The sequence below is a fragment of the Solanum dulcamara genome, chromosome 4 (genome assembly GCF_947179165.1).
Source record: "Solanum dulcamara chromosome 4, daSolDulc1.2, whole genome shotgun sequence".
In the NCBI taxonomy this organism is placed as follows: Eukaryota; Viridiplantae; Streptophyta; class Magnoliopsida; order Solanales; family Solanaceae; genus Solanum; species Solanum dulcamara.
Window position 1 is genome coordinate 15516215 of NC_077240.1, and position 142437 is coordinate 15658651.

Here is a 142437-nt window from a genome sequence, read left to right on the forward strand (position 1 = left end):
CATTAAGTTTTAGCATATTATACATTTCATGAAATTCTATTTCAAATAAAAATATCAATTATTAAAAAATAATATGATAACATTTTTAATTTCTTGTCTTTAAGTTTTTAACTAATTTAAATGTCTCGTGCTATATCTTTTCATTATTCATGCATTTCTTATTATATTTTACGTCTACTTTGTTAGTAAAACACACGCGAACGTCGTATATTAGAAACTCTCAAATTATATGTCATGCCCCGGGAGGGTATCCTAGACGTGACCGACACTGAAAAACAATTATTGGTCCCCAAGCGAACCACTTGGCCTAATCACTGGTCCAATCATACAGCGGAAGACTCAAAAGTAAGAAAAAATACTTCATAAAAGGTAACACGATCAATTACTCAAAAAATAAATGCCAAAGGCCAATAATTAAATTCAAATCTATGTCATGAGAATAGTGTGAGAGGAACTAGTAAAGATATAATGCTATTAAATCAAACCATCACTGTCTAGTCTATAAAGTCTCTATCTCTACTATCTAGATGGGCTGATGACAAGTTCATCGCTACCTCAATGAAAGAAGAATAATATCTCAACAAAATGGAAGATAAGTGTGGAATCCTCCGAAAGTAGGGAGGGCTCACCAAAGCTGATGAAAAATCCGATGCTCAACGAAGCGCCTGATGATGATCTTTAATACCTTCCTCTGCATCATGAAAAGATGCAGACCCAAACGGACGTCAGTACATAAAATGTACGATTATGTAAAATGGCAGAAAAATAATAACCATCAAGATAGAATAAGCTCAAATCAGAATAAGAATCTCAATCAGGATATCACAAGTCTAAAGTAAATATGATTTAGACAGGAAAAATCTTATGCCAATCAAATCAATCATTTAGAGTACTATCAAGACTTATCTGGGAGTTTCTCTTATCCGACAACGATCATCTATGAGTTGGTGAGGTACAACGAGCAGACGTCGCTGCCACGTCCATCAAATACTTTGTCAGGCTAAGGGACGAATCAACCAAGGATCCTCAATCAATCAATCAAGTCCACTTTAGGAGAAATAACAGTATTCGTTCGAGTTACGGCACAATCCTCACCTACGTTGGCTGCCGTAATTATTGAGTTCGAGTTGTTAGTTACTTTAATTCAAATCGGTGCTCGATATTCCTCTCAAGACTCAATGCTCATAAAACTCTATCCAATCAGTTCAATCTAGTCATTCACAAGTCTCATTTGGACTCTTATCAAACTCAATCTCATCTCAATCATCAAATCTTTCATTTAAAACATGCTTTCAAATTCGTTCATACATTCTCTAAACTCCATCTCGACAATCATTTATACTCAAGTACTCAAGTTCAAAATAATAAAAGTTTAAGAACTTCTCAGACTCAATCCATTATCAAATACAGATTTAAAAAGTAAAATAATGTATTAATTCTCAACTCTTTCATGCTCAAAATGCTAGTCATGAGACTCCTCAAAACTCAACTCATGTCCAAACTCTTTCTCAATTAAAGATGAAAATATTCATTTTTTAAACTCGGAATAGTGCATGAAATAATTAATGAAAAACCCAACTAGAGTTCATGTGAATGAAAACATGAATCCATACTCCCAACAAAATTCACCTCAAGAAACTAATCAAAGAATATTAAAATATATACAAGAACACCATGGAATTTATATACAACAACAACAACAACAACCCAGTGAAATCCCACATCGTGGGGTCTGGGGAGGGTAAAGTATACGTAAACCTGACTCCTATTAATGTAGGACGGCTGTTTCCGAAAGACCCTCGGCTCAATAGAAGCATAGGAAAAAAAGGTCAGACAAGAATATTAAAAGTAGAAAAGTAGAAAAGTAGATAACGGAAGAGTTTCAAACAATAGTATAATCAAAGCACCAAAAAACAGTAGATATCGTCAAATAATAGCATAAATACCATAAATAACATAAGATAACATAACATACATAACATAAATAACCTAAATCAGAGTACAAGAAATCATAGTGCGTTAATACGCCTACGGATAAGGGGGAATAATGTCACTATGTACTATCCTTCTACCCTGATATGTGTCCTCCACACCCTCCTATCTAAGGTCATATCCTCGGTAAGTCGTAAATGCGTCATGTCCTGTCTGATCATCTCTCCCCAATATTTCTTCGGCCTACCCCTACCTCTTCTGAAACCATCCATGGCCAACCTCTCACATCTCCGCACTGGTGCCTCTGGGACTCTCCTCTTCACATGCCCAAACCATCTCAGTCGCGTTTCACGCATCTTGTCTTCCACCGGGGCCACTCCTACCTTGTCTCGAATAGCCTCATTTCTAATTTTGTCGCTCCTGGTATGCCCACACATCCATCTCAACATTCTCATCTCGGCAACTTTCATCTTTTGCACGTGTGAGACCTTAACTGGCCAACACTCCGCCCCATATAACATAGCTGATCTAACCACTACTTTGTAGAACTTGCCCTTAAGTCGTGGTGGCACCTTCTTGTCACATAACACACCGGAGGCGAGCCTCCATTTCATCCATTCTGCCCCAATACGATGTGTGACATCCTCGTCGATCTCCCCGCTGCCTTGCATGATAGAACCAAGGTACTTAAAACTACTTCTCTTTTGGATGGCTTGGTCCCCAAGCCTAACTTCCGCGCCAACCTCTTGCGGAGTCTCACTGAACTGGCACTTTAGGTACTCTGTCTTGGTCCTACTCAACTTAAATCCTTTAGACTCCAAGGTGCGTCTCCAATCTTCCAGCCTAGCGTTAACTCCGCTATGAGTCTCATCGATGAGGACTATGTCGTCCGCAAAAAGCATACACCATGGCACCTCACCTTGAATTTGTCGCGTCAATACATCCATCACCAAGGCAAATAGAAACGGACTAAGAGCTGATCCTTGATGCAACCCCATCACAACTGGAAAGTGTTCTGAATCCCCTCCTACTGTCCTTACCCTGGTTTTGACACCCTCGTACATGTCCTTGATCACCCTTATGTACGCTACAGGTACACCTTTAGCCTCCAAACATCTCCATAGTATCTCTTGTGGGACTTTATCGTAGGCCTTTTCTAAGTCGATGAATACCATATGCAAGTCTTTCTTCCTCTCCCTATATTGCTCCATTAGTCTTCTCATAAGATGGATGGCTTCCGTAGTTGAGCGTCCCGGCATAAATCCAAACTGGTTCTCTGAAATAAAGACGCCTCTTCTCACCCTCATCTCCACCACTCTTTCCCACACTTTCATAGTATGGCTTAGAAGCTACAAAACCCAATAAAAATTATAAATAACCCAAAAACTCAAATCATGGAACTTCGAAACTCAACTCAACTCGAATCAATGAAAATGTGTAAGGTATGTGGATGAACTCTATCCACGTTATGAGTAGCCTTACAAACCTAAAATGTAGACTGGGCAATCAAACCACAAAGGATTTGCTTGAATCTCTTGAACCCTAGCCTTTTCTCCTCTCCTTAGCCCTAGCTCTTAAGTTAATTTTGCGTAAAAGACTTAGGAATGCGTATATGAACTATTTTAAGGTCGAAAATGGCCTAAGGAAGTCGGGGGTTAAGTATAGGAAGGGTGAAGAAGAGTTCATAATGCCCCTAACTTAAAACTGAAAATTGGATATTGTGATGAAGCAAGTACATTTTTCAACTTAACACATAAATCGTATTCATCGAATGTGATTTATGAACAATTTCAACTTAACACATAAATCGCATTTATTGAATGCGTTTTATGAACAATTGATGAAAATGAGCTATGTTGGGGCAGGTCCGCTATGCAGACCTGTCGCGCACTCTTCTAGTTAAGCAATTTTGTCCCAAAAAATTATCTTTTGATCCGATTGGCCTAAAATTTAATTGAGAATGCTTTCCCACATGATTTTTTTCCCTGATCGATATTCCGGACCCGAATTGGCCAAAAAAATTAAGAATAATACGTTATGTAAATGCATTATCCTCTAGGAGAATTTTGATAATTTTTGATGTATAACATTATAATCCTTCTACGCTATTAGAATATCAAAATTAGATTATATCGTTCTTTATTCAAAGAACAATCACATCCCACCTTGAAAAAATCAATTATTAAAATTTGAAATACTAATATTTTTCATATCTAATTTTTTTTGAACCAACTTAGTTATCTAGTGCTATATCTTTTTGTTATTCGTATGTTTCTAGTTATATTTACTTTATGAAGAAAACACGTGTGAATGTCGCATATTAGAAACTCTCGAATTATAATCCTTTTATGTTAATAGAATATCAAATTTAGATTATATCATACTTCATTCAAAGGACAATTCTATCGCACCCCACAAAAGTTCAATTGTTAAAACCTAAAACTGTAATATTTTTCATATCTTAATTTTTAAAAAAACTAACTTAGCTAGTCATGCTATATCTTTTCCTTATTCATGTGTTTCTAACTATATATATGTCTGCTTTATTAGTAAATATACACGCAATTTTCGTATATTAGAAACTCCCATATTATGATCCTATTGCATTATTAGAACATTAGAATTAAATTAAATCGTACATTGTTCAAAGAACAACCCTATCTCACCTAAGAAAAATATGATTCATATTTTAGTTGTTTTTAAATATTAACTAATTTAGTTGTTTTTGTTGTTATTCATGCATTTTTTGTTATATTTATGCCTACTTTGTTAGTAAAACACATGTGGACGTTATATATTAGAAATCCACATATCATGATCTTTTACGCTATTAAAATATCAAATTGACTATATCGTTCTTTATTACAAAAACAATCATGTCTCACCTAAAAAAAAATCAATTATTAAATTTCTTTACGGTAATATTTTTCATATCTTAACTTTTTTTTAAAAAAACTAACTTAGCTGGCTCTCAAATTACAGCTAATGAAAGTCCTTCCATCCTTTCATTACAGGCATCGGGGTGATCCGCTTCGGGACAACCTCGGCTACATGGGGCGGCCGAGGCGCAGGCTCCGAAAGAGAGAAGTCCAACAAATGTCAGATGCAAAGCCCCACACCTCATTCCTCCTTTGATGACTCCTAGTAGAAAAGGCCTCAATTTTCCGATGTGGATTGAAAGGAAGTTGGGAATGGACATAGATCCTTCCGCCTATCCGGAGTGTTGAAAATATAGCAATGTTTTTTATACGATTGACATTATTATAATGTCAAAATTATATTGTACCTTATCCGAAAATTAATCCTATGTTACTTGAAAAATCAATTATTAAAATCAAATACACTAATATTTTCATTATTTAAGATTTTAACTAGCTTCTCGTGTTGTATCTTTTAGTTATTACACCTACCTTTTTAGTAAAGCACGCATAAACGTCGTATAGTAAAAACGTCTGGCATAAATGCCACTAGGTCATCTATGATTTGCATCTGTTTTTCGTCTTGTCAAAGATTTGAATAATGAAAAAGACTCTATTTCTCCTGCTATCAAGAATCAGGTGCTTTTCTACAGCTTCTTCTACATAGGCTCCTCCACTTCTGGAATTCCATTCTGTGACAACTTTGAGTGCGATCGCCATTTTTATGGAAATTTTTAGAACAATGGAAAATTTTTCTCACCGACAACAATGGCTTTGGATCAATTTCTTTGATAGGTCATTTTGAGCTTCCAGTTCTTCTGGATTGCAGCCCAGGAGGGCACTCTGGCCTCTCTATCTCTTTTAATCTATCTGAACAGATCAGGCTATCTATCAATCGATTTGAAAATAGCACGCTCATCTCACTTTTGAAAAGGGGATGTTCGCCTTTTGTAATAAATAGACCCACGATACAGACTAATATATGTTCTTATCTGTAAGCATAAGTAAGATCTATTCATAGTTGGTCAGTCCCCCACGGCACTCTCATATTATGATCCATCTATGTTATTAAAATTAGATTATATTGTACCGTATTTTAAGAACAATCCTATGTTACCTAAAAAAAATCAATTGTTAACTTTTGATCTGTTAATATTTTTACATACTTTAAGTTTTTAACTAACTTAGTTGCCTCGTGCTATATCTGTAATGTGTTTCTAGTTTTATTTATTGTCACGACCTCCAAACCGTCGTTACTGGCATCCACACTAACTCTCCTGTGGGAAAACCATTTTCAACACCCCAACACCCCAAAAATTGATTTGAAAATAGCATGCTCATATCGCTTTTGAAAAGGGGATGTTCGCCTTTTGTAATAAATAGACCTACGATACGGACTAATATATGTTCTTACATGTAAGCATAAGTAAGATCTATTCATAGTTGGTCATTCCCCCACAACACTCTCATATTATGGTCCATCTATGTTATTAAAATTAGATTATATTGTACCGTACTTTAAGAACAATCCTATGTTACCTAAAAAAAATCAATTGTTAACTTTTGATCTGTTAATATTTTTACATACTTTAAGTTTTTAACTAACTTAGTTGCCTCGTGCTATATCTTTAATGTGTTTCAGTTTTATTTACCGTCACGACCTCCAAACCGTAGTGACTGACATCCACACTAATTCTCCTGTGGAAAAATCATTTTCAACACCCCAACAATTAGCAAATGCAGTAGATAAATAAGATAAGGATGCAGAAGTAGTCTTAATTAAAGATATAAGCTTGAGTCCCCATAAGCTCAGAAAAGTCTAGTCAACAACTTAAACATGCGGAATTTGAACATCCTAGGAACTGAAAGTCAATCGTACCAAAATTCTGAACAACTAAAAAGTCGAGAGAGGAAATGCAATTCCCAAAAGCATAGTCATGAATCAAACCAGTGTTTGAAATCTAAGTCCCGAAGAAAGACTAGAAATAATAGAGAGTCCACGGCAGCCTGAAAGAATTAGCTCACACTTGAACAACTTCTTACTCTTCTAAGCAAAATCTCTCCGTAGATGGTTGAATATGCTATGTACTCAACAAAGACAGAGCAAGTGTAGTATCAGTACACAAAATCAATAGTGTACTAGTAGGATCACGCAGCTAGCCAATAAGCGAGTCATGGACAAGTAAACTCAACATAATAAGCACATATATACAAAATAACTTAACCAATTGCATCTCAGACAATACTCAGCAAGATCACAGTTCAACAACCTCAACATCATACAACTTCACATAAGAGTTCTCTCATGAGACTTGCAAACACTTAATTTATGTCGAAATGTGACACCGAATTCAATATTTATGTCGGAACGTGACACCCGATCCAAATGTGTGTCGGAATGTGACATTTGATTCAATTGTGTGTCGGAACGTGACACCCGATCCAAATATACAAGCAACAATAATTACATTCAGTAGTCAACATTATGCCACCAAGAATAGGTTCATCATAAATCAGGCCAGTAGGTGATCATTTCACATACTTTCTAGCATGCTTCCCTATTCATATACACATATCCATATTATGAAGAAATTTAGCAAGTACATGAAACTCATACAGGAAACAAAACCATCACCTACCTCTAATTCAAGCTTCAACCACTTTAAAATGTAAGAATTTTCCCTTTTCAGGTTCGTTCTACTTGTTCTTAGTCTAAAACAAGTCACATACATACAAATGATCAATAAAATAGCCTAATTCACATGAATTATAACATAATTCCTCTCCTAGGACAAAACCTATGATCCTAACCCACCCTAGGGCTAATTCCCACAATTAGTTTCAGTCCAAAATCCTCCCCCAATGATTACCAATCATATTTTCTAGGTTCTAAGAATTGAATTACGAAGTAAGGAAGTGATTTACCTACCTTAGACACAAAATATGGTGGAAATCACCAAGAATTTGCCCTAGGTTGCTTCCGGACTCTTAAGAACGAAGTGAGAGTCAAAATAACTGTTCTGGATTTTTTCCCGTCTTTAAGTTTGCATCTATTCCGCTCTGGTGGGACCATCCCGCTCTGGCGGGTCGCACAAAAATAGAGAGTTCGGAACTTGAGCTCCAAACTCCCATTTCAAAACACCCCCCCTCCACAAGACGTTTTAAATTATACCCTTCACGCCAAGTCCAATTTCGGGAGTTTTACTCGCCCGAATACGATTTTGCGAAGCCGTAAATGCTCCGTATCGTCTTGGCTATCAGCTAACTAACTCAGATTACTGATTCGATCCCCCACCTATCCAAGGTCGCCCTATACCTCTCCTGACTCAGAATTCATCCAAATCTGACCTAGAATCAATTTTTCTGAAGTTACTACCCGAAGTTTTCTAACCCAAATTTCTTTCCCATTAGCCTATTCATAACGACGCGAACATGTCGTTACATTTACACCTACATTGCTAGTAAAACACGCACATACATCGCATATTAAAAACTCTCATATTATGGCCTTTCTATGTTATTAAAGCATCAAAATTAGATATATCGTACTTTATTCTTTAGCACACCTAAAAGAATTCAATGGTTAAAATTTGATACGGTAATACTTTTTATATCTTAAATTTTTAATTATCTTAGTAGTTGTATCTTTACTCTATTTTTATTTTTCTAGTTGTAGTTACAACTGCTTTATTAGTAAAACATATGACGTGGACATTGTATATTAGAAACTCTCATAATACGATCCTTTTACGTTATTAGAATATTAAAATTAAATAATATTGTAATTTATTCAAAGATCAGTCCTATCTCACCTCGGAATATTCAATTGTTAAATTATAATACAATAATAATTTTCATTTTCTTAGTTTTTTAACTTAGTTATCTTGTGCTCTATCTCTTCGTTATTTATGTCTCTAATTATACTTATATCTACTTTGTTAGTAAAACACGCACAAAGAACGTTGAATGAAATATTTTGTTGAACGGCTATTGATGGATTTTCATTTCCAGATAAATTTATTCACTGGGTTATGACATGTATGAAAACAATCTCCTACTTCAGGAGACCCAACTTAATGTTGCAAAACATGTGATCCAAAATGTCTTTCATAGAGCATAAAAGCAACAAACATTGAAGGAGCTAAATATCTATTCCTATATGATTTGATTGGCATGAATTGTAGCAAATGAAGTCGTCCTCCTGACAAGTCGAATCATGATCATCATAAAGTACTTAGTGATGCTTTTTTGTTTAACCTAATTGGCTTTAAATCAAGTTGTACATATTCATTATTGGTAATAAAATCCTTCATTTATATATAAACACACACACACAACAATCATATATTATAAAATTTGAGGTTACGATCTTAAAATATCAAATTAAATTATATTACACTTTATTTCGAGAATAATCCTATATCACCTCAAAAAATTCAATTATTAAAGTCAGATACGATAATATTTGTCACATGTTAAGTTTTTAACTGGCTAAGCTATCTCGTACTATATCTCGTCATTCATGAGTTTTCAGTTATATTTATATTTACTTTGTTGGTAAAACACACACATACGTTGTATAGTAAAACTCTCATATTATGATCATTTTATGCTATTAAAATATCAAAATTAGATTATGTCATATTTTATTAAAAAAAAAACAATCGCACATTACTTCAAAAAATTGAATTGTTAAAATTTTATATATCGTAAGTTTTGAACTAACTTAACTATCTTGTGATATATCTTTTCATTATTCATGCGTTTCTAGTTATGTTTACGCCAATTTCGTTTATAAAACATTCACAACAACAACAACATTACAATATAATTTTATAGTGTAAACAATAACAATCTCGCAGAGTAATTCTCCCATATTATAATTCTTTTTCATTAGAATATCATGATTATATTATGTTGTATGTTGTACTTATCAGAGGAAAAAGAAAAAAAAATCCTGGTCTAAAAAATTTCCAACATTTTAAATAATTGTTATAGTAAGTGAGTCATATTTTAGATATTATTTACACAAGTTATTAAGTAATTCTTAAAATTACCAATAATGGAAGAGTGAGCCAAAAACACAAGTGTATACACCATCGTCATCACAAGAGTCAAAACCCCTCTCACCCCCACGCTTTCCTCAAATCCGAGAGCCCTCTCTCTCTCTCCCTCTCTCCCTCTTTCTCTCACTACAACATTTTTAACTCAATCTGTTCCTATCTGTCTCTGCACTTTCTCTCTCTATATCTATACATCGAACCTATACATACACCAAAAAATACTGCTACATCTATATACGAATCGTTCGATAAAATTCGTATCCAATCCCTAAATCTTCCAAAGCTTTCATCTTTATACTTGAAATCTGAATCTTTTGCTTCGCAATCGTCGAATTTTGTTATCCCTTTTTTTTTTTGGGAGTTGGGGGACCAAAACCCTAGCTTTCACTTTCAGTTTCAAAACCCCCTCTTTTTTCAAACCTCAGTAATCTTGAGAATCACAAGTGATTAGCTGTGGTAGATTCCGCGGTTTGTGGCGTTTCTTGATTTATTCAGGTGATCTATTTTGCTTAATCAAACAACTGCTTAAATTTTAAATTTTTTGGAGTGCTGTTATGTTGGGTTTTGTTTGTTACATTCTGGGTATGGTTAAATGAGTTTAATTTTTTGAAATTATGGAAATTTGTGCATTTTAGTAGATAATTTATCTGTTCAGCTAATGCTACTGAAGCTACTTGGAGGGTTGGGCATTGATTTCTCCCCCTGTAATAGTTAGTTAACTTTTTTGCCCTTTTAGGTTTAAGAGTAATGATTTTCTTGGGCGTCTGATTACTGTAGTATCTGTGGTCGTTTGTATGACTTGTATGTATGTGTATCTGTGCTATTTGGAGAACCTTTTATTAAGTGGCCATTAAAGATATGGAGTGTTATGTCGAGTTGGAATGAAATGAGCGCAAATAGAGTGGCATAGATATAAAGGACTCATATAGTAATTGCGACTACTTGGATTGAGGCATAGTTGATTGATTAATTGAGATTACTGTAATGTTCTGTTATTTATTCACTATCGTTTGGCATAGCGAGAAATGTTTGACCAGTTTAGGAAGAGGATCTCATTAGTGATTTAGAATCTGTAGGGTTTTTTGCTTCACTCAAGACCCTTGACGTCGATATAAAGGATTCATATAGTCAATCGCGATTAGTTTGGGATTGATGCCTAGTTGATTGATTAGTTGAGATTACTGTAATAGTGGGTAACTATGTTGGACGTCCTGTTATTTATTCACTATCATTTGGCATTGTGAGAAATGTTTGACCTGTTTGGGAAGAGGATTTCGTTTGTGATTTAGTAGGTGTTTGGCCATGGAAACCAAATATTATTCACTTTATCTGGAATTTTTAAAGTTGGAGTTGGAGTTGTGTCTGTCCATATCTATTGCGAAGACTTTGAATGTACTTTTATGAATATGATTTATACCCCCAATTGCTAAAAATTAGCAGAATCACCCAACTTGACTAATTTATTTGAAACATACAATCAAAACTGCTCTAAAAAAGTAATATCTCATAATAGATACTGTGTTATCAAAAGCAACAAGCGCAAAAAAGCTCTAAGGTCCGTCGGGGCTTTAAGTGCAAGTAAAGCATGAGCTTTAATGAAAGCAAAGGGAGAAAATACACAGATATACATTTTTAGTCCAAGACTAATAATTATAAGAATGAATAGTAAATATTTGAACAAAGAAATTGAATAAAATTACGATGACATGAAATATCAATTGTTTAGTGTTGCCTTTGTAGAAGAGGCTCATTGGCAAGGATAAGTATGCCTTAGAAACTTATTGACGACACTGAATATCCCATATACGAGCTACTACATAGTATTACAAATATTTGTTCACTTTTTACTTGGAGTTCTGTTTTGTTTTATAGGTTTTGCAAATAATACTTATTTGGTAAAATAAAAAAAGCGGTCATTTTTATAAAAAATAAAAAACTAGTGTAAAATCTGAAAAAGGAAAATATCGTGAAAGTGAAAGCAGTTTTTTTTTTTTTTTTTAAATTCCAAATACAACTTCAAGTTGTATTTGGATATTTTTGGACCAAACGCTGATTTTCAAATAAAGTGAAATTTTTTTCTGTAAAAAAGTGAATAATTCTCATGGGCAAACGGGTCCTAGAATCTATAGTTTTTTAGCTTTACTCAACAGTTGATATAAAGGATTCATATAGTCAATCTGTCAATCATGACTAGTTTGGGATTGAGGCCTAGTTGATTGATTTATGAGATTACCGTAATAGTGGGTAATTAATTTGGACGTTCTGTTACATATTCACTATCGTTTGACATTGCAAGAAATGTCCTACCAGTTTGGGAATAGGATCTCATTAGTGATTGAGAATCTGTAGTTTTATTTTTGCTTTACTCAAAACCCTTGATGTCGATATAAATGATTCATATAGTCAATTGCGACTAGTTTGGGATTGAGGCCTAATTGATTGATTAATTGAAATTACTGTAATAGTGGATAATTATTTTGGACGTTCTGTTATTTATTCACTATCGTTTGGCATTGCGAGAAATGTTTGACCAGTTTGGTAAGAGGATCTCATTAGTGATTTAGAATCCGTAGGTTTTTTTACTTATGCAAAACCCTTGACGTCGACTGCCGGTGGATCTAGTTCCTTCTCTAACTTTTCCAGACTATCAATGATGGCTAATCAGGACATTCTGTATCTTTTGACTGCAAAATGTGCAATGTGGTGTAGTTGGATTAGTTACTATCTTTGGATTGTTGAGAAATGGCGGAAAGGTAAGATTCACTCAGTTTGCATTAGTGTCGGATTTCGATGTAAGTAAATTTCTTGGAATTCTATGTGCAATGTATGTGAATAATTATAATAACTCTAGGAATTAGAAACCATCTTCTGCCCAAGTACCTTTATAAGGTGTAAGATTATAAAATAGAAGTAAATGTCCATTATCTTCTGCTAATATACCTTTATAGGTAGCAACTTCAGAGACCATTTAAATTTCAAATTTACGTTGGAATAGGAGTTGAATACTCTTTTGCTTTTGATTTGTTATTTTTATACATGATCTGCAGCACAGACAAACACCGCCCTTTGAAGGCAATCTTTTGAAGGTCGGATCAATTGTATAGAAGCACTGGGATCAGGCTGTTCAAAGTGTTGATACTTGATAGGAGACTGCTAATAATGTAATGCTGGTATATATATATAATATTCTCACACACACTCACAGAGAGAGAGAGAAAGAGAAGAGAAAGAGAGAGAGAGAGACTCCAATATATGCATACTTGTATGTGTACACACACACATACACATCGTTATCAAATATTTATTTTGCACACACACACAAACACACATACATATATTTATATGTTTTTACACAATTGTGCATTTCTACAATGAATATTGCCTTCTTTGAAATCTAGCTCTAGTTGTTGTTGTTATTACTGTTACTATTCCTATTTTGTTACATAATTTTGTAGTTACAGTTGTAACAGTTCCTGCAGTTCGACTGGAATACATCCTACTGTTGTCCGATGCTGGAGGCAGTATGCAGGTGATTGTTTGCAGAGATGCAAAGGTATCATGGTGGCAGCTGCACTAGTGCAGTTAACAATAGCACTATTGGGGGGCCGTCAGCCAGGGATCCATCTCGGGTGGAATCAGCCTCCCTTCCGCCTAATTTCTCCAGGTAATATCTCCTTTAATGTGGAATTTCTTCAGGAGTAACGGTATTGACATGCTTTTAATAGCATGGCAGAAGCTTATTTCACTAATACTATGTCAGTTTTAACAATCTGGACATGTCAGCCTTACATGTAAAAAAATCTGGTTTTGTCAGCGTCTGACATACTGATCATCGTGAGTTTCACCTTATATTTGTTTATGGATTGATTAAGGCAGGATAAACTGCAGGTAAGTCAAATAATACACGATCCTGAATTTGGTCACTTCATTTTTGTCTATGAATTCATCAAGTTGGTAAGAACTATTGGTGAAGTCAATGGTAAAAGGGAACATTTAGTGGGGAATTCAAAATCATGGAGGGAAGACAAATATAATTGATAGAAGCTGACATGTTTGACGCTTTCTCATCCATTAGTTCTATTACCCATTTTATAAAGTAACCAGAATGGATCATAAGTGTGAATTGAAGCACCTTTTGCCATGTGTACTCAGGATGCAGTGTTTGATTGCATTAATTTCTGAGAAATCAGCGATCAAATGGTAGAATTTCTACTGTCTCTTGGCATTAGAATCCCGGGAAAATGGTGTATTATGATGGGTAGTAGGTTTACTGGCCAGTTCAGCCTGACAAGCAATGTCTAGCGGTTGGCATATTGGACTAGCAATGGGATCCTCCCCCGACCCTTAAATCAAATTGTTGTTTGATAGTCATTGGATTGTTCAACCTTTTTAAGTACAAACTCTTCAAGAAAATCTATCGACAGTTGATTTGTCATCCCAAATACAATTTCCATCTATCAAATGCATCTCAATGGCAGGCATAACAAAGGAAACACAAGAAGTAGGAAAAGATATAACACAATTTTTTTATAACAGATGCAACTAAACAGCCTATCAAAGAACAAATAGCACACATATATAGTTCAAGGACTTTTCTGGTCAAGATTAGGTTGCGGATTGTGCTGGAGGTTGCCTCAAGTGAGTTGAAGATGGGGAAGGAAATGGAGTGGTCACATTAGGGTTTTGGGGAAATGAAATGAATGAATTTGGTTGCCTGTTTTTATGTCTACGAAACAGTCTTTTACTATGTCATCCTCTTTTCTGTTGGAATATAATTTATGAATTAGTAGGATGTCTTGTACTGCAATGTTTTACAGCAAAAAAATAATTAGTAGGAGGGTTTGTTTATTTTAAAAAATAAACAAACTAATTAGCAGGGTAGATTTTTCTCTATATCATCTAATCCTTTATCAGGTTACAAGTGACCCCCAAAATGATCCCCCAAGTCCTTATAGCAAGACATCTACCCATTGCGTCAATTTATCTCTTGAATCTTTATTGTATTCAAGATTGAAGGTTGCAAGGTGATGTCGTCAACCTTCATGCTTTCACTACCTTACTAACTAGTCAGACTACCTAGAGTGCCAGCAGAAAGTTTGATGTCATGGCTTGGTGACCAAGACAACATCTAGGTGTTCCTATGATCATTTTACTCCACCTGACAATTTATTTGAAATTTTAAGTTAAAAATAGACATCAAGTATACTCAACTCACCTCAATGTTGCTTGTTTCATCAGCCCATGTACTGTGTTACAGAAATAGAAAGAGTTACGTATGTCAAAAAAAATATTGCTTGTTTCATCAGAAGTAAACATGCTCTCAGTTTTATCATTTATGCAATTCTTGGATGTCTTCATCATAATCATAATCATCATCAACAATAACAACAACCCAGTGAAATCTCACATAATCATCACATGTGAAAAAAATATTTGTTGTTCATCGTTCCCCATGTACTAGCACAAGCACAACTGCACAACACTGTGCAAATGTGAAAAAATGTTTTTTGAGAAAGGAAAGAAGAAATTTAATCTGAATCTATATAAGACCTAAGCTTTTCTTTCAAATATTAGGTTTTATGGATTCCATGCATCCGTAGTTCCTTTTTCTTGCTTAATTTTCCCTCAAGGTAGACTAAGCTAAAGATGATGAGATGGAATTTTGTACAATTGAGGAATAACCTCTTATCCCTTATTTCTTTTTGGCGCACTCGTGAGGTTCCTTTATACGTAGATGATTAGGTGCATATCTTTATGTACATTTTCTTATTTTTGGTATACTTCTTATAAACAAGAGTTTCATTCCCCCACTTTTAATAAAATTATTACTTTATAAAAAAGCGAGACTAAGATTGCATGATCTGTTCTTGTAGACGGCCATTACAACTGATCCCGTTTAAGTTGAAGTGTGACAAGGAACATCTTAATTCCAGGTAACTTGGCGATTATAAATTGTGAAAACTGTATACTTTTCTGTTTAGATGGTATCATTTTGCTAATTTTGTAGTTCCTTTTCAGACTTGGACCACCTGATTTTCTTCCTCAGACTCCTAATTGCCCTGAGGAGACATTGACCAAAGAATATGTCCAATCCGGTTACCGAGAGACTGTTGAAGGCCTTGAGGTATTCTTCTGTGTTGTTCATTTTTGTTGTACTTGCATGAATATAATTTTTTCTGCTTGTTTCTGAATGCCCAACTTTGTTTAAGCCAACTGCTCTATTATTAAACAACATTAAGGTGCTTCACCATGACAATTTTACAAGTTATCCTCTTTTCCTTTTTCCTGTTCCCCAAATAAATACATATCTGCATTATGGAGAATTTAATAAGTTAACACTTAGGTTTTTCATGGTCTGCTGGTAAAAGAATACATGAAGTGCTGTCCTGTCTAGGTGAATTTGTAATAGCGAGACTACGATGAGGGTGTGGCCTTATGCATAGTAGGGAACATGAAATATGTGGTATAATTCACCCTAAATATGTGTAGAACTGTTCAAATGATCCGCTGTTTAACCAGATAATCATGATGAAAAAGAGCTCCTTGCCTATTCGCAACCAAGCGTTATGACTTTAATTTGACTGATTAATGCTTGATCTAGTTCCCCATTTGGGTAATACTATCGGCAGATCTAACTGTTCCGTGGAGGAGAGTTTTTGGTGTGGTGCTTTAGTTCCCGGCTCCTATCCAAGTCCGTATAGAAAGGATTCAGCATTTTTCACAGTTAAGAATGCCCTTTAATAGCTTCATCAATAAAAGGATGCTCTTTAATGTATACTAGAAACATGATCTGTTTTTTCTTATGGAATAGGAGAACTATAAGCCTCTATTGTGCAGAGTTGGTGATTATAAATCCAGTAATTTTTTCATTCCTCTATTTTTCTATGAACTAGAAAACCCACACTTTTTTCCTCACCAGTATCCTCTTCTGTTTTCTTCTTTATTGAATTTTTACTTCGTTATTTTCTTCTCCTGCATTTTTCTGTGCCTTCATTTCTCGCCTTTCTCTTATTTTGTGGCCTTATAGCTCTTCTTCTTCCTTGGCTCTTGCGGATCAGTTGGTTGGAAGACTAATTGTGTAATTGGTTTTTTGATTGTCATGTTGCCAGGAAGTCAAAGAGATATCATTAACTCAGCTTCCGGCTTTTACAAAGCCTGTTATCTTTAAGTGCAAGGAGGTAAACTTTTGAGAATATATATTTAGACTGTGCATTGCCTTTTATGTGCAATTTATTGACTGTTGTAGTGTATATATGCCTTGTTTTCCATTTCAAGAAGTGTATATATGTCATTCTGGTTTTTCATTCCAGTGAAGAAGTGTGAGAGGTTGGCTGTGATGAAAGGATAAGGTAGAGGTAGGTCTAAGAAGCATTGTGGAGAGATGATTAGACAAGACATGGCGGATCTCCAACTTATTGAGAACATGACCTTAGATAGGAAGTTAAGGAGGGTGCGGATTAGGATGGTAGGTTAGTAGGTAGTTGAGCGTCGTCTCGTTGTCCAGCGAGATAGGTTTCTCCTTGCATACCAATAGTATTAGCACTATTCTCGTAGTTTTTGGTCCCTTGATTTCTGCCACTACATGTTTATTGTGCTTCGGTTATCGTTTTATGTTGTTGTGGTTACTGTTCTTTCTCTCTGTATGCTTTAGAATGCTTCTCCTATTATTTGCAATGCTTCATTACTGATGTTTCTCCTTTTAAATTTGTTTTGATATGAGTTACTTGAGCCCAGGGTCTTTCGGTTACAGCCTCTCTACCTCCATGAGGGTAGGGGTAAGGTCTGCGTATACTCTAACCTCCCCAAACCCTACTTTTGGGATTACTCTGGGTATGCTGTTGATGTTCATAGGTCTGCCACTTCAAAATTACTGACTAGTTTTTCTCTGTCGCTCTGCAGGCAATTAGAAAATGTCACAGGGCTATCAATGAGTCTCGAGCTCAGAAGCGAAAGGTAATATGCTTTGTCTTGATGGTATTTATTTTGCCTTGGAGCTTATGCCACCAATCATCAATATTTATATGGTAATCTTTTACTACGGATCAGGGCTTTTGCTTGTAGTCTCTTGATTACTTCTGGACTTAATGAATTAACATTTGTCCTTTCCATGTAATGTAAGATCTATTTTTCAAAAAGCATGAAGCTAACCTGGTGATCACATGAATTTGTTCACATTGCAGGCAGGTCAGGTTTATGGAGTTCCTCTTGAGGGCTTACAGTTGACGAAACCTGGTATCTTTCCTGATCAAAGATCTTGCGGAGAAGAGTTCAGGAAGAAGTGGATTGAGGTTAGCCTTCCATCTTATCAGGAATTCGTGAATTGGCTTTTTGAGGAAATATGGCATCTGAATGTTCTTATTGATTTAAATCATTGAATCGGAAAAGAAAAAAACAGTGTGTAGTTGCTCAGCATGATACAGAAATGTATGTAGTGTATGTGATGAGGTTTTTCACTACGACTAGCAAAACAGTTAACATGTCCTCTCCATTTGTGTTTTTATGGTGGTCCTGTCGTATATGAACAATAGAGAGTGAGTTCAAGCTAACACAGGTGCTGACTAACTATCATATATAGTGGTTGATAGTTGGCAAAGAGCTTGGGCCCATTTGGTTTGGATTGCGAAGTTCATTTGGACTTGATAAACAGAAGGATTTGGATTATTTAACTAATCTGCACGGGATGATTTGTCGAATTAAAAACAACTATGCCTCAATCCCAATCGTTCGGGTTGGTTGAATGAATCTTCACTGTCCAAGTTGTTCTAGGGGTAGAAAATGGATGAGTTTCACTAAAATAACAGATGGCTTTTAGCTAAAGGTGGATTTTCCCTATACTATCCATGCTCTGTCATGGTTGTAAAGCTGATTTACTGAAGCATCTTTGTTAATTCAGGTAGTATCAAGCCAAACCTGTGAATGGTTCAGATTTTGTAATCAGAAAGGGAGGGGGACAAGTAGCTATCTTATCATACATGTCACATTTGTTTTCCTGCGTGTGTTGATTTCATTGGAGATTACTGCATTCTGCCCTCTGAGTTACAACATTTTCACTTGGAATAATTTATCAATTACACCTCAGTCCCAAACTAGTTTAAGTCAGATATGAATATATGTGACCATTCAGCTTTATTGAGTCCATTTCATTCCCAGACTAAGCAATTTATCCTTTTTAAGACAAACTAGGGGTTCTATAAGAGTTGAGGTTCTTTGAAGTGAAAACATAGAGTATGGACGGGATCAATTTAAAGCTTAAACCTGATAGAGTTTTTCATGATGGACGGAAATTTCTATGTAAAAGAAAAAAAACGGAATGAAAATTTCTCTTGGGGAATTGCGGTCTAGCCCCCTTTATTCCTCGGAGTATAGAGAGAAGTAAGGACTAGAATCATGGTTGGTCTTGTTCTGGTTTAAGCTAGTTCTTAGTGGGTGTTTGGATTGGCTTATTTTTTGTGGCTTTTGACTTTTAAGCTCTTTTTTAGTTTTGGAAGTGTTTGGATAACTCAGAAAGTGCTTTTAAGCACTTCTTTTAGGCTGAAAAAGTACCCAAAAAAGCCAAAAGCCAAAAGCCAAAGTTGGGTGTTCCCAACTTATGACTTTTAGCTTTTAACTAATAAGCCACTTTTAAAAAGCCAATCCAGCCATCCTTTTTTTTTGATGAAGTAATGAATCCTACCCTCCCCAGACCCCACTTGTGGGATTCCATTGGGTTATTGTTGTTGTTGTTGTAAGCTATTTCATTTAAAAGCATCAAGCAGATGCAAAATTACAGAATAGGCAAAAGGTTCACAGAGAGCATGAGCAAAAGTTGTTAGCTCCTTTACAATCTTCAAACTAGTACTAGAGAGCTAACAAAGTCTATAAATTGTTCAGTGCTAAATACAGGGTTAAATTGACCCAACTGGACAACATAAGTAAACATCTAGCTTTAAAGAGTGGTTTGGAGTTGAGATCCCATAAAATACCTACGGTTCCTTTCAGTCCATAAACACCAAAAAATAACTCCAGGGATCATCACCCAGACTTTCTTGATGGACTTATCAACTCTCCATGTATTCCAGCTTGTGTAGGCTTCTTTCACATTATGTGGCATGACCCATTATGAGCCAAAAATGCAGCAGAAGGACCTTGGCCACTGCACAGTGAAGGAACAAGTGATTGACTGTTTCTGTGCTATTCTGAGACATATAGCATTTATTATCCAGATCGAGGCTTCTTTTGTTGAGATTATCTTGTATTGAACATGCTTCCTGGAGAACAATCCAGCAAAAACAGATGATCTTGGTCGGCATTTTGGTCTTACCAATAAGTTTCCAGGGCCAAAGTTCAGTGGTCTGGTTCTGAAAACATATTTGATGATAACAATCTTTCACAGTGAAGGCGTTGTTTCTTCCCTATACCAAGTATCTTGGGTCTATCATGCAAGGCAGCGGGGAGATTGATGATGATGTCACACATCGTATTGGGGTAGGGTGGATGAAATGGAGGATCGCTTCCGGAGTGCTATGTGACAAGAATGTGCCACCAAAACTTAAGGGCAAGTTCTACAAAGTGGTGGTTAGACCGGCTATGCTGTATGGGGCGGAGTGTTGGCCAGTTAAGACTTCTCACATTCAAAAGATAAAAGTTGCTGAGATGAGAATGCTGAGATGGATGTGTGGGCACACCAGGAGCGACAAGATTAGAAATGAGGCTATTCGGGACAAGGTAGGAGTGGCCTCGGTGGAAGACAAGATGCGGGAAATGCGACTGAGATGGTATGGACATGTGAAGAGGAGAGACACAGATGCCCCAGTGCGGAGGTGTGAGAGGCTGGCCATGGATGGTTACAAAAGAGGTAGGGGTAGGCCGAAGAAGTATTGGGGAGAGGTGATTAGACAGGACATGGCGCAGTTACAGCTTACGGAGGACATGACCTTAGATAGGAGGGTGTGGAGGACCCACATTAGGGTAGAATGCTAGTTCATAGTCTCGTTATTCTTCTCTATTCATGGATGTAGTAGTGCATTACGATCTCTTGCACTTTGACTTCTGATTTCTGTTATTTCTGTTATTATTTATTGCTTTCTATGCTTTGATTACTCTATTTTACCTGTGACGCTTTCATTATTTATTTAATCGTTATTTGTTATTTGTATTTATTTATTTGTATTTATTTGTTATCTATTCGTTATTTGTTTGTTGTTTTTCTCATAAAGCTTTTAATTTTCTATTCTTATCTAACATTTTTTATGCATTTATGCTTTTACTGAGCCGAGGGTCTCCAGGAAACAGCCGTCCTACCTTGGTAGGAGTAAGGTCTGCGTACATTCTACCCTCCCCAGACCCCATGTTGTGGGATTTCACTGGGTTGTTGTTGTTGTATTATATTTTTCAACACTAGCAAGTAGTTGGGTAGAATACATATATGAACGGATTTGGTTCTCTGGCCCATCTTATGTCTTTATTTTTCATTCCTTCTACTTCCCCAATTGTCTTGATCGTGGAATATCATTGAGAAATAGGAATCCGGGTTATCAAAGGATTTCCTGCGATTGGATTAGAGTTTCTAGTGAAGTTTCTAGGTTTGGAATTCTGAATGATTTCTAGGCCTTTTCTTGCTCGAGTAGATCGTCCCAATCTATATACTTAACATCTAATCCCATGCAGTCGACATTCCTTCTCTACTCGATTAAGTTTCTCTTTTCTGAAGACTGGAAAAGGACATGCTTTAGCTTTCAGCAGCCAGAGGAAAATACTTAAATCTGAGTCTCTCCATTTTGTCATTTTTCATCATTTTCTGTGTGTATTGGATGCAATATTTTTGTATCACTTATGTTTTCTTGCTCTTAATTTGCTGGACTCCTAGGTGAGTGCACCAACCGAAGTTACTAGAAAATATTGATGAATTCATTGACTTGGATCGGCCTCTTAGTTTTGGCATTCTATTGCTGTTATTACACTTAAGATATTCACTTCATCTACAATGGCTTGGGCAGTCCTTTAAGGTTTAGTTTGTAGGGAAGTGTATATATTGTTGATGTGGAAGCTCAGTCGTTACTGTTCTTTCAGTTGTTTTGTTTGAAGTTACTTGTTAGTTCTTATGATATAATATTTGATGCGCTGTCTGAACAAACAATTTTTAGAAAAATTGAACTGGAATTGACTTCGCACTTATTCCCAGGGTTTGTCCCAACAGCATAAAAGGCTAAAGTCTTTGGCTGATCATGTTCCCCACGGTTATAGGAGAAAGTCACTTTTTGAAGTCCTTATCAAAAATAACGTGCCATTACTAAGAGCAACATGGTTTGTCAAAGTCACTTATCTCAATCAGGTAACAATATTTGTTGATAGCTGATACTGGATTTAAAATTTGAATACTTGTACCATTAGAAGGATCAGATTGTACTTTATTCTTGCAGGTTCGCCCTGGCTCTTCCAGTATATCATCTGGGGTGCCAGACAAAACACATATTTCCCGCTCTGAGCAATGGACAAAAGATGTTATTGATTACTTGCAATATTTGTTGGATGAATTTATTTCAAGAAACAGTGTCCATTCTGCTTTACAAATTAGAGATCGGTCGCCACAAATGGTTTATGCAGGATCAATTCAGCTCAAGAGTGATCCAACCTTGGGTACCATCGATTGTGAAGAGCCTTCACTGCATTTTAAATGGTGGTATGTTGTGCGCATTTTACAGTGGCATCACAGAGAAGGGTTGCTTATCCCATCACTCGTTATTGATTGGGTGCTCAACCAACTACAGGTATTGTCTGCTTAAACATGTGTTTTTATCTCAATGAAATTGTTAAATGGTTGGCCAATTATTTTCTGTCTGTTTTTTGCTGAGATTGTGATGTCTTCTATCTTGTGCTTTTCAGGAAAAGGAATTACTTGGGGTTCTGCAGTTGTTATTACCTGTAATTTATGGTTTCATTGACACTGTTGTATTATCTCAGTCTTGTGTGCGCACTTTGGTGGCAATAGCTATTCGTTTTATCCAAGAACCTTCTCCTGGTGGATCTGACCTTGTTGACAACTCTCGTAGGGCTTATACTATGGCTGCTCTTGTTGAGATGCTTCGATATCTGATGCTGGCTGTGCCTGATACTTTTGTTGCTTTGGATTGTTTTCCTATGCCACCATGTGTGATGACCAATGTGGTGACTGATGGGAGTCTCTACTCAAAGGTAACTGAGGATACTAGAAAGGTTAAAAATGCCCCTTTTGAAGTTGCTTATTTTCTTGGAGATAAGGGCCCGGAGGTTCGGTCTGATTCTTATTCCATTGGTCGTGCTGTATCTTCAATTCAGAAGCGAGCACAGCATCTTGCAACGGCTGCAAGACCCGGCCATCCTGGGCAAAGTGTTGTCAAAGCTTTACATGCCTTGGACAAAGCCCTTGCGCATGGGGATTTGAGAGAGGCATATAAGTTTCTTTTTGAGAATGTTCATGAGAGTTCTATTGATGATTGTTGGTTTGCAGAAGTCAGTTCCTGTTTGCGTTCCTCGCTCAAGTATATCCGGGGTGTTACTTTGTCATCTATTTGTTCCGTTTTCTTCATCTGTGAGTGGGCAACATGTGATTTCAGGGATTTTCGTTATGCCCCACCACGTGGAATGAAGTTCACTGGGAGGAAGGATTTTTCTGCTATATATGTTGCTGTAAGGCTTTTGAAACTGAAGATTTCATCAAGGCCCAGGGACCTCAAAATTGTAAAGAATAACCATCTTCGAAAAGATCCTGGCCAGCTGACTAACTATGCTGGTAGGACTCCTGCTAGTGGTGCTTCTGAATCTCTTTCTAATTCAAGGCGTGCCCGTGAAAAATGTAGTGATTTCCTAGGTATGTTTGATAGCCCAAGCCCTTTGCATGATATTATTGTGTGCTGGATAGATCAGCATGAAGTGCAAAATACAGAAGGTTTCAAGCGTCTTCAACTACTGATTATCGAACTTATCCGAGCTGGAATTTTTTACCCACAAGCATATGTGAGGCACCTGATTGTTAGTGGAATAATGAATGGGGATGGACCTCTTTCTGATCCCGTGAAACAAAAAAGACACTGTAAAATCTTGAAGCACCTACCTGGTCCTTGTGTTCATGATGCTTTAGAAGAAGCTCGAATTACTGATACCCCGGTCCTTTCAGAGGTGGTGAATGTCTACTGCAATGAACGGAAGCTAGTCCTTCATGGGATGATTGATAGCTACAACAGCGCTTGTGGAAGTTCTTACCATAAGCGTAAGCCTCGTCCTAACTCTAGTGAGAGTCTATCTGCTCCCTCCATTGATCAGTTGAGATCTTCTGAGTCTGGATCCTTTATGTCGTCCAAAAATGTTGGCAGAGGTCTTGAGCTTGAAGAGTTGAAAAGGTCAATTACAGCATTGCTGCAATTTCCAAGCTCTTCGTCAACAGATACTGGAGTTGATGACTCTCAGATAAGTTTGAAGAAGGCTGTTGTTTATGGTAGCAACGGGATGGATAACAGTGAAGGAACACCTGGATGTGAAGAATGCAGAAGGGCAAAGAAACAAAAATTAAGCGAAGAGAAAAGCTCTTACAGTCAGATCTATCCACAAAATCCATCAGACGATGAAGAGACTTGGTGGATGCGAAAAGGCCAGAAGTCCATTGAGTCTGTTAGAGCAGAACCACCTCCTAAACCAGCCAAGACAGCTTCAAGGGGCCGGCAAAAAATTGTCCGTAAAACTCAGAGTCTTGCACACTTGGCTGCAGCCAGGATTGAAGGTAGTCAGGGAGCATCCACAAGCCATGTTTGTGATAGTAAGATTAGCTGCCCACATCACAGGCCTGGCATTGAAGGTAGTGTTCCCAAGTCAGCAGATGGTATCAGAATGCTTAATGGAGATGTTGTTTCTATTGGGAAAGTTTTGAAGAGGCTACGTTTTGTAGATAAAAGGACCATGACTCTGTGGTTGATAGGTATTGTAAAGCAGCTAGTGGAAGAGTCCGAGAAGACTGTGACTAAGGTTGGCCAATATGGTCGACCATTCTCTGCTGCTGATGAACGGAGTTGTGTGCGCTGGAAGATTGGTGAAGATGAATTATCAGCAGTGTTATATCTGATTGATGCTTGTGATGAATTAGTTTTGGCAGCCAGGTTCCTTTTGTGGTTGTTACCTAAGGTTCTTGGCAGCTGCAGTGCTACAGTTCATGGTAGTAGGAACATTCTAACAATTCCTAAGAACACAGAAAACAATGCCTGTGAAGTAGGCGAAGCATATCTTCTATCATCTATGCGGAGGTGAGCTCTCTATTTTTTGTCATTTAGGATAGTGGCATTAGCTCTTTTTCTGCAGTTGTTTTGTTATCAGGTTTTGAACGTTTTGCCATTGTCAATTCTAGTTGATTGGTTATTAACATGTGTATTGTAGCTCTGGCTGCATCTTGGGTAAAAGGTAGAAATTACATTTTCTCAATGTTAAGGGTCAATTAAAAAAAGATGAGCGCAACGAATTACTTCTCTTATTTTCATGTGCATAATGCTTTCAAACTCTTTTGACATCATCATTTATGAAGTTCCTTTAGTATTGGTAGATCAATTTGGATGGTGGAGTCCAGTTTGTGCAGATAAAACTTGTTTTCAACTTGTTACCTATAAGCCAGAACTTCTGTACTTATTTAAATAAATTTTAGTCTCCTCTAGTAGCTACTTTATGAATGGACTCAGATTTAGGGTAAATCTCACAAGATATTTGCTTCTCTTCTGTTTTCTGGTTGAATTAGTATCGGTTGGACTGCATCCTTAGGTTATTGGCTTGAAACTATTGGGCCATCTTTTGGAACTATCACTAGATTTTTTGATTCTCTATTGCTATCTGGTTTTGAATTATTCTATGGTGTCTTCTGCTTAGTCAAGTGTCGAACTACACTCTTGGGATGTTGGATTGAACTATTGGACCATCTTTCCTTACCTCCTGTTATGTCTTTGGTTCAGGTATGAAGGCATCATTGTTGCTGCAGACCTTATTCCTGAAACATTGTCAGTGGTAATGCATCGTGCTCAAACTATTCTGACGTCAAATGGAAGAGTTTCAGGTTCACCAGTCGTAATCTACGCGCGGTACCTCTTGAAGAAGTATGGTAGTGTTGGCAGTGTTACTGAATGGGAAAAGAATGTCAAGTCAACCTTTGACAAGAGACTTGCTTCTGAAGTTGAATCTGGAAGACTGGTGGATGGAGAATTTGGATTTCCACTTGGTGTCCCAGTGGGAGTGCAGGATCCAGATGATTACTTCCGTCAGAAGATAACTGGTGTTCGGGTATCTAGGGTTGGTTTGAGCATGAGAGACATTGTGCAAAAAAAGGTTGATGAAGCTGTCAATTATTTCTATGGCAAAGACAGAAAGCTCTTTGGGCCCAACTCTGGAAAAATTCCTGGATTCCAAAAATGGGAAGATGTGTATCAGATTGGTCAGCAGATTGTAATGGGATTAATGGATTGCATGAGGCAGACAGGTGGTGCTGCTCAGGAAGGAGACCCAACATTGGTTTCCTCCGCTATATCTGCAATTGTTATCAGTGTTGGGCAAGTCATAGCAAAGATTCCTGATCTGACTGCCAGTAATAATCACCCGAGTTCATCCACTTCTGCTTCGTTGCAGTTTGCACGATGCATCTTACGTATTCATGTAATATGTCTTTGTATACTTAAGGAAGCTCTCGGAGAGCGTCAAAGCCGTGTCTTTGAAGTTGCTCTTGCTACTGAAACATCCTCTGCCCTTGCACAACTTTCTTCTCCTGGAAAAGCTCCTCGGTCTCAGTTTCAGTTGTCTCCGGAATCAAATGATAGTAATCTGTCCAGTGATATTCTCAACAATTCAAGTAGGGTCATTGGGCGGGCTGCAAAAATATCTGCAGCTGTGTCTGCACTTGTTATCGGGGCAATTCTTCAGGGAGTTTCTAGCCTGGAGAGGATGGTCTCCGTCTTCAGATTGAAGGATGGGTTGGATGTTGTCCATTTTGTGAGGAGTATGAGGTCCAATTCAAACGGGAATGCACGTTCAGTTGGGACATTAAAAGCAGATAGTTTGGCTGAAGTTTCTGTCCACTGGTTTAGGGTGCTTGTGGGGAACTGTAGAACAGTTTCGGATGGATTTATTGTAGACCTTCTGGGTGAAGCTTCTATTCTGCCCTTATTTAGAATGCAGCGGATGCTACCTGTAAACTTGGTCTTCCCTCCTGCATATTCAATGTTTGCATTTGTGCTATGGAGGCCATTGATTCTCAATGCAAGTTCTGGGACACGTGATGAGGTTCAGCACTTGCATCACTCTTTAGTGTTGGCTTTTGGTGATGTTATAAAGCACTTGCCCTTTCGCGAAGTATGTTTGAGAGACACACATAGCCTTTATGAACTCATAGCTTCTGATGCTGTTGATTCTGATTTTGCATCCCTGTTAGAAGCAAGTGGTGTTGACTTGCGCTCAAAGGCTTCTGCCTTTGTGCCACTCCGTGCCCGGCTTTTCCTGAATGCCCTTATTGATTGTAGAATACCACAGACAATTGCTAAACTGAATGACGGAAATCAGGTGGCGTTACAAGGAGAGTCAAAGTTCCATTGTGCTGAAAATGAGACAAAGCTTCTTGATAAGCTAGTATACATTTTGGATACCTTGCAGCCTGCCAAGTTTCATTGGCAATGGGTTGAACTTAGGCTCCTCTTGAACGAGCAAGCTGTAATTGAGAAGCTGGATGCCCATGATCTCTCTTTAGTTGAAGCTTTAAGATCCCTCTCGCCCAACTCTGATAAAGCATCGGTCTCAGAGAACGAGAGCAACATTATTGAAATGATCCTTACGAGGTTGCTTGTTAGACCTGATGCTGCTCCGCTTTTTTCTGAAGTTGTACATCTTTTGGGGAGGTCACTTGAGGATTCTATGCTATTACAGGCTAAATGGTTTCTTGGAGGCAACGATGTTCTTTTAGGTAGGAAATCTGTTCGTCAGCGGCTCAATAATATTGCTGTAAGTAGAGGTCTTTCAACTAGAGCTCAATATTGGAAGCCGTGGGGGTGGTGTACTACCAACTCTGATCCCACAACAAGCAAGAGAGAAAAGTTCAAATCTGAAGTTTCCTCCATAGAAGAAGGAGAAGTGGTGGATGAAGGGACTACCTTGAAGCGGCCTGTGAAGGGGTCTGGTCGTACTGTTGATGTTGAAAGGCTCCATGTCAGTCAGCAGCATGTCACTGAGAGAGCCCTTGTTGATCTAATTCTTCCTTGTCTGGATCAAGCTTCAGATGATTCACGAAGCACATTTGCTAGTGATATGATCAAACAGATGAACCTCATTGAGCAACAGATCAATGCAGTTACTCGTGAAGCAAGCAAGCCTGCTGGAACAGTTGCTTCTGGAATTGAAAGTCCAACAACTAAAAGCAGCCGCAAGGGAACGAGAGGTAGCAGTCCTGGGTTAGCCAGACGAGCCACCGGTCCAGCAGAAACAGTACCACCTTCACCTGCAGCATTGCGAGCATCGTTGTCATTACGTTTGCAGTTCATCCTGAGACTATTCCCTATAATATATGCAGATAGGTAAGAACAAGCTGTGGACTGAGTTCTCGCCATTGCTCAAACATACCACACTATCTGTAAATAAAGCTGTGTCAGACTGTCCTCTGGTTTTCTTCATGGAAGCCCATACTATATAATACTTGGATATTCCACGACCTGAGAAATCAATATAGTGATTAGCTGATATGCAGTCGTAGTTTTATGCAATTAAATTAAGTTTCTATGTTAGGGTTGCAGCTAATCTACTGTATTGATAAGAGAGTTATTGTGGTGAGTTAATTTTATGCAACACACATTATTGCTTGCCATTAATTGCTGATTTTAGGGAATATACCCATCGTGGTATGCAAATTATATCTTCTAAAGTAACAGGAAGTTTGTCTATATATAATGCTAATCGTCATATTTGACTGTGTCAGGGAGCCATCAGGGCGTAATATGAGACATGTGCTTGCGTCAGTTATATTACGTATCCTTGGAAGTAGGGTTGTGCACGAAGATGCTAGCCACTCCTTTAATCAAGCTTGTAGTTCGAAGAGAGAAGTAGATTCACTTGTGGAGGCTTCTGCTACTGCTTCTGTGGTTATGTCCTTAGAAAGTCTCTTTGATCGTTTATTACTGTTATTGCATGGTTTGTTGAGTAGCCACCAACCACGCTGGCTCAAGTGGAAATCAAGCTCTAAGTCACCCAGTGAATCTAGCAAGGACTACTCTGTGTTTGAACGTGAGGTAGCTGAGAGTCTCCAGGTATGATTTTTGTTTTGACCTTTAATATGCAGAGTCTGGTAGAATTAGTTAGTACATCTGTATCTTGAGTTAGTAGCCTTATGATGAAGGTAGTATTTTAAATGGAAACACTTTACCAGATGGAAAATGGTGAATTTCCAGGTCCAACTTCATGTTGTGGTGTAAAAGCGTGTAAATGATATATTCTTTCCTCTCCATATTAAGCAGCCATTACATATTTGTTAAATACAACACCTTAGTATAAATACTAGTAAAATGAGACTTCATGTAATCATGTGTAAATGAGTGGTCCTTTTATCAATGAGGTTTACTCTTTGGCACGCTTTGTAAAGAACCTTGGATGCAGCCACCACCAGCGTATACTTAAAATAGAATCTATGCAGATAGCTAATGGTGAGGGAATATTTAATCATGCAAATGTCTTTAAGGTTGCTATATCAATGGAATGGGATTCTAAAGTCGCAGTGTAGGTGAAATAATTTGGATAAAAGCTTACTCATCAAAGAATAAATAGAAAAGACTGGGTAAGAGATCAGTTGTTTTTGGAAGAAAGTTATGTAGATGAAGCTGACTCACTTCTAGATGTGATAAGAGTCCTGTACTCCTGTGAGCTGAGTAGGATACATTTTTGCTTCTTTGGTTCAGGTGCGCTATTGTAATACAATCCTCTCTTCATGGAAGTGTCTTTTAGTGTTGTGTTTTTCTATAATGTGCTTGTAATTTAGAAGTTGCAGATGTCACGAGAACAAAGTTCATTTTTATGGGTTTCTCGTTGTTGAAATGTGTGGCTGCATTATCTAAAAGTTTAAGCTGGCAGAAGGGTGTTATTTTTTGAATTTATTTTAGGTCTTCAACACGCGTCTTTAGACCTTGATTTTTTCCCAGTTTTCCTTGGGCCAAGCACCTGAAACTGTTTGTTGGCCAGTGGCTGTGAGGCTTTGAGCTCATGACCTCTACTTGCTCTGGCACCATGTTATTGGAAGAATGGGAGGAGAGTTGGAGAGAATTGAGAAGCTTATTATTTCATTAAAGCTTAGCTGGGTTTTCTTGTACCAACGTGTTTAAGGCCTTTTGCATTCACCATATTTTGTCCGTTACCCTTGATATGGTGGTATCTTGGAGTAGATTTTAGTTTAGGCTTGGAGTTTGTTTCCTTAGAATGAAGTGTTTTCCAGTTTAGTATCCACATGACATAAAATGCATGGTGTATAAAAGAATGACCTACCAACGATATACATCCATCTCCATGTGAAGGTTGGTTGTGTTTGATTCTCAGAGTCTATTTCTGTGAGATGAAATAGTTGCATTGTTCCAAGAGTAACTGAAAACACAAATAACGGAGACTTGTTTCTGTGAGATCATGATTTGTGAAATTATAGTTATGAACCTCTTGTCATTACACTGTTTTCCCCAAGCCCATATTAGACAGTTCTATCAATTGCAAGCAATAGAATAGTTAAGATGTTGTCATGATCCAATTACATCTAGTAACTTTTCTTCTTATGCAAAGCACCTCTCTTCTAATAGCTTGTATCGCAGTGTCCCATGTTCCTTTTCTGTAGATTCTTGGCTGGGTTTCAATGTTCTTTTTTTTTCTTTGCTTATATTGACTTAATAAATGTTTCTTTCAAGTTTGATGAATTCCCTAACCAACTTTTTCCTGGATCGTTTTGAATGGAAAATAACCATTGTTTTAGAATGTATTATTCTATAAGTTGTCCATTCTTTGGCTGGCTCTGATGTATACTTGTCAATAAGTTACATGACGGTGCTCCATTATATTCTTGATTGGTGCAGAATGATTTGGATCGGATGCAGCTGCCTGAAACAGTCAGATGGCGCATCCAATGTGCCATGCCAATTCTTTTCCCTTCTGCTCGGTTGTCAATATCTTGTCAGCCCCCGTCCGTAGCACCTGCTGCTCTCAGTTCTCTTCTACCCAGCAACCCAGTATCTGTATTGCACTCTTCTAATGGTTCAAACCAAACTCAGAGGAATCCAGGTTCATTATTACGAACTGCCACGAGTGTGGCTGGGAAGGCCAAGCACGTATCATCACAGCAAGAGAACGATCATGAGGTGGATCCATGGATTCTTTTAGAGGACGGGGCAGGGTCAAGCCACTCATCCAGTAACTCTCCCTTGGTTGGTGGGGGTGATCATGCCAATCTGAAAGCATCCAACTGGCTTAAAGGAACTGTAAGGGTGAGAAGGGCAGATCTCACATATATAGGTGCAGTAGATGATGATAGCTGATATGAGTTGCACAATATCTTTTTGAATTGGGTGAGGAGCAGAACCGAGACAGGTCTTTCATTAACTAACCCTATGCACTTGTTTGGTGTCTGGAATCACCATGTCAGAGCATTGCTCTGTTTGCCTTTGGTGGCATATGAAGCTGCTAGAAGGCCCATTCTTTTCTGGGGCATTGGGTTGCCGGTTGCAGACAAAACGCGAAGCAGCTTTCTCTAGCCTGCCCATCCAACTGCTTTAGAACCCAGCTCGACTACTAACTTGTTCGTTAAGCCCCTTCCTAGATTGCCCAAATATTGGTGCTGTTTGGTGGTTGTTGTACATATTGGAACTATTGTTTTCCTTATGTTGAGCTGATTAGAATATCCAAAGGAACGATATGTAGCTGTTTCATGATATGCAAAGTCATTTTGTATCCTCAAAATCAGAGTAAAATTTCTTGCGAAATATCTATGCTCTCATTAGTTGATCTTCTTGTTCCTGCCAGACTCTACCCCCCACCTCCAACCCAAAAAAGTGAAATAAGAAAAGAGGCTTTGATGCTGTTGATTAGCATTTGCATTTCATCATTATAGACCTATTGAAAATATTCAGTCCCAAGTGCTTGTGTAAGTTCATTGTGGCTATGATATTATGTTTTGTATGCACTCTGAAGTGTCGTTTTTTCTTGGGGTTTGAAATTTCTGATGATTTTGCACTTTTACTATTATTCTAACTGTCTAGGGCACGACTGATAATATTCTCTTTGCAGATTATGCAGAGCTTTTCTATTAGTAGTTATTTCCAAAGATGACAACGGGCAAGGGAAATTGCTTTTATAATTTATTGAGTTCCTATTGTTTCTTTCTGTTGATTTTTCTAGGAATTGTTGTTTGGGGTTTCTTGATTATACGTGTCCTTCTTCTTTTGGGGATGGGGGTTGAATTAATCTAGACAAATTAATGTGGAACATGTCTTTTCACGTTTATTAGGGTAGTTGTTTTACTTATTGTTATTTTTTTTTAGAAAAATTGTTTTGTTGAGAAATATTTTTCAAAAAATTTAACCAATCAAGCATGATATAAAAGTCGATATTTTCCTCCCTACGTAACACATCCTAAAGCTCTTTCTGTGTAGTTGCTCTTTATCAGCGTACTCCTATGACCTAATCTGTTCCAAGTCGGACATAATAAATTTGCAGAGAGGTGACAAATTAGAAATTTAAGCAGCTTTTATGTTATTTGCACGATGGTATTTAAAATGATCTATAATCTTTAAAATTATTTTGTTAACCATATGCTAATATATGATTTATAGGGTGATGAAATTGAAATTCAATACTTATCGATTTGGACAAAAGTTTTTGGGATATCAAAAGTGTCAGATGATTAATTTTGTAGACTCATGATGAGTATGCTGATTGAGATGACTTATTTAGGTTTGATTTCTCCATACCTCTAATATATTTGGAAAAGATACACTTTTTTTCCTACTTTTATATATATATATATAGAGAGAGATCCGGATTAAGTAATGTTTAAATTATGAAGTTGAATAAGTATTTGATAACATGCTAAATCAAATTATACATACAAAACAATTTATCTTAAAATTGACTGTTCGGGTTAAATATACCTTAATTATGGCACTTGCATTTTCTAGCCGGGTAAATTAATGTAAAAGTTAAACCAAACCAATAATAAAATTGAAATATATCAATCTTCTGATTAATTACCTTTAACGTAATAAATAAATAGCGATATATACTCTTTATATATCCAACGTCTTTTTCTTTTTATTTCATATTAAAAACAACATAAAAGTTAAAACCCTAAAAGAAATTAGGAGAAAAAATAAAGATTTTAGTTTAATAATTATTATTGAAGAGGCAGCATCCAATTAATAGCAAAAAAGGCATCTTAATGCAATAGGTTTAGGGCTCGTTTGGTACAGAATAAGGGATAACTAATTTCGAAATTCACTTTAGGTTGAAATTATCTCATAAATTGGAATAAACTTACGGAATAAATTATTCTGAGATTATTTATCTTAAAATTATAATGTTATTATTTTTACACCTCCATTTTTCACCTATGTGCTTTTAATATTTTTCATATTTTCCTTATACACTAACATGTCTTTCATCATTTTTTAAGACCTAATATTAAATCATTTTCTTATACTTTTCACCAAATGATCCCTAATCTCATATGCAAAGTCACATTTTATCAAGAAATGACAACACATAAATATATAACAAGAAGTACAATGATTTCAGATTGAAGTCAGTACAACGAAATCTTTACCTGAAGCCAAACTCAATAAGTATTATTAAGATTATTTTATTTATAGATTTGAGACTTCTTTAACAAGTAATAAATACCATATAATATTCTCTTGTTGATATTTATGTTAATATTTTAAAATATAAATTTAAATTATAAAATATATATATATATTTTAAAAAAGGTAGGCTGGCCCGATGTGGCCCCTAGCCCACATAATTGTAGGTTGTGCTGATTGTTTTTTGGCCCGCTAGAATAATGGACTAACTCGACCTCACCAGTAAAATTCTAAAATTTGTACGGGCTAGCCCGGATGGGCAGAGCTGGCCCATATTGACAGCTCTATTTCCATGTCATAGTGGCTATTCTGAAATTATGTCAGTGCTAGCAAAGCATGAGGCAGCTTTAAATTTTACGTGTCTTGAGTTGTGCATGGTTGATCAAGAAAAGGATTCTCCGGGGGGCATTAACTGATATGGAAGAATTAGTTTGGCAGGTAAATATATGTTTGATAAACTTAATATTCCAAATAATAATGCATTCTCCATTCCCTTAAAAAATCAACTATTGTGAATCAGATTCAAGCTCATGTTCACTAATTGAACTGTCCAAACACAATTCATGTGTCCCAGCCCGTGTGTCTCATTATCTGCATGAGTAGTGATCTGGAATAGTACCAAATTAGTTGATAGTCTGCTATAACATCTCCTCATCAGGTTTGGCCTGGTACCATTAGGTTCATGTTTCCAAATACTCTGTGTCATATTGTTTTCTAACCATATGCCTCCTTGCGATTTTCTTGAAACTAGATGTGATCTCTGACAATAAATAGCTTCATGCCACAAATGTTCTAAAAATCAAGTATTGCATCATTATCATTACGTTGTTGATGAGATCCTTTTCTTTTGAACTCTTACATTGATGGGCAACACAAATGAATGCCTCGAATATGCAATGTGACAATTATCTATTAAAAAAAATTTGACATATGTTTCTCCATCTAATCCATGACTATTTTATGGTGAGATAATAAGTGAACTGACATTGTCTGTATGGCATGTTTGATCAAGGTAGCTTCTCCTTCCTTCAATTCGTTGAGAGTCTCCCCTTCCATTCTTGGAAAGTAGCCTTTCTCTTCTTAGTGTGGAAGTTACTTCGGATTTCATGTTATAACTCATATGGTCTTACTTATCAGTTAAGGTTAATATCCACATATGTATATGCTATGTTCTATAAGCTTATGATGATGATTTATGATGTTTTAACCACATGATTATACTATTCAAATGTTTCAAGTTTTACGTCATGTTTTTCAAGATATTGGTCAGTGCATAACATGTTCAAATTATTTATGTCCTTTTATCAGCATTCATGCATGCTTCTCACATACTTAGTGCATTTTATGTACTAACACATACTTTTGCCTACATTGTATCATAATATAGGGTCCAACAATCATCACGCACACTCCACTCATGGCTAGATAGTGAGCTTATTCATCTTCTTGGTAAGTCCTCATGATTCGAGTACGAAACATTATATGTTTTCTATTGCCCCTTATGACTTTTACTTTCATGTTGATGAGCTAGGAACATGTCCTATGTCCTGTCTAGACTAATAAAGGCACGTTAGATCATTATAGAATCTATGTTGTCATGGTCCTTTTTGGAGTTGATTTCCTCTTTATCGAGATATTCATATTGAGACTATTATTCCGCATTTATGATTTAGTCTATGCTACAAGGCTTGGTTGGAGTCCCTTGAAATTGTAATCGATGTGTCACACCTAGGGCCTAGCTTGGAGCGTGACAAAACAATGTCCAAGTTGTCCGACAGAAGTTAGAGAAGAAATAAGGGCTTATGTGGAAAAAAATCGCGAGTAATCCGAAATTTCAGGTGAGGCAGCAAGAAGAACCCATGGTTAATATTGATGATGACGATGCTATAGATGAATATAGTGAAATGATGCCTCCCTCAAAAACTCAAAAGATGTCTTCCCGTGGAAGTGCATCATTCACGGGGCTGAACGTAACGAAAAGTCCTCTCAATCTCTATTTTTCACAAAAGTCACAACAAAAGGGAGTAGGGTTTGATGAAACAAAGAAAATTCTAAGAGAGCGTTCGGTAAGTGTTTTTGCTTCATGGATGTACGATGCGGGTCTCCCTTTTAATTGTGTTAATTACAGATCATTTGATAAGTTCATTGAGGCATTAGGATAACATGGCCCTGGAATGAAGTCTCCTGCCTTCCATGAAGTTAGAGTTACTCATCTAAAAAAAGAGGCGAAGAAAGTGGAAAAAATTATTAATGAGCATAAATTGCAATGAACAAAGTTTGGATGTTCCATTATGATGGACAAATGGATGGCGCGGAATGGAAAGATGATTATCAATATTTTGGTGAATTCTCCAATTGGTAGTGTATTTCTTGGTTCTGTTGATGCTAGCAATGAATCTATCGGTTCTATCAAAATGTACAACTTGTTCAAGAACACTATTAAAATAATTGGACTGAAAAATATTGTACAAGTTGTCATCGATAATGCTAGTGAGAATGTTAAAACAGGAATCATGATGATGGGTGTGTATTTACACATTTATTAGACTACATGTGGTGTTCATTGCATTAATTCGATGTTTGGTGATATATTCAAGATTAACCCATATGATTCAGGTAATATCACTCTCCTATCCTCTAACTGTTTTTATAGTTAATATTTAATACTTATTAGCTACTAATTACCATAATATTACTTTAACAGTTTTAAGAAGGCCATCAAGATCCATTCTTACATTAGTCAAAGGTCGTTATTGTTGAACTTGATGACAAAATTCACCAATGAAAGAAATTTGGTGGAATCGGTCAACACAAAATTTGCAACGGCCTACTTGACTTTGAAAGCTATGTACAGTCAAAAGAAAAACTTGAGAATTCTAATCCTCTCAAGCGAATGAACTTCGAGCAGATTTGCAAAGGAAACTTTGGGAAAAGATGTTGCCAAACCTTCTTATTTCTGTCTACTTTTGGAATGATGTTGTTCGAGCACTTAAGGTTCCTTGGGCAAGAGTTCTTCACTTGGTGGATGGAGAAAAAAATTCACCAATGGGCTATATTTATGAAGCAATGGATAGATCCAAGGAAACTATTGAGCGTACCTTTGGTGGAGTTAAGAAGCAATATGAGAAATTGTTTGAAATATCATTGATGCAAGGTGGACTGACCAACTCCATCGGCCTTTGCATGCTGCAGGCCATATTTTGAACCCATGATTGTTTTATAAAGCTCAGAAAGATGGCACTATACATGTTGATGTGTGGACGGGTTAAAATGCATGTTTTTAGAAAATGAATCCCAATATAACAAAGCAAGATTTACTAGTCACTGAGCTTCCTAGGTACAAAAATGCTGATGGACAATTTGGTTGTGGTCAGGCTCAAAGAGCCAAAGACATAAGGTCACTGGGTAAGTGAGTTGATTTAGTTCTTTATACTATAGCTTTACTTAAGTTATTTGACTTATTTATACTTATTATTAATATTTAAATTAATTTTTTTTATAGTTGAATAGTGGTCACTATTTGGTAGTCAAACTCCAACCTTACAAAAATTTGCCATCAAAGTGTTAAGTCTAACTTGTAGCTCATCCAGATGTGAGTGAAATTGGAGTGTGTTTGAACATGTAAGAATAGAAGTGTATATGCAGTAATGGAAAAAAGGAGTAAGAGAAGTATTAACACCAATGGATCTGCAATGATTCAATAGTTACGTACATTTGGAAATTTATAAGATTTTAAGAAGTTATAAAGTTATAGAAGTTGAAAGGAAGGTACACCAAGACATTGAATATGTATAGGATGGAATTCTAAGGAAGTTTAAAAGCAACCAAAATATTGAATACTTGACAGGTTTAGGAAGATGAAAAAGCAATTTAAGACATCGACTAGGTTGCGGTAATTGTAGGAAACTAATCTTATTTATACCCATTTGTCTGATTGATTATTGTACAACATTGTTATGTACAATTTTGGTACAAAAAAAATATAAATCATATCATATTATACTAAATTACTATTTAATGTTAAATTAATTAGATATTTTATTAAATTTTAATATAATGTAGGGGTAAGATCGTAATTCAACTTTGAGGTTTGGTGCTTTCCATTTTTAATAATATATGATTTAAATTTTATTTTTTTATAGTTGAATGGTTGTCACTATTTGGTAGTCAAACTCCAAACCTTACAAATGTTTGCCATGAAAATGGTAAGTCTAAATTGTAGCTCATCCGGATATGAGCGAAATTGGAGTGTGTTTAAACATGTAAGAAGAATATTTTATATCCTAATATCCATATTATATTATTATTAGTATCTGTGAGTTAATATCCACCACTTACGCGCATATTCATTCTAAAAAGAGAAATAGGCTTGCACTATCGCGCCTCAATGATCTAGTGTACATTAAGTACAATAGAACATTGAAACGTTGTTATGATGTCCGTGATACCATTAATGCAATTGCCTTGGATTATATTGATGAGTCAAATGAATGCCCCGAAGATTAGTAAGATGAACGAGTATATGAGAAAGGTGATCTTACTTGGGGTACTGTTGCTACGACAATTGGAGCTGACGAGATAATCTATGGTCTTAGGGGGAATTCCTTCGAGATCAAGGGCACTTGAGAAGGAAAAGGAGTACAAACTACATCTACAAGTTCAAGTAGGAATCGGACACTAATTGATGAAGAATCCAAGGAGGAATAAGATGAGGAGCAATATAATCATAATGAAATAGATGTTGATCTTCAAAATTTTGATAAAATTGAAGAAGAATAGACGTTTAGAGTTCTAGTATTGTTTGTCAATTGTCTTATGAATTATTGAGTCATTCAAGTTCTAGACTTTTAGTATCTACTATTAGTTTTTGAATTAAAATATTTGCTAATATATGTTATTGCCATTGAGATTTTGAATATTTACCTATGCAATTAAATATTTTAAGATTTTAATATTAATTGGTGCTTCAATTTGAAAAGGCAAGCGCCTCGTGGCCTTTTGTCCCCTTTTGCCGTCCAAAACATTGTTTGTGACTAACTCTGGAAGTTGACCTGTGTAGATGTATCTTAAAACTTAGTAAGAGTTGTTGAGTTTTAAAGGTGTGAATGAGAAATGAAAGGTTGTGACTTTCCCAAATGTTGTGACTTTTCCAAAAAGTTGTGACTTTTTAAAAAGAGTGCGACTTTTCTGAAAGATTGTGACTTTTGAGAAGGGTTGCGTCTGTTTCGATCAGCCACAATAAACACCTGTTCACACTACCCTTTGTTGTCTATAAATAAAGGATTTTTCTCTCATTTTTAAACATCAAAATTTCTCCTTCTTCTGCATATATATTTTCTTTCAAAAAAGTTGAGTCTTTGCGTGATTTTGTTGCTGGTTTTTGAGTTCGCTGAAATTATTGATGTTTAATTTGAGGTACCGCTACTTCTTTTATAGTTTATCCGTTTTATCTTGGGAGGAAATAATCCATAACCTCGGGTACAGTGAGGAGATTAAATTCTTTAAGGACACGAATTCTGTGGACTTGAATACTTTTTTTTTTATTTTCATCTTTATTGTTTCTGGTTTGCTAACCTTAATACAGGAGGAGTAACAAGAGCTTCTGAAAATAAACATTAGCAGACTGCAAGTTATGTCCATATAAATATGACCCTGTACGTATTCATCCTTGTCATCTCAATTTTGTGCAAGGAAATCGTCTTCTGTCTTCCATGATTAGTGCATGGAAATACTAGGTATTCCGTTGCAACTAAGTTTTCTGCCTCTTCAAGTTTCTAACATATTCAACATTATTAATGTTCTCCGACGTACATGACTTGTACTGCGCTCTGTGTTCAACCTGATGTAAATGAAAATTATGAAATATGCAAAACTCAATGGTGGATACCTGAAATTGCATCATGCTTTGAAGGGATCCTAGTGCTAGAATCAGGTTGTCACTTGTCAACCAACTAGGTTGTGAGTCATATTATAAATATATTTAGACAATCAGATTCTCTCATTTCATATTTTAATTATTTCTTGCATATGTGAATGCAGTTTTCGTTTAGTTATTTTTATTTTTCAGTAAGTTATGTCTTGCCTGTTTTTCTTTTGTATGTGCGCGCGCTCTTTTTCTGTACAAAGTAAAGACGCATGAAAGAAATTACACGTAAATCTACATCAAAGATATATGTTGAACATGCAGTGCAATATCCATGTTTTGTCTCTGCATGACTGGATTTACTCGTCTTAATTTAAGGGATTTCACAAAATTTCAGGTGCTAAATACTGCAGTGGAATGCCAATATAGTTGTAGCGGGTGAGAATGCACTCCCGTGTTGTCATATACTTTGTAAGACGTAGTATAATGCATGTCGGGTTTATTAGTTATAATAATAATAGTATATATATGGGGTACTTGATGTTACTTTTTAGTTGGGAGTAGTACTCGATTAATAGTTAATAAAATATAAATAGTACTCCATATATGGGTAGAATGTTGCTCTTAGTATGATACTATCATGAACAAACAATTTTTCAGGCAACCTACCATCATCATGAATATTCAACCATTGGTATGCGACATTAGCTATATCTGATTGATAATCACTTAGATGCATCAATTTTTCTTTTCTCCAATTTCACATCAAAACAAAGTTGGCAAAAGTTAAGACTTGTAGTATTGGGCCTGTGTCACTACCAAGTATGAACGTATAACATAAATCTCCATTTTTCTCACTTCTTCTTTTCGAATACACATAAATCAAGGCTAAAAGTGATCAATTATCAAGAAACAATATTAAGAAAATGAACTCGAACAGTGAAATAATCTACCTATACAACAATAAGCAGTATACATGAGTTTCTCGGAGAATAGGACTCCAAAGTTGGCACGGTTAAGGACTACTAATCTATAAACAATTATACGACTTCTTTCAAATTGATTCCTAACAATCAACAAATAAATACAAATAGACTTCACTCAAACTCTTATGTGCCATTATCCTTACACCCCCTCCCCCCCTCAAGTTGAGCAGGAAATGGAACAACTGTCAACTTGCTATTCAAATCCACAAATCGGGTCTTGGACAAAGGATTGGTAAGAGCATCAGTTTGAACTGAACATAATAAACAAAAGTAGAAGAGTATTTTTTATCCTTTTCCCTTTTATGTGTGATGAGGAAAATAAATCTTTCAAAACGAATTCCAAATTTAAGAGAGCCTAAATATAGGAGTATTATTTTTTTGTAAAATGACAGGCCAAGGGCACATTATACTTAATATTTCGTCAACAAAAACTAGACAGGAAACCTATTCTTCCTCGCTAACTATAATTACTCAAGTCACTGCCTGGGAACAACACCATTTTGTAAGCTCTACAATGTCAAAAAGTTGGCTACGCCCCCAACTTACAGACTATTTTGGAGAGGCTTAACCAATTCTCTATGTATTCACTTTTTGAATTTTGGTTCACAAATTAGGGGTTGCGGCTTGACCCCTACACAACCAAGGCTAAAAAATACCACCACGGCATTCGACTTGAAGCTGCTCAGAAAAGGAAACACACTTGGTTCAACATCACAAAAATAGAGCAAACACAAAGTACTAAGTGCCACTCAGAAATCTTTGGACGTGTAAACTGAATCAGATTCAAAATTGCCCGAAATCACAGTTTCAGCGCTCCTTTCACAGCAACAAGATTTACTTGGTCACTTCCTTGATCAGACACTATTGGTAAATCTATAGTCTAGACTCTAGACTACCCTAATCAGTGATATATGCTAAAATACAGTTGTTTCTTTTTTGGTAATATGCAACTATACTTCGAGTACAGTTTTAATTTCACATACAAATGAGTTGCAAATTCCACTAGTCAAAATTTTTGAGCCATTCTCATTCTGAAACAAAAGATTTCAAAAAGCTGAGAATTCTGTGTTTCAGCAATAAGAATGATGAAAAATCAAAGATTTGAATTTAAGGATACTGAAAAGTAGATCTTGGCAAAGTAGTTTCTGAACCTAAAATTTCATAAAGAGGTGTTAGCATGCAACTCATTTCTTCTTTTCACCACCTCCAGCAGCCCTGAATCACAAAAGGCAAATATAAGCACCTAGTCAAACACACAATGGGTTTGAGAACACAGGGGTAGGGGAAACAGAAATGGAGAGCAAGAATCTCATTTTTTGGTAGTACGAAGGGGGAATTGGCCCAAAAACTTTAATAGTCATAAAAGTTTAAAATTCAAGTTGAAAATGCTGTCAATTACCTCATTTTGCGGAGAACATTGGACATCTCTTCACGCTTCTTCTTTGGTCTCTTGTGAGTGCCCAGCTTCCTCTTGGCTACCTTAAGAGCACGCTTGTCCTTTCCAACTTTAAGAAGCTCAGTAATTCTCTTCTCATAAGGTGCAAAACCAGCTACTTCCCTGATAAGGCTTCTAACAAAAGCAAATCTATTAGAAGTCCTAATGGATTTCAATTTGGAGAACAACTTTTTGTGTGTGGATGTGAGTTTAGATAGTGGTTAGATATCCAGAATTGTTAACATCCGAAACATTAAAAGACAAAGAGATCAAAAGCATGGAAACCAGAAAACAACTCACCCCTTTCCTATCAGAAGGGCGGGGAACCAAATCTTTCTTAGTAACAACATTTCCTTTGTTAAGACCCACAGAAATGCCAGTATTTGGCTGCTTTGGAGCCATCCCTACAAATAGCAAAGGCACATAAGAACCAGACTAGTGATTATAAGCAGCAATTATTCAACTATGGTAGGCAAAATGTCACGTGTCTGGCTATGGTCATACACACTACTTTTAACACTCATGGATCAATCACCATACTTAACTAGCAGAACATATAGGGGTTGTTTGGTAGATTATTAGAAAAAATAATGCATATATTAGCTTTGTGTATTATTATTACCTTGTTTGGTACATCTTTTTAGCCTATGTTTAACTAATGCAAGCATTAGTTACAACACCAACAACAACATACCCAGTGAAATCCCACAAGTAGGGTTGGGGAGGGTAAAGTGTACGCAGACCTTATTACTACCTCATGGAGATAGAGAGGCTGTTTCGAAAAACCCTTAGCTCAAGTATATCAGCCCCAAGAATGCAAGCATTAGTGATACACTCTATTTGGTAAAATGCTATGTACAAAGCTTTTTAATGCATGCATTAGCATGGTTAAAGACGCAATTGGCCTTCAAAACCTTTTCCACATCATTTCCACCATATTTGTGGAGGGTATATTTGTAAGCAAATAATTCTTTTTGAGAAATTATATGTTATTTTTAATACACCAAATCATGCATAATTAATGTCAGCATAACTAATACCAACATTACTAAAACACCCTATTCAACAATATTCTTATACATTCTACCAAGCGACCTCATAGAGTAGAAAATGTGTGTGTCTAAACAAAAAGAACCTGTTAGGCTGTGCCACAGCAGCAGGTACTGTTATGTGAATAATGTCTTGTGATGCTCTCTTTCCAAAACCGGCCAAAAAATAGATAAAAGGAAATGGAAAGAGGAACAAAAACTAATCCACTTCACAAGTTGGTTTCGCCACTTCCTACACTTGGAATCCAGTCAAGAAAATAGTTTATATTCTCAAAATAATCTTAAATTAAAAGGGCACACTATAGTTTATATTCTCAAAATAATCCAGACCAACAGCCTATACTAATACACAAAATTCAGATACCATGCCCAAATCCAAGTTCATGTCTACTTTATTTCTTGCGACAATGTTGTTAAGCAAATATAACCAAGTGATATAATCACCAAAATGGAGATCCAACTACCCTTTTGTGTCAAATAGACTAAAAAGGGAAAATACATATGTATTCATCAAAACAATTCATAGATTAACAAAAATAACCTAAGTAACTTCATTCCCAATAAGATCACCAAAATATATATATCCAACTACCCTCTATGTAAAATAGCTTAAACTACCAAAGTTGCAAATCTCATCAAGTACTCCCTAGATCAACTCTCTATAAGCATGAAATAACATAACAGAAATGCGGAAGAAGCTGAACAAGCTCCTTTTCAGTGGGATCACTTCTGATAAATAGAAAATGCAATTCTAGCTCAAGTCACCGGGTTCAAAATACCGTAACAACAAATTCAACTCAGTATGAAATTATTTTAAAATTCTTTTCTATATATATAACTCAATTATATTTGGGAGAAAACGTCATAAATGATCCCTAAACTATTGAAGTAGGATTAAACTAGTTCTTTAACTATATATTTACCAGATTTAGTTCTTTTATTAGCTAAACTTTTATCAATTTTGCTCCATTAGTTATACACTTATCGATTTTAATCTTTTAAATATTCAAAAACTTATCACTTTTGATCTCTCTGTATTTTTTTATACAAATAACTTAGGAATTGTTTGGTGTGAAGGATAACACCATATAGTGATGGGATTAAATTTTTATTTATAAAATTATTAGACTAATTCTTATGTTTATTTATATTTTGATTTCTCATAATTTTTTTTTTACTTTAACAAACTTAAAATGAAAATTCTATTTTTAAATTAAATAAGAAGAAAAATTTATTTTTAAATACATACGGACATCATGGAATACATACATAAAAATATTTAAACTAAAAAAGATAAAAGTTTTATTTTAAGAATGGATGTTGAATAACCAAAACTTGCAAATAAAATATAAAAAATTAAATAAAGTGAAAGGTATTTTTGTAAACAAACAACTTATTCTTAAATTTTATACCATTCAAATTATTTTGAATACAACAAACCAAACACTTAATAAGAAATAATCACAACATAACTTATCCCATCATAACTAATCTCAACATAACTTATCCCATTACAATTTATCTCATCATAACTTATATTCAAACCAAACGATTCCTTAGATTTATATTAATGACACTCATACCTTCATAAAATTAAATTTTTAATCTATTTTTTCAATTATTTCTCTCTCTCCGCTATGTATTCTTCAAATTACTCTTATGAAAAAACTTTAACCTCACCGATTCAAAATAAAATTCACAAAAAAAGAAGATATAAGTCTTGATTTTATTCAATGGAGAAAAAATGAAGCATATTATTATGTCTAATGACTTGAAAATGCTAAAATTTATTATAAAAAAAAAGTTGTTACTTATTAGGTGTGGAGAGAGATTTATTTATATTTACTAAAAATAAATTTCTTGCAATGAGAATAAATTCAAAAGTTCTTACTCATATATTTTGATTCTTAATTTTGTACTTCAATGACTTTATTGAAGAGAACTTGTTTAATATTTTAAAAGTTGAAATTTATAAGGGAAAAAATATCGTGTTTGGAAAACGGATGATATGGCTTGTGGTTGAATGAAAATTGGGGAGACGCATGTCATACTTTTTCTGGATCGAAAAAATCTTGGATTAATATTTTTCTCACGATCAACGTAGCTCAATAGGCTGCAAGATCTCTTCCCAGAGACAAAGGACTTCATAGTTATATTCTTTTGTAATTTTTTTTCCATTCTACAATTTATATTCTTATACTCGATTCCTATTTTATTAATTCAGTCAGGAGAAAATGAATTCAATCGACCATATTAGCTTAGCCCACTTGCTTTTAACCAGATTTACAAATTTTACTATAAATCAAACTGATGATTTTTTCGATAAACAGTAACATTATTTTTTAGGAGAATCATGAAAATAAATTAGTGTAAGTAAAAATATTATATGACGAATTAGAATAGTACGTGATAAGACAATCTATTCAATTCACATTATAATACTTTGTCACGTAGGACACATGCATCTCACATAAATTATTCAACTTTATGATAGTTTGAATGCTCATTTGAAAAAAATATATTTTATCTTAATTGTTAAAATAAAAAATATGTTATAAAACAAACTAACTTAACAAATTAATAAGAAAGAGAGACAATAAGAGAAAGAGAGAGAATTGATAGATTTCTGTATGTTCTTATTCATTCTTTGTCATGGCTATTTATAACAAAATTTACAAGGTTAAAGGATGAATAATTGGGTAGGGGAAAAAGTGATTAATTGGGTCAGGGGAAAAGAAAGATTAATTGGGTTAGGGGAAAAGGGTGAATGGATATACACCATATTTATTTCGTAACACTCCCCCTTAGATGTCCATGTGTAATGTGTGCCTCATTAAAAACTTTACAAGAAATAATATACATAGTTATCCTGAATACCCATAGATTGTGTGCCTCGTTAAACTTTACTAGGAAAAATTTAGTAGAAAAAAGCCTAGTGAAGAAAAAAGAATACACACATTTGGTAATACGACTTGATTGTTGCCTCATTAAAAACCTTACCAGAAAAATCCAATGGGACAAAATCTTGATCAAGGGAAAAAAGTACAGTGTGTATTTTACTCCCTCTAATGAAAGCTTCATTTGATATTTTGGAGACGACGCATTCCAACCTTATATCTTAGCTTCTTAAAAGTTGATGTTGGTAATGCCTTTATGAATAAATCTGCAAGATTATCACTCGAACGAACTTATTGTACATTAATATCACCATTCTTATGGAGATTATGTGTGAAGAATAATTTTGGTGAAATATGTTTCATTCTGTCTCTTTTTATGAAGTGACCTTTCAATTGAGCGATGCACACGACATTGTCTTCGAATATACCTATGGGTACTTTGACATCATTTTCCAAGCCGCATCTTTATCTAATGAACTGTATCATCGATCTCAACTAAACAAATTCTCTACTTGCTTCATAAATTGTTATTATTTCAGCAAGATTTGAAGAAGTAGCAACAATAGACTACTTTGTTAATCGCTATGATATAGCAGTTCCTCTGTATTTAAATAGATAGACTGTCTGAGATCGAGCTTTATGTGGGTCTGATAAATAACCTGCATCGGCATAACCAATAAGGTCTGCACAACCTTTGTTAGTATAAAACAAACCCATATCAATGGTACCCCTTAGGTATCGCAAAATATGTTTGATACCGTTCCAATATCTTCGCGTTGCGGATGAACTATACCTTGCCAACAAATTAACAGAAAATGTTATATCAGGTTTGATTGCATTAGCAAGATACATAAGTGCACCAATAGCACTGAGATATGGTACTTCAGGACCAAAAAGTTCTTCATTTTCTTTTGGAGGTCGAAATGGATCTTTATCCACTTCAGGTGATCAAACACCATTGGAGTACTTAATGGATGTGTTTTGTCCATGTAAAATCGTTGTAAAATTTTCTCAGTGTAGGCAGATTGGTGGATAAAACCCCCGTCTGCTAAATGTTCAATTTGCAGACCAGATAAAATTTTGTCTTTTCAAGGTCTTTCATCTCAAATTCTTTCTTTAGATATTCAATCGCCTTTTGGACCTCTTTCAGGGGTTCCAATAAGATTTATGTCATCAACATAAACAGCGAGTCTAACAAACTCTGATTTTGTTTTCTTAATAAAAATACATGGACAAATGACATCATTTATATAACCTTCATTTATCAAGTACTTATTAAGGCAATTATACCACATACGCCCTGATTGTTTCAGATCATATAATGATCTTTGCAATTTAATTGAGTACATCTCTCGATACTTAGTACATGCTTTAAGCAATTTTAATCTTTTTGAGATTTTCATGTAAATTTCATTATCAAGTGAACCATAAAGGTAAGTTATAACTACATCCATTAGATTTATTTCAAGATTTTCCTATACAGCTAAACTAATGAGATATTGAAAAGTTATTTCATCCATAACAAGTGAATATATTTCTTCATAGTTGACCCTTAGTCTTTGAGAGAATCCTTATGCAACAAGGCATGTCTTGTATCTTACAATTTTATTTCTCTTATTTCGTTTTTGCACAAAAACCCATTTATAGCCAACTGGTTTTACACCTTCAGGGGTTTGGAGTACAGGTCCAAAAACCTCACGTTTAACAAGTGAGTCTAATTCTGATTGAATTACCTTTTGCCATTATGGTCAATCACATCTACATCGATATTCTTCGATGGATTTAGGCTCAAGATTTTCAATATCTTGCATGAGGTTAAGTCCAAGATTATATACAAAAATATTATCCATCGTAATTTTTGATCGATATAAATTTATCTCATTGCCAGAAGAACTTATTGAAAGTTTTTCGTTTACTTAAGTCTCGGGTTCACTAATTTTTCAGGAATATCAGGATTACTCAAATCTTGACTTCTTCAGGGGGTTCTTTTGTGTTATCATCTTTATTATTTCTCATGCTTCTCTTTCTAGGATTTTTATACTTTGACCCCAATGGTCTACCACGCTTCAGATGTGTTTAGGATTCAAAAGTTACGATACTAGTAGATGGTCCTTTTGGAACATCAATTCGGATAAGCACATTCAATGTAGGGATATGTGACTTAGTTATTTGTTTCAAATCAGTAAATGCATCTGACATTTGATTTGCTAGTTTTTATAAGTGGATGATCTTCTGTACCTCTTGCTCACATGTGTGGGTACGTGGATCAAAATGAGATAATGATGAAATTTTTCACGCAATTTTTCTTTCTCATTTGGGTTTCGTTTTCTCTCCCTCTAATTATGGGAAAGTTATTTCATCAAACTGGCAATCTGCAAATCAAGCAGTAAATAAGTCTCCTATCAACGATTCAAAGTAGCGAATTATAGAGGGTGAGTCAAACCCCAACATATATGTCCAACCTTCATTAAGGGCCCATCTTTGTACGTTGTGGTGGTGTTACAGGCACGTATATCGCACAATCAAAAATTCATAGATGGGCTATATTTGACTCACAAGAAACACTAATTATGACGGAGAGTATTTATTATAATGTGTCGGTCTGAAACGCACAAGTGCTGCTGCATATAAGATAGCATGGCCCCAAACAGTAATTGACAATTTTATTTTCATTAGTAGAGGTCGTGCTATCAATTGTAGGCGCTTAATAAATGACATGTAAATTATCCAGCATTATCAAGGCGAATGGCCTTAATTAGATAATCTGGGAATTTCGTCATTAATCTTATTATTTGTGCAAACAACTTTGCAAAGCCAGGTTGTGAGATGATAAGAGGCACACATGAGACCATCTAGATGATGCATTTATTAGGACCATTAAATATCTAAATAATCCACTAGGTGGATGAATATGTCCACATATATCTCCATGTATACGCTCTAAAAAGTCATGAGATTCAATGCCAACCTTCAGGGTCGATGGTCTGGCAATTAATTTGCCTTGATAACAAACAGCACACGAAAATTCATCATTCGTAAGAATCTTCTGGTTCTTTAACGGATGTCCAGTTGAATTTTCAAGAATTCGTCTCATCATTATTGATCCAGGATGATCTATTCGATCATGTCATAGTACAAATGTATTTAGATCAGTAAACTTCTGGTTTACGATCATATGTGCTTCAATTGCACTAATTTCTGCATAATATAGCCAGGCGACAAAGTTGGTAATTTTTTCAAAATATATTTGTGGCTTGAGACACTCTTGGTTATACCAAGGTATTCAGTATTCATTTCATTTAGTGTCTTAACATGATATCCATTTCTGCGGATATATTTAAAACTTAACAAGTTTCTTAGGAATTTAGAAGAGAACAATGCATCTTGTATAACAATCTTTGTCCCCTTAAGCAGAAATATAGTAGCTCTTCCAGAGCCTTCAATAATTTTTGAATTATCAGAAATTGTAGTAACATTTACTTTTTTTTCCAAGCAAGTAAGAAAAATATTTCTCGTCTTTAAAAATGGCATGAGGCGTCCACTATCAATTACACAAATATCCTCGTGATTGATTATTGATCCAAATAAAATTTGAGGCATATCCATATTTTTCTTTAAAAAGAAATAAGGTAAACGTTATAATTAAAATATGGCTCATTATACAAATGTTATTTATTTACATGAATTAGAAAAATATAAACATATTATTTGGTATAGACAAATGAAAAGAAAATTATTTAAAAATTATCAGGCTTATCAATATTCATATTTATTTCTGGAAAATTGAAGAAATCAGCTTCGTCCAGATGCATAGGCTCAATTTTGTCTTCATAGATAAAGTTTGTCTCTGGATTATTTTCTGCTCTTTTCAAGTTTGTCTTGCTTAGTAATTTCTTCTCCGCATAAATTTAACTGTGCTATAATTCTAAACAAGACAGAATTATATTCAATTATATTTTTAAAATTCATTAATCTCAAATTGAGCCAATCATGACGTGCTTGTGGAAGGATGACCAATTTGAGGTGGTCATATCTTTCTTTTAGATTCTTCCACAGTTTAAGGTGGTCTTTTAATGTGAGGTACTGTAATTTTAACCCTTCGTCAAGATGGTGGCGGAGAATCATGGCCTTGGCATGGTCTTGACTATATGTCATATTGTCATCTTTGATGATGTCTGTCAGACCCATCGATTCTATGTGCATTTCGGCATCTATTGCCCATGATGAGTAGCCTTTTCCAGATATATTAAGAGCAACAAATTCAAGTTTAGAGATATTCGACATTTTAAGAAAATAAAATTCTTACTCTTTTGTTATATTTTTAAAATAGCTCAAAGTGATGGAGGCTCATACTGATAACGTGTTATAAAACAAACTAACTTAGCAAATTAATAAGAAAAAGAGACACTAAGAAGAAAAAAGAGTTGAGAGATTTCTGTATGTTCTTATTCATTCTTTGACATGACTATTTATAGCCAAATTACAAGATTAAAAGATGAATAATTGAGTAGAGAAAAAGGTGATTAATTGAATTAGGGGAAAAGGGTGAATGGACATCCCAATATTTATTTCATAACAAAATACTTATTTTGAATGAATTATATTTATCACAAGCAAAAAAACAAGAAGTAGTCAATAGCCCTTACCAAAAAGAAGGGGAAAAAACTAGAGTTTTATGGAATAGCATAGAGACGTTTGCTAGGATACAAAAGTAGAAGTATGCCAAAAGAAGCTTAACAAATGGCAATAATTCACAAGAAACTACCTTCTTTTTTGGTCTTTCATTTTTTCCTTATCACACTTCACAGGAAACTTCTACCAACCTAAGAGAATTTATACGAAAACTACTGGTACTGTTTTCTCCACAAATCACAACGAAGCAGAGGCCTTCATCATTACCCTAAGCTACTTGCAAACCATTAAAAAAAGTAGTATTAGTTGTAGTTAAACAGTATCATTAGATAAGGATCTTGGCATTATCCCAAAATATTCTTTCACTCAATTGTAAAGGGACCCCACAAAAAATGGTGTGTTTGACGAGTAGTTGCAGGTGTGTTACAGCTTTTTCTCCCTTCAATTTTCAGTGATATTTCTCTCGCAGCCCCCTTCTTCTCCCTTTTTCCAAGTTCCATTCTTGAAGTCTGTATTGATGATTACAACTGTTGTTTGCTCAGCTGCTTCACAGCCCAGTTGTTCTAGTTGTAATTTAATGCCCTCTTTCTCTTATTTTATTAATAAAGATTCAATCTTGATCACTGAGTTAGCTCAACTACTTAACAAAAACCCCTTGATATCTGTTCTAGACAGAGAATATTGGTACCCCCACTGTTTGAACTACAATATTGTTGCCTGATTGAGATATGACCCATTTGCTGAATCAAATTTGTTTTTCATTTTCTTGAAAATAATTGTTATTCTTGAATTGTTAGAAGATGAATGTTTGGTAGGACCAATGTCAGTTGCCTGTTGTGTTCCAGTTGTTGAATGTGTATACTGCTTAGCTTGTGTACGTTGGGTGTGGAAGAAGTTCCTTTATACTGCTGGCCGTGAAAGTGAAAATTGGGGACTTGCAATTGCCAGTGAGTTTGAGCCCGTGCCTAGGTTCTGTCGATATATTATAGCAGTAAATGAGGATGATATTAGAAACCCCATATGGACTCCACCTGGTGGATATGGCATTGATCCAGATTGGGTTGTTGTAAAGAAAAGTCACGGAGATACTCAAGGGAAGGTATCTCCTTATTTGATCTATGTTGATCATCAGAATGCTGATATAGTTTTTGCAATTAGGGGTCTTAATTTGGCTAAGGAAAGTGATTTTTTGGTCCTACTTGACGATAAACTTGGGCAAGCTGAATTTGATGGGGGATATGTTCATAATGGTCTACTGAAGGCAGCTGAATGGGTTTGGGAAGCTGAATCACAAATTTTAAGGGAACTGGTGGAGAGGTATCCAGATTATACCTTGACATTTGCTGGGCATTCTTTAGGGGCAGGGGTGGTAACTCTGTTGACGATGTTGACTGTGAAGAACAGAGAAAAGTTGGGTTTCTTAGACAGAAAAAGGATCAGATGCTATGCAATTGCTCCTGCAAGGTGTGTTTCGCTGAATTTAGCTGTGAGATATGCTGACATCATAAACTCTGTTGTACTTCAGGTAAGCATGTAGGTTCTCTTTGTTGTCTGATACACATCTTCTTTGGTTTGACTTGTACTATTGAACTAATCTTAACGAAAAGACCAACCAGATATGCGTGGTGGATAATGTTTTTCTTTTTTTGATATGAGACCATGTAATCCTTTTACTAAAGAACATTTCATAAGGGAAGTTCCTTTTCCTTTACTTAAATTTTATCCTAAGTGGCACGTAGTTTATCTTTGGAAATTAATGCTTCATATTTGAAGTGCAATGTTAAATATCTTGATCTTATTGCACGGTGTGAATGTATCCGTCGTTATGAGGTAGTTTACTCCACATAAGCTGTTTCTCTTCAGGCAGATGTAACATGAGAAGCATTTGAATGGTGCTTATATTTTAGTAAGTAGTGTGTCTTATCCTTGCTGTTGTGGGACGAAGTGACACTTATATTTTTGAGAAGATAGTTGATCCCTGCAATTAGTGAATCAAATGTTGTCAGTTTGAAGGAATTGAACTGTTATTTGGAAGCAAAATCTACGGATTGGATGTAGAGCTACAATTACACCAAACATATGAAGGAAGGTAGACATTCTATTCTTGGGAAGCAATTCCTACTAGAAATGGTAGGTCTAATTCACAATTTAGGAAGATACCTTTTTTGATAATCAATAAGGTCTAATATCTCATGTATATTTCTTTTCTTGTTTGATGCTCTATGCCCAAGATATACCTTTTCGTTTATAATTTATGTTCACATTTTGACACATCTTTCCATGGACCAATCAGGATGATTTCTTACCTCGGACCACTGTAGCACTGGAAAATGCTTTCAAGTCACTTTTCTGGTAAAAGATTGCAGGTCTTCTCTTCTTTTAGCATGACCTTTGATGTCTATATTGTATGTGATGTTAAAGTAAATATGCGGAATCAAAATACAACAATTACATTGAGTAATTAATAGCTTAGTTCAAGAGCCATAGACCAAATCGGATATGTAATTATTGGAATAATTGTTGAAGACTCAAATGATGGATAGCCCCCTCGTGTACTAACATTCCATTTTTACATTATTTAAATTAGAAAACAAAAGATTCAAGTTCGAATATTACCAAAAAAAAAAGGAAGGGAGCTACGTTTGAGTTAAACTTCGAGATTTCTTTCCTTTTTTGACTCTGAAGTAAAACCAAGCTCATAAAAAAATAGTCAAACTTTGTTTCTTGGTCAGGTCAATAAAGTCACAAGATTCTTTGTTTTTGATTTTTTATAAAAAATGGATTTATCTCAGCCAATACATGATTTCACAGAAACTTGAAATCATAGGCGATAAATTAGCTGGAAGAAACGAGAATAAAGGTATCATTTCCAAAATTTTGCCTAGACAAACCCTGAGAGCCGCTTTTGCTAAAACTCAAGCAGTTTCTTGAAAACTCCCTTCGGATATGAAACTTTGAGTATTGAGAGATGCTATATAATTTCAATTTCCCGATCTTATAATGTGACTCTGTCCATTGCTCGTTATCTTTTTGGTATCACTGCCACCTATTCACCTTTTATTGGATATGGGGAAACCCGCACCACAAGTTTTGATTGCCCAGCTTCTCGAACCCCCAAGCTCTTGATTGGAGGTGAAGGTCCTTTGCGGTATCACTTTGTGATCACAAAATGGAGAAAATTTAAAGATAAAATGCAAAACTTCTTAGCGTGATAGAATCAATGACATTCTAAGACAAAATCTTTGCTTATTCACGGCAAAATAAGAATTTCTTTCCAATTTGATGTTTGCCACCTGTACAAACAGGCATTTCCTAGTAAATCAAATATACTTCCTTTACTATAGGAAGCCCAAAATTTCCTGTTAATTTATAGTGGGAAGCTTAATGAATGGAGTTATTATCACTGTTAGGAAGAATGAGTAATACCACGTCTTTTTTTCTTCATTTTTTGATACTTGAATATTTGGTTCATCATTGTATCAGGTCATACGTTCATGATACCAAGAGACTAGTATGACAGACCAATAGGCTGACAAGTGTTGTTTTTCTATAGTTTCCCATGCTTGATGTGCATATTGTGCCTGAAGGATACATTCACCATGGAGGAGAAGATGCTAAAAGATCCAAGACGCCTTTATGCTCCAGGTCGTCTTTATCATATTATTGTCAGGAAACCCTTCAGGTATATGAAATTCCATTTTCACATACAGATTCGTAAAATAAAATGGTAAAACTTTGGAAGGATTTCATGTGCTAGCTTTTCACTAGTATACATTAGAATTTTGGTACCATTTAAGGACCTAGCTTGGCTAAAAAATTTTGCTTGGTGGAGCCAACTTGAAGAGCAATAACTAGCGGTCCGCAGGGAGGGGTTCTTCTCTCTGAAGGGCATTGGTCTTTGCAGTGTTAATGCTTTTTGCTGGTTGGTTTCATTATCATAAAGTGGAGCCAAAATTCTTTACCTTTAATTACTTGTGTACATCCCTTTTCTCAAATACAGCTCTTTCAATAACTAAGCCTTAATCCCAACTGACTTCCTATAGTATGCTATGAAAAGAGAGAGAGATCTTATTAACTAACTTCTTTTTTTACCATTTCGAAGCAATGGTTTAGGTGCATAAAAGCGAGTCTTTGAACCTTTTTACCAGGAATGTGCTGATGCATAAACTTTTTCTTCTCCTCTCTTTGCCTCTGCTGCAGCTCTGCTAATATTAAACCCATTGTGAGGACTGCTATACCCGTTGATGGACGGTTTGAGCACATAGTTCTTTCATGCAACATGACCTCTGATCATGCCATTATTCAGATATTGACAGAATCACAAAGAACAATTAATGTAAGTTCTCTGCAGCTACTCTTTAGTAGGCTTTTTGCTGTTGGAACAAAGTTAAAAAATGCTTAAGATTTTATGGCATTATGAAGTTTGATTTGTTAGAGGACCGAGGACCTTGTTAAAACAAATGCATGGGTAAAATCAGTTTTCAGAGAGTGGATCCTTGCCCATTTAGGTTTTTTCGTTTAGAAATCATGGTGGGGATTCAGAGTGATTGTTTTGGTAGATGTCTTGGTAAATGCATAATAAATTTGATGTGTAAATGTAGCTTTATTAGCCTGAGGAGGAGTTCCTGCCTACAGTATCCGATAAACAAATTCTTGTCCTGTCAGATTTGTTCAACTCTGAGAAACTGTGGAAAATGATTAGTTAAAGCTAACATTCATATTGTTATTCATGAAATTGTTTCCATTTTCTTTATACACAGTTGATGTTGGAGAGACATCAGAGTACAGATTCTTTGAATATTCCCGTGCAGCAGAAAATGGAGCGACAGGCGTCTCTCGCTAAGGAGCACATGGAGGAACACAAGGCTGCTTTGCAAAGGGCAGTAGCACTGGATGTGCCCCAAGCATATTCTCCTTCTGCATATGGAACTTTCCACGACATAGAGGAAGGGCCGGATTTTGGAAAACCGGGGGAGTCCTCTCTCACCATTTCCCAAAAAAGGAGAGAAAGCTGGGATGAGTTAGCAGGGCGTATTTTTTTTAGACAGATGAGTCAGGGTGAACTGGGTTGAAGAAGTCTTGGAATATATTTTGTGCTCCTGTATTGGTTAGTCAGATGGCTTTTAGTAGAGAACAGACAAATAAGTCTCTTGTTAGTTCACTAGTTGGTATCAATTACTACTATTAAGGATAGCATGTTCCCTGATCACATCAGTTATTAGCTCAGAGGGACAATTTTGGGTTCCCAAACATCAGTTACAGTAATAGAAGATGAATCGAAGTTCAGGTCTCGCGTCTCAATTACACAGTTGACTGATGTTAATAATTGTGCCTTTTCATATGGTACACTTCCACCAGGTAGTTGGTGTTAGCATACTATGTTGGAACAGAGTTGTTGGATAATATTTAGACTTATAATTGCCAATTCACCTGGAAAGTAATAGCACACCTATCAGGTTAACAAAGAGCTACTGATTAATATTAGACTATAGTTGCCAGTTCACCTTAAAAGTAACACTAGACCTATCGTGTTAACATACGATAATAGGTAAGGGATACTGGCCAATATTCAGGTCCTAATTGTCAATTCACCTTAAAAATAACTTGCAACTGCATGGTGACTATTGGTGCTCACTTCCTTTCTGCTATTTGTTTAGACATGCAAAATTTGACTGTAAAATTGCGTATCTTTTGCAGTTTCAAAAATTATTGAGCTGAATATATGCTTATAATGCTTTGTAAAGGCACATGTAACATAATTCCTACACCTTGCAATCAGATTGAATAATCTATACGACAAGTACATCACTGTTTTAACATCCAGTTTCTTCATTCTAGTAATCCATCCTTTCAGCAACTTTAGCTAGTTTTGCTTTCTACAATTGAAATCCTTTAAGACGGTTTGTGATCATCTTCAACACGAATCATACATCTTAGGTCACGTTGCAATACAACACTGACCAGAGGATACACAGATAGCACTGCGGCTTCATGCCTTCATCATATTTCCTTCGGAAGTGTATCCTTACACTGTACTAAAGAAATATAACCCCACATGTGCACAAGCTGAAGATTGCCTGATCTCCTGAACTAGACTTGCATTATACTATAAAAATAAATATAATCCTGCTTTCCCAAAGGAAGATGAAACTTATGCACATTTTGAAGATTGCTCGCTCTCCCAAACTACAATTGGAACTCAAGGACTGCTTCCCCTGCAAAACAGACGAGAAACCAACCACAAAGTCACCATAATTGTGTCTATGAGATGATATTGAGGATGATAGGTCAATAAATAGCTGGCTGAATAATAACCTTCGTTAAGACAATTTATTTGCACTAACTGAGATAAATAGCATGCTTTATAATCAATTTATTCACTGGAAGAACCTTAGACGATGAAGGCAATGAGCTGACTTATTGATATGATGTCCATTAGCCATGATTTCAATTAGCGTCTCCCCAGTTAACTAGTTATCAATTATCATCTTGCAAGACAACACTAGTGATGTGATGCATATTCAATTCTTAGACAATATCACTGATCCTAAGTCCAATTGATACTGATATTACAGTTTCGTAGACATGTTTTGAACCCTCGAGTATTGATCCAACTAATTATACCCAAATTAATTGCAAACTAGTCTACCGCATATCTAACCAAATAATTGATTGAAGAGTGTCTTCCAATCCTTTACCATGCATTCGCTTAACAAATCGTTCAAATTCCATGTAGTTCTGTCCGTCCATGAGAAGAGGACTGAGCCTAAGGTAGGTAAAAGAAAAAATATGTTTCCCATCCGGATTATTCAGGGGTTTCGCTTTTTCCAGTAAACAATTGTAGCCTCCTCTATCATGACACAGAAATGCATTTTCATTGCAAACTGGCAGAGAAACATCCCAAGCAGCATTCAGCACCTGTTATGAGATGTTCAAAGGAAAAATAACTTAAGATGCTGTTAACATAATGGTTCGATTATGCAAGTAGGAATAGCAAATTGTCTATTTAGTAGACATTTATCCTTCAGCAGAAGTGAAACTCAAGCTTTAGTGTTCGAAGCTTACTTGCCAGGTTAATCCTCCAGGATCACCTAGAGCCTCACAGAAGTCCACTGCCTCCTCTAACATCCTCATTTCAGCACACTTGAAGTTCAATGCAGCTCCATGCTTCTTCAGCATTGCAGCAATCACAACATAACCATCTCGATTGCTCGGGTTATAAAAACCAGCGGTTAATTCAGCAGCATGGCTAGCTATCTTATACCACCAATGAATTCCTGATAGCTGCTTAGATTTAAAATATGGTAGAAATTGGATCAACTATACCTAATATAAACAAAGCCTCTTTGCTTCTAGCAAACTTCAAATAAAAGACAAAGCAAGGATAATCTACTTTCCATTTCAAGTGCATGAATTTCATCAAAATGGGTAATTTGCAAGAAAACCTGAATGATTACAACATTTAACAAAAACAGATTTGTCAGACCTAGAAGACGAAACAGTATCGGAAAGTCAGCCAATAGAACCTCCAGCAGGAGAAAAAGCACACTTACAACAGTTCTCTTTTTTGGAATTTTTTTCTGGGTGTTTGGATTTGAATTTGAGATTATTTTTTTTTGGAGAATTAATGTTGGGCTTGTCATCTGCAAGAATACCATTAAAGCTCTAAACTTTTTTTAAGGAAAACAACTTTGAGTGTTTGGGTTTGTATTTGAGAAAATTGGTTGTTTTTTTATTTTAGGAGAATTGATGTTGGGCTTGTCATCTGGAAAAACATCCATACAGCTATAAACTAGTTTTTGAGGTTTTCACTTTTCATAACAGACTAATGCTATATTGTGCAGAAAACATTTTGTTCTCCACTATGGCCTTGGAAATGAAAGTGCAGAACTAGTCTGGATTTGCGACCAACATTTGTTCCTAAAATGTTTTGGTCAGTCTGAGACTACAGCCGCGCATACGGAAAACCCTGAAGTCATTAATGGCTTTTGACCAGTGAATTAATCAACTTTGCCTCAATTCCAAACTAGCTGGGTCAACTATATAAATTTTCTGTATTCATCAATCTGATCATAAGCAGAACCTTCAAAGTGTAAAGCTGTAAACTTTACACTCTGAAGTCCAGGGGGTAGAATTGGGTCTTGGAATTCTTTAATCACTTAGAAATAGTTGTTCATATCATCATTTTAAGGATATCAATCTGATCATAAGCAGAACCTTCAAAGTGTAAAGCTGTAAACTTTACACTCTGAAGTCCAGGGGGTAGAATTGGGTCTTGGAATTCTTTAATCACTTAGAAATAGTTGTTCATATCATCATTTTAAGGATAAGCTTTATGGAAACCCTGCTTGGTAAATAATGCAAGTTAGTTTGCAATGGCTTGGTGGATTGCCACCCCTGAGTCATTTCTAAGTTCTAACTACCAAATTGCTTTCCGCAGGCAAAAGCTACCAAGGTTGGACAAGAGGACAGATAGAGAGAGAATAAACAAGGTGCCAGCAATGTGAACATGACAGTACAAAAGTTGGTTACTCCTCCTTTTCAGTTTTCAAGTAATAGTAGCAAGAGCTCATTGCCTATAATAGTACTTTGTTAATTGAAACTTGACTGCTGGCTGTTCCACTATAATTTGGTTTGGAAACATCATTTTTTTTTCATTCTTTTCTTATGAGGTCATATACATCGGTCCCTTGATTCAAGCTTCTTGAAATTTGTTAAGAAAAGAACTTTCTGTTACTGAAAAGAACGTCAACGCAAACTAAACAGTTCTCGGATGTGCATAAGGACAATTACAAGAAAGCTCAAAACAGGTTATGAACAGTACTTGTTTATTAATCATCGTAAGGAGGATTTTTTGGATAAAGAAAATAAGAAGTAAATGGTATAAAAATGAAGCGGGATTTTGCTGGGTATGTTGTTATTGGTATAAAAATGAAAATTAAAGGAAATCACTTATAGACAGAAGAAAAGGCATTGTTGTCATATTATTATTATTATTATTATTATTATTATTTATACAATAATTGTAATTGTTTTTTGTAGTGAGAAGAATATAGCAACTGGTAATGTATCATAAATTAAAATTATTTCCCTAAAGATGACTAACCTTTGCGGCAATGCATGTCCCATCAAAAGCTAACTTGGCCAAAGAAAGCATGCGATCTGCATGGTCAACCAGAACTTGAGAGTACCAGTTCAGGAAAAACCTACCATAATACCCATCATAATCACCCCCGTCACAAAAAAATCCAGTCTCTTGTGGCTGTGAATTGTAAGAACCAGCATTATCGGGGCCTCGTGCCCAGAATGAGTGTCCTCTTGCTTCAGCCGCTTTCCGCAGGTTTTTCAGCAGATACTGGTCATAACACTATGGGAGACAAGAAAGTCAAATTGATGCCATAAATGGCCACACACGTGATTAAAATACACCTTTGGCCCTACTTTTTGACAGAGACCCTAACATAGTGTAATCACTTAGACAAACCTTTGCTATTCAAGTCTGACCTCAGGCAGGAATATACTATATATAAAGAGATATAGATTTTTGATGACAATAAAGAGATATAGATTTGACAACCAAATTTTTTGCATGCCATTCATACAAATCTAAGATATGCCAACTACTAACAACAACTTCCAAGAGAATTAAAAAAAAAATTACCTGGAATTCACCAACTCCGGGATACCTCCAGCCATGCTTAACAGGATTAGAGGGATATCTTAGCTCCCCACATGGGCCTAGTCCAATTTCAACCATGGAAATAATACCATCCTCAAAGAACTCATCAAATTCAGCTCGAAAGCTTCTCATATAATCAAAATAGACCTACATAGTCAAAAAGACAAATATCTAGGTAAGATATTACATTATCTTTTTACGAGTATCTGGGTAAGATATAATCTACGACAAAGGTGACTGTAACACCCAGAAAATTTCTAAGCTAAAACCCGAATCATTCTGCGTATGCATATAGTATAGGGTCGTACCAGGTGATTCCTAATTGTGCATAGGTGTTAAGATCAATTCCTAAGAGTGAGAAGTGTTCTGGAGATGAATTAAGGTCGTAAGAATCCTCTAGCACAAAGTTGAATTGAAAGCTTCCTTATCAATTGAGTTTCGATACAAGATTTTACTTGGATCAACTTCAAACAAGCATATCTCTTAGAGTATGAAGAGTTATGTGTCTCATTACCCATCAAATTAAAGGTTTTTGAGTCTTCTTTCCAACGCCGCCGACCTCTAATCAAGCCGAGGTCCAAGTCAAAAGTTATGATCATTATAGTTTTGTCAGATAGTCTATTTTGAACAGCAATGCCGATGGAGAAAAAAATTAAGAGGTATTATGTTTGCCGATGGAGAAAAAACTTAAGAGGTATAATGTTTCTACATGTGTTTCACCTACGTTGGTCAATCTTGCATCTGGGAAACGTCGGCGGACCGACGGGAAATCATTTCAGTCGATTTTCGTCCGATTTTTCTCACTTTTGGCCATTCTTTCAAGCCCCAGAAGTGGTTTTCTCTCCTCCTCTCATTCTCCTTCATCAAGGTAAGTCCTTCTCCATGGAATTCAAGCTTTCCAACCCAAATTTCTTCATCTATTTATGGATTGTTGATAGAAATCTTAACCCTTGACTAGAGGGTTTTCACGAAAACTAATTCAAGAATCTCAAGAAAGGATTTCTTGATTGTTCTTCTTCAAGCTAAGGTTCTTCACCTTTAAGCTTCAGTTCAAGAATTCCGTCAAATGTTTTCATTTCAGGTATGTGAGATTTCATCAATGAGTATCCTTTCACCTATCGAATCCCAACGAAAACCTCAATTCTTCAATATCTAGATTCTATAGAATCTAAGATCTTTATGATCAACATAGAATTCAATGTATTTTAGTTTCTCTTTGTTATCAGTCTATAAATACAAGTTTTTCCATAAAATTTCAGTATATTTACTTAACCATATTTTTATGAACCCTCAGAACACATTATATCCTTTAAATTGCATAATACAAAAGTTTTCATGAGTTACTTTATACTCAGTTTTTTAGTCCATATGCATGAGATACTTTCAGATAAAGTGTTTATTATATCAGTATTAGTTTTTAGTATTCATGAGCTATTCAGATTACAGTATTAGTCAGTTATTAGTAAAATATTTAGTTGGAAGTATTACTTAGCACCAAGCGGACTAGGGATGAAGGCTCACCTACCGGTTTAGGCTGAGACCTTTAGTAGAAATCCCTAAGTCCCAGAACTACATGCAACCGTAGGTTATAAAGAGTTACCCATCAGTGTAGGCCTGACACTGTAGTCCTTTTGGACATCAACTATCCATGCCAATAGTGTCTTTTACCATGGCAAGGTATAGAGCACCCTCCCAGTTGGTGTACAGGTTGGACTCCGTTTAGCTCAAACAGAGTATTTCAGTTATTAGTATCTCCCACAATTCAGTTCTCAATAATTGCATTAACCTTGTTCTCAGTTATTTCAGTTCAACATTTCAGATTTATCATATTCAGTTTACTACACTTGTGATGCATGTCTCACATACTCAACATATACAAAATACTGACCGCATACATCTCTGCGTTATATTGTTTCATAATATAGGTTCAGACGCTCAACATCTAGCTCGCGGTTAGTACGACTTCAGATCAGCTCAGTAGCAGTATTGGTGAGTCCTCATCTTTTTGAGGACAACCCCTATGTCATTTTTCTTTATTTCAGTCATTCAGTTTTTCAGACATTTAGAGTTAGTTGGGGCTTGGCCCAGTAACTCAACTCATCTTATCAGAGGCTTTCAGACAGAAAGTTGGACTGTTTTAGGACGAATTCCATTTTGATTAACATGTTAAGATTTGGATTTCTCATATCATTTAGGCTCAGCTTCCGCATCAGTTATTTTAGTTTATATGTATGAATCTTAGCATCATGTCAGACCATTGGTTAGCTTGGGGTCACTTGTGACTCTAAGTACCGTGTTACGACTAGGGGATAGTCTTGGATCGTGACAGTGTCACATAAATAAGAAAATTGGTTTTTGTATGAATTGTAAAACCTCTTGAATGCAAAATTAATGTGATGAGTACAACACGAAAAACAAATCTTCTCTAAAGAAAATACCAGCATTTCAATTGTTGTGATTTTTATTTTTCTTCAGTAACCCCTTGACAATTTAGCAACAGGAACTCTCAATCAACAATTGTTGTTAAGCATAAAAAGATACTGAGAACAATAGAGAATCTCCAAAATATAGAAGTTAAAATGGCAAAAATACATTGTGTATCACTTAACCAATGTTAGGTAACCTGCCCATTACAATCACTAATTTTTTTGATAATGGCATAGAATCATTACAACCACTAATTATACACTGCTTTGCATCTTTTCTTGATAGATAAACAAAACTGCGATTACTTTTTTTCAACCCCTTCCTAGTATCTGCCCCACTTTGCTCCTCTTAGTGACTTGAACCCTAAGTGGTTCGAACTCGGGTGCAGGTGTCCGATACGGGTGCGGATCTAGAGGTCGGATTCTCTATGATCTAAATTTTAAGATTCGGGGGTACGGATCCATGTATGGATACGGGTGCGGGGATTTGGCTAAAAATAAATCAAATATCTAAAAATAGATAGAACGAAAGGGAGTGACAATATATATATATATATATATATATATATATATATATATATATTCTTCAATCTCACCTTTGTTTTTGTTTTGATTACAAAAATCATTGAATTTGTGCAAAATTTCTCCCTCGAATTTGGTCAAAGTACCCAAAAACAGTTGACCAGATCGAGTACGGATCCCACACCCACAACCATGTCGTGTCGACACATGTGCGGCACCGAAAGTGAATATTCCGAGCAACTTAGCGTCGAACCCACAACCTCAAAGTTTGAGGTGGAGGGTGTTTACACTTGAGCAACCCTCTCTTGACAAAATTGCCATTACTTACCGAAAAAAATACATTTTGTGCCAGTGTTAGTGGTCCGTAAGGCTTTCAACATGAAAAAGATATCCACTTACTCGGAATATTTCACTTCTCTGGACATTTGATCGTCTGCAAAATTGGAAGTTTTTGTGGCCAATAGAGGCTCTTCCTCTTCTTCAAAAATATCCTCGATCCAAAAAGAAGAAAGAAAGATGGGAAATGCTCTCTTAACCTCAAAATAACTAGAAGACACTCACTACACAAATATACCTATTATCATTAGAGAACTAGGTCATAATCATAAGAGTGCATGCAGTCTGACCAAGGTCACACAACATACCTCTACAGCAGTGCGGCCTCTCAAAACTCGTTCTTTGTCAATTCCCCATGAGAGACATTCAGGGTTTCGTCGTCCTGCTCTGTCTGTAAAATATATATCAGGATTGCTTCGACCGATTTCAGATACCCAGTGAGGCAGTGGAATGCAAACATCATCACCAATGTTACCTCCACATTCATGGAAAGACATCACAACCTGATTCCAGTTAAAACCTCAAAACATTGCAGTCCAAAACGATGCAATAACTATAGTTACAATCACAAGTTCCAAAGGAACATTTTCTTTAGGAATTAAGTCCTTAGCATTAACAGTTGATGGCAAAAAGACCATCCTCTTTCCCCAATATTGCATTCATTCATGTAAACGAATTGGATAAAGTGGAAGAACAATGGAGTCGCAACAAAACGCATGTCAATGTCACCTTAATTTTGAGTTTATGCTCCCTCACAACTTGAAAAAGCCTTTTATATCCATTCCAATTATAATCTTGTGGAGCATTTGCCTCTACGATGCCCCACCAGCAATCCACCATCACACCATCAACATTTATTGACTTTAGCACTCTCAATTGCTTCACTAGACCATCCGCATCAACAAGCTCAGACTTCATATTAATAACTCCCAACTGCCAATATAACATACAAAAAAGCCTCAGGTCATCCACATATGACTGCGGAAAGCTGTAAACAACAGTCCTCGTGTAAAAGGATCCAGTTGCTAGGGAAATAGGGAAATGGAGAAAAGATACAGGTGATTGAGAAATGCGAAGAACAAGGAAGAATTAACAAGGTCTAAGTTCAGAAGCCTCACAGGTAGCATAACATAAACAGGAATGTAGGGTGTCCCAGCAAAATCATGCTCCTGGAATTTTGTATGCATGTCAACAACCTAAAATATTTCAGAAACAGTGGCATTATCAAATGCACTTACAGGTCCATTAAAACAACAAAACTAAGATTCGAAAAGCTATTCAAACAAAAATATCAACTTCACCCATATGATACCCCAAGTATACGGGATTGTAAAAGTGATTTTTCTTGCTTTGACACTTGAACAGATTTCCACACAACTGAATTGGCAAAGTGAAAATGTGTAGGTACTAATTTACATGTTCTACAAAGATTGAAGCTACTCATTTCACCTGCTTGTCGATTGAATCCACAGATCCTACAAGAAATGGGTCATTTTGTGTGTCTCGTCCATCTCCCACCATGGCTGAAGTTTGTGATCGAGCAGTGGATGATGAACCATAATGGGATGAAGTAGGTACAAAAACACTTTTCATTTGACAGGCACTCTGATCGTCTGTGTTCTGAAAACCAGAAGGCACAACTTTCAACGAAACAGGTGGAGTATGTTGTGTAGGTATATGTGAAGATGATGAAGTCACCATTGTGGTGGGTGTTCCACCAGCAGTACCTGTGCCCTGTAGATATTTGAAAAACAACACCACAATTGGGTTTTCTTAAGATCTACTAGAAACAAAACAAGATTGATGCATAAGTATCGGTAGCCAAAAATCCTCCAAATCAATGACCTTTCATCTTGCCTCGTTTAAAAACGGTGAGAATATATATGAACTTTATTATATCGGAAAAAAAGACAAAAACATTGCTTAAAATGATGGAGAGAGTTACCTGTGGTTGTGATCTTGAGGGAAAGGTGGTTCCATCTGGAAGAACAACCCAACCTGCTTCCCTTGCCAAAGCAGCAATTACATCATTGATATCAGCCCTAACTCTAAGGTTATAGTTCCCATGCCTTCGGAGTCCAGCCAAGATCTTTGCAGTAATAGCTCTCCGCTGTCGCTCCCTAAGCTTTGTTCTTTCCTTCTCTTCTAATGGCCTACATCTACGGGATCCCCCTGGGGTTGGTTGCTCCTGATATTGCTGATGGTGTTGAAACCTATTACTGCTGCTAGATCCATGTACCCCGTCAAAACCTGCTATTGCATGCCTGGCAGCATTCTTCTCTTCATCATCATCATCCTCATCATCTTCTTCTTTCACATCCATTCCCATCTCTTCGTCATCTTCGTTTGTATCATATCTCTGCATCTCTGATGCCATTCCAGCTTTCTTTTTCCACTTCTTTTACTCGAGTTTTACTACATTTCAAACTTCAGATATAGATGACATTGCTTACACTGTGTCATGCTTCAGCATGATAATTGGACTAAAGAATTCCAGAAGACATTTTTTATATGATTACTGAAGCTTGGTTCTTCAGTTCCCTGATTTCAACAAAAGAATTTCAAAAGGAAAATATCAATATGTTTAGACCACCAAAAGGCATTTCAGAGAAGACATGAAGAATGGAGCCACTACTTAATGTATTTGGCCATTAGGACCAATAACTAGAAAAATCTTAACACCAATAGCCAACTTATAACAAATAGGAATCTTACCCTTCCATATTGCTAGTCAATATGCATAATGTTTTACATTTTATAAACTACTACCAATATCGAAATATTTACAATATAAGATTAGCTAACAACCAAATGCAGATAGCGTAGAATAAGCTTGAACAAGTTTCTTTGGAAAGCTGTAAGTAACTTATGGATCCTGTAAAAATACACTACTGGATGTGTAAAACTAAAATGCCATGCAAAAAATGAAAGAAAATGTCGTGCAGTCTTCCCAAATCCATCTAGAAGCTACCAACAATTCATCTACTTCAACTATCTGAGCTAACAAATAAAGCATGATTTTTGGCACCATCTAATATAGACATTTATTTTGCTTATTTTACCACCTTTTCAATCTGGCTACATCCCAATCCCAATTCAGTTGAGCTTGGCTACAAGATTCCTCTATTTCCATTCTGCTTTATTCAGGCCCGTTCATATATTTTTTTCATTCAAAGGTCCATTTATATGACCACTCCTGTTTGTATGGTTATCTATAAATAATCATCCTTCAGATCGTTTGCAGCAAAAAATTCTCATAAAAAAAGACGTAGATGACTTACAGCGGTCTCGTTTCGCATCTAGTTGTTGTGACACATGCACCGAAGATGACGAGTATCGCCTAGAGAAACCAGATCCATATCCATACAAGAATAAATATTCCGGCGAATTGGCCGGAGCAGAGTGAGGGAAGGTTATTTCCTACAGAAAGAACCTGAAGGATATGAGAGGAGATTTATGTGTTCCGGAAGGTTTTCCGGCGAATATCCGACGGAGGAGGGAGAGATCGATGGTGGTAGACGGCGAGCATGCGAACGCTAGGTTTCTCACGCGTGTGAAGGAAGCCAAGCGTGTCTAAGCATATGGTTGACACGGATGAAGTGCTTTGTGACCTTATCTTCGGAGCGTGCGATTCACACGTTCTGCACGTGCCAAAAGAAGCAAAGTATTGAAGTTGCATAATAGATGGATAGAATTTGTAACATTAATTTAAGAAAAATTTTGTGATCCCAACTTTTAGGATACACAAGAAATGTGATCCTTATTTAAACTATTTTTATTGTAAAAAAATTATATATTGTTAACTTATATAACAATCCAATTAAGAATCATTTGACAACTTATGCAAGAAGATGAAGAAGAAAAAAGATAAGCACATAATGCAAGAAATGTGAATTAAAGCTCTTTAATTAGTGAATGTATTAATATGGTGGACAAATGAAAATCATTGTTAGGGATGGGTATGGTACATTATGTTGGGTCCAGTCTCCTTGTTTTCAAAAGTGAAGGTTGTACTTTGTCAAAAATGACTATAATTGCAAATTGCAAGCCTTTGTCAACAAAAGCAGCTTCTTTCGGTGGAAAAGCAACACGGTGAAATAAAAATTTCACCTATAAAAGAAGATCTTTAGCTCCTCATTCTACACGTCAATTCACAGAGAGAAAAATATTTAGAGAGATGTGAGGATTCCATAGACTATAAGAAAATAGTCTGTGAAGAAAAATAGAGTGTGAGCGATATTTTTTGTAAGATGGTAAATCAAAAGACTGTTATTCCTTTTGAGTGTGTGGTAGTCTTTTTTGAGTGTTATACTCGGTACTACCTATGGTGAAATTTCTTACTATAGTGATATATCAATTGCTCATATTGGCCCGTGATTTTTTCCTTATTTAAAAGGATTTTCATATAAATTCTTGGTGTCATTATTTTTTTTATTTTATTTCATTATTTTGACCATATATATTTTTATGTTAGTCCGCATTTTCTCAACAAATTGGTATCAGAGCAAGGTTTTATCTGAGTATGCTCTGTGGTTGCAACATAGTTTGAATTTTCACATCAAAAAAGATTTACTTTGATTTGCTATAGTTATATTTTTGGGGGGGAAATAATTGATGCCAACACTAGTAGAATGGTTACTTTGAATGGTGTTAATTATGTCATTTGAAAGGGGAAAATGAAAGATTTGCTTTGTGTTAAGAATTTTTATCAACCAGTCTTTACCACAGCCTGATAATAAAATAGATGAAGAGTGGAATCTGTTGCACAGACAAGTGTGTGGATTTATTAGGCAATGGTTTGACGATAATGTGTTGAACTATATTTCTAGGGAGACACATGCTTGTACCCTATGGGAGCATCTTGAAAGCTTGTATGCTCGGAAGACTGGAAATAACAAAATGTTCTTAATAATACAAATGTTAAGTTTAAAATATCATGATGATTCTCCGATGACAGATCACCTGAATAATTTTTAGGAAATCATGAATCAGTTATCTGCTATGAACATTAAATTTGACGAAGAAATTCAAGGCTTGCTTCTACTTGGTTCCCTACCAGACTCTTGGAAAATATTTAGAACTTCATTGTCAAATTCTGCTCTGGATGGTATGATCTTTATGGATTCCGCCAAGAGTAATATCTTGAACGAAGAGATGAGAAGAAAATCTCAATGTTCTTTTTCTTCGTTAGATGTCTTGATAACTAGCTCCAGAGGGAGAAATAAAAATCGTGGTTCTCAGAATAGAGAACATAGTAGGAGAAAATTCAGAGATAAACTTAGGGATATTGAGTGCTATCATTGTGGCATAAAAGGACACACAAAGAAGTTCTGCCGAAAATTGAAGAGAGAGAATAAAGAAAAAGAGGAAAATAAAGAAAATGAAAATGAAAATTGCCTAGCCTCTGTCTCCACCGAAGATCTTGTTACAGTCCTTGATGCAGATCTGATAAATAGTACTTGTGATGATTCAAGCTGAGTTTTGGACACTAGTGCCACATCTCATGTGACATCAAGGGAGGAATTTTTTTCTTCATATACTTCTAGTGACTTTGGAACGTTGAGTGTGGGTAATGAGACTGTATCTAGGGTGGTTGGTGTAGGTACAATCTATTTGGAAATTAGTATTGGAACTAAACTAGTTTTGAACAATGTAAACAATGTATCTGATGTTTGTCTACACCTAATTTTTATTGTTGTTCTAGATAATAAAAGATATGTTAGTACCAATGGAAGTGGAAAGTGGAAACTCATTAAGGGTTTCTTGGTTGTGGCTCGTGGTAACAAACGTCGTGGTCTATATTGGACTATAGTTTCTACTTGTGTCAATATGGTGAATGCAGTCGAGAGTAATAACTCCTCAACATTATGTCACAAGAGGCTCAGTCACATTAGTGAGAAAGGGCTCAATGTTCTAGCTAAGAAGCAATTATTGTCAGATTTCCAAAGTACTAAATTAGAAAAGTGTGAGCATTGCTTGTCTAGAAAACAAAATAGAGTTTCCTTTAAGTTCAACCCTCCTAAGAAAGACAGAGTTGCTTGAGTTGGTGTACTATGATTTATGCGGTCCAATGAAGACAAGGACTCTGGGGGTGCACTCTACTTTGTCATTTTCATTGATGACTGCTCAAAAAAGCTTTGTGTCTATGTCTTGAAGACTAAAGACCAAGTGTTATGTCTTTAAGCAGTTTCAGGCTTTAGTTGAAAGAGAAACTGAAATATATTCATACTGATAATTGTGGTGAATATTGTGGACCATTTAACGAATATTGCAAGTATCAAGGTATTAGACACTAGAAGACTCCTCCTACGACTCCTTAGCTTAATGGATAGGCTGAGAGGATGAACATGACCTTAATGGAAAGAGTTAGATGTTGCTTTCTAAAGTAAAGTTGTCGAACTCCTTTTGGGGTGAGGCTTTATTGCTTGTTGCACATGTTATTAACTTATCTTCTTCTGTTGCTTTGTAAAGTGATGTTCCAAATAAAGTTTGGTATGAAAAGGATATTTTCTATGACCATTTAAGATTATTTGGTTGTAAAGTTTTTGCGCATGTGCCGAAAGATAAGAGGTCAAAGTTAGATGCCAAGACAAGACAGTATATCTTTATTGGATATGATCTTGATTAATTTGGTTATAGACTATATGATCTAAAAGAGCTTGTGAGAAGCCGCAATGTCGTCTTCATGGAAAATCAAACCATTGAAGATATTGATAAAGCGGAGAAGCTAAAATCTTCAAGTTCTGATGGCATAGTCCATCTTAATCAAGTTCCTCATACAAGTATTCATGATGTTGATGGGCATGATGATTATGGTAATGTTCAGAATCAAGTCCTAGATCAACATATTGATGTTGATGATGACAATGATGTTGTTATTGATAATGCTCTTGCTCATGAAGTTGTGGAAGAAGCAAATAATCCTCTTAGGAGGTCCAAAAGACAACGTATTCCCCTATCTCATTATTCACCTAATGAGTATGTCTTACTCGCTAATGGGGGTGAACCAGAGTGTTATGAGGAGGCCATGGAAAATGAGTGTAAGGATCAATGAATTGAAGCCATGTAAGATGAGATGAAATCTTTGCATAAGAATCACATTTATGAGTTGGTGAAATTCCTAAGGGCATGAAAGCTTTGAAGAACAAGTGGGTGTTCAAAGTTAAAGTTGAAGAACACAGTTTGAAGCCTAGGTACAAAGCTAGATTGGTTGTTAAAAGATTTGGTCAAAGGAAGGGAATTGACTGTGATGAAGTATTTTCTCCTGTTGTGAAAATGTCCTCTATTTGTACAGTTCTTGGTTTAGCTGCTAGTCTAAATTTAGAGATTGAGCAGATGGATGTGAAGATGAATTTTCTTCACGATGACCTAAAAGAGCAGATTTATATGGAATAACCTGAGGGCTTCAAAGTAAATGATAGAGAAAATTTTGTGTGTAAACTCAAAAAGAGTCTCTACGAGCTAAAACAAGCTCCTAGATAGTGGTACAAAAAGTTTGAATCTGTTATGGAGGAGCAAGGCTACAAGAAAACTTTTTCAGGTCATTGTGTATTTGTACAAAAAAATTTGATAATGATTTTATCACCCTCTTGCTATATGTGGATGATATGTTGATTGTGGGTAGAAATACTTCTAAAATTGACGAGCTGAAGAAAGAGTTGTGTAAGTCTTTTGCTATGAAAGACTTGGGTCATGCCAAATAAATTTTAGACATGAGAATTACTTGTCTGAGGGATGAAAGGAAGATCTGTCACAAGATAAGTATATTGAACGCATTTTGAAGCGCTTCAACATAAAGAATGCTAAGCCTGTTAGCATACCTCTTGCTGGTCATATGAAGTTGATCAAGAAGAGGTGTCCTATAGCTCTGGAGGAAAAAGAGAACATCGCCAAAAGTTCCATATTCCTCCATCGTTGGAAGTCTAATGTATGCAATGGTATGTACTACACTTGATATCGATCATGTAGTTGGTGTTGTCAACAGGTTTCTCGACAATCTAGAAAACAACATTGGGAAGCTATAAAGTGAATACTTAAGTATCTGAGAGGAAGCTCAGATAAATGTTTGTGTTTTGAAGTATCAAATTCAATCTTGAAGGGCTATACCAATGCTGATATGGAAGGTAACCTTGATAACAGAAAATCCACTATTGGATATCTGTTTACTTTTTCAAGAGGAGCTATATCATGGCAGTCAAAGTTGCAGAATTGTGTTGCACTGTGTACAACTAAAGCTGAGTATATTACGGCTATTGAAGCTGGCAAGGAGACGATATAACTCAAGCAATTTCTTCAACAGCTTGACTTGCATCAAAAGGAGTATGTCGTCTATTGTGACAGTCAAAGTGCAATAGACTTGAGCAAGAACTCTATGTACCATGACCGCTTCTACCACTTCACTATAAGTACTCAAACAGTACTTGCCGTTGGAACTGTCAAGAACAAAACACATAGACGTGAGATATTACTAGATTCGAGAAAAGATAGAAGATGAATCTATGCAGGTTGAAAAAATTTCTACAAATAAAAATTCTGCTGATATGCTGACCAAAATGGTAACACGAGACAAGTTCGAGTTGTGTAAAGAACTTGTTGACATGAGCTCTCTGTGATAAAAATACCTCCTTCTAGTGAATGGACTGGAGGGGGAGATTTGTGGGGTCCAGTCCTCTTGTTTTCAAAAGTGAAGGCTGCACTTTATCAAAAATGGCTGCAACAATTTGCAATTGCAAATTGCAAACCTTTGTCAACAAAGACATCTTTTTTCAGTGGAAAAGCAACACGATGAAATGAAAATTTCACATATAAAAGGAGCTTTTCAGCTTCTCATTCTACACACCAATTCACAAAAAGAAATATTTAGAGAGCTGTGAGGATTCCATAGACTATAAGAAAATAGTCTGTAAAAAAAATAGAGTGTGAGCAATATTTTTTGTAAGGTGATAAATTAAAAGAGTGTTATTCCTTTTGAGTGAGTGGTAGTCATTTTTAAGTGTTGTACTCGGTACAACCCGGTATAAAATTTCTTACTATAGTGATATCAGTTGCTCCTATTGACCCATAGTTTTTTCCTTATTTAAAAGGGTTTCCACGTAAAAATTTTGGTGTCATTATTTTTCCATTTTATTTCATTATTTTGACCATATATATTTTGATATTAGTCCGCATTTTCCAACACACTATGGTATAATATTGAAAATTTTGGTTCAATAGTTTTGATTTTTAGTTTTAAGGATATTGTATCATTATCAAATTAAATTAGTTTTGAACCCATCAACCACTAAGCCAACCTCCAATCTTATATTCAAGAGGTTTAAAATTAATATATAGACATAAAAATTCTTAAAAATACCTTATATATAAAATATAATTTTTTATCGAGGAAGTTCGGGTAAACCCCTTCAATCACCTCTAGATCTGCCCTCAATATCAATACTTGTTGAGATTTAAGGATTGAAGTCTACAAATGTTGATGGCATAGTGGTAGATTGTTGGTGGGGTGTAGCGGAGGCCGAAAATATACCATTAGGGTGATTAGTTAGAGGTATAGTAGTCGTAGTACTAGTCGTATCTTTGTAATTCCTGCTTTATGTGATTTATTGTGTTTTCGATTATTATATTATTTTAATGTTTGTTAGTATTTTTTTCTTGTAGTTGAGTTGAGGGTCTTTCAAAACCAACATTTCTATTTCCACGAGATAATGATAACGTCTTTATACACTCTATCCTCCCTAGACACCATTATTGCCTTATGTGGTTTATTGTGTTTTCAATTATCGAACTATTTTGATGTTAGTTAATATTCTTTTCTTGCATAAAACATATTAATTTAGAAATCAGAATTTTTTTTGTAAAAAAAAAAAACTTTGAAAAGGTTCATATCATTATTATCACTTTCCGTTTGTGAGTATGTTTTTTTAATCTTAAATTTCAATTGGCAAATATTTATATTTCCTGAAATTGTTGTATACTTGTGTTATGTGGGGTGGATTTGGGTGGGGAGGGTTTATGGGAGCGGGATGAGGTGGAGTGGTGTGGAATGGGAAGGGTTGAAAATAGCAAATTGTGCCATGTGGGGCGGGTTGAAATCTTTGTATGTTTACCCTGCAATTACCTAGCCCTGCTTGACATTTTTATTTGAAAACTTTTTTAAAATTTGTTAAAATTGTAGAAATATTTTTACAAATAGAATGAATACTTCAACTAATTGAATATGTCAAATATAGTATTATTTTTTATTTGTTTAATATTTCGCATTACTTTTAATTTAAAAAAATAGGTATAAGCTTTAATATTATTATAGTGATTGTTATGCTTTAGAAGACATTCACAGTTAAACAATGTTATTTTAAATTTTAATTATTTATAATCTTGAGAAGAATTTATGGCAACTCGAAAGATCTAGCTGGAAGTCTCATAATTGAGGTCTCTCAGCAGTCTTCTAAATATCCTCTACTCACCAAAAATAGAGTAAGTGTAGAATCAATACACAAACACAGTGTACTTGTAGGATCACATGGCTAGCTCCAAATATATGAAATATGAACAAGAAATCACAACTTAGTAAAATAGATAATACACAATTACATCACAAACATAACAATATCCGGACTCTTAGCCTGTACATCCAAATTATTAACGACAATACGCATGATCATTCACAATACAACAACCAATTCAGTTCTCTCATGGAACACACACACAAACTGTTATTATTCCGGCGTGGGATTCGATTTCAATCATAGTTAGTGTGCCGGTGTGGTATCCGATCAAAATATACCGGCGTGGTACCCAATTTAAATATATCGGCGTGGTACTCAATCTAATAGAAAATCACATATCACAATCACAACCACAATTAATAACAATCACTACTAAAAAATTGTCAAAAAACGATGCAAAAAAGCGACGGACTGCATCGCTTTTTTGGTCAAATTCGACGGAAAAGCGACGCAATCACTTTCGTTGCTTTTTTGCTCGACACTTTTAATAAAGCGACGGACTGCATCGCAAAAAGCGACGGACTGCGTCGTCCCTAAATTTATTTTTAAAAAAATATATATAAATAAAAAACAACGGACTGCGTAATTTTATTTTTTTATTTTTTATTTTTTTTCCAGAAAAGTGAGGGACAAAGGGTCCCTGTCCATCGCTTTTGTTCTTGGTGTTCTTGAAAATTTCCAAAAAAGCGACGGACATAGGGTCCCTGTCTGTCGCTTTTCTAAAAAAAATTTTAAAAAAAAATCAGAAAAGTGATGGACTAAAGGATCTTGTCTGTCGCTTTTACTGTAATATTTTTGACAGTAGAAACCAAAAGTTTCTGCTGCCCACTTGCAATTAAAAATGTAATTCAATAATAATCAATACAATCCAATCCAACACAACTAACCAACCAACAAAATACACAATATACATCATAACAAACATAATTAAACACTCAAGATGAATGAAGTCATAATATTTTAAAGTCTTTCAAATTTAACAACTTAAAGATCATATATTATCCTTAAATAATTCAACATTTCTAAAGTGCAAGTTGGATTTTATTAGACAATTAAAGTACAAACTAATTCCAACAAGTAAACCAAATCAAATCTAAGTGTCAACACTAGATGAACACAAATTGATCTTGCAAGAAAATCAATTTTATCATCAATAGGATCAACTATTGTTGTCACTTATGCTAAACTAACACTTTATCACTACAACACACTCTAAAAATTCAAACATATCTTAAGAAATCAAACAAATTCTAAGTAAAATGCAAGTGTTGTACATTGAATAAAAAAGCTAATATATACAATAATTAAAATTTAAGAGGAAAAAATACCTCGACTTTTTTCAATTAGGTCTACGATGGAGGGGTTGGTGACAGTGGGCTTGGCGGCGTCGAATATTGAAATATTTAATTAGATTGTACCCCTGCATTTAAAATTTTATACAAAAATATTAAAAACTTAATTAATTATTTCATGCATCCTAACTTCTAGTATCTAAAGTTGAGAATTTATTCAAACCAAAATAATTTCTAACTACTTAATTAAAAAATTCTAAAGTTCAAGTTCTAAAATCTAAGTTCAAGTAAAAAAATACTAAAGTTCAACTTAAAAATCCTAAAGTTCAAGTTTTAAATTCAAGTTCAAAATTCACAACTTAAAGTTTACATGCATATACTTGAAAAATTCAAGAATTCTCAAGTTCAACATTTCTAAAGTTCAAGTTGTTTTTTTTCTAAGTTAAAATACAAACTTTCAAATTTCAAGTATAATTTAAGTTCAAGTATCTAAATTTGAGAATTTATACAAACCAAACAAGTTTCTAAGCACTTCAAAAATCCTAAAATTCAAGTTCTAAAATCTAAGTTCAAGTTAAAAAATCATAAATTCCAAGTTCAAAATTTAAGTTGAAAGTTCACAATTTAAAGTTCATATATCCTACAATAATTCAACATTTCTAAAGTTTGAGCTTAATTAATTCTTAAAAACCACAATTCAAGAAACCAAAGTTAATAACTTCATGAGAAATATAAATAATTCACAATTTCTAAAGTTCACAACCTAAGTTCAAATAAGTAAATGCTATACGAAAAAAAATTCTAAGTTCAACTTAAAAAAATCCGGCCTAAAGTTCAAGTTCAAAGTTCTAAATTCAATACAAGTTATGATTAAGTTCTAAGTTGTAATTAGAAGCTCTAAATAAGTTGTAAGTTTCTAACTTCTAATTAACTTTTATAATTAGTTCTTAAATCTAATGTTTAACTTCAACAATAGTTCAATTCAAACTAAAAAATACCCAAATTTATAATCTAATTCAAAAAAAACCAATTCAACTAAAACCCAAAAATCTTCATTCACTAATTCACAATTAAATATACAAACTAACAATGTTAGTAACTTTATGACTTCAAAAACACTTCAACTCCAACTCAAAAAAATCCAAATCACAAACTAATTCAAAATACCCCAATTCAAAGTAAAATCCTAAAATCAAAGCTATAGCTTTTTATTCACTAATTCACAATCAATGTTATAAATTAACTATGTTAACAACATATATTCAACAACATAAATGAAATAAACTAACTAACAATTCAAAATTTTCTCAATTTACAAAAAAATAAAACCCTAACTAAGTTTAACTAGGAGAGAAAAAGAGAAGAGAGAGAGGGTCGGACGGAGTACCGAGAGAGAGGGAGGGACGATGGCGGCGGAGACGCCGGCGGAGCGCTGTGGCAGAGGTGGGATGAGCGTCGAGGTCAGGGTTTAGGGGAGGGGATCGAAAAGAGAGAGAGAGAGAGAGAGTTAAGAGAGTATAAAAAATAAAAAAATGGGAGAACATGTGGTTGATATTTAGTAGGGGGCGACGGACAGCGTCACAAAGTCCGTCGCTCCATTTAAAAAAAATTTGACCAGAAAAGCGACGGACTAAGCAACGTCGTCCTTCGCTATTCTTTTGAAAAAAAATTTAAAATTATAAATAATAAAATAAAATTTTATAAAAAAAATATTATAAATTAAAATTAAAAATAAGCGAAGGACTCCGTCGCTTATTTTAAATTAAAAATAATTTTTTTATTGAAAGCGACGGACGACGTCGCCGTTTATATTAAATAATTAATTATTAATGAAAAATATTTTTGACGGAAAAATCTGCCAAAAAAAGCGACGGACTTAGAGTCACCATCCCTCGCTTTTTAAAATAAAAAATAAAAAATAAAAAATAAAAATATAATCGACGGACGGTGTCCCTTTGTCTGTCGCTTTTTACCATCGATGCAGTCCGTCGCTTTTCTTTCCATCATTTTTTCATCTTTTTTAGTAGTGAATCACACTTGTACAACCAAGTAACACATTCATTTCATGCAATTTCATCACACTTACCAATTCAATTCATGTTCTTTCCTTTTCTTTAATCATGTAGCATGCATCTAATATTACTGAAGTAGTTAACAAGCACACATAATATAAAGGGAAAAACACAACCATCACTTACCTCGAAACAAGTCTGAATACTTTAAAGAACCTGAACTTTTCCTTTTTGAATAACATTGACTTGTTCTTGGTTTAAAACAAATACAAAATACAACAATCAATAAACAATGGCCTAAATATACCCGGATTATACTCAAATCCTAACTTGACCAATTTCATGATCATCCCACTCAACAAGTGTTTTTTCTACCATTAATTCAGGTCAAAAACCCTTCCTAAAATAATCACTATAGATTCTAAGGTCCAAGAATAGAATTACAAGTTAGGGGAGTAAATTACTCATTTACACATGTTATATTACCATATTTACTAATACTCCCAACTAGTTGAAAAAATATCAAAAATCCCTATTTTTTTAACTCTCTCACTCTTTCACTGATACACCACTTTTACCTTATATCAGTTATCCTAAATTCACGCCTATTCTTCAGCCTTGTCGTCGGCAGTTTCATTTTTCCAATTTCAGTCCATCTATTACTCAATTTCAAGCTTCTAAGTAAGGTATATTCAATTTTTTCCTTTACTGGTGTCTCGCTTCATTCTCACCTCCTTCGATTTCCTCTGTTTTCTTCTGTAATTTTTTTTACTCAGATTGTTCACTGATACACATGGAATCTGCTCCATCTTTTAGTGTTGGTCTCACTTAGTTGAATAAAAATCAAGAAATTCTTGTTTCACCGGACGAGGTTAGATCCAAATATCGTAACGATCCATTAGTGATGGATAAACTACGTGAGAAATTGAAGTCGAAATCTCAAGTTCAACATTCACCCAAAGAAGCCGATAAGAAAATTGAAGAGGTTTCAACACGTCCTAATCTCCCAAAGGTATGAGTTCATCTAAGATGTTTTTTTAATATCGTTTTTATGAAGATTTACTGCTTCTGTTACATATAATTTTATGTATCAAATTCATATGTATCAACCTTTAATGATTCTGATACATCGAGTTTTTGTATCAAATGCTCATGTATCAGGATTTACAACTTATGATACATCTTATTTATGTATCAGGTTCTCATGTATCAAGCTTACATGAGAATCTGATACATCCTGTTTATATAAATTTTTTTTAAAAATATCATTTTTTGAAGATTTACTGATTTCTGATACATCTAGTTTATGTATCAGATTCTTATATATCAAGCTTTAATATTTTTGATACATCGTGTTTTTATATCAAATTCTCATTTATCAAACTTTAATGTTCCCGATACATCTTGTTTATGTATCAGATTCTCATTTATCAAGATATAAGCATAGCTTGTGAGTATTAACAAATATGCATATTTAAATCATTACTATGTCAAATTTAAATTTTTTTAAAGTTGTGTATTCATTTTTTTACAGGGATTATGGTGTTTTCATGGCTATTTTTCCTGAATATCTTAGTGATGGAATTTCTATTCCAACTACTGAACTACATGCCGAATTCTTCCCTTCAAGATATGCCGCACTATTGTGGAATTATGGTTATCGGAAGGCCAAAGATGGTTATGTTAGCGACAACGACGATCCAAAAAAATCTAAGAGAGATTTCATATCCCCTGGTCAAGGAGAACCGATGGACGTCGAGTAGTTTTTTTTTTAATTTTATAGTAGTAGAATGTACACTTATATTTTTGCACCAATAGTAAATATTTTTTTGGCTATTCAACAATTTAGCAGACTTTTAAGTTTTTCTCATATTTATGTATCATATTCTGATTTATCAAACTTGAATGCTTCTGAGACTTCTTATTTATTTATCAAGTTTTCATTTATCAATCTTTATGATACATCTTATTTTTGTATCATATTCTCATGTATCAAACTTGATTACTTTCGATACATCTACTTTATGTATCAGATTGTAATGTATCAAGATTTAATGATTTTGATACATCTACATTTATATATCAGAATATCATGCATCAATCTTTACAACTTCTGATACATATACTTTATATATCAGATTGTAATGTATCAAGATTTAATAATTCTGATACATTTATATTTATATATTAGAATATCATGTATCAATCTTTACAACTTTTGATACATCTACTTTATATATCAGATTGTAATGTATCAAGATTTAATGATTCTGATATATCTACATTTATATATCAGAATATCATGTATCAATCTTTACAACTTCTGATACATATACTTTATGTATCAGATTGTAATGTATCAAAATTTAATGATTCTGATACATCTACATTTATGTATCAGAATATCATGTATCAATTTTACAACTTCTGATACATTGTTTATGCATCAGATTGCAATGTATCAAGCTTTACAGATTCTGATACATTAACGTTAATGTATCAGCATCTCATGTATCAAGTTTTAGAGCTTCTGATACATCTAGATTATGTTTCAGATTCTTATGTATCAAGATATAATGATTCAAAATCATCTACATTTATGTACCAATTTATCATGTATCAAGCTTTACAGCTCTTGATACATCTACTTTATGTATCAGATTCTCATGTATCAAGCTATAATGCTTCTGATACATCTATATTTATGTACCAAATTATCATATTTCAAGCTTTACAGCTCTTGATACATCTACAACATATATCAATACAACATGTTATGTATCAACCACAATTCAGTTGAAAACTAATACAACAACCTTTAAAGTATCAATCCTTAATACGTCGAATGTTTATGTATCCGCTATTCTCATGAATCAGATTCGAAATTACTATCAATACCAAGTAATTTACAATGAAAATAATTACCAACCATCCATGTATTAATTATTGATATTCAATTACTATTCTGGTTAATTGATATATGTATCAAATACAACCCACACTGTAAAAAAAACTATGTAGATATAAGTACAAGATCCAAATAGAATGTATCCTGGCATAACAAAACATCATTTCTCTTTGGAAATGAAATTACAAGTCTTTATGTTGTGGCCTTCATGGCCACAACGACTACAATAATTTGTGCTCATTCTTATCTTCTCACTAGAGTACTTTTTTCTTCCTTTCTTTGGTCTTCCTGACATTCTTTTGTATCTTGGTGGCAAGACGAATTCTTCCAAAATTTCTTTCTGAACAGACCAATCTTTCTTATTTGGCATTGGAACCATTGACAATTGATAAGTATTTGTCAACGCCTCTGGCTTGTAGTAATCAGAACAGTATGGGTGCATGTCTGTAATGTTCTTGCTCTTCAACACTGCAATTGCGTGTGAACATGGTATCTCGTCTAGTTGAAACTTTTCACAATTGCATGTTTTTCTTTCAATACACACAATGTATCTTATACCTGACTCATAAACAGAATAAAGATATTCTGATGAAGCAACAACCTGCAGTAAATAATTATCACGGATATATATCAGAACTGATGTATCAAATACAGAATTGATGTATCAGGAAATACAGAACTAATGTATCATATAGCTATGTATCAAGCAACTATGTATCAAGTAGATATCTACTTAAAAAAATAACTGGTGTGTACCTTCATTCTCGAACACTTCATTGTGTTTGATATTAGGATATCTTCGAATTTCCTACCCAAAGTATGTTTTGTATAAGCTGTTATGTCCATATAAGCTCCAAAAAGTCAATAGGCAGCTCTCGTTTGGAGAACAATGTTTTCACTTTTACGGTCGATAGCTATCTCAAACTATATATATGAATATGCTAACACACTTCTGGAAATATTAGCTTGTCTTATTGATGATGGATCAAAACACACACACAAAAATTTAGGTATAGCATCGTTCAGTTCTTGAATAAAGTTAACATGTATCAGATATACTTACTATGTATCAGTATGTATCAGATATACTTACTATGTATCAGTATGTATCATGAACATTAACCAACGAAACTTAACTCTACAAAATCAACAATATATTTGGGAAAAGTATTAAACTGACTTATATACATAATGTTATGATGTATCATGACTGGTAAAATAAAAAAAAATATTAACCTGTATCAGATACACAGCGATTGTTATGTATCTGATACATTCTGAAAGCAAGTTTTTGAATTGGTTTACTTGATACATAATACTTAGTATGTATCAGTATGTATCATGAATATTAACCAACGAAAATTAACTATACAAAATCAATAGTATATCTGGGAAAAGTATTGAACTGACTTATATACATAATGTTATGATATATCATGACAGGTAAAATAAAAAAAATATTAACCTGTATCAGATACACAGAGATTGTTATGTATCTGATACATTCTGAAAGCAAGTTTTTGAATTGTTTTCCCAGAACTTATGCTCTGTTTTTGAGTTTTCCTTCATAGTCAGAAATTTTGTATAGTTCATAACTCACCTCGAATTTCCAAACTCCAGAATGTCTCAGTAGTATCGCGATATTCATCTTGATTCGCTTGATGAAACTCAAAATTTGGATTGAATTTTTTGTTAGAACTTATGCTCTATTTTTGAGTTTTCCTTCATAGTCAGAACTGTTTCTTTTTTTAAAAGGATTCTTTGTCTTAATTAACACGGTAATTGATTGAAACAATCAATTATAACTTGATTTACGTTACTACCCATAAATAACCCAACAACATTAATTATTTTACATCCAAAACCTGATGTATCAGCATAGTAAGTAATGTATCAGAAATTTAAAAAAAAAGGGAAAATCGAGTAATTTTAAAAAAATGAGGGATACATTGTAATTGAGTCTTTTCACTATGGGATTAATTTACCTTTACCAAATAAATTGGTGAAAAACTGAAAAAATAGTCCTAAATCGCCTCTTTCTCTCCCAAAAATAAGGTTGTAGAAATAAAACAATTTTGAAACATTTCTGTATTAAATTCGTGATTGGCCCGTTATAACGGCGTCGCCATAGCGGGATTTCACCTACAATGACAGCTTGCACGGAAATAAAAATGCGGAATGTCAGCCCCCATTTCGCAACACACCCTCGAATCTTGACGTTCTAAAACAACCCTTTCTCGCTAAATTAAATATCGAGATCTCTACTTGCCCTATTTCAATTCCAAAAAGTCCAACAAACTCTTTAACGTCTTAACAACAAGGAAAACCAACCCACACTTAGACATTAAGTCCAATCCTCACCCGGATTGCCCTAGACCTCACCTTACTTAGATTTCATCTGAAATTGACTTAGCTTGAAATTTTTTAAATTACTACACAAAAATTTTCTAGCCCAAATCTTTTCACCCTTGACTTTCCCATAACAATCGGAGGGATCGTTACATAACACATAGTCCTAAAGGTTGTCTCTCTTTACTATTTGATGTTTCTAAGAAAACAAAACCCAACTACTAACCCCACAAGAAATTAACAGCACAAGGACCAAAGTCATTTGTGTGAGTGTCAACAATCCACCATATATAAGTAATGCAACTAATCAATAAGATATATTAGCCATGTGTTTTGAATACATTACTTTTGAATGTTGTTATAAAAATTTTATTTATTAACTTGAAGATTTAGATAGTTTAATACAAAGCTTTAAAATATTCTATTAATTGAATTAAATTGAACCTTTCCTTTCAAATATGAAAGATAACGATCAATCGGTTAGTTTGTACTTGAAATTTCAAACTATTATAATAAATGTTATTTGAATTATAATTATCTTTGTTACTAAGTTAACTTATTTTTCGTATTGGACCGTGCTTGCCATCAGCTAGTTTTGTCAAGAAATTGAAGCCAAAGGAGAGAACTTTTAGGGTTTTCCCTATTTTTTTTCTTGACTTAAAATTTTCTTATTATAATTGTCTTTTACTTCTTAAAGGAAACCAATCCTTTCCCGGGAATAAAAAATACTCTGGACTTGTATAATTTTGTACTTCCATTTATAGTATTAATTTTCTGATAAGTAGATCAATTGACCAAATCTTGTTATAATATTTTTTTTTCGTATATTTTTTCTTGGAAGAAAAAAAATATTTTGTTAGCTTACGCATTGCACTTATTTTTGGATCCAAACAAGAAGCAACTATTTTTTCACCATTGCAAATTGCAATCAGTGAGAATGTTGAGATAGATGTGTGGGCATATCAGGAGTGACAGGATTAGAAATGAGGCTATTCAGGACAAGGTAGGAGTGACCTCGGTGGAAGACAAAATGCGGAAAATGCGACTGAGATGGTTTGGGCATGTGAAGAGAAGAGACACAGATGCCCCAGTGCGAAGGTGTGAGAGGTTGGCCATGGATGGTTTCAGAAGAGGTAGGGGTAGACCGAAGAAATATTAGGGAGAGGTGATTAGACAGGATATGGCACAACTACAACTTACCGAGGATATGACCTTAGATAGGAGGGTGTGGAGGACCCACATTAGGGTAGAAGACTAGTTCATAGTCTCGTCATTCTTCCTTATTAGCAGGCGTATTAACCCACTATAATCCCGATGTTTGATGTTTGTTATAATCTATTACTTCCACTACCTTCTCTACTTTGATTGCTCTATCTTATTTGGGTTGCTTTCTATACTTGCTTTTCCATATCGCTTTGAACTTCTTATTCTTCTCTGACTTCTTTTTTGATTTTACTAAGCCGAGGGTCTTTCGGAAACAGCCGTCCTACCTTGGTAGGAGTCAGGTCTGCGTACACATTACCCTCCCCAGACCCCACGTTGTGGAATTTCACTGGATCGTTGTTGTTGTTGCAGCAAATTGCAATCCGTGTTTTGCAGCATTAGATGACCTCTACAATGCAACAGATTCCTCATCTAATTAGTAATAATCTTTAGTTTTGATTATTTACACTTTGCATATACTAGCAATAACCGGAGAAATAGATGTTCATTTTTACTGGAGAAAAGCATAAGTGCTTGGCCAAAGCCGAACAATATTTTAATATGTAAAGAGTCAAATTGACCTGGGCCAAACGCAGCCTAATAACATTAAGTTCATTTAAATTCAATATTTTGACGTGGAGTATTTATGTGTAAGAATTCATTGAAATTGCAATAATAATAATAAGTCTAAGCTATGATTTCATAATTTTCATAAGTTCAATGCTAATAACCTTAAAGGTTGAACCCATAGAGCTCAAATCCCAAATTTGCATCCAACGTTAGTGCACTCACTCCTACACACCCTAAGGTGTCGGTAGGATGAAAAAAACATAATTCTCACACATATCGTATGAACCAACTGTTTGTGAGGTGAAAATTAACAAGTAAAAAGTATAGCATTGAGAAAACAAAATGGTTGTTACAAGTAAGAACATAAATGTGCTTGTCTATTCCAACTGGATCCTAACATGGACATTCTCCAGCATTACTTTGCCCATCCTTCCAATAATTCCCTACTTGAAAATATAGTGTCTTCCTCTAGATTTTAGACTTCCATTATGATTGGCATTACAATAACCACACAAACACATCCCTTATTATAATGGTCAAAAACACATCTAAACTATCACTTCTTCATGAGTTTCATACTTCAACTATTTATTGTTTACTTTACCTATCTAAACTATCGCTCCCTTTTGTATTAAAACACACCTCGATGCTGCTCAACATTGAGATGTGTTTTAATACAAAAAGAATGATAGTTTACGTAGGTAAATGAGAATAATGGCTAGTTGAAGTACGAAACTGACAAAAAGATAATAAGTTAGGTGTGTTTTTGACCATTAATTTTTTATTTAAAGAAACATCATTTTTGCAACAAAAAAAGGATCTATCAAAAATGTCTTGGTATAGCAGATACATGGATTTAAACTGCATCAAAGTATTGTTGCAGTTCCAAAATCAGAAAACAATTTCTCTGTATCACATATATATCCTCCTTTTTCTGCTTAGTCTTTTGGAGAAAAGACATCTGACAGCGTGCCAAATCTAAGGGGTAGCCAAATTGGTTCCACACACCTTTTGGGAACACCAATAGTTCCTTATGTATCCCAAAAACATAAATAAAAAGAAAGGTAAAGCCCACAAAAGTCCAGCCAAAGAAAGAAAGCAATCAATGGTGATTTTTGTATTTGAATTAATTAGGATACCTAAGTGGCTAAGCAAACCCATGTGAGAAACAATCATCACCCTATTAAACTAAACAACTTGATTAAAGTAACTTTTTGGACAGTTGACTGGTGACAAATTGATCATTCTAGTTGGAGTATTTTATTAACAATGTGCTGACCATAACAAAATAGTACACAGCTTTATGGCTTCATTATTACTATAATAGTAATGCAATTACATCTTGTTAGCATAAATAGTATTAAGATAAACAAAATCTAGTTTACTTTCTAGATCCCCTGACGATTCGTCGAATCGACACAGTTAATCCACTATTAAAAGCATATTATATGACTTTTTCTAGAATGCTTATACAGTATTTACAACTAGATGACAAAATATTACAGGTTGTGTTCTAAGTTGCAGTAAAGGTTCTTTTTCTTTCTGGTGCAAAACAGATAGATGTTTATACAGTGTGAACTTACCACTAGAGGACAAAGTTCCAAATGGTAGAATGACAACCAACTTTTTGAAAGATGATTGATTCATTCTTTATATCCCATCAGCAAAAAGAAAAGCATTAGGTAGGATTTGCTTACTTTTTCTGGATCTCCATGAGCTCTTTCGGGCGGCCAGAGGTAGGTGGAGCCTATATTTAATGAGTCCAACTGAAATCCAGTATTTTCCTAAACAGAACAAATAGATATATATATGTACATATTGTATATATATATGAGTGTGCGTGAGAGAAAATCACAAAAATCTCAACAAATAAGAAACTCTGAAGCCATAATTTCGAAAGTACAATGAGTCACCTTTCAAGTTTCAATCCTGGATAGGCATGAGAGTATGGTTTGACCATCTCTCTTCAGGGACAGCTCTTTAAGGAAATTAACTGATCATTTATTCTGCTTCTAGAATATGCCCTTTGCATATGTAGATAATTAATAAAACCAAACATGCTAAATGGGCAAACATAATAGAAACATGAGTTGGAAGTTGGACTTCCAACTATACATGCATTCAGTTATTAGCTATGTCAAGTCAAAGCCTTTCTGGATACATCTTCTTATCATTCACTGAATGCACTTACAAGTAACTTGCAACCAATATCATCAAATAACAAGACATAATATTATATTAAAAAACTCACACACAAACAGAACTCCTAGATACCTATGTTGCAATGATGGAACATGAGGAGATGTACAAGCTTATAAACTAACTACTCAAAGAATGACAACCATGCTTCTACTTTAACTTGGATCCAATCCCAACAAAATCTTTAACTGTAAAGCCAACTTTATCAAATTTACCTTTCTCATTGTTCACTCTAAACTTTAAATAGTCAGAGCAAACGAATGGCTTGTAGATTCTTAAATTTTCTTCACCAACTACTTCATCAGGCGCCAAGATCACCTTCTCATCCTCAAAGCACCAGAAGAAAACTAAAGAAAAGCGGTTCACCGGCTTCTTCAGAACGACACGGTGCTCAGAGGATCTTAGCTTGTCATTGCTCCAAGCTTGCAGCATGTCACCAATATTTACAACAAGAGTGTCTTCACATGGCAAAATATCCACCCACTGCCCGTCCTTTGATCTTACTTGGAGGCCACCTAATTCATTTTGATAGACAACTGTTATGCAGCTCATATCGGTGTGCATACCAAGACCTTCAACTTCCTGCTCTAAACTATCCGGGGGCGAGTAGTTATTTATCCTCAAGTATCCATGGCAATTACCAAATTCTGAGATATAATACTTCATACCAAGTTCTTCTCCCAAGCTCATCAAGACAGTTTTCTGGATGACTTTCGCTAACTCTGTCATTTTGCCTCCATATTCTTGCAGTATCTCACTAAGAAGGAATACCATTTATCAGAGAATTATATCAACCTTAGAGACATTAGAGAAAAGAGAATCTAAATGTTATTACCTGAATTCTGTATTCCCTTCACCAGCAAGGGTATCTGCAGAACCCTTAGCAGAGTCAGAGAAGTCTGGTCCAGATACTTTAAGGCTTTCAAAGAATGGAGATGCAATGAAATGAGGAGTATAAGTTTTCAGCGACGAGTACGGACCTGCTTTTAGTTTGGTCTCAGAAGGCAGGTCGAAGAGGTGTTTGGAGAGGCAATTAATTTTTCTGTAAAGATCATTGGAGATACCATGATTGATAACATGAAAGAAGCCCCATTCTTTGCAGGCAGCAGCAAGAGAAGATAGAGTAGATGAGTTTGATGGTTGGGAGATGTCCAAAACAGGAAGTTGCAATGGTGATTGGGATTCAGGAATCATTTTTTAGAAGGTGCTAAATATGTTGCTTGGTTAATCAAACCTTTAAAAGGACATGTAACTCTTCATTAAAGTTAAATTTCAGAAAAGAGTTTCTTTCTAGTAGTTAAATTATTTATCTCATATATACATACATGCATGCAACAACACATATTTCAACTTTTTAACTTCCATTTGGTGGAATATATTATGCAAGGGGATGTGACAACCGTGGCATCCTTTTTCAGCCTCAATTAAAAAGTACGTTCACAGCTGATTGGCAAAATGATACTTAGGCCATATAACAGATGTTCCTGTGCTTGAAGGATTACTTTGCATATTTGTGAAATTCACTTCTTAAGTATTGATAGCTTTTAAAGTTTAATCCTAAGATTTTGGTACTTGTTGCAGCAACAAGCAAGTTATGTTTGAATTCATGGTCAATCCACAGTTCAACTTATCAACACAAAAATTAAAAATGATTAGTTGTTGGTTCAGTATTTATTTATTTTGATAACCGAGAAATCCATATGTGGCTCACCCTTTGGACCAACCATTGCCTTCTAAATTCAGTGGATAATGGGCCCGCCCCTCTACCCTTCTCCACTTAAATACCAGGCTTCGCTTTGCATTGTGTGGGGCTTGAACCTGTGACCTAAGCCACAAATCCTCCACCCTTTGCCACTTGAGCTAGGCCCTGGGGGCTTGTTGGTTCATTATTTCAAGCAAGTTATGCTTGAATTCATGGTCAATCCACAGTTCAACTTACATTAGCTTTTAACAGAGATACATAGAAACAACTTCATCTATGCATGTTTCACAAATGACAGAGACTAAAAGGTTATCTTATCCCATTTAAACATGTTTGTCTTGGATGTTTTGGAATAGACAAATTAGGAACTGTGTATTATAGGACTACTGCATGTACTTCTACTACTTGGTAGATAATATGTTACTCTTTTGAGATTAAAAAAAAAACACTCTTGATCTGTCAAATAAAAACATGAGTTGTTAGCGTGACAGAGTTCAGTAACTGTTAAATTCAAGGTCAACACTAAGCTTCACTCTGAAGCACTGGAAAAATGTTGACCACGATTTCTAACGCTTTTCAAAAACCATTTGCTTGCAACGCTTTGAGTGGACAAATAATTACGGCCACTAGATCCTTCATACTCTTACTAAAGTACACTTAAGACTCAACCAATCTTGAAAGTGGAGTGGACAACTGGCATACCTTGAATCTAGCCTGCAAATTAGTAAGTCCATCAATCTGTAGTGGAATAGTCTCACCAGCCCGTACCTCCTATTTGCTTAGGTAGTTCTAGTTACAAGAATTCTATGAGTAATAGTACTTTCTGATTGTTTTAGGGATAGCACCACTAAAGAAGAGAACACCAAATATTTTCTACAGTGTTATTGCTTCGTTAAAGCAAGCTCTTGCTTTTTCTACCTCTCTTTGTATCCCATTTTCCTTTCATGTTCTTAGTAGCAAACTTGAATATAAAGTGAAATCTTTTATAACTTTCAGCAGCTATTAATTATAAACAAACAATCATCACACTCATAGTATCTGGTCAAAACCAGGTATCCAATTAGAGAAGAAACTTTGAAATCCACTTAGTTGACCCATAGAAAACAAAACTTATGCAGAAGAAATTCAAATTGATTCCTTAAAAGTATATACCAGGAAAAAGACAGGCGTATGAAACATCCAGATCGATCAGATTGGGTTCTAATTCTAAGAACACGGGCGGCGCCAGAATCAATCAAAAAGCTTATTGAAATTGAAGGGAACTAAGATGATTAACTTAGCTAGCATTCTGGGAGAATCTAATCATTTAGTCTGTTCACAGCTATCCTATAAGAAATTATGGAAGGGATAAACATATATATATTCTTGAAATCATTAGTAGATCAAGGAACAATTTTAACTACTTGTAGAATTGCACTTGTGAGATTTCAAGGGCAGCCTAATTTGAGCTCATGAGGAGCTAGAATATACCTGCAATGCTAAGCTAGTTCTTAGAAAATTTTAGCGACATCCACCATTTGTAAATGCATGCATAAGCATTTAACCTTGATTAGGAAAGAAGAGAAATGATTGTACTAATTGTGTTTAAGATATTAGAATACTGAATACCCTCTGGTCCCTTCTTTCCACTCCTAAAAAGGGGAAGATGTTTATAAGATTATGTATGATAGGAAATAAGTTGAAATGTTATAAGGTAACAATAACTGGCGTCACTTTGTAGTAAATACGCCTCATCCTATAGTCATCAAAGAATAGCTTTGGCTCTGTACGTACTCCTCCAAATTCCGTAACCAAAATACAATCTAAACAAACCAACATCTAAAAATATAAAGAAGCTAACAATACATGCTTCAGTTTAACAATGGTACACCAGGTTTCAAGTGTACTCTAATACAAGCCATATCCGCCTCAAATATCATTATCTTTGAAGAACACAAGAACAAAAAATCTGTTCAAACACCAGACTCTCAGAAACCAATGTTTAAAAACCATTTATGCATTCAATATCATAGGTGAAATTTCCAGTTGCAAATACAATGGTCATAGGAGAGGGCATGGATGATATTGTATAATGGCATCCAGTTTATCAACTGAAATGTTATGGTTTTAATGATAAAGGAGCTGATGTAAGAAAGGAAGCTAATGATTAATCTTTTGCTGAGTCCTGACAGAATTTGTTACTTGTAGGGACCAAACAAATATGCAATTCTTGGCCAATCCTTTTTCTTTCTAAAATAAGCAGTGTTAGGTATTGTGGCAGACAAATTTGGTCCCTCAAAAGGCACCCAATAAAGTTTACAGTATCTAGACTAAAATCCATGAGACTCATAATTAGTGAGAGTTCTAGGTTAAGCAGAAATCACAGGATATACTACGAGGTTGATGTATGATTTAAAGATATTGGTTGCATCTCTAAATATTAAATTCGAGTTCGAGGCATGGGTTCACATGCATCCAACTAACATGCTTTACAATTTTTTATATATTCATGCATATATATAGTTCGAGTCGAGGTGGTGGTGGTTGAACTTGCATCCACAACTTACATATATGTAGGATCTGCCTCTGACTGAAGCCACAGAATCAGCTGAAATGCATGCTAGACGAAAAATCACCGAGAAAACTGATGCAGCCATGACTTCTCTCGCAAGGTTTACAAATTTATGGATTGCATACACATAGATGCCACAATTTATGCCTACACGGGAAATGGAAGATTTGAGACATAACCTCATAGTCACCTTACAAGGGACCCCTGAAAACTTTGCAATTAGGGTCCACTTCTCATTTGGTTTTTGGTCAGCTGGCAGCAGCAGTCTACTTGATGTGACACAAAAGATTTTAACATGTAGAGCTACTGCTGAGATTGTGCTTTTATGATCATTGAACCATCTCTGGAAAAAAAAGAGAATTTTATAAATTATGATAAAAGAGAATCTACTACTGCAGTAAATGATCAAAATTACTCGAATTATTAATGAAAACTCATAATCAGGACTCAATCTTACAAAATAAAGTAGATAAACTTAACTAGGAAAGCCCCACTGTACAACTGAGAAGGACAGCTGAAATAACTTGTTTGGATGATTGTTACCTAATAGTATCATATCGTTTAGTTATTTTAAAAATAGTGTTTGTTTCGATCTTTATTAAAACTTTTTTTTTACTGTTAAATTCATCCTCAAGCCCCATAAAATGGTGTGCTCGCATCATTACCTTTTTTTCCTTCTTATTTTGCCTTTGATTATAAGTTAATAATCTTAATTTATCTAGATAACTCTGTCTTGCACCCCACTTTTCTTTATGTAACAACGAGAAATAATACGGTCTATCCCAATGTATTTTTCAAAACAATACAATACAATACATAAAATACGATATGTTATAACCAATATGACTTGGATTAAAGGATAAAACTGCCACTTACATAATACCAACAGGACCCAAAACTGTTTCTCTTCTCTTTTCTCCTTTCGGGATCAGCTTGAACGAATCTGCATCAATCCCTCTCTTTATTCTCATCAGATACGTAGGCGAATAGTAAATGAATTCAATTGGTGAATCCATACAAGGTGTTTGTTAAAATGTCAAGGAGACGTTACTCGTCTAAAATATCCAGTTTGGTGAGGGAAAATAATCAATAGTGAAAATGGAACGGAATACAAGGAAATTAACACGTTTCAGATTAATAATGGTTACCCCAATAAATACATGTTTGAAATAGTCATAAGTAAAAGTGAAAAAAATTATTTTTGAAATAGGGGACAACTAAAATTGAAAGAAAGATTAATTCTATTTTTATTTTTTTAATAATTGTGATGTCCGAGCCATCTTGTTCATAGTTCAACTAATTCCACCTATACTCGCGAGTCGCCACCTCTCACCACCAAGTATCAGGTATGAGAAATCACCTAGTGTTTCTTTTTATGTTTTAGCTAAGGACTAATTAAGGGATAAAAAGCCCAGCACTGTTTTCTTTTTCTCTTCTTTTTGCCTTGTGGTTCGTCACCTTAGACACTTCTGCTATGCCAATATGCATAAATTCCTCTTTTTACATCTAGCACACGTGTTTATGCAGTATAATCCAAGTTGTATGAGCTCTGTTTTGGCACGGGCTAAATGATTTCAATTGATGAAAATACATGCATACAAGATGTTTGCTAAAATGTCAAAGAGACGTTACTCCTCAAGAATTTTATTAACTTCTTTTTTCGTGGACCCAAATAAGTTTGCTGAAAAACAAAATGTGAAGGCATGGACATCACAGATATCCAGTTTGGTAAGGGAAAACCAATCCATAGAAGCCATCAATTTGTTCAAAACAATGCTAAAAGGTGAACACAAACCCAATTATGTTACAGTTTTAAGCGTTATAAAAGCTGCCGAAAAATGGCAGCCTATGGTGAGAGGAATTCATGGGTTTACTATCAAAATGGGATTTGAATTTGAACTACCCGTTGTGACGGCTCTTGTTGGTGTTTACTCTATTTGGGATATGGATACTGCATGGCAATTGTTTAATCACACAAAGAGAAAAGATGTAATTTTGTGGAGTGCAATGGCTTCAGCTTGTGTCAAGAGTGGAGAGTACGTCGAGGCTATTGAGATTTTCCGGAAAATGCAATTTTGTGGTGTGGAACCAAATTATGTTAGCATTGTGGGGATAGTCCCTGCTTGTTCCAATCTTGGTGCTATAAGAGTTGGAAAAGAAATTCATTTTTAGTCAATAAAAGTTTCGTCTTTATCTCATGTTAATATCCAAAATTCCCTTGTGGATATGTATGCTAAATGTGGGAGTTTGAAGTCTTCCATTACTGTTTTTCGTGGAATAGAGAAGAAGGATCTTGTTTCGTGGAGGACTATGATTCATGGATGCGTAGAAAATGATTGTTTTAATGAAGCTTTGAGTTTGTTGTCTGAGATGAGGTATTGTCGCTTTGAGCCGGATGAGGGTGTTATTCGTGAATTGATTGGAGCAGTGTCACAACTGCATGAGATTAAAATTGGACAGTGTTTCCACAGCTTTGTGCTCAAGCAGGGATATCTAGGATGTGTTTCGGTAGTGACTGCTCTTCTTCACATGTATGGTGGTTTTGGTGATATTGAGTCGGCTGGGAGCCTGTTTGATCCCCTGAAATCAAAGGATCTTATTGCCTGGAGTACCATGATTGCAGAATATTCCCAAAGTGAGTGTCCTAGTAATGCGCTTGATATATATCAACAGATGCAATCAGCAAATGAGAAGCCTAATGAGATCATCTATGTTAGTTTAATACAGGCTTGTTCTTCGATGGCTGCTGAAGTGATTGGAGAAGGGATACACGCACAAGTGATAAAATCGGGAAATTCATCCAATGCATTTTTGATAACCTCACTTATTGACATGTATTGCAGATTTGGACGCATAAGCCAAGGAGAGGCAATTTTCAGTGAATGTCCTAACGAAGATCTTATCTGTTGGAGCTCAATGATCAATGGTTATGGAATTAATGGGCATGGAAATGAGGCTCTTCAGTGTTTCTTAGACATGTTAAACTCTGGGATTAAACCAAATGATGTTGTTTTCGTTTCTGTTCTATCTACATGCAGTCATTGTGGTTTTGAATATGAGGGGTGGAACTGGTTTCATGCTATAGAAGAGAGATTCGGTGTTACTCCAAAACTTGTACATTATGCATGCATGGTTGATATGCTTAGTCGTCAAGGCAATATAGAAGAAGCTTTTGAATTTGTCAACAACATGCCTATAGAGCATATGGAGAACTCTGCTTGCTGGTTGTAGAAAGATTCGTGTATCAGCTGAAATCTCTGAGATTGTTTCCAAACAGCTTATTGCTTTAGACCAAGAAAATACCAGCTATTTTGAGATTCTATCTAACTAATACGCAGAGCAGGGCAAATGGAATGATGTCAAACAATTGAGGCAACTCATGGATGCGAAGAATTTGAAGAAAGAGATGGGTTATAGCTTAATTGAAACCAGTGTCTAGAAAGGTACAAAAAATAAACAGATGGTGTTTGAGTACGTTATCTACTTGGAAACCCAGACAATCTCAATAATTTAATCTTTATGTGCTGAAGTGAGATTTTACCTTTAGAGACACTTGAACTACCTTGCTCTTCACTGGGTACGTGACAAGATAACAATGTCCAATACAGAAGTATGACGTGCCAAATTGGTAGTATTCTACTAAAGATTTAGTTATATAATATAGACCAATACTGTAAGGGTCTGAATGCTTCGTTAACTCTGAATGACAGCTACAGTTTAGGAGGAATTTTAATTGACTTAATTTGATGTTTGTCAACTCTTAACAATTGTTGGAACCTATTACTCTTGATATCAACAAGCAAAATATGGATGTTTCCAGTCAAGAACAGTTAGTACTTTACTACAAAAGAAAGCAGGTCACTGGGACTTGGCCTTGGAAGATGTTAGAAGACTAAAGCACCAACAAAGGTGGCTTGGTTTGGATGAACAGATCACAAATTATTGGTTATTCCATGTGCAGTAGAGTCTATCTTTGTGAAGAAGGGCAAGAAACCACTGACCTCGTGTTTCTATGTTGCATATTTACAAAGTAAGCCTGGGATGTTTTTTCGAATTAATATTTGTGGGGTGCATTGGATGATGCCAAAATCTTTTATACATCTCCTGAGTTGAAGTTCAACTCAGATATTAGTAGAAACTGCCGTATCATTGTCCAATTGGCTTGCGGGACTTGATAGTTGCGGGGTTTGAGACTTTCATAACATATCACTCCCTCTACATATATTGGATGTCAAAGACAACTTGTATGTCTTAATGTTAAGGATAGGGGATGTCTAGGTCAGTTATAAGATTTAGCTGTAGAGACCAATATGTGTCTCTGTATATGTTGAGATTAATAATTTGTTTGCTCAAGAGAGAACAGTATTCAGCTTATAGAACAGTTTACAGAGTAGAACTTCTCTCTTCACCCAAAAGAAGAAAATGCAATTTCCAAATATGAATATGCACTTCCTCAATTAATTTTTATGCGTATTTTAAATATTTTTTAGAACTTAGGGGTATAAATCATATTTCTTGAAATAGTCAAATATCCTTGGAAAAATTTATGGTCAAACGCATGGTGAAAAATAACTTGCCAAAAATATTTGAAAATTTGGAGCCGCTAGTTTTAAGTATCTTTGAAACTCTAAACTTTTGCCTCTGAAATTTACAAGCATTACCTAAACAGTACTACTAGTACTTGATCAATAATAAGACTAGTAAAATAAGTAACAATTTGAATCTCAACTTACAGACTCAAACTAGACAGAAAATCTATTCAATCTTGTTCTTCACTTTAAATACTTCATGATTCCATGAACAACTCCTTGCTTTGATGAATATTACATGCCTGATAGAGACTTCTGTAAGGACTATGGATAACTATAAAAAATTAATACGAACATAATTTCTTATAATAATCAATCAGACAAATTTTACTGCAAGTCAAAGTTTGTCCAAATTATTTATTTCTCCAAGCGAATATTTTGCATGCGACCCAATACCATCACTTATTATTAAAAAAAAAAAGGAAAGATATTTTACGTAGTTGTTGTAAAACAAAAATTAGATTGAAATATCTCCCCTAGTACAAGAGGTTTTGGTTTTAGAATACTTTTTTCCTGTGGATTACACTAATCAATCGAGTTTATTTCTCGGATGATTATCAAATATACAATTAAATTATAAAGTTATCTTTTATCACTAAAAGTTATTTTAACTTATAAATAATCTCTTACAAGATAAGTATAGTGATACGGAAAAAGGAGGATGGAAAATATACATGAATTTCTTCAGAAAAATATTTAATTCGAACTTCAAATATAAGAAACCTTTTTTTTTTTTCTCTTCTTTGTTTATTGTTGTCAACAATTCCATTATGGTTCATGTTTTTGCACATACGAGTCATTCGACTGAACCTCAATATAATATTAGCAAATAGTCAGAGATTATAGATGTGTTCATATTTTTTATTTTTCTCATGTTTGTTTGGTCAAAAAAATTTATAATTTTTTTTAAAAAACACATAAATTTCTTTAAAGTGAAGAAAATAAGCTTCACAAGTACACTACTTGCTTCACCCTCTGATCCATCCCTATTTCTCACTCCCGACCTCTCATAATATTTGTCTAGATTATATATAAATATTTTTTGAATAATATTTTTCTTTCGTAACAACCACACCCTATGTGTCACATGAGATTTAGGAGAAAATAAGAGTTGCAAGCACGTCTTCCACTAACTTATAACTTCTTCGTTAGAGAATGATTCATCTCCTTTTACTCCTATATTTTTATACTCTTTTCTTCAATTCCTCCATAATATAATTATATACTATATGATTTATTAAATTATATATTCACATGCCTCATTGTTTAAACTCCCGACCATAGTAACTACCCTATTATTTATATATTATATATATTAAAAATAAGCATTGTCTTGGGAATTCATACTTTCTTCTTTTCTTTTTTCTATTCTCATTATTATTAGTTTTTAGTGTTTTTTTTTCTGTCCTTTTGAATGAAATTTGCATATAATCTGACCTTTCATTGAATAAAATCACAACTTTAATATAAAATTAGTGACAAAAAATCTAGTTACCCTGGATGCGTCATAATAATTCTTTTGATTCATATTGTCAATATTTCATAAATGCAAGTTTATATTCTCAACAGATAATAAATTGACAAAAAATATCCACATTAAAAAAAAAGTGGTGATGTTTCGTATTGCCTTTAATTGAATCTTAATATTCTTTTTTTTCCGAAAACTATCTCAGAAACTGGACAAATTGGTCGCCAATAATTCATATTGTAATAATCCATTAATATTACATCTAATTATAACTAAATATTAATCAATTAGTGTCAGTATATCTCAAATTTTAAAGCTAATCCAAACATTGTAAAATTTATTAAAAAACAAATAACTATATTGCATCTAATTAACTAAATAATAAACAACTAAATGCCAGTATATCTCCAATTTTAAATTTAATCCAAACTTTGTAAAATTCATTGAAAACCAATTAACAATATTACATCTAATTAACTAAATAACAAACAACTAAATGCCAGTATATTTCCAATTCTAAATCTAATCCAATCTTTGTAAAATTTATTAAGAACCAATTAACAATATTGCATCTAATTAACTAGCTAATAATCAACTAAATGCCAGCTTATCTCTAATTTTAAAGTTAATCCAAACATTGTAAAATTTATCATAAACCGCCCCACTTATTCAAATTTCTTCAATCCATGTCCACCCCTAGCTGCCATTTAATTCAAAAAATAAATAAATCATTTTTTCATTTTTTTGGTGAATAAGAATTTGATTATCAAATTGTAATAACTGAAGTAAAGACAAATTCTTTATTTTCTTTTTTCAGTTTTTCATTTTTTTTAATTCCCACCAAATCTAATTTTTAAATTCCAATTGACCTTATAACAATACAGCCCTTGAGTTCTCAAGGAAGCAACCCATGGACCAGCATTAATATATTTATCATGCAATTATAAAATAATATAACCATATAAAATTTTAATTTATTTATTAAAAAACTGATATAAACCATGTATTAATATATTCTCCCTACCATATAATGCATGCCTCATTGTACATTTTCAAGAAAAGTCCACAACTTTATTAGCCATTTTCAGCAAAAGGGTGTTCAAGATTTGGTTTTTCTTGATGAAATAAATCAAGATTTGGTTTTTGGAAGAAAAGGACTTGGAAAAAAGAAGAAAATTTAAGGAGGGAACAGTTTCAAACCTTCAAAAATCTGTGACTGTTAAAAAGGTAACATAAAAAAAGGGAATAGTTTACCGTTTGGCTTTAAATTTTCAAAATTTCTGTTTTTTTTTTTAAAAAAATCTTCATCTTCAAGATTGCTTTTGTGTACAAACTTTGCTGCATATTCAGAGAATTGTATAAAAAGTTAAGAGTTAACAATGACACATGCTGTTTTTCTTTTGCTTTTGTCCCAAAAGAGTATAAATTATTTTGCTTTTTCTTTTAGCTGTAGATTCTGTGGTTTTATAAAAGTTGTTGAATTTGAAATAAGTCATCAATTTTCTTGAACTTTTGCTTACAAATCTTGAAACAACTTTGTGGCATTTTTTGTTGATTGTTATGCAGAATTAACCGTGGAATTTGGCTCAGAATGGACAACATTTCAAGTCCTGATGAAAGTTATGATATGGGATATGGATATCAGCCATCACTTTCTTCTGTGGATGATCAATCACCTACTGAAACAACAGGTCTTTCGATGCTGAGTGACAATTCTTTCGCCTATTGCAGAACAAACTCAGAGACCTCAGCCTTTTCTGAGCATACAGATGAAAATAGTTGGTCTGAGACGGGTTCACCTATGAGCTCGCGGAGTCTGAAATCTCCCACTCGTGCAGTGCTTTCGAGACTAGGAATGAGGCAGCACAAGACAATTGCAGATGATCCTGACACTGTAGATTTAGGTAAGTTTACATTTGACGTTTAAAATGGATTACAAGTTTCATATATGAATTTGCTAACTTTGTTGGTGTTGAAAAAATTGGTAGAGCTTGAATTGATGAAGGAGAGATTTTCAAAGCTGTTATTAGGAGAGGACATGTCAGGAGGGGGGAAAGGGGTAGCAACAGCAGTGACAATCTCAAACTCTATCACAAATCTTTATGGTAAAAGTTTCTCAAATGTGCATCAAGTGAATTTTCCTTCTGTTTCTTGTTTACTGATTGGTGTTTTTTTCTTCAGCATCTGTGTTTGGTCAACACCAAAGATTGGAGCCTTTACATCCTGACAAGAAAATAATGTGGAAGAGAGAAATGAATTGTCTCTTATCTGTATGTGATTACATTGTAGAATTTGTTAGTACATCACAGATGCTACAAGATGGAACCACTATTGAGGTGAATTTTCTTTCTTTTAGCAGAAGAATTACTCTTTTCAGTTTTTGATTATCCAAGTGTTAACACAATGTCAATACTTTCAGGCATTGACAAGCAGGCCTCGGTCAGATATTCATATCAACCTTCCTGCACTCAGAAAACTCGATGCCATGCTCCTCGTAAGACCACAACTATTATCTCCCAAAACCAAATTTTACATTCAAAAGCAGATTCTGCTTTAGCCAAGATAAAGCTAAAATTGAGATCTTTACAGGAAATCTTGGACAGTTTTGAGGCCACTGAGTTCTGGTATGCTGAGAAAGGAAGCATGTCAAACAACTCAACACGGGCTGGATCGTTCAGGAAAATTGTTCAGGTTCAGCCTCAGCCTCAGCCTCAGCGCAAGGAAGAGAAGTGGTGGTTACCAGTTGTTTGTGTTCCTTCTGGTGGCATCTCTGAGAAGGAAAGGAAGAACTTGAGACACAAACGTGATTGTGCCAACCAAATTCACAAAGCAGCAATGGCCATCAATAGCAGCATCCTTTCTGAAATGGAAATCCCAGAATCATACATGACATCACTCCCTAAGGTACCTTCCGTGACTTGTATGGTATACTTGTTCGACTAAATGAACCAAAAAGTTAACACACTCAAATTGCAATACACAAACATGGAAATTGCACTAATGAGGAGGTAATTTTGCTACAGAGTGGAAAGGCAAGTGTTGGAGACTCTATGTATCGCCACATGTATTCAGCAGAGAAATTTTCTCCTGAACAGCTCCTTGACAGTCTAAACATAAGCTCTGAACATGAAGCTTTAGAGCTTGCTGACAAAGTTGAAGCTTCAATGTATACATGGAGACGTAAATCATGCATGCCTCAAGCAAAATCATCATGGATCATGGTAAAAGATCTTGTGTCTGATGATCGGACTGATAAGAATAATGTTTTAGCAGAACGAGCAGAAAGTTTGTTGTTTTGTTTGAAGCAACGGTATCCCGAACTCTCACAAACAACATTGGACACAAGCAAGATTCATTGCAATCGGGTAAAGTTTTACTCAGATCTTATTTGAGTCCATGACTTACACTTGAATTATCATTCTTGAATAGATAATTGAACAATGAAATACTGATTCTTGCAGGATGTTGGGAAGGCAATCCTGGAAAGCTATTCTAGAGTACTCGAAAGTTTGGCATTCAACGTTGTTGCTTGGATCGAAGATGTACTTTTTGTAGACAAGACCATGAAAAACCAAGAAGAGTAGGAACTGCAGTAAGCAAAGACTTTTTTGATTACTGAATAGGATAGAACCAAGGAGAACTCAGACAATGGAGGATCAATTTCACTACGTGGAACCAAATTGATTGTGTAATTTGAGTACTCAAACATGGAAAATATGTTTTGTTTTCTTACTTCATGGTTTTGTATATTTATAACTTAAATTCAAGAATCAAATTCTGTAGTTTTCTATACTTTATTCTGTTAGATCCTTCAATGAGGGCATTTTAGGGTCAGTTCCACCTGCTGCATTGTGCCAGAATATTATGCCCTTCTTACAAATGCTGACAGGATGCCTACAGGATAGATAGAATGGGAAAAAAAGAAAGAACAAAAAAAGCATCCCCTTTCAGAGAAATTAGAATTAGTTTTTGGTAAATGAAAAACTAAATAAACATACATATTACTTGATATAGCCTCGTGATGAGATCTTAATAGCTCAGTTAGTTGGTTGCCTGAACTTTCAATAAATGTCACCTTAAACATGTTATTACAATCGTCCAACTTTAGGCTCCTTCGCGATTGTCGTCCCGACACTTGATTCTGCACAAGACAACCATTACAAGAAAAATTCACATCACAATTGCTATCTACCAATTGTCTAACTGAAATAAGCCTAGTTGAGAAGCTTTGGTGAAACAAAAACATTCTTGAAAGTTGAAGAAATGTCCCCAACCTTGGTAATGGGTAAATTACTACCATTAGCAATCTGTATTTGTGATGGACCTTGATACTTACAAACATTTTTTGGTATGCTTGTTGAGTTGGTCATATGATTGGAAGCACCCGAATTAACAATTTAAAAAATAGATGTAACACCATTACCCTGTAATCCCAATGCTGAAAAGGTTGACACGATCATTGTACCATTTTAGGAGTAAGAACTTGTCCTGAAGATAAGTTATCAATTGTGGAACCATTTATCCCAGCTTGAAAAGCATTGACCCTACGATTTTAAGGGCGTGTGGAACACTCTTTGATAATGTGTCCTTGTTGTTTACAATAATTACAGAACTTCTTGCCACAATTGCTAGCAATATGACCATATTCCTTGCAGCTGTAGCATTGAGTTCTAGTCATATTCTTGCCCTTTCATTTACCTTGAGCAGAAAATGCAACAATGACATCATTTTCTTTCTTGAAAGCGTTTAGTCTAGATATTTTTGATCCCTTAGAAAAATCTAGTTATTAGCCTAAAAACAAGAGAAAAGAAAAAGAAATATCGTAAAAGAGTTTACAGGTAAAACTCCAAATGTGGAAGCCATGAAAGTTAAGAGGGTAGTTTTTGGTGTGGGAGGGATATGAAAATAGTGACCAAGATTGAAGTAGTGCAAACTGTACTCATGTAGTACTATTATTCAAAAAAAATTCTCCTCATTTCTTTTTAGTGTTCTTAACTTTTACGTTATGAAAGAAAAAAGAAAAATACGTTGAGTATATAAACATTAAATAACAATGACGAATGATACTATCTATACAAACACCATATTCATTAAAATAATACGATACATTATAAAATAATACATAACAACTATCCAAACAAAGTGTAGTAATCTACGTTTATTACCTAAGTTTTTTTATTACCCCTATTATTATTGGGAAAAAATTAATTTATTAATTTATTGTTATTTTTCCATAGTTTCTAAATATATATATTTATATAAAAATTTTATTTCAAAAAACTTAAAGCTTTTATATACAAATTTACGGTTAAAATTTGCATCTCAAAATGTCACATAATTTGAGACCAGCGGAATATTAGATTAGGGATGCATTATTCGGACTAAGTCGAAGAAACAAATCGTTCCATTTTTTTTTCTTATTTTGTTTAGTTTTCAATTTTATTTAATTACTTATTGTACCTCATCGTTGGATACAGATTAAATAGGGATGTTTAAATATGACACATCGTAAATTTTACTTTTTTTTTACTTTAAAAATAAAATAATTCAAATTATGGATTTACATGACAAAATTAACGCTCACTTTTATCTCTCATTCTTCCATTTTCGTACAAGCTAATTAAATGACCACGGTCAAATCTCCTTTTTTCGGTCCTTTCATTTTATTATCATCATTTTGGCATAAAAAATACTTCTCAGACTCTTTGCATTTCACTACTAAACCCAAAAACGACGAACTGCTTTTTTGGTCAAAATTGACAAAAAACAACGCAATTACTTTCATCGATTTTTGCCTCAATGCCTTTCAAAGCGACAAACTGTGTCGCTATACAACACACTTTTTATTCAGTCCGTTGCTTTTCTGAAAATCTTTTTGAAAATTGAAGATCACTTCGAAATACGACATTCGTGCTAATGACCCATTTGGTTTTGGTTTTTGAAAACTAATTTTGAGAAACTTCTTTTGAAAATATTTAACCAATGACATTTTGAAATCAAATCATTGCTTGCAACATTGTTTATTCTAATAGTGAATGCAGAAGATGAAACTTGTAAACAACCAATAACTCTTTGTAACTTAGGTCGATCAATGTAACAATTTCGATGGCGGGGTAGTTCTGTATGATAAAATACAGATACAGTCATAGCTCGATTCATTCACAAGTTATCCAACTATCTTTATTTTCATTGGCGACCTCTGTAGTAATTATTTGAGCTCTTCAGCAGTTAATGAACCTGTAGTGACTAGTCTTCTTTTTTCATTCGACCTGGCATGGATTAGAGCTTTGGTCGGAATGCGTTTCTGCCTGGCCTCAATAAGCCCTCTTGAGTAATTGACACTACGAGCTGGAGATCAACAAGCATTAAAAATAGGCACATTAACAAAGCAAGAAAACATAACGCTAACAAAACACACTTTGGCAGCTCACAGATTACACTTCTCAGAACTAGTACTTTACCTCTCCCTTCCTATTAAACATTTGCCCCCACACAAAGCCACGTGCATTATAAGCAGTCGGACTGTTGATCTATAAAATGATAAACAGTTAGAATGAAGGCTGCAAGTAATGGAAACCACTAGTAAAGGGATGATGCTTCTTAAAAACATCACAAGTACTTTAACTTTTCTTTCTTACCACAAACAGTATCCAATCATCAGCTCTCAAAGGTCTGTGGAACCACATCCTAGGAAATGGACGGAAGAGAAAATATAAGTACAGTTGCATGTCAAATGTCTTCCTTTAGCTAACGATAAAGGACACTCACAATTCAAGTAAGATATTAATTCCCTGAACACTATTTTGAACTTTAAATTCCATGCATGCCCCTCTTTTCATCTAGCGATGTTTGACCACCAGGTTATGGGGGAATCTCATCAAAGACCTATTAGAATCTGGAAAGTTCTGATTTCCAGATCTTTCATGTCAATAACACAAAAATCACTAATTTGGAGACATTAATTTCACATCCTATAAGGGACTATCGTGACAGGAAGTTGTACTTAGCAAAAAGAGGTCCAACAGAGACCATCTGTGACAGAATAACACATTCTGAATGACTTGTCATCACTTCAATGCCCTCCAGCAAGGCAGAAACTCCTCCACCATTAGTGGAAGTAAAAACCAGGTTTGGACTTCCATTACCAACATCACTCCACCATCTCCCTCCAGTGCTACCTTATATTGTTCTTCTACCTTTCTATTTAGTTTCCCAACACAAGGCAAGGATCAGACCCACATGGGTGTGTTATGGACAGCCTTAAGTCAGGTAGGGAAGGGTCAGTAAGGACTACAGGTTGAGGTTTCCCCACCCTGTATAAATGCCACTAAGGCACACTAACCAACAGAGGTCCAATCGCAATTTCTTCATGAGACCATAGTTCATGGCTGAAGAATCAACCGATGAAGGCATGCATAGGCAAATATGTGATCTAGTGTTGTTAGAGGTGAATGTTCAAGTGAATATGGTCTGGAATCATAAACTTATAAATTCATTATACTTGAAAGAAGAATCTTATAAAATATTCTATAGGATACCTTAGGATATTCTATATTTAATTATAGACCATTTACTTATTAGCATAGGGACTGAATACCTAACATATCATACATAGCCTAAAACTTATATATAAAGACCACATCATGCACACTGGTAATAATGTCAATGAAAAGTTTTTTAATTCTATTTTCACATGGCATCAGAGCTTATATGATGTTGGTAGAGACTGAATAGCTTCTGTAACTGGAGGCCATACCGGCCAACATGTGCGAGCCCCAGTCAGGCCAATATTTCCTGTTTTGTTCCTACTTTTTGTGCTCGACACTGCTCCTCTCTCCCGCAATTAGTGCCCCTACTGCCTTGACGCCAGTTTAGGCGCCAATCATCTCCCAAACATAATCCACAGCTCCATGCACCGTTAATATCTCTGGTGCTGCTATTTTTTGTGTCCGGTGCCCTCCTCTCTACCAGTTTAAATTTTTGATGAGATAGTTTGCCCTATTCAACAATCACATTATTTCTCTGCTTTTGTGTCAAGCTTATCAAGTTTTTATAATAAATGATTGGCTACTACAACATTAATTCCACCAACATCAGTGTACCCAATTCAACAATCACATTATTCCTTCTTCTGCTTTTGTATTAAGCTTGGCAAGTTTTTGTAATAAATGATTGTCTTTTACAACATTAATTCCACCAATATCACCTTGCTTCATTTGGAGTTGGGGGTGGGGACATTTCAAACATCTCCAGATCAATTAAGCTCTGGTAAAAAGTGAAGAAGCCAATGTGGTGGTTTCATTTCCTCCACCGCTTTCTTGACACACACACCTTGTTAGTTGTTACAACATAATTTAGCCAAAATTCCTTAAGAATTGGTTATTGGCAATCTATTTTCTGTTAAATTTCTTTGACCATTTAATTTTGTTTACTCAAGGCTCAGTTAAATAATTTTTTTATAGTCACATTGATATTTGTACCTAAATGTTTAAATATTGGATTGATACGGGTAGATAGGGCAACATAGTTAGTTAGGATTCATATAATTGATCTTGACTAACTTGGGACCGAGCGTACTTATTGTTGTTGCACACTCATGATTTTTTGTGCTTCATGTTCTTCAGAAACTGGTGCATTTGTGTGTAGGCCGTAGGGTGATGTAATAGGGATGCATGGTGATTTTTCGGGCCTGTTTGGTTTATCTTTTCTCACCTGATTTAATGTATTTTCTAATTAAATGTGACTGTTTATCTCCCTTTTAACTATTAACTTTATATGTCTCACATACAAAATAAAATCAGCTTCTTTAATCGATCCAACATACCCAAAGAAGAAGGAAAAAAAGAAAAGAAGTGAGATATGATGTACCAAAGTTATCTTTTCTATTTAGTTAGACTTGGACATTCCCCGGATGGTGGGGTGGTGTTGGACTTTGACAGTTGAGGGGCCAAAGCGAATTATGAAAGCCTGACGTTAAGACTTGGGAACCATTTCATGAATAAATTAAACTATCCTAGAACAGCATGTATCAGTGAATCCATCTAAGCTGCTCAGACAAACATTGACATATGCCCGATAAATATAAAGCTGGCACATTAAAGAAAAAAACAAAATGGTCTAAAAGTTGTTGGAACTCACGAATGATCCAGACTAACAGAAGTTGTCTCGAAACCCTTCTTTCGATGAGGATTCAGACTGACAGAAAGAAAGATTAGATCTGATGTATATGCTGCAACGCATCTGCAACCAGCATAAATATTGCATTAAAAAATGCAGACTGCAATATGGCCTCATTCTGCAATAAATGTAAAAGCTTCTGTATGCTAAAATAATAACATGTTCCTGATTTTAATTTCTTTTGTCTTCCCTTTTGATGGTAAATATGAACCTACAAGGAAGAAACATGATTTTGAAGAAACAAATTTACAATTTTTGAAACACTAATATTAGCTATACACGGTCCCAAGTGGGAGTATACCCAAAGAAGTGCAGATAACAAACTTGTGTTCACTTGTGCACCCCAAGTCCCCAAGTATCCTTTATAACTCTTTTTCTATCCCAATAAAAAATCTACTCATGAGAGTCTCTCGCTGAAATAAGACGAGGCTGCTAAAACAGACTACTTTGCTCCTTTTAAGTATGAGCTCAGCTAATTAGATTAAAGAACTGATAGCTTACCTATGTAAAGCCTGGTCATCTGAAAGTTTTCCTTTTGCTCTGAACCAATATCTCAAACTGTGTAGGAAAGAGATGATGCAAACATGATGAGGATACTACTATATACAAGCTAGCATGAACTATCAGTTTAGTTAATTACAGTTGCTACCTCAGAAGGGAAATTAATAGCTGAAAGCACGACCAACCTTGGAGGAGACTTGGTGTAATTAGTGGCATTGTTAGGTTCACAAAACCTTATCTCTATTGGCCACGGTACAAATTTTGCAGTAGCAACCTTATTTCGGTATGTCCTGTCAAAACTCATTGTTAGCATCACCTAACCAAGGATCCCAAAACTAACCACAAACAGAACAAAAAAGCTTTATGCAGCTTCAATTTTCAGATCTCAGGACATGGTAGGAAAATATGCAATCAATTAATCCTGATAATGTTATCCCTAGCATTAATTAAATTCAGAGTTGTCAAAAATCATTTGAGGCTTTAGTTAGTGGCTAAGATCAAGAATGACCTTTATTTCTCAATTAAACCTTGCTAAAGAAAACGATAATTTTGTGCCGTGTCAAGGACTAAATTTAAATTTCGTTAATTCACCACATCACAATGCATATCATAAGATGGCAGCTAATAAATGTTTTGAATTCAAACAAAAAGAGAAGGTCACCTTCCAACTTGTTGTATTTTCCTTTTGACAGAAGAATCAAAAAGAAAAATCCCATATCCCCTTAAACCGAAATCCAAATGCTCCCGGAAAACAAAATGATAAAAACCTAAAATAAAAACCAAAACAAAGTATTCCTTTGTTCACATGGAATGAGATCAGGCAGTTGATTTACAGGCTTTAACAGCTAAATAAATCACGGCTCGGTAGTTGGACTTGGGAACCAGATTGACACCACAAAAGGATGCTCCTATTAACAAGAGGCTGCCACCATCCTTACTCCTATTGCTAAATTGTGTACTCAGGTTTAGCATTTTCCAACCTTCTCTCAACTTACCTTCTCTTATGATTGTTCTTTTTCTTATTGTTTGGGATAACAAAGAGTTTTTAACAATGTAGTCTAAGATTCATATAGCTGACCCAACTTGCTTGGGATAGAGGCGTAGTTCTTGTAGTATAATTTTTGTGCTTTTTCTCTGGCTTGTTTATCCCTAGTAGTGACTTGTTTGGTTAAAATTGTTTCCTAGGTGCTACAGATGGAATTCCTAGTGTAAGTAGCTTGAGAGAAAATTAGATCAGAAAGGATTGATAAGTGTAACTAGGAGGTATTTTATAACATCAACAAAAAAGTGTAACTAGGAAGTATTTGTCACAAGAAGAACCATTTTGTATAGTTAAGGATCTTATTAATCCCTATAGCTTTTGTGTCTACTTGGTTTCTTTGTCACCAAGTTGTCATCAGTCATCATCATCATAGTCATATGTTTCCATCTGTGAAAAACAATTTACAGGTGTTCCATCATATTTGGAGCTTATGGAATTTTCCTCGAAGGGGAGCCTTGGAGTAACTGGTAAAGTTGCTGCCATGTGACCAGGAGGTCACGGGTTCAAGCCTTGGAAACAGCCTCTGGTAGAAATGCAAGGCAAGGCTGCGTACAATAGACCCTTGTGGTCAGGCCCTTCCCCGGACCCTGCGCATAGCGGGAGCTTTAGTGCACCGGGCTGCCCTTTTTTTTTTTAATGAGAGTTAAAACTACCTCTTTAAGGGTGATACAAACAATGTCAGGGAACAAATTTTGTCGTACTGTGTTCCAGATATCTTCTTCACTCTCTTTCCTTCTCTGCCTCGTGTTCCTTCTTCCTCCCTTGTTATTCCCTTCTCTAGATGTCTAATTCACTTGTTCTCTTCTCTGCCTATACCCTTCTCTCTTATCTGTTTTCATCCAAACTGCAGCATCTATACTAATGGATGATATAGTATGGATCTCATAGTTCTAATGTGTAAAATCATGTTGCAAATATCTCCATTCTCTCTCTCTATCTCTCTCCATCATCCCACTTGAGTTGTCCTCCCAATGCGACAGCATCTATTCTAAACCTCTTATTTCATCTCATTCTCATTTTCCCTGTTATTCCTTTTCTGTCACAAGTCCAGTTCATTTCTTCCTTTTCTCTGCTTGTGCCCTGCCCGCTTCTGTATCTCTTTTTTCAAACGCGCACACATCTTTTCTGCACCTCTTTCTTTATCTCTCCATCTCCAAATAGTTCCACATTATTTCCATTTTTTACATCAGACAGATTTTTTCCCAGGTCTTTCTGCCTGCAGTTTTTTCTTCTATCTAAATTGAAGCAGCTCTGCTCCATCAAATCATTCATTAGTTGGTATTCAATCTTCATTTAATTTCAGACTCACAAGTTCTAACAAACATTAGATCTTCTAGAGTGCGAAAAAATCTATGTAAACCCCCCAACTGAAATCTCATGTTTCATTTCTCCTAAACAAAGTCTTGGAGTAACTGGTAAAGTTGCTGCCATGTGACCAAGAGGTCACGGGTTCAAGCCTTGGAAACAGCCTCTGGCAGAAATGCAAGGTAAGGCTGCGTACAACAGACCCTTGTGGTCGGGCCCTTCCCCGGACCCTGCGCATAGCGGGAGCTTAAGTGCACCGGGCTGCCCTTTTAAAGTCTTACAAGTGAAGATATGGTTAATCAGGCTTGCCATGAGAATTGTTTAATGATACTAGTGACTATGCAAAAACGTGTACTACTATATCCACTTTGAAGCCAAAGTATTCAAGAGATATAAGACAGTTCATGCTGGAGAAGTTACACTTCCAATGGTACAAGTTCAGTACTGTATCCCATACGATTTGCTAAATTACTTCCTCTTCAACCGGATTGCTTTAAATGGTTTCGTCAAGGCAAAGACTTTTAAGACTATGCACCACACTATTTACAATACATTACCAGATAATATATGTGTGTACACCAAATTATAACAAATCTAAACATTATAGTATGATGGCATAACAGCGGGCAGAATCCGACCTGGGAAGCCGAGGATCAGTCTTGCGCATTTCTCTCAAATCTTCCATTGATAAAAGCTGTGATTGGATTTCAACAAAAGCGTAAGGAGAAGAGACTCGGAGCACAATTGCAGACATAGCAAAGCTCATTGAACTGTAAGAAGGTTACCGTTTCTGGATCAGGCACATGAGGCATTTTTGCTTCCTGGTGATCAAATCCATCTTCATCTTTCTGTCATGTTATATACCAATAATAAATGCATTTTAAGCAAAATATTACAAACATAACAACCAGTATAAAGATAATGGTGTAATGAACACAAAAAAGTGTCACATAAAGTTGCATCTGACCAAAATGTTACTGCAATATTCCAGGCAAAAACAAGTGATCCATCAAAATCCCAATCATCATTGTGAGTCTAAGGTTTTCGTGCACTTGAATCAGGAAAAGATCAGAATAGGGTATTCCATGGTAAACTTCAAAACGAGAAGAACAAAGCATTTCAGAAATGACTGAAAATTGATGAGCCGATCCAATTGTCTTCCCTAGTGAACCTAGCTAACTTTCAACTTTCTTCGTTATTTTGTGAGATTAGAAAGTTAAAAATTGATATCAACATGTGATGCCAACATGATATCCACAGATGGAGAATACGAACAACAATTTAATAGAAATCCAAGTTAAGTTGAATTCATTCACAACTACGCTTTCTGTGCTGATACTTACAATGCATTTCTTCACAGTTTGTATTTCTACCACAAATTCTCATTACATAGCATGCACGTTCATGCCTTCGCATGAATCTAATCTACTTGCAACAACCATATTAATTCAGGAAACCTATTTATGCTGAATTACAAAAGTAAGCCATAAAAAAGGGTATGCTAAGATGTGACCAACTTGATGAAAGGCTGATAAATCACCTGAAATGAAGCTAGTAATGTGAATACGACATTCCCTTTCTGAATTGCATCCACCCTCCGTGTAGCAAAGCTCTTTCCATCACGTACACGGTAAACTTGATATATGATTGGAACTACAATCATAAGTGTGGGACTACGTAAGATACAAGTTTTTAGTCAACCAGATTTACATTGGTACATGAAGAAGAGGTTTATAAAGATAGTTCTGACTGGGATCAAATACTCTATACCCCAGTGAACTCACTCCTCAGTCTGGAACACATGAGAAAGTAACAGAGTAACTTAGCAATATTAGAAAACTTTCCTCAATCTAACAGCAATCATTTAGTAAGTCAATATACAAAATGTATTTCATAAGTTGGAGAAGGCTTAAAATCCTACAACCCATCAACGGCCAGACAGGGAAACACTTCAGTCCAATACATGTTAGCCAATTATATACTCATAATTTGAGGAGAGCAATGGCGACATGGAAACCATATAGAATCTAATATTTAAGGACAGCTTGTGAAGGATGATGATTCTTATATCTTCAACCAAAGAGCTAGAGAAGAGAAGAAAAGTAAGAAACTCATATCGTCAGCAGAGTTCAGCAAACTGATATACTAGAACTAGCAGACCCCAATACATGAAACACTGGTGCCTTTCTTGGAAGTTTTTTTCTTAATAGTTTGAACCACAAAAATACCAGTAATTCTTTTCGATTTCCTGTAGATTAGTATTACTTCAATAACTCTGGCTATAGAATAAAAAACAAATTAATCTGAGGGCGTCATACTTCCTTAACGGATACTACATGCAGCAAGTTAGCAACAGAAGAGCTTTGTTCGATTCATCCACACAACACAAACAGTTACAGGACACAACATGAAGAATCACGGAAAAAGAAATGAGCCTTCATCAAAAAACCTTCAGCATTCTAAGAACGGTTAGCAAGGTGGTTGATGCCTTCATTTAAAAGAAAGTCGCAATCCGATGAATAAGCAAAAGTTGAGCTACTGAAAATGCCTAATTCCTACAGGTTGGATGTTTTCCATTCTTCAGCGCTGATATTTTTATGACAGACATAATCAGGGTGGACAACTTTTGGCTATAATTGTAAACAGTAAACAATGATTTAGGCTCCATTAAGGATCTAAACTAAGTTAGCAGCACTATTACCAAGTCTGTTTTCTTTCTAGTTTATTGAACAAACATACATATGTACATATACTGATATAGAAATATATGAAGTGAAATTTGAGGATAACAGAAAAGAGAACTTGTCTTGAATTGGTTGTAGACAGTATACAAGAGGCCCCTTATATAGGAGTTTAGGCGACAGTATACAAGAGGCCCCTTATATAGGAGTTTAGGCTTCTAGCAATAAGGCAAAATTTAGAGCACAAGAAACAAGAAAATTCTAGAGTGCATCAAATAAAAAAAACTAATTAGTGAAATACTATAGTAGAATATTCTACAATATCAACCTTGATATTTCTAACATATAACAACATCATTTCTCATCACTTTTAACATACTTTTAACATGACCCATCAAACTTAAGGTAGTACTTAGTAGCAACTTGAGTTTGCAAATCAAAAATGGAAAGGCAAGCCAAGCATGTCAGAGAAAGCACAGTATTTATCCTTGGGAGGTAGAGCTACACTGATCAACTCTGTTTTGGACGCTCTGCCAGCATATGTCTCTATTCCACTACCTTCTAAGGTGGAGGAGAGACTAGACAAGCTTAGGAGGGACTTCCTATGGTTGGGCAATAAGGAGGGTAAAGGAATTCACCTGGTCAAATGGCAAACAGCAAAATAGTCGTCGGAAAATAGTTGTGTCCACCGAAAGAAGGCAGTGCCACTGAAACAATTACCAGAAATCAGAGTGACACTGCTAGAGAAGTCACTGGAAAGAGAAAAAAAAAATAGAAACCTTATGAGAAGGAGAAAAAATGTCCCAACAACGCCCCCGTCAAGCAGGCCCTATGCAACTAAAATCTTTACCAACATTGTGAAAGGTCTGATACCATGTGAAACAAAGATAGTAGTGTTTTTTTTTTTATAAAAGTTAAAGAACATAAGAAAAAGATATTAGCTCTTTGGAGCTCCTAATATGGAGTTTAGGCCACTAGAAATAAGGTAAATTTAGATTCCATGAAGAAAAGTTTAGATCAAGGGAACTTCCCTAATTACCGGCATTCCTAACTATGACAAAGTATTCCATAATATTAACCTATATCTGTAAGAAGGTAATTGTAATAATTATAAGTGCCTTGTGGAATAAGGTGGACAGAGAACTGAGGTGAAGAATGCGGTAGAAAGCCAGACTTCAAGAATCAGAGTAGAGCTGTTTGATACTGTAGAAAACTCCAGCATACCCCACCTTTTCCTTTTGTTGAGAAATTAGGCCTCAACCCCAACAAGCCACTTTCTGCGATATAGAAGAAGGGCTCCCATATGGTGTAGCGAAGAGGTCAAGATTGATGGTTGTGGAGGTAGGAAAGATTCCTGCAAAAAGTTGTTACCCCTAGCCAGCTTGTTATATATCTTACCAGCATCCAAGGATCAGTTGGCTATGGGAGTTAATGATTGGCAAAGGCAGTTCACTAGCTCAACTACCTGTTTGATACCCCTTCAATTAAAAGACAATTTGTTCAATACCACACCGAAGCAACATGCCTACAGTAACACAGAGCTCACACCGGGCCTCTCATCCTCTTTCTGTGTTTTTCTCGTTGGGGGTTGGGTGCAAAGAAATCATTCTAGGCTCTAACCTCCACCTTAGAAAGGAAATCAAAACCGGCTGGAAGATTTAACTGGATAAGAAATTTTATGTAGTTGGCGAGGGCACTAAAGAGCTTTATCATTGCAAATTGATTCTTTTCATCAGTAGTCTTGATTCAACCTTTGTTCCAAATGTTTAGGGTGTTCAAAGTTTGAGAATACTAACAAACTGAAAGGCATAATATGTTTATTTTTACTAATTAAAAGAAGGTTAAGTTTATTAACATAGACAAATCTCTCTTCTTCTGCTCAGCATTATGCAAACCCGTAACTGCACACACACTGTACCTCTTGGAAACTGAACACAAGCAAACACAAATTCTTTCACACATTTCCACTCATAAATAGGGAAGAATGTCTGCTCCTCCAAAACAACACTAGATAAATGGTTAGCTAAAATTTCTCTAATTTAATCCGAAGGAGACATCCTCAATTTTAGGATGAATACTTAAATTTAAAAGTCATAGAATTGTTCTCTTAAAAAACAACTATGCCTAGTCCAAACAAATTAGGTCAGCTATATGAATCCTCATTTCTTCATTAATTTTTGTCTTGAACAATGGAAAATTGAAAAGCTTAATATTATTGTTGCATCCACGCCCCCACAATGAAAAGACTACATGTGAGAATTATCTTAAACAAACGTACTGATATACAAACTAGTTTCATCAAATCATACAGCTGTGTGCTCTGGTATAGGATTCCAAAGAATTCAAAAATTTGTGCATTAGCTTATATTGGCTATATATTTCAGACATAGCATTGGCAGTTATACATCATTAGTCACTAGAAAGGTTAAAAAAACACAAGTGCTCAAGGCAACAAATAATAAAGAAAAGCTACTTACTGTCAAGATCCCCAACAAGAAGGAAGTAGGCATGCAAACTATGAACAATTTTGAGAAAATCGACAGTTTTTGATGCTGCAGCCAATGCCTGCATATTAGAGCATAGAGAATGAAGTAATTATTCACAAAGAGGTCCCAAGTCATCTGAAGTTAAACTCCAATAAAAATGAGTGGTTCACGGCGTGGAAGAAAAAGAGGACATTTTCAATTTTACCTGCCCAATAAACTGACCTCCAAACACTTTCCCAAATCTAGGAGCATCTGGCAATGTTATACCTTGGAAAATGTTCACCTTCAACAGAACATTTATGTTAGAACTCCCAAATATTCCTCTTTTATAAGGGTACATTGAACTGGTAATACAATGAAACATCAATCCTTCAAAAAGAAATGTCCCAAAGAAAAACAATCTGCAAGTGCATGGTGATAGGATAGCAATTATCCTGATCTACGGAATTATCTTGAACAATTCAAGCATTCATAATAACAAGTATCTTATTTCTTAAGCAAATTGAACCTTTAAAAGATCTAACAGAGCTTGCTAAAGAAAGCATATGAAATAAATTGAACCATGATCCCACAAAAGAAAGACAAGTGACTCGGAGTTCAACATGCAATGGTAAAGAATGAAATATTGTCACCAGCTATGCACCAAGAAGTTCCTCTTTTGCATAGTGCTGACAATAGGTTAAGCAGAAATTACCGGTGCTGTGAGGGGAAAGCAAAGATATTTCTTGCATTGGACTTCATTGACTCCTTGGCCACATAGAGCCTAGAGGAGTCAAGTCCAGTGAGTTTTTCTGAATACACTCATTACCTCCTTGTGCTGCAGTTTATTGAATAAAATTATTTCATGGAAAAATAGAAATATAAATAGAAACTCGCTTGTAGTTAGAAAAAGGAACATTTCTTAGCCTAAGTAGTTAAGAAAATCAACACCACTTATTAGCAGTATATTCCCAATGCAAGTCAATTAAGTCTCTACTCTCTAACATGAAGCGAAACACATTTGCCTTGCAAACCAAACTACTCACTAGTTAACACCATCAGCTATCAGGTGCAGCCGATATCTCTAAATGGGGACGAGGAAAGACGAGAGAATGCTTTTATGTTGAGAATTAGTGGTACAGATTTCAAAGACAGAAATATAATGGAGATTAAACTCCTAAATTTTGTTTAAGGACACAGCATGTCATAGGCGGCAACAGACCCGAATATTGGTACATAAACTGGCAAAGATGACAGAGTCTAACAAAGTTAAGAAGGAAAGAACAGAAATTTACGGCCAACATATAAAGTAAAAGGAATGGGAGGTCAGCGATTAGGTTACAGAAGGCATAAAAAAAAATTGAACTAAAAAATAAAATAAAAATTTATGCCTTCTATAACCTAATCGTTACAGAAGGCATAAATAACATACCTCAATAGGCTCCAAGAGCAATATGTGCTCCACAAGTGGACACATATCTCTTTCTTTGTCTGCATTCCAAATTGATTTGGGCTGGAGCAGATTATTATGCTCATGAGGCAACACTAAGCAGGTCAGCTGCCATTAGAAAAAGTTAGAACATAACTACAAAATTAGATGCAGAATCCCCTGGACATCATGAAATAACTACGGAAAAGAAAACTGTTCTATGGTTGGAGAGAGGCAGTACCTTCGACAATGCGATCACCTCAGCAGGCGTTCTAGATGTTGCCAAACCTGCCATAACATCTTGAACCTTGTAATCACCCAACACTTAAGATTGAAAGTCAAAAAGTAACAAAACATGACTGTGCTTTTAATCTAATAGAGGCCAAAAAGAGACCTACAGAGAGGCAATAACTGAATCTAGACTCTGAAGCGACATATAAAATATTTATACAGCAAAAGGTGATGATACTGAGTAGAGGCCATAACAGGACAAGATAGACAATTCAAAAGATTCCTTAATTTAGGAAGTTGGGATCAAGAGAAAATTGAAAGGCAAAAAATTATACGAAGATGACAAAGAGCACCTCACCATGACCAAAATAATCAAATTTTTTCAGCTGGAATTCAGGACGATTTTCATCATCAGCTTGGCTGAAACCACAGACTTCTGCCTAGAAATAAGATTACCAGAACAATAGAAAAATTCAATCTCATGATTTATGTTCACATACACTCAGTACAACAAAGAAAAAACAACACTCAGAATTACCTCTCCATCCCATATGAAGTAAATTCCATCCCCAGCTTCTCCTTCGCGGATAACATAATTTCCACGATCTGCAACGGTAACACAAAATAAATTGAAAAAAAGGTGACCAGACAATCATGGTCGTTTTTGTGGAAAACACCATCATTATCGAAGTAGTCAGTCAATGATATTATATATTTTATTAGACTTACTGAATTGAAATAGTCAGGATATGTTTTGTTCAAGCCTAGCAGTAATACCAGAAGACAACAAGAAAAAAACAAATTCTCAAACTGGTATATGCCACTTGTCCAGAAGCAAATGCCCCAAGTCTTGTCATTACCTCCTTTTCCATTATTTTTTCTTCGTTTCTTCTTGGGCTTGGTGGGGTTGGGGTTGGGGTTGGGATTGGGATTTGAGTCACTCACCTTACTGAACCATCAAATAAGAAAAGCTACCAAAAGTAACTCACAAAATTGATATAACAAGAACAACAAGGTGCAATTCACTCACCTTACTGAACCGTCAACTACAAACACTCATCAAAAGTAACTTCCAGTTGATATTATAAGAACTATGAGCCTGAGCCACATCTTATCTTTCGTCCACCATCTTATGACTAACCATAAAAATATATTATATACTTTCCAATAAAAACTATAATGGGCACAATTTTCCGGTGTTACGACCTAGTTATCTCTTGTGAAGAGCCCAAGGTGCTTGAACTTGAAGAATGGAGGTGAATCCAGTCTGTCAACCACAATTTGCTCCATATTTGAGACAAAATAGGCGGGTGGCGATATTGTTTTAATATACTCCCTCCTCCCAATTATGTGATGATGTTTGACGGGTTAAGGAGTTGAAGAAAGAAAGACTTTTGAATTTTGTGGGCTATACTAAGTCATAGATATTTGTGTGGTTATAAATCATCTCATCAAGGATAACATGAGTATTTTAAAGTTAAAAAGTTACTAACTATAAAAATACGTTACTTCCTCTGTCCCAAAATAAGTGTCACTTTTGCTCATTTCATGCCCATTACAACAACAACATAACTAGAAATCCCACAAGTGGGGTCGGGGGAGGATAGAGTGTACGTTGTCCATATCCGTACATCGTGGAGGTAAAGAGCCTAAATTCAGAGACCCTCGGGTCAAGTACAACATATCAAAATAGGTATGAAAAAGGGAAAACTACAGTGGAGAAACAAAGCAACTAATAAGGAAACAGTAACAAAAAGAATATGTGATAACCTAAACACAATCAACAAGTAATGGTGGAATCAAAAGCAAGACACTATAGGAATATGCTTAAACCCCTCGGAAATCAAGACATCACTCCATACATACGAACCTTTGACCTAATATGCGACCTCCACACCCTCCTATTTAAGGTCAAGTCCTCAGTAATCTGGAGTTGCGCCATGTCCTGTCTAATCACCTCTCCACAATACTTTTTCAGCCTACCTATACCTCTTTTTGTGCCCACTATATCCAAGGTATAGTTTACTATATTTATTAGATGTTTCTTGAAAATTGAGCACTATTAAGAAGAAGTAGTTCTTTAATACAAAGGTATAATTGAAACAATTACTATTTTTTGTTTTGAATTCCTAAAGCGACACTTTTTTGGGGATGGAGTGAGTATTCTTTTAGGGACCGACTAAAAAGAAAGAAGCATCACATCTATTAAGACAAAGAGAGCAGCACTTGGGCAATAAGACTTTAAATGCACCTCAACACCTTTACCCACAGAGAATCCTATAGACAAAACTCTATGCGACTCTTAACTTAGGGGTGTGGCCTAGTGGTCAATGAAGAGGAATGAGAACCATCAGGTATTAGGTTCACATCCCAGTAAAGACAAAAGCACTAGGTGATTTCTTCCCATTTTTCCGAGGCTCTAAGCCTTGGCAGATAGAGTTACCATGTAAGAGAGGTAGCAGGTACCCCTTGAAATTAGTCGAGGTGCGCGCAAGCTTGCCCGAACACCACGGTTATAAAAAAAAGTTTCTCTTATGGAGCAAGTTTCGCATTACATGGACAAATCAGTAGTGGAAACCTCTCGTCCCCAAAAATAAACGAGGTTTTCAGTGGCCATTTATTTGAAATATAAGCCCCTAATTTTTACCCTTTTGAATACAATTACACTTATGAACCTCATGCAAATAACATAAATTAAATATTAATGAACAAGGTCAAAAGTATTATCAATAAAAAAATGATAGAACCAATAAGGTGAGGGAAAGTTGAGTTGACTTTTCCAGCATCTATAGAATAAACAATGTGAACTATCTGCTTCTCGAGATGATTGGTAGAATAAAACTGAAATATTCTTTCTTTACTTGGAATAGGGATGAGATAAGAAAGGCCATCATTGGAGAATACAATGCAATAACTTCGGTTACAGCAAATCGATACACCACTCTTACTAACCTTTATTACCAACAAAATACCTGCGAAACTTTTTCATTTCATATAAGAGAATAAGAGTATTCTTACACAGCAAATAGTATTTCTTCTTGATTTCTTCCATGGACTGGACTTCTCACGATTCTGAATTATTCATCAGTGTGCTATTCCCTAGGACTAACAAAATTGATTTAGCCAGTTTTTTGTGCAATCTCAATGGGTACAGAAAACATTCATTTCACTGGATCTCCATAGAATCTCCACTCAGAGAAGATATATTTGTAATGGATGACTCCCCCGTTAACACATCAATTATGCTATTTTTTGTTCAAAGAAAGAGGTTGGAATTATTCAGCTAATGGGCACACACATCTCTACCTCCCCATCATTGTGAAATGCTTAAGCACGAGTAATGTCATTTCCTATCAAAAACTATTCACTTCAATCTTGAAACTGGCTTAGAAAAATTGACAGAATAGATGCAAATTCTGCATTTAGATTTCCTCTCTTAATTTGTTTCACGAGAAAAGCAACCCATGCCCACTTCTAAGTAGTAGAATTTCCAATAAGGGCTACATATGCTATTTCTTCAGAAAAATACAAATTAAAATAACTATAAATCGATTAATCAAATGAAGAATCTCCATAGTCATGCTAATCCGACAAACATAATATTGAATTCTTCATAACATACTAAAGAAATTACCATAATGTTTAACCTTGACGAGTTGGGCAATTTTTCTGAGCGAAGAACTAGGTAGCCTCTGCAACAATGGCACCTCACCCAAGAACTCAATCACTACACAGAAAAAAAATCACAAAAGAAAATAACTCAAAACAATCAATTAGATCAGTTAGATTTCATTTCAATTCTGAAACTTGAAGCCAAAGATTTACCTGATTCAGTATCCATTTATTTGTATCAACACAAAATTAAACCAAGAAATCGACTGTGGAAAGAATTCAATAATTCAGCGAAAAAAGGGTACAGTTGTAATGTGATGAATGATTTTAATTTTGTGCTCTTGCCAAAAGTGTGTTATTATAGTAAGAAGAAACACGCGTTAATGGGCCGGTTTGGATGGGTTTAAGTTTAATGCAACTTTAAGTTATAAATTTTTTAAAGTAAGTCAAAAATGAAAAGTTAGATTTTTAATTTTTTTTTTAAGGGCTTAAAATTATTTTTTTTGATCATAAAAATTATTTTTATATTCCTTATATTTTAACTAAATTCCCAAACTACTCTTTTTATTCTTTAATCCTAAAATTCACATCATTTTTCTCATTTAAGCATTTTTATCCAAACACCTAACTGCTTATTTATAAAAATAACTTTCAGCACTTCAAAATACTAAAAGCACTTCATACATAAAAGTTATTTTTTTAAGTCCATCTTATGTATGAAGTGCTTTTAGAATTTTGAAGTGCTGAAAGTTATTTTTATAAATAAACAGTTATGTGTTTGGATAAAAGTGCTTAAATGAGAAAAATGATATGAATTTTAGGATTAAAAGAATAAAAAAGGTAATTTGAGAATTTGGTTAAAATATAAGGGATATAAAAATAATTTCTATGGTAAAAAAAAATGAGCACTCAAAAAAAAAAAATTAAAATCTTAATTTTTCATTTTTGACTAATTTTAAGAATTTTATAACTTAAAATTAGATTAGACAACACGTTGAAAAGCTATAAAGCTAAAAAGGGCTTTAAGCCCATCCGCTCTCTGTCTTTTATGTGTCACACCAAACGTCAGTTTCACTAATGTCACATTTTATTTATTTGAAGACTTGAAAATACCTTTTGCCTCATTTTGCTCTGCAAACATGGATACTGAATCAGGTTTAATCTTTACTTCTTTCGGTGAAGTTTCAGAATTGGAATGAAATTCCGAACTGAAATTGATTGTTTTAAGTTATTTTTTCTTGTTAGGGTTTCTGTAAGAAAATATTCTGATTTTTTTTTGTAGTGATTGAGTTCTTGGGTGAGGTGCCATTGTTGCAGAGGCTACCTAGTTCTTCGCTCAGAAAAATTGCCCAACTCGTCAAGGTTAAACGTTATGGTAAAATTCATTCTTTTTTTTCCTTAGTCCCCATAAATTTAGCTGCTAGTTTTTATTTATTCTGTTCTATGCAAGTATGAGTTTCAGAAGTTACTAAGAACCTGATATTTTGTTTGTTGGATTAACACGACTGTGTATCGGAAATAGCGTCTCTACCTTAGATTTTTAATCTAGGGGTAAAGTCTGCGTAGACACTACCTTCCCCCAGACCCCACTTATGGAGATTAATCATTTGAGTGATCCGTTTATAGTCAATGAATACAGAGGGATTATATCAGGCTTCCAGCTATAGGTTGTTAATTTTTGATAAAGTTTAATAACCAGTTTATACTGGATTTTTCCTTATATCTCTAACAAGACAAGGAAGATTCATCATTTGATTGCTACTTTTTTTCCTCTTTTTTCTGGAGAGTTGGCATATTAAGCCCTTATTGGCTTATTCTAATACTTAGAAGTTAGAAGTGATCATGGGTTGCTTTTCCTTGAGGGGTCTACATTTACTTGAAAAGCTAAAGTTGTTTCTTTTAGTGTATGGTCATAGTCCTCACATAGTTTTCATTTGATGGTAGATCTGTATAGAAAGAAAATATTTGTAGAGGTGAGAATTATGGTCTTTGACATATTTATGTTTTGCAATGTACAAGATATGGAAAAGGAGAAAAAGATTAATAGAACAGGGGTATAAAAAGGCAATAATAGAAAAGGGGTAGCTGGAAAACTGAGGATAGAGGAGTGTCCGTGGTAAATTTTGTTTTCTCGTGAAACAAATTAAGAGGGGAATATCTCTCTTTGGGAGGGAGAACCATTTTTGATAAACTTGGGGCATTTGCTTCTGATCATGTGGCGTATACCAGTTTGAGAATTTGTTTTTTGTGATTGTCTTCTGACCTCACATTGCTAGGCTTGAACAAAACATATCCTGACTATTTCAATTTAATAAGTCTAATAAAAGATATAATAAAATCATGACTGACTACTTTGATAATGATGTTATTTTTCACAAAAAAACGACCATGATTGTCTACTCTCCTCTTTTTTCAAATTATTTTGTATTACCATTGCAGATCGTGGAGATTATATTATCCGCGAAGGAGAAGCTGGGGATGGAATATACTTCATATGGGATGGAGAGGTAATTCTGAGTATTGTTTTTGCTTTGTTGTACTGATTTATGCGAACATTGAACATAAATTATAAGATTGAATTTTTCCATTGTTATGGTAACCTTATTTCCAGGCAGAAGTCTGCGGATTCAGCCAAGCTGATGATGAAAATCGTCCTGAATTCCAGCTGAAACAATTTGATTATTTTGGTCACGGTGAGGTGCTCCTTGTCATCTTCGTTTAATTTTTTGCCTTTCGATTTTCTCTTGATCCCAACTTCCTAAATTAAGGAATCTTTTGAATTGACTATCTTGTCCTGTTATGGACTCTACTCAGTGTTATTACCTTTTGCTGTATAAATATTTTATATGTTGCTTCAGAGTCTAGATTCAGTCATTGCTTCTCTGTAGGCTCTTTTGGCCTCTATTACATTAATAGCACGGTCATGTGCTACTGCTTTTAGACTTTCAGTCTCAAGTGTTGGGTGAAAGGTTCAAGATTTATGGCAGGTTTGGCAACATCTACACAGCCTACTGAGGTGATCGCGTTGTCTAAGGTACTGCCTCTTTCCAACCATGGAACAGTTTCTTTTCCGCAGTTATTCCATGATACCAGGGGATTCTGCATCTAATTTTGTAGTTATGTTCTAACTTTCTCTAATGGCAGCTGATCTGCTTAGTGCTGCCTCATGAGCATAATGATCTGCTCCAGCCCAAATCAATTTGGAATGCAGACAAAGAAAGAGATACATGCGCACTTGTGGAGCACATATTGCACTTGGAGCCTAGAGAGGTATGCTATTTATGCCTTCTGTAACCTATTCGTTGACCTCCTATTCCTTTTACTTCATATGTTGGCCTTAAAGTTTCTGTTCTTTCCTTCTTTATGTTTATTATACTCAGTCATCTATGCTAGTTTATGCACCAATACTTGGGCACGTTTGCTGCCAATGACATGTTATAGCCTTTAACGAAATTTGGGATTTTGATCTCTATTATATTTCTGGCTTTGAAACCCGTACCACTGATTCTCCACACTTGAACATTCTCTCGCTTCTCTTCCTCCCCGTTGAGAGATATGGGTTGCTGATGGTGTTAACTAGTGAGTAGTTCGGTTTGTAAGACGAATGGGTTTCACTTCATATTATCGAGTAGAGACTTAATTGACTTGCATCGGGAATGTACTGCTAATAAGTGGTGTTGATATTCTTAGCTACTTAGGCTAAGAAATGATCCTTTCTCTAATTACTAGGAAAAACTACTATTGAGTTTCTGTTTGTATTTCTTTTTTTCCCAAGAAATAAATTTTATTCAATAAGCTGTAGCACTGAGGAGGTAATGAGTGTATACAGAAAAACTCACTGGACTTGACTCCTCTATGCGGCCAAGGAATCCATGAAGTCCAATGCAAGATATATGTTTGATTTCCACTCAAAGCATCGGTCATTTCTGCTTATCCTATTGTCGGCATGCAAAAGAGGAACTTCTTGGTGCATAGCTGGTGATAATATTTCATTCTTTACCATTGCACATTTAACTCCGAGTCACTTGTCTTTCTTTTGTGGGATCACGGTTCCATTTATTTGATATGCTTTCTATAGCAAACTCTGTTAGATCTTTTAAAGGTTCGATTTGCTTAAGAAATAAGATACTTGTTCTTATGAATGCTTGAGTTTATTCAAGATAATTTGGTAGATCAGGATAATTGCTCTCCTATCACCATGCACTTGCAGATTGTTTTACTTTGGAACATTTCTTTTCTGAAGCATTAATGTTATATTATATCCCCAGTTCAATGTCCCCTTATGAAAGAGGAATATTTGGGAGTTCTAACATAAATGTTCTGCTGAAGGTGAACATTTTCCAAGGTATAACATTGTCAGATGCCCCTGTAGTTGACAATGTGTTTGGAGGTCAGTTTCTTGGGCAGGTAAAATTGAAATCTCCTCTTTCTCCGCCACACCATGGACCACTCATTTTTATTGGAGTTTAACTTCAGATGACTTGGGACCTCTTTGTGAATAATTACTTTATTCTCTATACTCTACTATGCAGGCATTGGCTGCAGCATCAAAAACTGTCGATTTTCTCAAAATTGTTCATAGTTTGCATGCCTACTTCCTTCTTATTGGGGATTCTGACAGTAATTAGCTTTCCTTTATTATTTGTTGCTTTAAGCACTTTATTTTATACCTTTCTAGCGTTTAATGATGCATAACTGCAAATGCTATAGCTGAAATAAACAGCCAATTTAAGCTAATGCTCGTATCTTTGAATTCTCTGGAATCCTGTGCCAGAGCGCACAACTTTATGATTTGATGAAACTAGTTTGTATGTTGGTATGTTTGTTTAAGATAATTATCACATGCAGTCTTTTCATTGTTGGTGTGTGGATGCAACAGTAATGTTAAGCTTTGGGGTCTGCTAGTTCTTGTATGTATCAGCTTGCTGAGCTTTACTTACTACATGAGTTTCTTACTTTCTTCTCTTTTATGGCCACTTCTGTTTGTTGCCAGGATATAAGAATCATCATCCTTCGCAGCAACAACAACAATAACATATCCAGTGTAATCCCACTAGAATCATCATTCTTCACTAGCTGTCCTTAAATATTAGATTCTATATGGTTTCCATGTCGCCATTGCTCTCCTCAAATTATGAGTCTATAATTGGCTAACATGTATTGGACTGAACTACTGAAGTGTTTCCCTGTCTGGACGTTGATGGGTTGTAGGATTTTAAGCTTTCAACGATTTTTGACATACATTTTGTTTATTGACTTACTAAATGATTGCTGTTAGATTGAGGAAAGTTTTCTAATATTGCTAAGTTACTCTGTTACTTTCTCATGTGTTCCAGACTGAGGAGTGTGTTCACTGGGGTATAGAGTATTTGATCCCAGTCAGAACTATCTTTATAAACCTCTTCTTCATGTACCAATGTAAATCTGGTTGACTAAAAACTTGTATCTTACGTAGTCCCACACTTATGATTGTAGTTCCAATCATATATCAAGTTTACCGTGTACGTGATGGAAAGAGCTTTGCTACACGAAGGGTGGATGCAATTCAGAAAGGGAATGTCGTATTCACATTACTAGCTTCATTTCAGGTGATTTATCAGCCTTTCATCAAGTTGGTCACATCTTAGCATGCCCTTTTTTATGGCTTACTTTTGTAATTCAGGCATTCAGAGTAAACATGTTTCCTAAATTTAGATGATTTTCTTTAGCAAGTTGATTAGATTCATGCAAAGGCATGAACTTGCATGCTATGTAATGAGTATTTGTGGTAGAAATACAAATTGTGAAAAAAGCATTCAGGAGAAAGTATCAGCATAGAAAGCATACTTTTGAATGAATTCAACATAACTTGGATTTCTTTTAAATTATTGTTCACTTTCTTCATCTGTGAATACCATGTTGGCATGACATATTGATATTGATTTTTAACCATCAAATCTCACAAAATTATGAAGATAGTTGAAAGTTAGCAAGCTTCACTAGTGAAGACAATTGGATCGGCTCATCAATTTTCAGTCATTTCTGAAATGCTTTGTTCTGCTCGTTTTGATCCTACCATGGAATACCCTATTCTAATCTTTTCCTGGTTCAACTGCTGCCCCCACAAAAACCCTAGACTTACAATGATGATTGGACTTTGATGGATCACTTGTTTTTTGCCTGGAATACTGCAGTAACATTTTGGTCGGATGCAACTTTATGTGACACACTTTTATGCGTTCATTACACCATTATCTTTATAGTGGTTGTTATGTTTGTAATATTTTGCTTAAAATGCATTTAATATTGGTATATAACGTGATAGAAAGAAGAAGATGGATTTGATCACCAGGAAGCAAAAATGCCTAATGTGCCTGATCCAGAAATGGTAATCTTCGTACAATTCCATGAGCTCTGCTATATCTGCAACTGTGCTCCACTTTTCCTTACGCTTTCGTTGAAATCCAATTACAGCTTTTATCACTGGAAGATTTGAGAGAAATGCGCAAGACTGATCCTCGGCTTCCCAGGTCAGACTCTGCCTATGCCATCATTCTATAATGTTTTAAATTTGTTATTATTTGGTGCACACGTATACTATCTGATAATGTATTGTAAACAGTGTGGTGCATAAGCTTTAAAGTATTTTTCTTTAGGAAACCATTTACATTACTGAACTTGTGCCTTTGGAAGTGTAACTTCTCCAGAATGAGCTGTCTTATATCTCTTGAATACTTTGGCTTCAAAGTGGATGTGGTAGTACACGTTTTTTCTTAGTCACGAGTCTCATTAAACAATTCTCTTGGCAAGCCTGATTTATCTGGACATTTTGTATGTCCTGAGATCTGAAAATTAGAAGATGCATACAGCTTTTTTATTCTGTTTGTGGTTACTTATTTTTGGGATCATTGGTTAGGTGATACTAACAGTGAATTTTGACAGGACGTACCGAAATAAGGTTGCTACTGCAAATTTTGTACCCTGGCCAATAGAAATAAGGTTTTGTGAACCTAATAATGCCACTAGTCACACCAAGTCTCCTCCAAGGTTAGTCATGCTTTCAGCTATCAGTTTCCCTTCTGAGGTAGCAACTGTTATTAACCAAACTTAAAGTTCATGTTAGCTTGTATATAGTAGTATCCTCATCATGTTTGTGGCATCTCTTTCCTACAGTTTGAGATATTGGTTCAGAGCAAAAGGAAAACTTTCAGATGACCAGGCTTTACATAGGTAAGCTATCAGTTCTTTCATTTAATTAGCTGAGCTCATAATTAAAAGGAGCAAAGCAGGCAGTTTAGCAGCCTCATCTTATCTCAGCGAGAGACTCTCGTGAGTAGATGTGTTATTGAGCTAGAGAAAGTGTTGTAAAGGACACTTGGGGACTTGGGATGCGCAAATGAACACAAGTTTGTTAGCTGCACTTCTTTGGGTATACTCCCACTTGGGACCATGTATAACTAATATTAGTGCTTCAAAACTGTATATTTTTTTCTTCAAATCATGTTTATTCCTTGTAGGTACATATATATTACCATCAAAAGGGAACATAAAAGAAATTAAAAACAGGAACGTGTGATTTGATTTTAATTTCTTAGCATACAGAAGTTTTTATGTTTATGCAGAATGAGGTCATATTGCAGTCTGCATCTTTTAATGCAATATTTATGCTGCTTGCAGATGTGTTGCAGCATATGCATCAGATCTAATCTTTAATACTGTCAGTCTGAATCCTCATCGAAAGAAGGGTTTGAAGATAGCTAAAGTTAGTCTGGATCATTCGTGAGTTCCAACAACTCTTAGACCATTTTGTTTTTTTCTTTAATGTACCAGCTTTATATTAAGGGGAATATGTCAATGTTTGCCGGAGCAGTTTATATAATTTCTTCGTGAAATGGTTCCCAACTCTTAAACATCAGGCTTTCTTAATTCTTTTGGCCTGTCAAATGTCAAAGTCCAACACCACCCCACCATCCGGGGAATGTCTAACTACATAGACAGATAACTTTGATACATGTTATCTCACTTCTTCTTTTTTCCTTTTCTCCTCCTTTGGGCACGTTGATCCAATTTAAGAAGCTGATTCTTATTTCTTATGTGAGAAATATATAGTTATTAGTTTAAAGGGTGATAAACATGTTGGAAAACTTTAAAAGAATTCATGCTACGCCCCTAAAGCTAATAAGATCTTTTGTCAATACTTGATCGCCAGTTAAATAGTACCCAATATCACAAGTAAATCATTAGACAAAGATATCAATATATAAGAATGATAGAACTGTCATCAAGGGAGTAGGGGAACCAATTGTGGGAGAGAGGAGTGGTGTTAAGCACAAAAAGTAGGAACAAAAAAGCAAGAAAATATTGGCCTGGTGGACGCACACATTTTGGCTGGTATTGCCTCCAGTTATGGAAGCTCTTGAGTCTCTACCAACATCATATAGGCTCTAATACCATTTTAAAATACTTTCCATTGACATGATTACCAGTGTACAAGAATAAGTTTTAGGCTATGTATAATATGGTAGGTATTCAAGCCCTATGCTAATAATAAATGGTCTATTTGATAAAAAAAGAAGTAAATGGTCTATATCCCTTGGGGTACATCTGATAAAACTTGATAAGTAAATGGTCTAATTAAATACAGAATATCCTAAGGTATCCTATAATCTAATCTCAGATGCTTTGTCGGAGATTCCAGATTTGATTGCTAACCATGACATCTGGGTCTGTTCTGGGAGCATTTGCCTCGTGTCGACCGTGAGGCTGTTGCAATATGATGCAACAGATCCGGAACTGCATTTGCGGTCTGGAAGAGAGGAAGGAGGCCCTCCTCCAGGAACGAAGGGAACTAACTGCGCGGCCTATGCTACAGTGAGCCAAAAAGTTGGTTGAGGTTATGAAGTCACTTAGTCGAACTAGAAAACTCTAAAGAAAGGGAGGCTAAGTTTATGCAGTAAGGTCAGCTGGTTATGAAATCACTTCGCCGGTAGTAGCCTCCTTAATTTGTCAAATAGCTTCTTTCCGGCAAAGCTTACCCTTATATGATTATTTTTAAGTATAATGAATTTATAAATTTATGAATCTAGACCCATATTCAATTGATATATATATATATATATATATTGGATAAGTAAGGTGAAATTCTATAAATTTGTTATAACATAAAAGGTATCCTGGTATGAGCATATAATGTTTTAGACTTTTTGTAAGGCACAGAATTGAATTACAAGTTGTAAGTTGTAATAATTTTGAAGGGGAACTACACTTTGGTTGTAGTATACCTGTGGATATATAGAAAGTAAAGATACCATTGTAAAAAAAAAAAAAAAAAAAAAAAAAGGTATGCTGGTATGAACCATTGAGTAGCACAAAAATAATTCTCACAGATTATACAGAAAACTGACCAAGGCCTTCACATTGTAACAATTATGTACACTCTGACATGCTTGTCCAAAAAGTAACAAAATACAATTAAATGTAAGACTAGATGCATTCTCCTTGTCTTAAATAATTCTCGTATTCCTCTCTTTCCATGTTATCACCAAATCATTAGTGTCCTTTTTCTTTAGTTAAAGACAGACATTTGACATGCAAACTGTACTTATTTTTTTGCTTCTGTTTATTTTTCCCAGAATTTGGTTCCACAGACCTTTGAGAGCTGATGATTGGATATTGTTTGTGGTAAGAAGGAAAAGTTAAAAAAACTTGTGATGTGTTTTAAGAATTGTCTTCCTTTTATTAGTGGTTTCCATTACTAGCAGCCTTCATTCTAACTGTTTATCATTTTATAGATGCATAGTCCAACTGCTTATAATGCACGTGGCTTTGTGTCGGGCCAAATGTTTAATAGGAAGGGAGAGGTAAAGTAGTATATCCGAGAAGTGTTAATGTGTGAACTGCCAAAGTCTTTTATGTTGTTGCTTTGTTAATGTGCTTATTGTTAATGCTTTCTGATCTCCAGCTTGTAGTGTCATTGACTCAAGAGGCCTTATTTAGGCCAGCCAGAAAACCACCTGCAGTCCAACCAAAGCTCTAATCCATGTGAGGTCGAATGAACAAAGAGCTCAAATAAGTCCCTATAGAGGTCGCGAAATAGATTAAAGATAGCTGTTTTAATTGTGGAAGAGTCCAGATATGATGTATTAGATTTTACAACTATTGTACAGAACCACCGCGCCATTGTCTCTGTACCTCTCACCTCATTTTTATATATAATCCCGCCAGAAGAGGCATTGCCATTGTTACATTGATTGCTTTAAGTTATAAGTTATTGTTTTATTTACAAGTTTCATCTTCTGCATTCACTATTAGAATAAAAATGTGGCAAATAATGCTTTGATTTCTAAATGCAAATAATCCGTCTATTTCTCTATTTCTTTAGATAACATAGTCCAAGCAAAATTATTTTCAAAAGAAGTTTCTCCAAACGCACAAAGATTTCTTCCCAAAATTATTTTCCAAAAACCAAAACCAAAGGGGTCACGTCCTTATTTCGGAGTGCTCTTTAATATTTAATTTTGTCTTTAATATTTCAAGTAACAAAAAGGTAAGCTGAAAATATCTTTGACCTTGAAAAAGATAAATATAGTATCACCAAAGTTTATATATTATAAAAAAAAGGGCAGTCCGGTGCACTAAAGCTTCTGCTATGCGCATGGTCCGGGGAAGGGCCCGGCCCGACCACAAGGGTCTATTGTACGCATACGCAGCCTTACCTTGCATTTCTGCCAGAGGCTGTTTCCAGGCTTGAACCCGTGACCGATCACATGGTAGCAACTTTACCAGTTACTCCAAGACTCCCCTTCAAAAGTTTATATATTATCTTAAGACATAATAAGTTATGTCCCGTTATTTCTATGTGCCGTTTGAGGCTTCATAACCTACAAGTTATGCCTTATGAATTTTGCCCTAAATTTATATTCCTGTAAATGCGGAATCAACACACAACTCCTACAATTTTATAGTTTCAACCCCAGAAGAATTACAAATTACGTATCTTCCTCCTAAAGAGTTCCTTTCCACTTCTCATACTTTCATCCTTCCTATTTCCTCTGGGATCGTCAAATGCAGTCCTGCAAAGCTGCTCCCAGTATCTCACAGGTCAGTTTTTGCTATTCATTTTTGCTTTTTTGAATTAATTAAGAGGTGAATTGTGGAAGAAATAAAATGTAAATGAAATTTCGTCATCTGATCTATTGGTTTGTATTCAATTTCTGGTCGTAGAATTTGCATATTTTTTTATTAAATCAGGGTTTATTTTGTATAGTTCTGGATCTCTGAATTTGAGGGATCCCAACTCTGAAACTTCTTTTGAATCCATTCGAGACAATTGCTTGCATCTTCGTTTGCTTTAGTGCTGATGATAAAGTTATACTGATCCAAACTTTGTTTTCTCAAGTTTTTGTTTGATTGTTTTCCGAATTTTAGTTAAATTGGTACTAGAGATTTTACAGTATCTCTTGGGTTGACAATGCAAAGATAAGTGTGAGATTATTAAAAAACTTGTAGTTTTAGAGAATGCCTAGTGTATTAATTATTTAATACTGGAGTGAAATGCGCCTAAAAACTGAAGCTTGGGTTTGTTTGGAGAGATCATCATTTGTTTCTGTCTTTTGTTGAATCTTTTTCAAGGCTTGATAGATAATTTGAAGACTAAAGTATTCGGTTATTGGGGAAAAAACAATATACTAAAAAATGTCGAATTAGAATCAACTAGGACAGAAATAAAACATTGGGTCTAACTCTTCTTTGGTGTCAAGGTAATAGCTCAACATTAAGGGATTCATATGTTCAACCCAGCTAGTTTGAGATTGTTGATAGATGGATATAATTTGGTATTTGTGATGATCTTTACTCCTATTTTTTTGGGAAATAAAGGGATACAGTGTGCTTCTGATACTTGTAGTGAATATTTTTCGAGTTCTTGAACTGCAGAAGAAAAAGAATACTGTATATTTCTTTAGCGGTTGGTTTTGGTTAGTGTACAAGACTTGACTGATATTGATTAGCTTGTGGATCTCTGCTTTTTAGGTCTCAGAAACAAACATGAAACCGGTGTATTCTGAATCGGAGAATTTTGTTGAGACAGATAGTAGTAATAACCAGTCTTTGGAGGTTGAGGACAGTGGTTCAGGGAATAATAGTGAGTTGTATCCAGAGGCATCGCGGTTAATTCCTGGGCTTCCTGATGATATTGCACTTTTCTGCTTGGCAAGGGTTCCTCGAAGGTATCATGTGCTTCTGAAGTGTGTGTCAAGAAAATGGAGAGACTTGGTTTGTGGTGAAGAGTGGTACTCCTACAGAAAAAAACATCATCTCCAGGAGAGTTGGATTTATGCCGTAGGCAGAGACAAGTCTGAGCAGCTATGTTGTTATGTTTTGGACCCAACTCGATTAAAAAGGGGATGGAAGCCCATCTTAGGACTTCCACATCGCTGCATAAGGAGAAAAGGTGTAGGCTTTGAAGTGTTAGGGAAGAAACTATTCCTTTTCGGTGGATGTGGCTGGATTGAAGATGCTACTAACGAAGTCTATTGCTATGATGCCGCTATGAATAAGTGGAATCAAGCCGCTTCCTTGGTGGTTCCAAGGTATTTTTCCAAGTTTCTTTCTTGGAAGCATTTTGAGTTCTTGACTCAACCTATTATTTCACTTGCCGATTTATTTTTTGATCTCTTTATGCGTGTATGGCCTTTTTTCCTGATAACATTGTTATTTCACAGAACCTCTATCTGCCACATTTTTGTAGTTCCTTCTAGGATCATTAATCTTTACAGAAACAGATTTGCTATGGAACTTGTAGGTTAGGGCTCGAAAGACATTTAGAGCAGGCATGAGTTGATTGCTTAGTTGCATGAGAAACCCTTTGGCTCCTTTGCTTATTGTGAATTATTCAGTGTGATTATTATGTTTCCTCCCAGGCTGGTGTCTTTCCCTTTTGGTGCATTTATATTGCTCTATAAGTTTTTCATGGTTACTACCAAGCAGCCCCCACCCTTATCTTACTGATGGGCATAAGAATCTTACCATTTACATATTATCATTCAAAATAGCCTTCTTAAACTTCGTTTTTTGGTTGGGCAATACACTAGCTTATCTGAATCTGTTTTTTTCAGGTGCTACTGTGTATCTGAAGTGTTAGATGAAAAAATCTATGCAATTGGGGGCGTAGGATCTAATTCCAGTAATTTACCTTCCTGGGAGACTTACAATGCGGAAACAAGAAGTTGGACTTTGCATGAAAAGCGTAACATTTTCCCTGATATTGAAGATTCTATAGTCTTGGAGGGGAAAATTTATATTCGCGGGGGTTGTTCGCCTCTATCTTCTTTAGTATCTGCATTCGTCTATGAACCATCCAGCAGCACATGGCAGACGGCAGCTTCTGAGTTAGTGTCAGGTTGGCATGGTCCAGCAGTTGTTGTAGATGGGACGCTTTATGTGTTAGATCAGTCTTCAGGTACCCGGTTGATGCTGTGGCAAAAGGATATAAGGGAATGGGTGGCAGTTGGGAGATTGTCACCCCTATTGACAAAGCCTCCCTGTCGGCTTGTGGCCGTGGGGAATAATATCTTTATTATTGGAAAGGGCCTTAGCACCGTCGTTTTTAATGTTGAAAACGCAAGGAACATGGATGGTGTGTTAGTGAGCACTTCCATTCCAAAGTCAATATCTGATGATGATGTAATAAGTTGTAAAGCAATCACAATCTAAGCGTAGGAATATCAAGTGTAACAGCTTGCTGTGACTTGTTAATGTCCTTTACTACCGTCAGTGACACATCTGTTTCGCGTGTGATTCAAATTTTTCAAAGGGCTCCTATTTAGCTGGCTCATGGTCAGGACTCCCTCTGTTGTTATACAAGCAAAATCTGTTAGTGTTCCTGTACTCAATGGATTTCATACCTTGTACACATACTGTTGGATTTCCATTGAGAGCATTCAGGTTTGGTGGGGAATTATCTCCATTTGTATCATACTTGCTTCTTTAAAATGCTTTAGCAATTGACTGAAAGAATCTAGCCGATGACATGTTAACTTTGTAGCATTTAGCAGGGCTATAGATTGTGATGAACTTCATGAATATCATATCAATCAATCAAATAGACTGCTATCTGTTTTATTACGACTTTGCTTCGTGAAACTTACATAGGCAAATTTACCTTACAATAATGGAGTGTGTTTGTCCCCCAAGTGTTACAATGAGAATAATTCAGATGAACTTTGCCGTGGTCTGCTCTGTTTAGCATAACCTAAGCTACATCTACAATACCATACCAATAACTCTCAATAAGTCCGTTTCCTTTTAAAGGCAGGATGGATGACTCCGTTACGCGGTTGTAATTTATCAATCCTTTTCATACATTCCTTCATCCTAGTCAATACAACAGGTATGGCAGAGGCATTCTCCGAAATCTTCTGTTTAAGGACCTGTACTTTCTCAGCTTCTTTTTGCTCCTGTCTAGCTAAAAGGGCAATATTACCAGATTCAATTGGTCCTCCAACATCTGCAAGGAGATCAAGATAACAATTACAAACAAAACAATAAGCTCCTGAATATAGTGAACTGGTAACGTAGGGTAGACTTATTTTGGACTGTTGCGTTAAAATTTTGTACACATGGTTTGATGCTCCTACTTGTGTCACATATTAAACTCTATTGAGAAGATTTGATTAGAATGCATTAAGCACTCACATGGCACGTAACGAGCTTGAACGATAAAAACCTGATATTTAAGTGGAGAAGGATAGAGGGACTGAGCCATTCACGGATAGCTCGCCCTTAGACTCTGTTATCCAAAAAGAAAAGTGCAAGGATAACCACAGTACCATATGCAGAATGATTCAACAAGTTGGAGAAAACACAGACGGAAAGTTCCAAAACGATCAAGATTCCTCTCCGACTGTGTGTTCCTCACATTCATTAAATGATTTAATAGATTCCTGAAGATCAATATTTTAACTTACCCCCTTTCCATGTTAAACTATTCTTATAATCTCAACCTAAAAAGGCCTTATATAGTTTAGACACAAGGAGACACCTGATCCTCTTTCAAAGTCATTCATGACGCCATTCTCCCCAATGTGCTTTGAAAATATTTGGACAATAGGATTTGGCTTACAACACAAACATGGAACCTGAAGAAACTGTTATAGAATCACTAAAACTTAATCTCAATTACCTGATATTCACATGTATAGATGGATCTTTTTGCTTCATTGTCTCCGTGGATTCCAAGAAATTGTAGGTGAATGGGAGACATAATTTTACACCACTTCATGGATTATGATGTCACACCCTCTATGCAAGTTGCAAGTTGAAAACTTCTTGTGAACAAAGTTTGATTTTAGATTGGAAAGCAAAAAATAAAAATAAAAACTACTACATAGCACTATTATTATAGATATATAATTAAAATTACTCTAGCTTGATTGCAAGCAAGTCTGGGTGGTGTAGTCGGTTATCACGCTAGTCTCACACACTAGAGGTCCCCGGTTCGAACCCGGGCTCAGACAATCTTTTACTTGATTTAAGTTTGCCTCTTTTATTTTATATTTTACAGCAAGCAATCACTAACCTAGTTTAATCAAGAAAATATATAGCAAAAATTTGTAAATACTATAAGAATTATGCACGAGAAAGAGCAAGTCTAATTATTTTTTCTATTTTCTGTAACTGGAGATTCTCATGAGTCTTGCAGTCCTGAGCAATTTCAAGAACCAAACGCTAGAAATTGGAATGGAAGCTTGCGGTTGATTTCTTATACTTTCGGATTTCTCTTTCTTGCCTCAATCTGTGTGGCTTCTGCAAATTTTGCTGCCTGTGGACTTACGGTTAGTTTGCCTTTTACGAGCCATTGAGAATCTAAGGGATATATTTATACAGATTTCAGTATAAGTGCTCTTCCTCCTATCCTATCAACTCACTGTCGAATTGGGTGAAAATGTACTGCTGCCCACTCTCCCCTTTAAAACAGACTCCTTATCCATCTGCTCATTTTCTTTCTCCACACACAAGTAAAAATCAACCAAAAGAATTGATTTTTGTTTCAACAACATATCTTGGGTTTTGTAATGCAAGGCAAAGGGTGTCCTTTTCTCTAATTAGTTTACGAAATGAACCAAGGGAATCAGTTTCTACTTTGAGACTAAATTATGGGTTCCATCCTGCAACCAAAAGGGTATCTGTTTCACTCACTAGTTTGGGAAATGGTGATCGTTTGGTTAATGTCAGGTGTGGAATGTCTCAGGATGATGGGTTTTATATAAGAAGGTGTGTGGATATTGCTAGGAAAGCAGTTGGGCATACCAGTCCTAATCCTATGGTTGGCTGTGTAATTGTTAAGGATGGGAAGATTGTTGGTGAAGGTTTTCATCCAAAAGCTGGCCAACCACATGCTGAGGTAAGTCGACCATGAGGTTCACTTACTGCCTGTATCTCCATTTGGCTATTGTTTGATTTCATTCTTGAATTGATATTGCGCGCTTTTGACATTCTATAACTGAGGGAACTAAAATGATGTTTGGGTAGTAGTTTTTAAGTTAAATTTCTTGGTTTGGGAGCATAATTCAAATGGTTCAACTACTCATATATTGCATGTTAGCTCAATATTTCGGCCTTTCTCCATTTCATAGTAAATTTTCTAATAAGGAAAGAACAGAAGAGAATAGACTAGGGATTTGAGGAAACAAATATATTTTAACCTGAATATTGAGTATTAAATTAATAAATATATGTGACAAGACATGTCTTCGATTCCATGAACTGGAAAGGGAACTTGACACTTTTGTCTGTCCTGAGTTTTCTACGAGTTGAACCTCGTTTATATTTTACTTTAATTTAATGAGGAGCTGTAGATAGTGAGTCTGTAAAAATTGTTGTGTTAAATGCTTAAAACATGAAGTGTTAATGTAGGTTTTTGCACTCCGAGAAGCTGGTGATTTAGCAGAAAACGCAACAGCCTTTGTGAGCTTGGAGCCATGTAATCATTATGGAAGAACTCCACCATGCACTGAGGCATTAATCAAGGCCAAAGTGAAAAAGGTGGTTGTCGGGATGGTGGATCCAAATCCTATCGTAGCTTCAACTGGTGTAAGTAGATTAAGAGATGCAGGAATTGAAGTGATCACAGGTGTTGAGGAAGAGCTCTGCAGGAAGCTTAATGAAGCTTATATACATCAAATGTTGACCGGAAAGCCATTTGTCACACTCAGGTATAAATTTGATCTTCCCACAATTGTTGCAAATTGCAAAACCATGATTCAGGATCACATCATTCAGTGTGAGTATATCAGTTTCTCGATTACCCAATAATTAATCTGTAACAACAGGTACTCTCTCTCAGTTGATGGTGATCTCTCTGATCAGCTGGGTGCAGAAGTCACAGAGTCTGGTGGATACTACTCAAAATTGTTACAGGAATATGATGCAGTTGTTGTTTCTTCCTTCTTGCTGTCAACAAAGCATTCTGTTCTTTCATCTAAAGAACCAGGAGCAAAGCAACCTCTTCAGATGGTATTAGCAAAAAGTTCAGGTTCACTACAACTCCCTGCTGTTACAACGGCATCATCTAAAACTATAATCTTCAGTGATGAGGAGATTGTTGTGGAGCCTGAAGCAAGTCAAAGAGGGATAGAGATAGTAGTTTTGGATAGGATGAATTTAACAGCTATCCTTGAACATTGCAAGCGTCAAGGACTGTGCAGTGTGATGCTGGACTTGAGAGGAAACTCCGCAGAATTTGAGGAAATCTTGCAAGAGGGTTTAGGACAAAATTTGTTTCAGAAGGTAATTGTGGAAGTGTTGCCAATTTTAGGTGCAAGTTGTAAAGAGGCTTTCAAATATATGCAGCAAAACCGAAGGCTGAAGAGTTTAACATCGAGGACCTTAGGCGAAAGTATTCTGCTGGAAGGGTATTTCTAAGTGGATGGAAGATTTTATAATGATGGTGAATTGGTGATCATACAAGGGTATCTTCCGCTTATCACTGAAACTGCAACAAGTCTACAAGCATATCAAAGTTACATTCCTGCCTCTAAAAGAGGAAACTTGATTTCTGGACCAATGCTACTTTATTCATGTCACTTGGCACTATACTGAAAGGTCCATGGTGAGATCAATCTTCTCTTGTCAATGTTGTAGAACTGACTCTGCTTTGTACTAGAGTCTTAGCCCATTCAAGTTTTAAGACAAACATGTAATGTTGCTTTCCATTGTTGCATTTCAATTGACAATAAAGTTGTATGTGCATTTTGATCTTCACTTTCATTTGATCATGTGATGAACTTGTTAATTGCTAATCCATTACTTCAACTAAAGTGTCACAAACAGTGGATCCAAGCACCATTTTCAATGAGTTTATCAAGTTCCAAATCAGGCATTTGAAAGAACCAACAAGAAATACACTCCTCTCTAACCTCTACTGAAAAACCATGCCTTCTTAAATCTTCTGAGATGAGGGAATTTTATTTTTTAATCAAGACACCGATGCAGGCACAAACTCCGTCGAGAAAGACGAAAGGGCTTTGTTTTATGATTGCTTTCGACAATTCCTTCCTTGGCTCAAATATTTGGGAAAATAATGGACAGTATTTGAGTCAAAGTTGAAAAGATCATTTGAAGTTGAAGCTGAAGTTGAGATTGTTTGTGGATTTTCAAATAGCGTAACTAATTTATATTTTTAAATCCAAGATCGACAGTTCTTGAGGTTGCAAGTTCAGAGAATCTGTAGAAGAGTTTAAAGCAGCCACACACACAATCCGAAACGTTCCTCTTCTTCCTAAGAAGAAAAGACACATCCTGACATAGCCCAGTTGACATAGCCCAGTTGCAGATTTCCCCTCATTACAGGAGCAATGTGTGTTAGAGAACTTTGACCTTATGTTATCAAGCTATCAAGGTACATTAGAAAATTATAGTTCTTGCTGTTATTTTGTTTAATTTCTGGTTTGCCAAATAGATTCCCTTGAAATTGAGTTTTGTGATTTCATTTTTTAAATTTATGTGATTCCATTTTTCAAATTTGCATTTTACTTTTCATGGTTCTTTGGCATTAGATATGTTTTCTCCAATGTTCTGAGTATGAATTTCTTTTATTGTTTTGTTTAGTGCTGCAACCATCTTGGGAAAAAAAATGGCCTTGTCATTGAGGGATTTGATGAGTAAAATAATTTTTAGCAGTAAGTTTCAGCATTGTAGCAGGAAACTATCACATTAGCATTGCAATATCTTAACAGACAAATATCTACCTATCTTGGAACCATTATGGCCCTTATGCAGAGGAATAGATATAGAGGATACATTTTGCACACCCTAAATATTGATTGATGTAGTTGGCGCTTATTGTTTTTCCTCTGTTGATTGATGTAGTAGACATAACACCTAATAACTAACACTTAGGCACTTTATAGCTCTATTCTCTGTATGGTCTGTGTCAGTAGTGCTTTTTAGCAGCCAAAAGTGGTGACATGAATACCTAATACCTCTCCTTGTTCTGTATCTTTGTTCTATACATCTTCAAAACTGGAAGAGAATGAATTGTGGTTGTCTTGCAAAATTTTGAAATGTTGGGATAAAAAAAAGAAAAGGACAGACAAATACTTTCTGTGTGGTCTAGTATATCCATTTGTCTATGGTACAAACAAGCATTGACTGGAAACCCCAAAGTGAGAAGGAAAGGGATTACCAATGAAGTTTTAATGTGCATCCTCTATTCTGAATTTTCAGCCCTTGTCTATTGCCTGTTGTTCCTCTCATTTTGACAATCAGGTAAAGCATACATGTGCCAAGTGTACTACCCTTTTCCTTTCCTTCCAAAAGATTCTGTGACACCAGTACTTAAGAGCAGTTAAGAGTTCCTGACTTGATATACATGAGTGTAATACAGGAACATTAGTGCCAGATTCTTCTTTCAACACGGAACTGGCTTACGTAATTTTTTCTCCAAAACCAACCACTGCCGGATAAATGCGTTATTTTACTCTTTATACAATGAGGTGCCTTCCTTAAAGCATGCAGGAAGTGCTAAAACATGCAGCAGAAAATAGGAAAACCGCAATAAACTAATTTCAGAGTCTGTGGTAGGCCAAAGTCTGAAAAGAAAATAACCCTAAAAAGTGTTTCATATCAAGTTTCTCGAGTATTAGTGTAGTTTGAGTTATTTCTGGAAGATATTTTTAAAATTCAGAAATTGTTTTTAATCAGTTGATCATTGGCTCAACTCTTGTGGAGAAGTTGAAGGATTTTGTGTCAGCTAAAACTTTTGTAAGAGGAGATCATCCAGTATTCTTGCTTTCTCTGGTGAGACAACTATTTTTTTTTTTTGGTATTGTCACAGATTGACTTTTGCATTTGTGCTTTTTGTACTTTGTATGAATTGCGCTGTTAATTAGTTTCTTGTTTAATCAATCAGTACAAGTTTGATATGAAAGACATGAAAATTATGCTCCCAAGTACTTATTTTCTGGTTCCACTTTTATCTCTGACTGACCTTGGAGCGTCTCTGGCATTTGCTTTCTGTTTGTTGTATTGTTCTATGTATTTCACTAAGACTACCATTTTGATTTCCTTCTAATCATTCTATTTATTACTTTTTGTATGGTGCATATTTGATCTAGCATTCAGATGAATTTACTGGATAACTACTGCTCTTTTATAACGACGTCAATAAATACTGCATAGCAGTTGCAAAATATCAACATCTACTGCATTAAGGTGCTATTTATTAGAGAAGTTCATTATCTTGTATGAAGGAGCAACAAAAAGAACTCAAATGTTTAACATTCAGTAAACAGAGATGGATTTCCAAAGTATTTTCACTTATTTTGCTGCCACCTATTCTGCTGTGACATATAAATTAGTAGATAGTGCTCACCACCTTCAATCTTCATTTGCTTGTGAAGGAACTTGAATTTATATATTACCAGTTTTACCACCTCCAATCTTCATTTGCTTGTGATAGAACCTGAATCTGTGCATTACCAGTTTTTTAAGGTTGAACTTGAACTTGGTAAAACACTTTGAAACTCGACTAAAATGAAAGGGACTCTTCTATTAAGCATTTTACGAACTGACACAATTAAGGTAAAGCTTGGTTTAATTCGTGTTTTCTAGAGTTGATGCCTCTCCCAAGTTTGGCTTTGGTTTATTCGGATTTAATCTTCCAGAGTCCAGAGTTGATTCTCCTGATGGATCTTCTAAATATCTCGCTCTCGAGCACGGTATTTTTCCATGTCAATGATGGAGAACAATCAACTGTAACGACCTGTTCCCGTCATTGTGGATAGGCCAATGGGGGAGGAATTTGGGCCAAAAAACTTTTGAGCAGTAACATAGAAATTTTAAGCCTAGGTCAGACTTGGACGGAATTTGAGTCAGGTGAGGTCTAGGATGATCCGGTAATGGATGGGGGATTTAATTATGAGCTTGATCATTGGAGTTGATACCCAAGACGATAAGGAGTCTGTACGGCTTTACGGAATCAAATTCAGGCTAGTAGAACTCCTGGAATTGATCTTGGCGTGGAAGGATTGTTTTAGAACGTCAAGTTTTGAGGGTGTGTTGCGAAATGGAGGTTTGGGACACAAATCCCGAGTCTGTTTCAGTGCAACCTGCCACGTCGGAATTATTCTCTCCATGTCGGGGCCGCTATAGCGGGCTAATTTAGGAGTAATTTTTGCATGTTTGTTTTGCTTTGTTAAACTTTCTTGAGTTTATGAGAACTCAGCTTTTAAAGACTATTTATTTTAATTTGTTTCCACATCTTAAAATGCCTGTTTGGCCTATAGTATGCTTAGTTAGAGTGTAGTATCGGTTCTCCCACCGAAGGGTTAGTTTAGTGTCAATCACGACGGGTCGGATTGTGAAACCTTTTTCATAATAAGATGATTTATATATATATATATATATATATATATATATATATATATATATATATATATATATATATATACACATACACTCGTACATTAATTAGCTATTTGTACAAGAATATGTATTTGGTGGTGGAATATTTGACACTGCAAACAATGCTTCCAGTTTTGATCCTTTTTGTTTTTAAATTGCAGTAAGAGTTTTTACTGAACTCGTGAATATTGGAACCGGATCATGCAATGCTACCCATCACTTCAAGGTTCAAACTAGTTTTCGTTTGGCGGAATGACCTGGGAGACCCTTATATTTGGCTCCGTTTGTTAGTTATGTCAATGACTTTACTACAGCCTTAATATCAAATTACTCCATTAATTATACACACAATTATCCCAAATAACCCCCTGGAATAATATTATCACTTCAGTACTGATACTACTAGACTAGAGGCAAATATTTATCTAAACCATTATATATAAATTCATAATTGGTAGCATGATATATATATAAAAATTAAGAATATATTGATAGTTTTGAGTAACGATGTTTAACTTTATCAAATTAATAAGTAGCTAATTATACGTCAACATCCACTAGACTACAGGAACTCAAATTCATCAAGATTGATACGGTTTATTTCATGATGATCTCCTTCAACATTCTTTGATATTCCATTCTTCATAACGTTATCATCCCTTTCCAATAAAGCAAGGAACTCGTCTTCTCCCTCCATTATATTCTTCTCCTGGCCATCAATGTCGTCTTCTTCTTCCAATACCGAATTCATAAATTCATCAACTTCAACCTCACTCATCATCATATTCTCATGTTTTTCCAATTTTTCCTCCTCCTTAATCTTACAAATTACAAAATTCTTATTTTTAATTTTCTTCTTAATATCCGCAACAGAATATTCAGTCATCGTACCCAATAAGTCTTACCTTTATTATCAAACACTTGATTGGCTGGGTCTTTTGTCTTCCATGTGCCCTCCTCCCCAACACTTGGCTTAAATCTGCCTTTTCTTTCTTCAACTGCGTAATGAAGTAACGTGTGTTGCCCTCAAAAATCTGTCATGGCTCCTTTTCCCCGTAAAGATCAACTAGATCCATCACTTCATCTTGCTCAGAAAGTGGCTCATCTATCGCAATATGTTTAGACTTGCAATAAATGGGTTTGATCGTTTATATATTTCTGGAGTTTTATTGTACGTAGGATCGAATAG

General features: G+C 35.3%; 13 protein-coding genes, 1 long non-coding RNA gene and 1 other non-coding gene across 27 annotated transcripts; 10 read left to right on the forward strand and 5 right to left on the reverse strand.

The window, feature by feature from the left end:
- The first annotated feature begins 9979 nt into the window (after positions 1-9979).
- LOC129886569 (mediator of RNA polymerase II transcription subunit 12) lies at positions 9980-31855 on the forward strand. Of its 8 annotated transcripts, none has more exons than XM_055961310.1 (14): positions 9980-10408; positions 12961-13083; positions 13384-13577; positions 15787-15846; positions 15932-16037; positions 17023-17091; positions 17813-17866; positions 18094-18201; positions 22074-22223; positions 22312-22659; positions 22775-25161; positions 25855-28452; positions 28851-29178; positions 30976-31855. In XM_055961310.1, the coding sequence occupies exons 3-14, from the start codon at positions 13459-13461 to the stop codon at positions 31432-31434; spliced, it is 6786 nt and encodes a 2261-aa protein (XP_055817285.1). In that variant the 5' UTR covers positions 9980-10408; positions 12961-13083; positions 13384-13458; the 3' UTR covers positions 31435-31855. The 8 variants fall into 8 exon arrangements, with proteins under 8 accessions (XP_055817285.1, XP_055817284.1, XP_055817280.1 ...); XM_055961309.1 differs by having other exon boundaries at positions 12961-13074; positions 13375-13577; XM_055961305.1 differs by having other exon boundaries at positions 12961-13074.
- Positions 31856-41786: 9931 nt separating this feature from the next.
- LOC129884742 (60S ribosomal protein L36-2-like) lies at positions 41787-42439 on the reverse strand. Its single transcript, XM_055959027.1, has 3 exons — positions 42338-42439; positions 42002-42225; positions 41787-41817 (listed from the first exon to the last, which is right to left on the reverse strand). The coding sequence occupies exons 1-3, from the start codon at positions 42437-42439 to the stop codon at positions 41787-41789; spliced, it is 357 nt and encodes a 118-aa protein (XP_055815002.1).
- Positions 42440-50731: 8292 nt separating this feature from the next.
- On the forward strand, positions 50732-55919 carry LOC129886571 (uncharacterized). The gene is made up of 5 exons (XM_055961315.1): positions 50732-52140; positions 52909-52967; positions 54169-54297; positions 54816-54951; positions 55376-55919. The coding sequence occupies exons 1-5, from the start codon at positions 51436-51438 to the stop codon at positions 55685-55687; spliced, it is 1341 nt and encodes a 446-aa protein (XP_055817290.1). The 5' UTR covers positions 50732-51435; the 3' UTR covers positions 55688-55919.
- Positions 55920-56336: 417 nt separating this feature from the next.
- Positions 56337-67365, reverse strand: LOC129886570 (beta-amylase 7-like). 2 transcript variants are annotated; one of them, XM_055961313.1, is made up of 11 exons: positions 66860-67355; positions 65524-66119; positions 65028-65312; positions 64697-64774; positions 64308-64511; positions 63887-64081; positions 60277-60441; positions 59722-59982; positions 57681-57899; positions 57314-57533; positions 56337-56830 (listed from the first exon to the last, which is right to left on the reverse strand). In XM_055961313.1, exons 2-11 carry the CDS (start codon positions 65953-65955, stop codon positions 56802-56804), a joined length of 2088 nt encoding a protein of 695 aa, XP_055817288.1. In that variant the 5' UTR covers positions 65956-66119; positions 66860-67355; the 3' UTR covers positions 56337-56801. The 2 variants fall into 2 exon arrangements, with proteins under 2 accessions (XP_055817288.1, XP_055817289.1); XM_055961314.1 differs by lacking the exon at positions 56337-56830 and having other exon boundaries at positions 57447-57533; positions 57685-57899; positions 66860-67365.
- A 19049-nt stretch (positions 67366-86414) lies between these two features.
- LOC129884743 (gibberellin 20-oxidase-like protein) lies at positions 86415-88227 on the reverse strand. The gene is made up of 2 exons (XM_055959028.1): positions 87449-88227; positions 86415-87370 (listed from the first exon to the last, which is right to left on the reverse strand). The coding sequence occupies exons 1-2, from the start codon at positions 87805-87807 to the stop codon at positions 86764-86766; spliced, it is 966 nt and encodes a 321-aa protein (XP_055815003.1). The 5' UTR covers positions 87808-88227; the 3' UTR covers positions 86415-86763.
- Positions 88228-92480: 4253 nt separating this feature from the next.
- Positions 92481-93038, forward strand: LOC129884036 (pentatricopeptide repeat-containing protein At2g33680-like). The gene has a single exon (XM_055958412.1). It carries the CDS (start codon positions 92481-92483, stop codon positions 93036-93038), a length of 558 nt encoding a protein of 185 aa, XP_055814387.1.
- Positions 93039-93092: 54 nt separating this feature from the next.
- LOC129884037 (pentatricopeptide repeat-containing protein At2g33680-like) lies at positions 93093-94097 on the forward strand. The gene has a single exon (XM_055958413.1). The coding sequence runs from the start codon at positions 93093-93095 to the stop codon at positions 94095-94097; it is 1005 nt and encodes a 334-aa protein (XP_055814388.1).
- A 4312-nt stretch (positions 94098-98409) lies between these two features.
- LOC129884744 (rop guanine nucleotide exchange factor 3-like) lies at positions 98410-100715 on the forward strand. Its single transcript, XM_055959029.1, has 7 exons — positions 98410-98827; positions 98912-99028; positions 99105-99259; positions 99343-99417; positions 99513-99827; positions 99947-100288; positions 100385-100715. The coding sequence occupies exons 1-7, from the start codon at positions 98515-98517 to the stop codon at positions 100505-100507; spliced, it is 1440 nt and encodes a 479-aa protein (XP_055815004.1). The 5' UTR covers positions 98410-98514; the 3' UTR covers positions 100508-100715.
- A 2259-nt stretch (positions 100716-102974) lies between these two features.
- LOC129886572 (acyl-CoA hydrolase 2) lies at positions 102975-119699 on the reverse strand. The gene is made up of 17 exons (XM_055961316.1): positions 119580-119699; positions 119389-119481; positions 116293-116360; positions 116113-116194; positions 115765-115811; positions 115527-115652; positions 114321-114398; positions 114107-114194; positions 110489-110601; positions 109734-109796; positions 109587-109642; positions 106787-106891; positions 106602-106658; positions 106062-106163; positions 103562-103610; positions 103385-103453; positions 102975-103271 (listed from the first exon to the last, which is right to left on the reverse strand). The coding sequence occupies exons 1-17, from the start codon at positions 119593-119595 to the stop codon at positions 103203-103205; spliced, it is 1281 nt and encodes a 426-aa protein (XP_055817291.1). The 5' UTR covers positions 119596-119699; the 3' UTR covers positions 102975-103202.
- Positions 119700-120413: 714 nt separating this feature from the next.
- Positions 120414-129630, forward strand: LOC129886574 (acyl-CoA hydrolase 2-like). 3 transcript variants are annotated; one of them, XM_055961317.1, is made up of 17 exons: positions 120415-120521; positions 120649-120741; positions 121806-121873; positions 121978-122059; positions 122354-122400; positions 122511-122636; positions 123696-123773; positions 123899-123986; positions 124842-124954; positions 125671-125733; positions 125820-125875; positions 126288-126392; positions 126519-126575; positions 127023-127124; positions 128978-129026; positions 129137-129205; positions 129307-129630. In XM_055961317.1, exons 1-17 carry the CDS (start codon positions 120506-120508, stop codon positions 129379-129381), a joined length of 1287 nt encoding a protein of 428 aa, XP_055817292.1. In that variant the 5' UTR covers positions 120415-120505; the 3' UTR covers positions 129382-129630. The 3 variants fall into 3 exon arrangements, with proteins under 3 accessions (XP_055817294.1, XP_055817292.1, XP_055817293.1); XM_055961319.1 differs by lacking the exons at positions 127023-127124; positions 128978-129026; positions 129137-129205; positions 129307-129630 and adding an exon at positions 126863-126987 and having other exon boundaries at positions 120414-120521; XM_055961318.1 differs by lacking the exons at positions 120415-120521; positions 120649-120741; positions 121806-121873 and having other exon boundaries at positions 121979-122059; positions 122308-122400.
- A 647-nt stretch (positions 129631-130277) lies between these two features.
- Positions 130278-133433, forward strand: LOC129886575 (F-box/kelch-repeat protein SKIP4). The gene is made up of 3 exons (XM_055961320.1): positions 130278-130445; positions 131376-131935; positions 132461-133433. The coding sequence occupies exons 1-3, from the start codon at positions 130410-130412 to the stop codon at positions 133056-133058; spliced, it is 1194 nt and encodes a 397-aa protein (XP_055817295.1). The 5' UTR covers positions 130278-130409; the 3' UTR covers positions 133059-133433.
- Positions 133434-134786: 1353 nt separating this feature from the next.
- On the forward strand, positions 134787-134860 carry TRNAV-CAC (transfer RNA valine (anticodon CAC)). The gene has a single exon. It is a non-coding gene; the product is annotated as a tRNA-Val (tRNA).
- A 78-nt stretch (positions 134861-134938) lies between these two features.
- On the forward strand, positions 134939-138173 carry LOC129886576 (riboflavin biosynthesis protein PYRD, chloroplastic-like). Of its 3 annotated transcripts, none has more exons than XR_008766226.1 (4): positions 134939-135747; positions 136260-136558; positions 136676-137454; positions 138036-138173. XR_008766226.1 is itself a non-coding variant. In XM_055961322.1 (3 exons), exons 1-3 carry the CDS (start codon positions 135289-135291, stop codon positions 137265-137267), a joined length of 1350 nt encoding a protein of 449 aa, XP_055817297.1. In that variant the 5' UTR covers positions 134939-135288; the 3' UTR covers positions 137268-137612. The 3 variants fall into 3 exon arrangements, 1 of the variants encoding a protein (XP_055817297.1); XR_008766227.1 differs by having other exon boundaries at positions 138044-138163; XM_055961322.1 differs by lacking the exon at positions 138036-138173 and having other exon boundaries at positions 136676-137612.
- Positions 138174-138941: 768 nt separating this feature from the next.
- Positions 138942-141614, forward strand: LOC129886577 (uncharacterized). The gene is made up of 3 exons (XR_008766228.1): positions 138942-139112; positions 139548-139643; positions 141410-141614. It is a non-coding gene; the product is annotated as an uncharacterized LOC129886577 (long non-coding RNA).
- Positions 141615-141810: 196 nt separating this feature from the next.
- LOC129884038 (uncharacterized) lies at positions 141811-142134 on the reverse strand. The gene has a single exon (XM_055958414.1). It carries the CDS (start codon positions 142132-142134, stop codon positions 141811-141813), a length of 324 nt encoding a protein of 107 aa, XP_055814389.1.
- Positions 142135-142437: the final 303 nt, after the last annotated feature.

What these genes read in the sequence shown, in the direction of transcription:
- LOC129886569 (XM_055961310.1), top strand. Translation starts at nt 13,459, where the DNA reads ATGCAAAGGTATCATGGTGGCAGCTGCACTAGTGCAGTTAACAATAGC. An exon ending in TCAGGAAGAAGTGGATTGAG is followed by an intron (nt 18,202 to 22,073) that starts GTTAGCCTTCCA and finishes ACTTATTCCCAG; the next exon opens with GGTTTGTCCCAACAGCATAA. An exon ending in AAGTCACTTATCTCAATCAG is followed by an intron (nt 22,224 to 22,311) that starts GTAACAATATTT and finishes TTATTCTTGCAG; the next exon opens with GTTCGCCCTGGCTCTTCCAG.
- LOC129884742 (XM_055959027.1), bottom strand. Translation starts at nt 42,439, where the DNA reads ATGGCTCCAAAGCAGCCAAATACTGGCATTTCTGTGGGTCTTAACAAA. An exon ending in GCCCTTCTGATAGGAAAGGG is followed by an intron (nt 42,226 to 42,337) that starts GTGAGTTGTTTT and finishes ACACACAAAAAG; the next exon opens with TTGTTCTCCAAATTGAAATC. An exon ending in AATGTTCTCCGCAAAATGAG is followed by an intron (nt 41,818 to 42,001) that starts GTAATTGACAGC and finishes TTTGTGATTCAG; the next exon opens with GGCTGCTGGAGGTGGTGAAA.
- LOC129886571 (XM_055961315.1), top strand. Translation starts at nt 51,436, where the DNA reads ATGTCAGTTGCCTGTTGTGTTCCAGTTGTTGAATGTGTATACTGCTTA. An exon ending in TAAACTCTGTTGTACTTCAG is followed by an intron (nt 52,141 to 52,908) that starts GTAAGCATGTAG and finishes TGGACCAATCAG; the next exon opens with GATGATTTCTTACCTCGGAC. An exon ending in ATTGTCAGGAAACCCTTCAG is followed by an intron (nt 54,298 to 54,815) that starts GTATATGAAATT and finishes CCTCTGCTGCAG; the next exon opens with CTCTGCTAATATTAAACCCA.
- LOC129886570 (XM_055961313.1), bottom strand. Translation starts at nt 65,955, where the DNA reads ATGGCATCAGAGATGCAGAGATATGATACAAACGAAGATGACGAAGAG. An exon ending in GGACATGCATTGCCGCAAAG is followed by an intron (nt 57,900 to 59,721) that starts GTTAGTCATCTT and finishes AAATCTAAGCAG; the next exon opens with CTATCAGGAATTCATTGGTG. An exon ending in CTGGAGGATTAACCTGGCAA is followed by an intron (nt 57,534 to 57,680) that starts GTAAGCTTCGAA and finishes ATCTCATAACAG; the next exon opens with GTGCTGAATGCTGCTTGGGA.
- LOC129884743 (XM_055959028.1), bottom strand. Translation starts at nt 87,807, where the DNA reads ATGATTCCTGAATCCCAATCACCATTGCAACTTCCTGTTTTGGACATC. An exon ending in GAAGGGAATACAGAATTCAG is followed by an intron (nt 87,371 to 87,448) that starts GTAATAACATTT and finishes ATTCCTTCTTAG; the next exon opens with TGAGATACTGCAAGAATATG.
- LOC129884036 (XM_055958412.1), top strand. Translation starts at nt 92,481, where the DNA reads ATGTCAAAGAGACGTTACTCCTCAAGAATTTTATTAACTTCTTTTTTC.
- LOC129884037 (XM_055958413.1), top strand. Translation starts at nt 93,093, where the DNA reads ATGTATGCTAAATGTGGGAGTTTGAAGTCTTCCATTACTGTTTTTCGT.
- LOC129884744 (XM_055959029.1), top strand. Translation starts at nt 98,515, where the DNA reads ATGGACAACATTTCAAGTCCTGATGAAAGTTATGATATGGGATATGGA. An exon ending in TCCTGACACTGTAGATTTAG is followed by an intron (nt 98,828 to 98,911) that starts GTAAGTTTACAT and finishes AAAAATTGGTAG; the next exon opens with AGCTTGAATTGATGAAGGAG. An exon ending in CTCTATCACAAATCTTTATG is followed by an intron (nt 99,029 to 99,104) that starts GTAAAAGTTTCT and finishes TTTTTTCTTCAG; the next exon opens with CATCTGTGTTTGGTCAACAC.
- LOC129886572 (XM_055961316.1), bottom strand. An exon ending in TACACCAAGTCTCCTCCAAG is followed by an intron (nt 106,659 to 106,786) that starts GTTGGTCGTGCT and finishes TTTCCTACACAG; the next exon opens with TTTGAGATATTGGTTCAGAG. An exon ending in TCTGTTAGTCTGGATCATTC is followed by an intron (nt 103,611 to 106,061) that starts GTGAGTTCCAAC and finishes TCCATTTCCTAG; the next exon opens with GATGTGGTTCCACAGACCTT.
- LOC129886574 (XM_055961317.1), top strand. An exon ending in ATTTGATTATTTTGGTCACG is followed by an intron (nt 122,060 to 122,353) that starts GTGAGGTGCTCC and finishes GATTTATGGCAG; the next exon opens with GTTTGGCAACATCTACACAG. An exon ending in ATGTGCCTGATCCAGAAATG is followed by an intron (nt 125,734 to 125,819) that starts GTAATCTTCGTA and finishes ATCCAATTACAG; the next exon opens with CTTTTATCACTGGAAGATTT.
- LOC129886575 (XM_055961320.1), top strand. Translation starts at nt 130,410, where the DNA reads ATGCAGTCCTGCAAAGCTGCTCCCAGTATCTCACAG. An exon ending in CTGCTCCCAGTATCTCACAG is followed by an intron (nt 130,446 to 131,375) that starts GTCAGTTTTTGC and finishes TCTGCTTTTTAG; the next exon opens with GTCTCAGAAACAAACATGAA. An exon ending in GCTTCCTTGGTGGTTCCAAG is followed by an intron (nt 131,936 to 132,460) that starts GTATTTTTCCAA and finishes TGTTTTTTTCAG; the next exon opens with GTGCTACTGTGTATCTGAAG.
- LOC129886576 (XM_055961322.1), top strand. Translation starts at nt 135,289, where the DNA reads ATGTACTGCTGCCCACTCTCCCCTTTAAAACAGACTCCTTATCCATCT. An exon ending in CTGGCCAACCACATGCTGAG is followed by an intron (nt 135,748 to 136,259) that starts GTAAGTCGACCA and finishes GTGTTAATGTAG; the next exon opens with GTTTTTGCACTCCGAGAAGC. An exon ending in AAGCCATTTGTCACACTCAG is followed by an intron (nt 136,559 to 136,675) that starts GTATAAATTTGA and finishes CTGTAACAACAG; the next exon opens with GTACTCTCTCTCAGTTGATG.
- LOC129884038 (XM_055958414.1), bottom strand. Translation starts at nt 142,134, where the DNA reads ATGACTGAATATTCTGTTGCGGATATTAAGAAGAAAATTAAAAATAAG.